Source organism: Trachemys scripta, chromosome 12 (assembly GCF_013100865.1).
Source record: "Trachemys scripta elegans isolate TJP31775 chromosome 12, CAS_Tse_1.0, whole genome shotgun sequence".
Lineage (NCBI taxonomy): Eukaryota > Metazoa > Chordata > Testudines > Emydidae > Trachemys > Trachemys scripta.
Genome location: NC_048309.1, coordinates 1,549,022 through 1,662,865, shown reverse-complemented (window position 1 = coordinate 1,662,865; position 113,844 = coordinate 1,549,022). Strand labels below are relative to the sequence as shown.

The following is a 113,844-nucleotide window of genomic DNA, read 5'->3' as shown; positions in this document are numbered from 1 at the left end:
GGATTCCCTCCCCCCATGGCAGAACCTGTCCTGTTGGCATAGGTACTGTCTACTCCGAAGTGGTGCAGCTGTGCCACTGTAGCATTTCAAGTGTAGACAAGCTTTAGTCTCCTCTTAGGTATGTTATCTGCTTTCCAATTAAGATTGCGCAGTGATTACTGGCACCAAAATCATATTCTATTCACCCCATTCTTCTCCTTTTGAACTAGTCTTATCTCCTCCAGTTTCATCTCTATTCCTTTCTTCCTACAATAATTTAATTTCTTAATCGTTGTGTCTTGCGAGTTACATTTACGAAAGTACCTTAGAACTGGTCTCAATGTGATTCTTTTTAGGAAAATCCCCTTCAATTTGCACAACATATGTAATGCCATTATGGTGCCCTTAAAACAGGCACATGACGTCCATTGACATCTCTATTTGACTACAGCTGACAGGAAGCCAACTTCTGAGCATGAATGAAAGGTCACTAATGAGCAGCGGCTCTTTGTCATGGAAAGGTGTCCCATTATTACACAGTCCGGTCTTCTTGATTAATCCCAGTGACATTTACCGGAGCTGTGCTTATGCTGATTTCATGCTTCTTATTTTCATCCACTCCAAGTTTGATGTGACTCAGATGAGCTGACAGCACAACACTCCTTTATCAACACACACTTGTATCCCATTACATGTCATGTTCTAGCCAGCAATGAAACCCGTTGTTCTTTTGAGGTTAGGGAGTGATTAAGTTGCTGGGACATTGGCAGCATTATAAGTACCTTGGCACCTCTCCTATGCTGACTTTGGCTGCTAGATAAGATCTTCAAAGCTGGAAGTAGTGTGATGGCTTTAAAAGCCATCTCGGCTAATCCTCTGGGGACACGTCTTTCCATCAGAAGTTTAAACAAAGTGCTAAATCCGAGCAGGTGCTTTTCTGGTGGGTCCCGCATTGTGCCTCACAGGTACAGAGAATCCCATTGGGAAGTCTCTCTAATGGTAATGAGTGGTTCATTCACAACTAATCACGTGTCCCACCAATCCCCCTTTGCCTGCGGGGACTGCTCGATCGGTGCATCCCTGGGACCCTCTCTCCCAGGTGGATGGCTCCTGGACCTGGCTGGCCACAGAGCACTGTCCCAAATGGAAAAGGCACCTCCGCTTTATGGCACAGGCTGGCCCTAAGTGCATCGTGTATGGTCACTCAGTGACTCAACAGAGACAAGACCTCATGGGTACTGCTTAATGTGCTAACGAGGGCAGGAAACATGCACACCGTGCAGTGGGTGGGTTATAATTTACTGTGGTGCCAGCACCAGGCCAGAAAAATCAGTGGCTACAGCCTAGGATCCTCCTGACTTCTGGACCTTGAGCCCTATATTAATTCACATGGCTTCTCTTTCCCTTGGCTGGTCAGTGCTGTGTCCATCATACAGATTTTTCTTGAGTGGTAACAGCTAATTTAAACACCATCATTTGTGTAGCTGGAATTAGGTTTTCCCATGTGCATTACTTTGCACTTATCAGTATTGAATTCCATCTGCCATTTTGTTTACAAGCAAAAACTTCTGGCTGAAAACCAAAAATTTTAAATTGGAAATGATGCTGCAATGCCTCATGGGAGTTATAGTTCAAGTGCCTCACACCTTCATTCTTCTGTGTGTGCTGGGCTTCATTTCCAATGATACACCATAGTCTCCCCCTTGCTAAGCCACCACAGTGCATGCTGGGAGCCCCTGGTTGTGGTGCTTCATGGGAGATGTAGTCTAGCTGGAGAACCCAGCCTGTAGAGGTTGATGGGGGCATGAAGTACCCGAACTACAAATCTCAAGCTGAATTTTTTTGGTATTTGGCTGAAAACTGAAAAGGTTTTTGTTTTCAGGTGGTCAGGTTTTCTTATAAGTTGAAATTTTCCGAGGAAAGCAGACACTTTTTTTTTCTCACCCCCACCTCATTTAATGAAAGACCCACATAGCCATCAAAAACTGTTTCTATGGGAAGATTTTCAACCAGCCCTACATACCAATCCCAGTTTTACTACTCAGTTGAGCAGAAAGGCAGAAAACTCACTGCACTAGACTAGCAAAGAGGCAAGGACCTTTTAGGTCAACCTTTATGGATTAGCACCCTGGAATGCCGAACTAAATGCTGGCCAGAAACCAGGATGTGCATTTGATACATGTTGCTCAATAATTTACCTAACTTTTCACATCTATAAGGAAATATTTGCACTGGAAGACATCAGAGATCACACCTTATTGTTAAACCCAAACAATTAGCCTGACTTTTTCTCAGTCATGTCATTTTCCTCATTCCTGTCACAGATTTTTTTGTATATAAGGGCTGCCAGTTGCAGGTCAGCTGCAGAGAAGGAGGACAACTCTTGAGACCTTTCTTAGTGACCAAGAGCTTGCGAAGGTAAGACCAAAACTACTCTCTGAAGAGCATTCTCTTAGATCAAGCCTGGACGAAAGCAAATCCACCATTACAGAGAGAGGGGGGCGGAGAGATTGCTGCTCTTCCTGGATTTCGAAGCACAGATGTATGCTTGCTGCATGTTGTTGAGAATTCTTGGAGTATTATTTCAAGGCTTTCATAAATAATAATTAAAATCATCCCTTGAGTAGCTCCATAAACCAGGTGCACTTAGACCCAAGGTGAAGTTGACCCTTAATTTTTATCTTGATGCTTGTTGCTCTGTGTTGTTATATTTCCATTTAAATGTGTTGATACAAGTGGGAGCAATGAAGAAGTTCATTCTGGTTCTCGAGACAATACTAATTCTAGTTGTGTCCCCCCATTTAAGTAGAGGGACTGTATGGCTGGAGCTGGTAATATCTCTAAAACCAAAAAAAATTTGACGTGTTCCTGTTGCACTTTTCTTTAACATAGTCCTTGAAAAACGACTCTAACACTTTTAGACACTTCATGCTTTTATCAGAGGCTTGTGTTCAATAAGGGTTTGCACTCCGTCCTAGCTGACTCTTCAGTGAAACCTGTGTTTATGCCATCCCAGTAATGTTCATGACATGTCGTGTTGCAAACAAGGTTCTGACTCCTCTACATGTGGGATACAGGTTCTGGTTTGTGGGAGAAAATTCTCAGTCAAACTCCAGTTTAAAAATTCCGGAAATCATTCCCGATGGAATGAGGAAAATGACGCAACTATCCTAAGGGGAGGGAGTAAGGAAAGTGGGATAACTGCTCGCTCCTGTCACATGGCTCCATTATGGAAGTCATCCGCTGAAGGTTCAAGTTTTGGTCTCTTCTAAATCCAGGGTAATTTGACTTCATTAACTTCAATGGGATCAGGAGTTGGCCACAAGTACCTATTGCCACTCATCTGCTTGTTGCCTAAATGGATCCCCTCTGCCATGCCTTCCTCCTTTCTCTCTGCTTCCCCTTCATTCTGTGCAACTGGCTTCTTTCCCTGTCTATTCTAATCCCGTCTGGCACCATGTCCTGTCTCCGGTTCCTGATCATCATCCTCTGATGTTTAATGGACTGGGAATGCTTTTCACAGGTACCACAGCCAAGATGCTAAAGGTTTGGGCCATTCTCCTCTTTGGCAGCCTGCTGACCCCATCTCAAGGACTAGACGGCGCAACTCAGGTTGTTTCCAGCGTGAATGCAAATGGATTAGTAAAAAGTAAGTTTTATTAGAATACTATTCAATTCAGTGTTGTGGAAGGGGTCAGATTTATTACCATTTTTTGAACCATTTTGTCCTTCCTTTTATTTGCTCCTACACAGAAAAGCTGTGGGCAGTACCAGAGTCACCGAGTATCAGTGACCAGGATAATCAGAGTCATTCTTGCGCTTATAAAGTACTTTGTACCCAAAGATTTCAAAGGGCTTTACCCAGGTGGGAAACTATCACCAAACCCACTTCACAAATGGGGAAAGCGCAGCACGGGCAGGGGAGGAGACGTGCCCCAGGCTACACAGTTGGGGGTGGAACCCACCTTACCTCCTCTAACCACTAGGTCATCTCTTCAGTTATAGATACTGTGCTCCACAGAGGCGACATTCTCAACAGTGTGCTAGGAACCGTGTCAGCTGGCAATGGGGGGCTCCTGAACCTGGGAAATCTGCTGGGCACTGACCTCACAAAGTAAGTCAGGGGGCAGCCCAGGTGTCCGGGAACAAACCCTGGGCTGATTTCTGGCCAATGGGGCAGAGGGGAACTGGCATAATCAGCTTCCAACGAGGAGCACAAAGATGTTGCAAAAGGCAGCGCTGATGTCCGGCCCCATTCTGGATATGAGCAGTCCCCTCCCCTCCCTACTCCAATACGTTTCTAATGAGAGAGAGAATAATCTAGTAGGAAGTGCTGTCTGCATTCGTCTCTGTCAGCCCTGATCATCCACTTGCGCACCCCGACCCACTGGCCACCCCCAATAACATCCCTCTGCTGGTCCGAGTCAGAAAGGAGCAGTGGGACAACTTCCCCAGGATCTTTTGGGGATCTAAGCTTGGAGCGAGCATTTGTCCCACGTGGTACTGAGACGATGTTTCTGGGTATGTGCCCATGCACTCGCCTGTCCAGAATATGACCCGTTACTGTCAATATGAGCAACTCCATAAGTGATGAACCTACGTGTGCTTCATAACCACCTGAGGCAGCATCGCTCACTCCTTGCTCTGTCAAGCATGATGCTGGAATAGCAGTTGGTGGGTTTTCCCCTCCGTTTTGGGGTTTTAAAGTATTAACAGCTAGTGTAAGCCCTTGAAGGAAAAAACCCTGTACCCAGTTCTACTTGTGCAGGAGGGAGAGTTCCCAGCACACAGTGGAATTAAAGCACTGTGAAAACGTAGCTTAAACTCCCACGCTGAAAACCCCTCTAGCTCCTGAAGCCACTTCCGGGGGACTGGCTGGCTGAGGGGCCGAACGCTGGGCTATGGAGAGTCCGTGTCCTCAGCACTAGCGTTTTATTGCCTACTTCTTGTTTGCTTTCGTTCTCCAGGCTGGAAATTAAAAAACTTACTCTCCCCAAAGTATCGCTGAAGCTCCTGCCAGGAGTGGGGGTCCAGCTGAACGTCAACACCCAAGTGTTAATTGAAGGCAAAAGGTGAGTAGTCTTAAAGCAGAAGAGTGCAACACAAGAAAACTCAGACCAGGACGCGTTCCTCCTGGGTCTCTGTGGACAGAGTCGTTTCTTTCACAGGCTTGTGTATATCAGCAGGTGTCATTTATTTACCATATTTCCACCTTTAAAAGTTCACGTGGTTCAGAAATAACAGAAAGATGATAGTGTAAAACGGTGGTGAGTTAATCGGAGAGCCCCCAGTTTAGCATGTAGACACGTCCTGTGAAGAGACCATTAGCCGGCCCTCTTTCATAGAGTCAGTCAGCAGGGGCGATTGTTCAGATGGATGCAATTAATTCCTCCGTCTTCTTTCAGCCTTCTAGCTAAGGTGCTCAATCTCCAGGTGGACGTGAACATTGCCGCAAGAGCCAGACTGGCACAGGATGACATGGGCGCCCCCAAGTTAATCGTTGAAGACTGCAAGACGCAGCTTGTTAACCTTCGGCTCCTCAAGTGGGTACCACAGATATCTGCTGTGCCGCAATGACCGTGCGCCACAGATGGGTCGGCACCAGCCATTTTTACTATTATCTTCAAAGAGAAGAAATTCGCTAATTCTTGTGTTTGATACTTACGATACCTCAGTGCCGTATTCGTTTCCGGTGACTAGAACAAATGGTTCTTTCAAAGGTTTGGCTCAAACGGCCAAACGAGAGAGTTTCTGCATTGTGCTGCGCTATACGTGGACGCATATTAATCCTAATATTGGGCCAGATCCTGAATTTCTTTCTTGCTATTAATTCCAGAACAAAATCCCAGCCTTGTGCTGTGCGGAGGGCAGCGTGACGCTACGCGCAAGCAGTTTGATTTCTCTTGTGCTGATTACGTTAGTTTTCCAGTTCCTAGCTGGCATCACCTCTAATTTTCTATTCTTCTGTTATTTAGTGTGTTCCCAGTACGTCCAGCTGTCCTAAACAAGGCCCTTGGGAACCTCTTTCCTGGAGTGGTAAGTCTGCAAAGCAACGGTGGCAAGGATCAAAGTGATTCCTGAGAAGCCCAAATGTGCAAACAAGTAGTCAGCTGAGTGGTCNCAGCGTGACGCTACGCGCAAGCAGTTTGATTTCTCTTGTGCTGATTACGTTCGTTTTCCAGTTACTAGCTGGCATCACCTCTAATTTTCTATTCTTCTGTTGTTTAGTGTGTTCCCAGTACGTCCAGCTGTCCTAAACAAGGCCCTTGGGAACCTCTTTCCTGGACTGGTAAGTCTGCAAAGCAATGGTGGCAAGGATCAGAGTAATTCCTGAGAAGCCCAAATGTGCAAACAAGTAGTCAGCTGAGTGGTCCCTATTGCCCTAAGTCATTGGGGCGCCTCTCATGAGAAAGGACCATTCCGGAGAGTAAAGGCTCACCCCCGAAGGAGGGGCTGGCCCACCATTTTGAAAACTGGGCCCTTGTGATGTGCAATAGCGTGTTGTCATGTGCCCAGCTATCTGCATGCTCACTTACTCCAGTCCGCATTCCCAGTCAATGGGTACATGAATTGGCTGTGCATTTTGTGCACATGAGCTGTGAAAATCTTGTCCCTGGGCTGAAGCTCACCTGGGTTCAGAGGGTCCACAGACTATCCCGTGCAGAAGTTAATAGAGGGATGGGCTTCATGACAAGCACTGGGCAGAGAGGTGAGCTTCTGCACCCCTTGGTGCACCACAATTGTACCCCTTCTGAGAGGTCAGCATTGGTCCTTCATTTGTCAGCAGTGAGGGTGTGGAGGGAGGAGGCTTTCTAAGAGGCTTCCCCATGCAGGCAATGAACTTCCTGGGCTGCATTATGGCAGCTTCTTGCCAAGTTCATGAACCAGCAATATTCCTATGACTGTACCAGTATGATACAGCCTGGGACAGAATCCGGTGACTCGGAGAGTCTCGTGCAATAGGATCTTTTCCCTGTGTGTTACAGCTGTGTCCTTTAATTGATACCGTGCTCAACACCGTGAACCCTCTGCTGAGCACCGTGAACTGTAAGTCTGTGGTCACTTCCTCCTTCCTTCCTGTTCCAAAATATTCCCTCCCTGGTCCGGGTCAGCACTTTGTAGCTGCCCAATAGGAAAAATGATCTGATTTTACGAGAGTATTTCACCTAAAGGATCTACCAGGTTTTCTAAATCTTTAAGCTGTTGTTAAGCTGTCCTGCAGCAAAAAGGGCAGCTGTAGAACGTAGGCAGTAGAAGCCATCAGTGCTCTGGTGCTGGAGGTGAGATTATTTCAGAACCGAGTGATCCAAACAACAGGGGATGGGAAACAAACCTTCCCAATGTTGGGGGGGAAACTCTGTAAAGTTTCTGATAGAGAAGATACTGGGAAAGTTCAGTGGCTGCTTTGGGACTTCCCACAGGGAGCCTGCGACTTCTCCATCCTAAGAGCCACTTAGTCCTGAGAGAGCGACACAGCTCAGTTCTGAGCCAAGTCCTACAGCTTTGCTCAGAGGAACTCAGCGCCACAGCTGGGTGCTTCTCTGCATGTTCTCTTCCCAATGCGGGTCATTTCAAGGACTGCTGCCCTCAGACGTGTTCTGCTGGGAATAGGGTGATTGGGGATATCCAGAAATACTTTGTGTGTAAGCTCTTCCAGACAGGGACTGTCTGTCTGTTCTGTGTCTGCACAGCGCCCACCATAGTGGGGTCCTGGTCCCTGACTGGGCTCCTAGGTGCGATGAGAATATAACAAATAACAGGAACAGAGAGCAGGGGCATTTCCCCTTCATCCCATTTTAAGAGACTTTGTCTCCTTACAGCTGTGGTCCCACTGGGTGTGGTAGGAGATCTCCAGTACACTTTAGCGAGCCTCCCCGTGGTCAGTGATGCGGAGATCAAACTGAATTTAAATGTAAGTGCTGTCACTTTCCTTAGCGTGCGCAGCCCTGAGCCTGCAATGCCGGATGGTTCCTGTGATCCCCTTCGGTGTGGTGACGATTTCTCAAAGGAGCCCCCTGTTTCCCAGTTGTCTGGAGCAGAGGACTCATTCAAAGAGGCTGTGGACTGCAGCCCAGTGACTATCACTTCCTCACTCGCTATAGACTTCATCATTCACTAAAGTTTGATGGTCGGGTATGAGAGATGAACAACAGCTTAGATATTTGCTAGTTTAATACAACAATGTTAAGTTGATCTTCAATCAGAAGCACCTAATGCTAGCATTTCCTAAAGCAACAGTGGTCACGCTTGATAGTAAGGTTCCATTTATAAAGAGTTGATAGATGGCAAATAGACGTTACAAACATATTACGGACATCAGTAGTATGTGGTGTTGATGGTTATAAGGACATCAGGAGAGGATATCAGATGTTTGTAAGCCATGGCTAGAAGCAACCTATTGATCTGTTGGATGTTTTCACAATTGATTAACTATTTATTAAAACATCTATGAATTGTGCAGAGACCATTTATAAACTATTTATGAATGGAATCTTACTATACAGTGTGGCCACAATGATATTGGCTTAATGACTAGTGTATTCCATTGTAGGGAGCTTTATGGATGTCACCCCCCCCCCGCCCCTTCTAAACTTTCTTTCAGGCTGTAGTTGAAGATCTGCTTGGCAATAGAGTGGACGATCCCACGTGCTCAGCAGCAACCGTATCTCTGCGGTCCGTGGTGGCCAGCCCTTCCCAGCTTGGCCTTTCCGTGTGTCTCCTCAGCTCAGTGCTCAAACTGCTGCTGGCGCCCGGGAATCTCAGCACAGACATTGCAGCTCAAACGGTGAGCGTGGCAAACCGGAAGGGATCCATTTCCTTTGAGCCTTCTGCCCAGGCATGCCACCTTTAGGCCCCCTCCTCTATTTTTGCTCTCAAATGCCCTAGGAACAGTCTGACTCGTTAGGGTAAGATTCCTGCCTTGTGCATTTTGATAACACATGGGGCTTGAGCTTGCACAGCACAGGGGTGGGATGCTGCACATGTGAGCACAAGGTAAAAACGTTGATGAGCAGGGGAACCTGATCCTGCCTTATTGAGAGGGCTTCTGCATGGCCACTGACTTCTCTCTATCTAGTAATAGCAGTAAGGTCATAGAGGGGAGAGTCCAGCGGCACCCCTCGCTGGCAATTAAGCCCTTGACTTTTGAGACAAGCCCATTTTCTGCCCATACCCTGCAAGTTTTTTACTCTGAGGTCTTAAGAGTAAGGGCACAAGACGCTTGAGACTTCTGCTCAGTGCAAACGACTGACAAATCAACTTACCTGTGCCCAGGTGTAGCGTAGCTCAGCCTTGTGTGGCGCATAGCAACCATAGGCGTCCTGCAACGCCCTGTGCAAGGACTTGCAGAATCCAGGCTATGACGCGCTGGATGTCAGCTTGCTAGTAATTAACGGCTCGGGGTCAGGTTCAGCCCCGAAGCAGTCAGAGAAGTGGCAGAGGAGATGAATCTGGGCCACACAATTCTCCTTGCATCATCCACTGTATCTGCATAATCTCAGCAAACTGCCACTTGCACGATCTGCTGCCAGTAGAACAACCCTGAGAATTGGTTGAGCAAAGAAACATTACTAGGGATACCGGTTTATGCATGATTCATTTCTTGGAAGCAATTCAGCTTTGTATTTCTCCCTCAGCTTCCCAGTGACACCCCGCTGACCGCCTCTGCCCTTCGCGGGCTCATTCCTGAGGTCAGCCATTTTATTTTTTTCAGATTTTTTTTTTTTTTGGCCATATCCCTCTTACCTTCAAAATCTTCTGCTTCTTTCCGTAACTGAGTCCTGGTGACTTTGCACAGGTCTCTGAACTGCTGCCGGAGTCACAGCAACCGTTGCTGAAGATCAGAGTTCTGGAAACACCTGCAGTGTCGGTGCAAAATGGGAAAGTCATGGTGCGCCTCCCTGCTTCCATTGAGGTTTCCCCCTCCGCTTCGCCCCAGCAGTCTCTCTTTGTTCTGGATGCTGTACGTATGAAGAGAACAAGTTTAGGTGACTTGGGGGTTTGTTTTCAATCTTGGAAATGAGAGAGGAAGGAATCAATTTGCTTTATTTTCTTGCTCTAATTGCAGGATATTGTTCTGAGTGTCCAGCCTACCATTTCAGACAACAAACTCCGCATCTCCGTAGCTCTGGAAAGGTAAATGGGGCTTCGTCCCTTGTGCCTCGTTCATATCGGAAGGAATATTCCTCAGGAGAACCACAGGCAGTGAACCAGACCAGATTAAATGGAAATGCACAATTTAAATTCAATACAAAGAGTTGATAATTCTTTCCATTAGATTCCCTGGGCTCACTTCGGTAACGACAGATATTTGAAATGTGGACTCTGAAAAGAATAAAAAATAATTAGGGAGCTTTGGTTACTGAAAAATGTCCCTCTATTTTCAGCTTGGTTTTCACAAAAATTGTTTCTGTACATGTATAAGACAAATTCAGGGGCCAAATGGGCATCTCATTAACATTCGAAGACTTGATTAGAGTTGGACTTCATTGTATTGTTACAATATGTTGTAGTCTGCGGAGATCAGGCACCGGTAGGTCAAACCCTAGATTTTCCATGTCTGTTAATTTAATGATAAACTGTTTGTGTAACTGTGTTGCCATCCCAGTGAAATATTAGTTTTCTCTGATCTACTAATGTCTCTCCACCGGCTATGCAGATACTGGAGAAGTTGATATCACATAGGATAGTCTCTGACTCTGTCTTGACTTTTTCCATTTTTTGTAGAGTCGGCCTCAGACTGGCTTCTTCGCTAATTAGTGATTTCAATGTAAGTTCATGACACACCCACTGAACAAAGTACAATAATGATGGAGACTGTATCCAGGGAATAAGGAAAAAAAGTTTTAATAAGTGTTGGTCTCCAAGCTTTTCTTGTGGGAGAAAACGCTGGTATTCTCATGCTCCTGGAGAGGGTTATTTTAATAGACTCTATCATTCACACTAAGCCATTCTGATTTCTAAGAATTGCGTTTGAATATATGAATTAATTTCACACGTTGGGAGCATCTTGTGAGTTTGTGAAGGTTGCAGGAGAGGGTGGGAGGGAATGGAGCATAATTACCTGTCAGTCATTTCTGTGATTAACACACCTGCTTTCAGTCCTGAAAAAGTTGGGAAACTCTTGCCTAAGATTTGCATTTTAAGAGCTCCGAGTGTCCTGCACTGATAGAATTTGCTTAATAAATTTGACACCACTCAGTTTTATACCCTTATAGGCATCTTCCTAGAGCAAAGGAAACTTTGATCTCCATAAGCTGACACCTAGCCTGTGGCATCTCTAGTGGGGAGAGAACAGCAGTTCGGGGCATTAGGTGTAAAGCAAGTGGGAGATTCTGAAGCAATCTCCGGACTCTTGCTGCTCACTTAAAATAAAAAAGGGGCATCACAGATTGGACTAACTGGGATCCTGACCGGGAGCTTACTGAAGGCACCTCTCATTCAGCACCTTCTATCTATATGAGAGAGTTAGATGGCCTCTATGATTGTAGTATTTGAGCACCTGATAATCCCCATGATAAACAGCTGGCAGGTGGGGGGACGTTCTGATCCGGAGACGGAATGGATCAAATTCAATGTCTCCACAATGAAAGGGCAGACGTTCTCTTTTTCAGTCATAAAATATGTGGTCACTAAGATGATTTTTTTCTCCATTGCAGGTTGCACTTCTTGAACCATTAATCAGTGACATACTCAATGCTGCATACGTGCCACTCATCAATGGTACGGTCTTTATCTTTGAGTCTTCTGAGAGTTCCGCAAGTGTTTCAGAGCTCTCTTGTCTTTCCTCGTTGGCTACAACCAATGATAGGCTGATAGTTTCTGCTTGTTTATTTCAGGTGCCCTGGAGGTGGGAATTCCTCTGCCTAATCTTCTCAACTTGAAGTGGGAGAATGGTCTTGTCAAAGTCATTAATGTAAGGGTTTGCTCATTTCTTCGGGTTGTTTTCCTGTAGAGTTTCATGATGGTCTCTTTTTCTGGATTCTCACTTCCTCAGACTTCGCAGTAACATCCTGTTAGACCCTGCCAGTCGTGGTCCTGAGTTTTCAAGAAGAGCCTCACTCTGCCTCTGAATTTCTCTCTACATTTTTCTTCTATTTTATAGTATTTTGTTGACTAAGCTCTGCAATCAAGTATTCCGACAATTAAGCGATATACTTTGTGTCCACAAAATTGGACACACAATTAGTGCAGGTGCGAAATACGGTAGAAAATTAGAGGCCACTTCTAAAAGTAAGGACTTCAATTGAAATGTCCCACCTTGTCGGCATGGTAAAACCTTACAAACCCTGCCGCTTTATTTGAGAAACAAATGTCTTCTCACTGAATGGGACATAATGCTAAATCTTCACAGTGCAACCAGGAGCCACATACTGTCGCAATTTCATACATGTATGTCCTGTCAAATCTTCTAACCTTACTCTAGGTGATAGTTTGTAACTCCCCATCCTGTTCTAGTCAAATTGTCTCCTGAGATGAGACGACGAGTTATACTAACCCATGTAGTAGCTTTGTGAGGTGGGTACGTTAAATGTTCGCTATAGATTGGATTTAAACCTCCATCTGATTTCCACTTGTGATCAAAACTAGGGCCATTAACCCCAATGTACTACATACTGGTACTGTAGCACCCATTAATCATTGCTAATTCTTTAAATGGACCCTCTAGCGCGGGTTAGAAAAGTTGGTGAAAATCCCAGTAAGAAAATTGAATTCTCTGAACGAGTGCCTTTTCTTTCCCACAGAACGCTCTATTGGTTAACGCACTGGCCTAACCCTCCCACAAGGGGCGAGTGTTGGGGACAGCCCGGGGATGAAGGAGAGAATTCATGACTGAAGAACCCTGCACTTCCTTCCTTTTGTTCCCCCTGACACTTTGAGTCAAGGCTATGACGATAGAAACAAAATGTTGTTCTGCTTCTGATCATTGAATCAAGCTGTAGAAAAGACTTAGTAGGAATGAAATTGTTGCTTAATTGGTTGAAAATAGTTGGGATTTTCTAAGCAAACTTCTGCAGTCAGCTTAAGCTTCAGGAGAGTTTGGAGCCGAGAACCCTGCTTTGTGCACGGGGCTGCGTTTCACTTCTTGTTACCCTTTCAATAAAAGCTTTCATTGCATCAGCATTCCTGATGTGGTTTTATTCCCCTTTGCTGTAAGACTCGGGTTGTCAGAATGCTCCCCTGCTCCCCTCACCCCCACTGCCACACAACGAATACAGAAATTTGCATCTGACAATAACGAAGAGCTTCTGATGGGAAAGGGGAGCCGTCATTAATAGTTTGCTAGGCGGCTATGTTAAGGGTCACATTTCTGAAGTTCAGCACAATGCCTGAGCCTCCCCAAATGCATGTCTGCGACGGGCCACTCCTCCCTTCCACAAACTCCGACTGCTCTGAGCCTTCTTTCTGGAAACACCACTGGGGAGTTTAGTGACAGTGTTTTAATCCCTCCCCCCAAAACATAGCAGTGTCTCCACACCTGCATCTCAACTTTCTAACCCCTTCTCCAAAAGCGGGGTGGGGAAGGGGGCCTACTCAGGACTGCCTTTGCCAGGCTCTCCTAGCCTTCTGTTTCTCGTCTTCTCTTCCCCCATTAGCAAGCCTTTCTGTGCCCTTTTATACAGCTTCCCTGCTAATGGGCTAATTAGCCCCAATCTGGTAGGGTTGCCAGTTTTGGTTGGTCATATTCCTGGAGGTTTTATCACATGACATAGTTGTTAATTAAAAGATTACTCTTTAATTCCTGGAGGGTTGGTAACCCTCCAATCTGGCCTGGTAATCAGGTACACCTCTGTACAATTAAGCCTTCTCAGGGAGGTTGGGCCTAATTAGTACTAATAATGACCACAGTGCCAGCCCGCAGCACTGTCACAATGCCCTTCCCCACCAATCAGGCAACGCCCCGCATAATTAGTACTAATAATGACCAGAGTGCCAGCCCGCAGCACTGTCACAGTGCCCTTCCCCACCAATCAGGCAACGCCCCGCATGTCCGTGCACCAATGAGTCACATGCGACAGTGTCCGTAGGAAGGTTTCAGTTCCCGCGGATAGCTGGAGGTAATGTTACCTCTGTGTTTGCACTAGCCTCTCTGCCCCCTTTCAGCGGCGATGCTCCCCTAGTGGGAGCAATTCCTGTGCCCTGGAGTACAGCCTTTCTGCTCACATGGCCCTCGTCAGTGTAGTATCTAAGCACCTCACAGTCCTCATACAGTCAGTATTGTCCCCATTTTACAGGTGGGGAGCTTAGGCCAAGCGAGTTGCTCAAAGACACACAGGCAGTCTGGGGGTGAGTCAGGAATCGAACACAGGTCTCTTGAGTTCCAATCTAGTGCCGCTACCCACTAGACCATCCTTCCTAGCCGGGGGCCTCTCTTATGTGCTGCCTTGGAACAGCTGAGCAAGGGAAGGGGAGGTTTCTTGCTTGCCCCTCTGCCTGGCTGAGGAGCACTGAGTCTGCCTGGCATTTCAAAGAGACTGTTTGAAGGAAGCTCCTTATCTGCGAGGCTGGGAGATGTGCTCCCCACACGGCCAGATGAGGTCACTATACCCAACAGCTGAGCAGGACACGCCTGCTGCATGTTCCTCAGTCGCAGATCGAGGCGGATCGTCTGGAAATGTCTTAGGAGGTTAACCACTAATGGCCTGATTGTCAAAGGTCCTATGGACGTCAGTGGGGGCTGCACTCACTCAGCACCTCTGAAAATTAGGCCATAAGCCGTGTATTAATTATTCCTCTAATCGCTCTCTGTAGAAGTAGAGGCTTCGTTCCTTGAGCTTCTGTTGGCTGCGTTTGGTCTGTGTGTGACATGTCTATGGCCGTGTATACAGGGGCCACGTTCAGACCTAGTGGTCACAGTTGGGTTTGTGGAGTTGCTATGACCCTAGATGACTGAATATGGCCCTAGATGATGTCCTTCCCCGGGTACATTGAACCAGGTACTATTGAAAATGCCCTTTCACAAGCTGGACGTCACAGGTCCAGCGGAATACGTGTGTTGTGCAAACTGAACAGAAGCAACTTCTAGTTTGTCTCCCAGCTATTACGGGGAGCGGCTGGGGAGAGAACAGGCCGGTAACGTCAGCACAGAGCTACGGAAATCAATGGAGCGACTCAGATTTGCACCAGGTAAGGCTCCGCTCAACACCTGGGGATCTTTGGAGATGTGCAGAAGTTGTGCCCATGGGCCAGAGCTTCCGCTGGTGTACACTGCATATAGTGCCATTGATGGGTCTCAAGCTTACGCCAATTTACACCAGCAGAGGATCTGGCCCTGAATTGTTAACGTCCGTGTTGCCGCAGAGACCTATAAAGTGGCGGGGTGGCGGAAATGGAAAGGTAGTCACGCTGCCGCTCAGTAGCGCTTTGGAGAAAACCCTGCACAGGAAAGTGGCCCATTTGCTAAATCATCTGGCTGGAAATGCCTCCCTCTGTGGCTGGGAAACTCCTTGGCTTTCACCAGAAATCTGTTTTCAAAAGGAAGATCTCTGTGCTGCGAGCCGGAGAGCTGAGACACCGTCTGTGCTGGGAAGGAACGGAGGCAGCTGCACTGTTCTACTGGCACTTAACTATTCCAGAAATGAACATCTGAATGACACTGCTGTCTATTCCACAGCCCTCTGGGAGCTCAATGACCCAGTATGCCCTCTCCAGCTCCCAGGGGCCTCCACGCTGGTTAGGGCATCATTTATAGAGCAATTGACCCTCCCAGCCCAAACATTTAAAGTGTCTGTGAAAGCAGCAGGACTGCAGCATCCTCCCTGCCTGGTCGGGTCTCTGGCCCACATGTTGGACTAGTGGCCACTGCCACCTTGTATCCCTTGCACAGGGAGTCAGGGCGTCTGCACAAACATGGCCTCCTCCTCTGTCAGCCCCAAATGAAACTTCCCTTCCACATGGAACGGTTTGGGTCTGCTGTGGCATTGCTCTCCAGCAGGCCAACGGGGTGTAGCACCTTCCCTGTATGGCTCGTCCCTTCCCTCCCGCACCCCACCTTGACAGGGCTTCAGTGACACACAGGGTCAAAACCCAGTCACACTAATGTTTATGGGGAAGCAACATCAGCAAAGAAAGGACGATCGACTCGGAATTGCATTATGATTCAGATTTCACAAACATTCTGGCAAGTAATTTTCTCACTGCTTGCCCAGTACTGGTTGGCAATTTGCATGCACAATTACCTACTTCGCACATGCAATGGTGGCAGTTGTTGACAAAAGTTCAGAGCACCGTGTGCACTTAAACTTAGAAAATCTGCCAGTGATTCACAGAGATGGCCTATAAGCAGAGCGGGGAGTATCAGTGAAGAGACGTTCCTTTTTCTGTAGGAAGATGGCCCATTGTTTAAAATGTTTGCTCTTGTAACAACATCCACTGGCATTTCCCAGAGCTGCACTTAATGGGAGTCCAGGAAGGTGGTAATTATATCCCAAGACTCTGATATGGATAAGCTGAGTTGATGACCTGATTAATGGGTTTGAAAACATATTTTCCCTTATTGTGCGATATACTTGACTGCTCTAGCTGGGATCTAACAAAAGATTTTATCTCAAAGGTATTAACCGTTCAGGTGACTAGGACAAAAGCATCGTTATGAGCTGATGGCAATTTAAGCTGGTAGCTGACATTAAATCTCAATTTCCCACTGGGTAAGGACTTGTCGATGTCTGTGGAAGGCGTCAGTTCTATCAGTAACACGATGGAGGCTGTAGAAACTGGGCTGATAATCTTCAGGAAACACTTCTCAGGTTGAAACTTTAAGGACATAAACCTCCCTCTGAGCTTTCCTGGAGACTGTTCCCCAGGCAGGCTCCAGATGCTGTTGTTCTGTGATTCAGAGCTGGCGTTCAGCACCATATGGTGTTGTGCTGGGCTCATCGTGGGCAGGTTATCAGGGAACTTAGTGTCTTGTTTGTGAGGGATTTCATTTGTTTTTCCGACATGAACTGTGCATAACAGACAACAAAGAGACGAAAAGCAGCCAGTGACATTTGCATGAAAGGAAGCTTTGCCCTGGTGGGCTGACCCTGCTTTGGGCACTCAGGGTCTGTCTACACTGCAATTTGCCACCCGTGGCTGGCCCATGCCCGCTGACTCAGGCTGGTGGGGCTTGGGCTAAGGAGTTGTTTAATTGCAGTGTAGAAGTTCTGGGACCCTCCAGCCCAAGCCCAAATGTCTAGAGCACACTTAAACAGCCCCTTAGCCCGAGGCAGCTGGCACAGGCCAGCGGCAGGTTTTAAATTGCAGTGTAGACACGTGCTTAGAGCTCGTTAGTCTAATCCTGGCGCTGACATTATCTCTGAGCCATTGAGATCTGAATGTGCAGACTTGAATGTGCAATCGCATCTCTAATTTGCACGTGCAATTCAGGGGTGGTTATTCGAGTGGGATGGTCAATGGCTGATGGGATTGTACATTGAAAACGATGGAATCGCATCCGGCGAACCGGCTGGGCACGGATTGTCTGAGGTGCTTAGAAATCTAAACAAATAAATAATGGCCACAGTTGTGCCCCAGACTCTGGGATATGTGCGCACACACATGTACATAGAGATGGCTCGCTGGCAATTTTGTGTGGTGCCGTCACAAAAGTGGGTGCTAAAGCTGGGCACCAAAATCTACATTTTGGCACCTAAATCGGTGGCCTGGTTTTCAGCGGGGTCTGATTGTCCCAGGTCAATGGGAGCTGCCAATGCTCAGCATCTGGGAGGCCCAGGCCACATACCTACGTACGCAGACGTGGGTGCAGGTGCCTCACTCTCCGAACCCACAGCTGAAAGCTCTGGACACCAGTGAGATCTCAGCTGGGCTAGGTGAGACCCGGGCTGCACAGATCACGCTGTGTTTGAATTCGGAATGGTGTTTGGTCCAACCCCCTCAGTCGCCCTTTTATGTGCTGGTCACATGAGCAAGAGTTTGCAGGATCGGGCCTGTGGGAGCAGGAACCCTGTCGTATTAGCAAATGACCGGTGTGCGCCTGGGGACGTGGGCATTAGCCCTTGGAATACTGAGTTACAGCACTGGATGATTAACCTGGGCTGTATCTGATACCTGTTGCTTCATAGCTTTCCCAGATTTACAGACAGTTATTTATATTGGAATCCGTCAAAACCACAAACCTCTTTTTTGCACTCAAGCCATTATCCCACCTTTCGCCGTTTCGGCTGCTTTCCTCTTCGCCACTGCAGATTTTTGCTATATAAGACCTGCCTTTTCTATATTTTCAGACGCGGAGCACAGCGAGAACAAGGCTGCGATGGACAGCTACCGAACCTCTGGCTGATCAAGAGCTCAGCAAAGCAAGAATAACACCTTTCACACTCGGGATAAAGTCAGGTAAAGAAAGGAATGAGGCCGGTACAGGTGCTTTTAGTCTTTGGAGAGCACAGTTGTAATGATTTCATTGTGCTCATGGTCCTTACAATACTGCTGCGAAGAACTTTTGCTATTTATTTTTAAATTTCTTTTGCAATCCTGGTATAAGTGTGCCATATTTTGGTAATTATGGTTAATGCAATCTTCCCAGTGACTTTAGTGGGATTTGGATCAGGCCCAATGGGAGCAGAATTCGGCCCCTTACTCCTTTCTCTCTTTTCCATTTCATGTGTATGATCTATTTCTCCATTTTCCTGCCCTGAATTTCCCTGGGACTCCTTGTTCTCTTCATGGTGCAGCTTTGTTTCTTCCCCTTTTACGACGTGGCATATTGCTAACCAGAAATGTTCTCACCAGGGCACAGACGCCAAGATGCTAAAGGGCTGGGGCATTGCCATCTTCTGTGGTCTGCTGACACCAGCTCTAAGCCAGCCTACACCAGCTCTAAGCCAGCCTGCACCAGACGCTGTCCTCAGGGTTGGTAAAGGCGTGATAGGCAATGGTAAGTCAATGGAACGTCGCCTTTGGGGTACAGATGGAAATAGGAATAATAGCAGTCGTCAGAGGTGCTGAAACTATTGTGCAGACAAAAAGCAGTAAGGCCTGTTAGAGCAGGCGAGATGCCTGGCAAGGGAAAAACCACCAGGCTTGTACGGCAGGGAATACGTGGGAAAACCGGACATGTGAGAAGCAGGCAGATATGTCAAAAAGCCAGGTTACATGTATCCTGGCTCTCACGCTCCTATGGGGAGGACAGTACCCAGCTAACCCACCCCAGCCATGGAGGGCAATTTGCAGATCTGACATCAGCGCAGTCAAGGGCTGCCCATGAGAGAGTGAAGTGGTGGCCCGTCTGCCTCAGTCACTTGCCTCTCCCCGAGGGTTATCCAATGACAGCAATTGCTACCTGCTTTGAGCTGGCCCCCGCCAGGTGTAGGCACACACAGATGCTACAGTTACTGACCTGCACAGTGAGGCCACGCAGTTGGGACGTGTGCCAGGTGCATGATTATTGTGATTGTGCAAGAAATGTTATTCTGCTTATCCAGGCACTAGGCAAATTCATCTGCTCTGTCTTTCACAGAGAGGTCTTTCTGCTGCTGCCCATCCCCATAGTGTCAAATAGGTCCAGAATTCCCTTTGCTGACATGACGATGACAGAAATGAGGAATTCTAATGTGTTGTCAAAGCAACAGTTGTAACCATGCTTATGGAGAATATTCAGAAGTCAGAACTAAAATTCATTAGTTCTGATTCATCCAGGGTTTGAGCTCAGGTGGATATAGGTGGCCTGACATCTCCCTTGTTAAAATAAAGTAGGCAGACAGTACAAAAAGAAGCCAGATTCCCATTTGTTGAATACTTACCCAGTGCATTGTTTCCAGCTGTCACAGGCTCGCTGATACAAGGCAATGCCCTCCAAGGCGCAGTCGGAGACGTGCCACTTGACAGTGGAGGTCCAGATGCAGGTGGAGGCCTGCTAGGAGGTCTCCTTGGTGGTGGTGGCGGTGGCGGCCTACTTGGGGGCTTACTTGGTGGAGGTGGCGGTGGAGGAGGGCTGCTTGGCGGGATTACTGGTGGCTTGCTTGGTGGAGGGGGTGGTGGTGGTGGGCTGCTTGGTGGGCTTACAGGTGGCCTGCTTGGTGGAGGTGGTGGCGGAGGTCTCCTTGGCGGTGGTGGCAATGCTTATGGCGGAGGCCTACCTGGGGCTGGTGGTTATGTTCCTGGAGGGAGTCCCCCCAATGGCGTTGCTGGAGGATTGCTAGGAAAAGGAGGTCTGCTGGGTGACGGAGGTCTACTTGGTATCCTCGGGGAAGGAGGTTTGCTCAGCACCGTCCAGGGGCTCACAGGGTAAGGAACGCACTGCAAAGGTCTCTGCACAGAGGTGGCAACGACCCCACTGCACGGTCACGGGCAATAATGTAGTACGGCTCAGGAGCAGCCGGTAAACTCTAGGAGGTTCAGAAACCTCTCTGGCTTAGAAATTGGGCTGGAAATCCCACAAGATTTCCACTGCTTCCTGCTTCTGGAAGGGTCAAAATACAGCAGTAACGTCCCGTATCCAGGATAGTATATTGAAGAGCATTTCAGTACTTCTGTGACCCCTACCAGCTGAAAGCAGGAAGCAAATAGGTGTGCACAAATGCAAGAGCTTCATTGAACTACTGGGTATAATTTTTTTATCCAATCATCACCGGGTTTGCAAGGTTCCCATGGTGACTTGAGAGATGTGTATGTTGGGAGCTAGGTTTTGAGAGAATTTGGTTCCTTAAGGTTCTGTCTCCATTGCCACTTACATTACTTCAGTGGAGGCATTTTTAAATTATGCTGATGACATGATTTTGCTATGCACAGAGGGCATCATTTAAACCCTTGTTTAACCATTTGAGATCCTTGTTTTAGAGAAAGTGCTAATGTAACGCTAGAGCAATGTATCTTTAAACAGTTTTGAAACAGTTATGCATTAGTTCAAAAGCTCTTTAAAGGAGGTCAGAAGACACCATTTGTATGCTACATTCATAAGTCGTTTCTTGAGACTTGCCCTCCCAGTCAGTCACTTGCTCACGATCCATCTTTGCATCCTGCAGGTTGAGAATTGTGGAACTAACGCTCCCCAAAGTATCTGTGAGACTCCTACCAGGGATTGGAGTCCGCCTGGACTTGTATACTAGAGTGGCAATCAATGGTAAGAGGTGAGTAGGGTCTCGTTCACTCCGGACAGCTAGTAAAATCAGCACCTCCACTGGGCATTCTCTAGCCCCTGACCTGGGGGTGGGGGAATCATTCTGGAGGGAAGTGTCAGCTTCGAGGGCAGTCAAACACAAGTCACTGAATGACACAAGGGGCTCAGACTCTAAGAGTGGGAGGAATAGCTCAGTGGTTTGAGCATTGGCCTGCTAAACCCAGGGTTGTGAGTTCAATCCTTGAGGGGGCCATTTAGGGAATGGGGTAAAAATCTTCCTGGGGATTGGTCCTGCTTTGAGCAGGGGGGGGTGGGACTAGAACCCCCTGAGGTCCCTTCCAACCCTGAGATTCTATGATTCTATAACTCCTGTGAAGTGAAGTAGAAGCAGAGGGATGTGGGACGGGCGTTGATGCAGCAGACAGGCCTAGGAGGAGCCCTCAGACTCAGCCAGAGTTTGGCCTCAGATGGCAGCTCCATCACACTGTTAAGGACGTTGGGGATGCACTGCCCTCTACCCTGGCCAGCTATACTGGGGAGGATGTTGGGCCATGGTGCTACCCTCACTCCTCATTTTAGGTAGCAAGCTCCTGTCTTTCCCATCATATCCAAGCACTGACAGGTTTCAGTGCCTGTGCTCTGCCGTGGGACTGCATCCATCCCTGGGCAAGGGTGAAAGGATGGAGGCTTCTGAGTATCAGGAGGCAGCCGCTGGTTGGGGACAGAGTCCATCAGTCTCCACTTGGAGGAGATCCTTTGTCTTGACGTTGCTCTTGTCATCTTGTGCAGCCTCCTAGGTTTGCTTGACATTGCAGTGGAAGTGAACATCACGTCGAAAGTCAGACTGACCATGGATGGCACAGGCTACCCCAAGCTGGTGATTGAGAGCTGCGATACCCTTCTCGATGGTATTAAAATCAGAATCCTTAGAGGGTAGGTGCAAAAGGGATTTAAACTGACCATAGTGCTGATGGTATTATGAACACGCACTGATGACCTTCAGGGCCATATCTTCTGAACTGCAAATGCAGCTGCATGTATTAAAATGTGTTTACATTTTTGTGCCTAATTTGCATGTGTGATAGTGACCATTGTGGTAAGTTAAGGATGTAGCTGGTCACATACATATGCAATTAACAAAACCAATATTATTTGGAGGTTACGCAATATGCATTTACAGGACAGTGGTCGCTACGGAAAAGTTGGCACTTACTAGAGTTACCGCAGAGTGGTGTGTGAGATGCTCCAGTTATTCCATAAGGAAATACGTCTATATTTCCTATTCTTCTCTTGGATTCCTTTACCACTGTGTGTGTTCTGAGATACACAACATTTCACATACACAGCACAGTCCCCTCCTGGGACAAGGTAGTTTCTTTTAAAGACATGAATACTTTAAAAAGGTTAAACCGTAGTAGATACAGCTCAGTGGCAAACCTCTCGTTTGCTTCTATGGGATGAGCATTTGGTTCATCACAGCATTCAAAATCAAAACTTCCACAAAGCACGTAACTGCTTTATACTGCTGTCTTATTGGCAGGGCCGTTACTTCCAGAGGTCCACACCGGTACTCGTCGGGTACTATTAATCCATCGTTCTGTTGTTCAACAAGATACTTTTATTCCTCTCCAACATTTTTCATCCTCTTGTTTTATTTTTCTCAGCCTGCTCCCAATTGTGGATAATTTATTGGCGCGGGTCCTTAACAGATTGCTTCCTGAATTGGTAAGTCCAAAAAGAGAGAGTGTTAGTGCTTCACAGAACTACAGCCATGCTCCAAAATGCCTTTCGAATGTTTTAAACAAGCAAATATTTTAATCTTTCTCAAAAAATTATCCTCTGTTAGACGGTCTTCGAGAAATGTAAAGAGTAGCTCTTTCCCAAACAGTTTGCTCCTTGATTCTCCTTCGGACTCCCTAATATTCACAAAGAAGGGAGAAGAGAATAAATCCGCAGTGGAGAGGGGTTCCGGCTATAGCATTCAGATTTCATACAGCCTAGAGGTTAGATCCAGGGTTTTGGTTCAACCCGTTATAAAAGCAGAAGCCATTAGTAAAGTTTCAATCCTGACCTAGGCTTGTATTCAAAACCCACCATTCCTTCAAAGTTCAGGGTCTTTGGGGCCAGAGTTTTGGTTTGGGTCCAGCTCCAATTCTACCCTAATGATGTATCAGAGAATGTACCAGCTCTGTTGAAATCATCCCTTCTTTGGAAAACTCTGAGTTTAGAGTGAGCATGATACATAAAGGGGCAAATTTACTGAGGGAGCCTGTGAAAATGCGCATCACAGCCCCAGTCCTGCCCCATTCATATCCGTGACAGTGTTTCCATTGAGCAGGATCAAGCCCCCATGCCCGGTGCCTACAGAATCCCGGAAGTCTGTTAAGGTCATGTCTAGCTGCCTGTCTGCGCTTGCAGCGCTGGTTTGGGATGTCTGGCGATGCAGGATGGGCCACGCTCAGATCCAGGGGGTGGAAGAATTGTGCCTTCCTTTGAAATTCTGGGCTAGAGTATCTGAACCAATTTTACTCAAGCTGTTCATAGCTCTTAATAATCTTCCTGGCTAGTTTAATGTCTGGGGCGTGTGAATCCCTGTCCCCTTCCTCTGACGGGCTTGGGATTCAAGGATCCAGCTTTGGCCCATCTGTAATTAACATGAAGGTGGCTTTCCTTGTACGGGGAAGGGCGTGTAGCAAGCTCCAGGGGCCAGATCCTCAGCTGATTCATGCTGATTTACACCAGCTAAGGGTCTGGCCACAGGCACTGCACTAAAGGGTTTTGATTTGTCCGTGACACGTTGCTACACTGTTAGTTGCGTTCACCAGTCTGACTTTGAGCGAGAGCCTGGTTCCTGGGAACGCCTCACCAAAGCGTTGACTCTTACAGCTGTGCCCGGTGGTCGATGTTGTCCTTGGCCTTGTCAACGATGAGCTGGGCCTTGTGAACTGTAAGTCTCTGGTGGTATCGTTGCTTCTCTTTCCCCAAGCGCCAAGTCCGTTCCCCATGTTCCCTCGGGACTATTCGCACAATACACAGACCCGAGGAGACAATGAATCCTCAGGGCAAAAGGTGCTCATTAAATCCATACCCTGCTCTGCCCCTCGACATGAGACCTTCAAGGAGCTCCCTTGCTCTGACCCTGCACACTACATATAGGGGCAGGCACAGAGCAGAACGCCAACTCACACAGGGTAGTGCCTCCTATGCATACACCCCCTCCTGCCCCCCAAATCCCTCCCTTTCCCCAGCCTTTCTCCACTAGCCAGAGAACCTCTGCACTCCCCAAAGTGGGGGCACGATTTACCCTAAGATAATATCTGGAGTTGGATCTGCATATCCCCTTTCCAGAAGGTCCCGGTTTTTGTTCACTTTTGAGATGTGGATTTCTCTGGGTCTGGCTCCAGACTCCCACAGTGCTGGGGGCGGGGGGTGTTCAGGGCTGTTCTGGCTGGAGTCCTCCTCCACTTCCAGCAATGGAAAACACTGGTGGCCTGGAGCCTCCATCCACAGTACTGCCTGGTGCCAAGAGTCATTCTGGGACTCTCTGCAGGGTGTTTGAGTTGGCTGCTCCGAACACCTGAGCTCAGGGATGTTTGTGGGAGATAGTGGTGCTAGGTCGTAGAGTTGCATCCAAACCCAAATGATGATCACTAGCTTTCTTTCTATTTCAATGCAGCCCTGGTGCCCCTGGGTGTACTGGGAAGCATCCAGTATACTGTATCAAGCCTTCCGCTAGTAACTGGCCAGTTTCTGGAAGTTGATTTAAATGTAAGTCCTGTTCTTGTTATTTGTACCCACGGGCTGTGATGTTTCTTGTCATTGCAGTCACTGATCCTCCTGCAGTTTGGGCGGGGGAGTCCTAGGGGACCCCACTGGCCCCTGAGCAGTTGTTCACTGTGTGAAAGGCTCCCGTCGACAATGGCTTTAGGTCGTGCTCTCTGTGCTCTGATCGTCTTCCTATTGAAGCCATTGGAGAAAATTCCCATTGACTTTAATGGCTCAGGATCAGACCCTATATCACACCAGCTGTTACCATTCTCCTGTTTTTAATTAATACAATTCTGGAGAGAGGTCAGAACAGCCGTCTAACAGATTCTGAGCCAGAGTTAGTTAAACGGGAAATTATTTCATGTCAATTCCTAACCAAATGAACCTAAAGTTAGCATCAAACAAAAATATCATGTGCAGCATTTCTGGAAGTTTCTAACTCGTTCTCCTGGGCTTTCAGACTGTAGTTGGGCGGGTAGCAGGAGGCCTCGTTGACTACCCACTGGGCAAACCAGAAGCTGTCCCCATGCCACCAATGCCACAGATGGCAGACACCGCCTCCTCCCAGCTTGGGCTCTCTGTAAACTTCCTTGGCTCGGTAATAGCTCTCCTGCAGAAGCAAGGGGCTCTTGATCTAGACATCTCAGATGGAATGGTGAGTAGCAAACCAGCCACGTGGGGACTTCACTAACCCTTTTTAGCTTTGGAATTAAGAAGAGATGATAGGCTAATGTGGGATGGCAGTGGGTATATAAGGTTTTAGCAGCAAATTATCAATCGCCAGGAATGCTACTTACTCAGGCAGAGAAATGAAAAATGCAGGATTATCTGGTTAACGCTCCAGGTGTGTTGTTAATGCTGCAAAGAAAGGGGTAGACACAGGTCACATGACGGATACGGGTCACTGAATTATTTCTTTATTTGTCACAGTTTCCTGAGCTTCCTCCACTAACAACATCGACCCTTGGAGCCCTGGTTCCCGCGGTTAGTGAGTTCTAGTGTTATACTTTACAACAAATACGCCGGTGATGGGGGCCATAAATGTACTGGGGGGGGGGAGAGGAGGGGGAGAGGATAGAGAAATCCCCTTCCTTTCCCTTGCCGGGGGGCGGGGAGAGGATAGAGAAATCCACTTCCTTTCCCTTGCTTATTAAGGGCCTGATCCAAAGCCCACTGGAGCTAATGGCAGGAATCCCATTGACTTCAGTGGACTTTAAATCAGACTCTAAAGTCCAAAACACAGTGGACTAGAGCTGGGCTTATGAGGTGGCCTCTTTGCACTGTTCTGGTGGCGCAATGGAGCTGCCCCATCTGTCGTAACACGATAGTTACAGGCCCTGATCTGCAGGTGATGCTCTCAATTCAGCCATGGACTTCAATGGTTGATGCATTCACTATGCCTGGTTCTTCTCAGCATTACTCCGGGTTTAATCCATTTAAATCAATGGAGTTGCACCTGGAGTAAAGCAATAACGAATCTGGCCCCCTTATTCACAGTTATCTGTATGTACTGAAATTAATCTAGCTGCATTGCACGGAATTCCTGCTTACCCTGATTTCATAATACAGCCCAGCCTGGGTGTTACAATCCTGCTCCCTGGAACTCCACACCTATGTTCTTGAATTTCCACAGGTTTACCAGAAGTTCCCTGAGCCACAGCCACTGGTGCTGAAAGTTACAGTCCCTGAAACTCCCAGGGTGACCTTGAAAAAAAATCAAGGCTGGATACAACTCACTGCTACCACGGAAGTGTTGGTTTCCCAGCCCAATGATGTCCACCAGTCCCTGTGTGTTCTAAATATTGTACGTATTGAAAACGAGCCACAGCACAAATACTGAAACTCCCTCTGCAGTCACACAAGTTCTGTCAATGGACTGTTGTTTGAGGGTCAAATCTGCTGCTCTCGTTCCTCTTCAATGGGATGCACCAATTGAGGGCAAACACACATCTCTGCTCTACACTCGAGATGAGTGGCTGCTTTCAGCCGTCATGAGTGAGGGCAGGAAAAAGGCAGCTTCCGAGACTGACTGACTGACTTTTGTTTCCTAATTGCAGGATGCTGCTTTGTTGGCCTACTTCTCTGTTGAAAACAACAAACTGAAGATCAGTGTCAGTCTTGACAAGTATGAAGCTTTTCATCACGTCTTGGCCTTAGTTCAGTGTTCAGGGTGGGAGGGGGAGGAAAGAGGACCCTGTGTGTTAATTCACACAGCACCTTCTTAGAGATGTGCCCATTTGGAAGTTGCTGGTGAAATTCAATTAATTGACTCTTTTCCTTTCTCTGCAGGACTCGTCTCTCCTTGGCTTCCTCCTCCATTGGCAAATTTGATGTAAGAGCATAGGTTGCTTCAGCACCGTGTGCAATCCACCGAAGGAGGCCACGTGCTAACCCATATTGGCTCTAGCAAGACAAGGGTTGATTAGAATGTAAAATTGGTGTCACTTTTATACAATATATTCTATTGCCTCTAGATGGATTTATTTCATGGGATGATCCATGGGCAATCTTCATGCAAATACTGTAAATTACCGTTTGTAAGACGTGGGTATGATAAATGTGTTATTAACATTGGGATATATTGGGACAATGGTGAGTGGGGCAGTAATTACCTTTATTTAATTCACTCACTACTATTCCTGAATACTGACAGGTTTCAGAGTAGCAGCCGTGTTAGTCTGTATCCGCAAAAAGAAGAACAGAAGTACTCCTGTTCTTCTTTTTACTATTCCTGAAGACTTTTGATCACTAAAAGTGCTTACGTTAATGCTTACGTTAATTCCACAATCAGGGCCGGCTCCAGCATTTCTGCCGCCCCAAGCAAAAAAAAAAAAAAAGATTGTGATCGGCGGCGGCAATTGGGGGAAAAAAAAAAAAAGACGCGATCCCTCCTAGAGGGAGTGAGGGACCTGCCGCCCCCGAATTGCTGCAGGTGCCGCCCCTCTCCCTTGGCCGCCCCAAGCACCTGCTTGTTAAGCTGGTGCCTGGAGCCGGCCCTGTCCACAATGAAAAGTGTTTGCTTTGTAGCCTTAAATTCTCCACCTAGTTTTCCATCTCTTTCATTCTTTAGAGAAGAGGGGTGTTTTGATCTCCATAAGTTGTGCTAAAAACATCTCATTAGCTTCCCCAGCGATGGGGGAGACACATCGCACTCTGAGAGAGAGGACAGAAGGAAAATTCAGGAGCAATCACAGGATTTTCATTTCTTAGCTTAACTGAAGATAAAGTTTGTTTGACTTCCAGAGAAGGTTAATTGCAGAGAATCACTTAGCGCTAAATGCCAATTGATCTAAGGAATGGCATTAATTTTGGACCAAATAATGACTGCATAATCCATGAAACAGTGCGGCACTCTGATCCTGCAGCACAAAGAGGGACTGAGCTACAGAACTCTGGAGTAGGCGTTGGGCCAGACTCTGTTGTAGTTAAATCCAGAAGAGACGCATTGACCCCATGTAACTGAAATCTGAATCCTGGTCCATCGTTTAGTGAATAAGCATCTCCATTAAATCACTTCTGTCCCTGATGCAGGTCTCGCTTTGGGAGTCGCTGGTTGGCAAGATTTTTGATGTTGCCTTCCTGCCAGCACTGAACAGTAAGGACAGCTTTATTTTTCATTCAGATGCTCATTTGCACCAGACTCGGCTGTACACAATATAATGGTTTATATGTTTTCAATTTGCGTTAGCTGCACACAGTAGAACCTGCTGGAGCTAATTTGTACTAAAGATGGTGAGACCCATGGCAGATGATTGAATTTTGTCCGTGAAGGAATAAACACAATAATAAAACAAAGCCGACATACTGCATTGCAGAATTGACTTTGTGCATCCATTTGGATGACTGCTATTCCGTAGTGTGCTAGAAAAAGTAACATAGTATATTTTGCAAAAGCAATGAAGTCCTGGTGACGTGACTCACAACAGAACTCTGCTTTGCTTGCAGTGATCTGAATGAATGGAGAGTTCGTTTTAAAAAAACACAGTAAGGCTAATTGCCACTGAGTGAGCTGAGAACAGAGCGCGAAATTAAACAAGGACTCCAATTTCCGTCAGCCTGGAAAGCTAAGTCTGATTTCTGTTCTTATCTGCAGGTGTGTTAGGAGGAGGCATTCCTCTCCCCAAACTGATGAACATCGACTTTAGTAATGCTGATATTGATGTCATTGAAGTAAGTGTTTTGACACGGCAGTGTTTTTCCTGTACCATCTCATTAGTCCTGCTTTCCCCTAGATTCTCAGAATAGTTTGCTACAAGAAAGACTGTGTCCATTATTTGAAAAGAAAATGTTTCAATATGGCCCAACATTGGAGCAGGGACAACGCAATTTTTCAAAGGTAACATCTCGCCTTAATGACTGGATTCTCCGCTCAACACGAGCAGGACACCGGGTTCTTACAGGGACCCACATAACTGGCCTTAATGGGATTCACGTTGTCAGGTCTTCCCACAGTCAGTCTTGCTGAAAGTTCACTACAGTGGATTCCACTGACAGGAATATCAGGCAAAGGAATAGATCCGGGTATGAAACAACAAAAACAAATAATGTTGTTTGTTTGTGTAAGGAATTGAGCTAAGCACTTTTGATTACTTGTTTTGTTAGGATCTTCTTGTGTTATCAGCATGAGTCAGTGAAGCCAGATTGGAAGAGTCCCTCGCATTTATACCTCTCCCACCTGAAAAACAGACCGGCTCCGGCTTGACTGCAGAGGCCTGAACAATGTTTCTCTTCGTACCTGGAATATTGAAACAACACCTTGGGCCTTCCCAAAAACCAAGTACCACCAGTTGCTACTTTGATTAAAGCCTAGACTTAGTGGAATCAACATGTACCTGGTTTGCTTCCGATAATTAACATGTGGAATAGTCTTTACTGTGGCTTGATAGTTTTTGGGGAGTTTGGAAAATACTTGTATATTTTGTAATTGTCGTGTGACTGTTTTAATTAAAGATTCAGATTTCTCTGCAGTCAGAGCAGTGCTTTTCGCGTCTCTAGAGCTGTTAGTGTTCTTCTCTTTTATAACCTCTGTACCGCAAAGGGTTTGATCACATATACGCTGAGGGCAATTAGCAAAGTGATCAAAATGCTACACAACAGCGCTTTAGAATGATATGTTCTGAGAAATCCAGGGCTTTGCCAAACACTGGGCATGTCTCTCAAATAACTGGAACAAGGCAAAACGGTGGAATTATCTGCCGAGTGCTGCAGTCCAGTGCACCCGCCCTGTTCAAAGTTTCGGGCCCCAAGGCATTTTAACTCATCCAAAATCTACAGCAGGAGGAATTCCTCCGGCAAAGGACCTGTATTAGTGTGATCATCTTTGGTAACTTACTTTGGAACAAGAGAGAACACAAGATCAATGCCCCCTCCTAGTCACACACGGAACAACAGAAACTCATCAAAATCGTTATTGCCACTTCATGTAAAATCCACTCTTCAAAACTTTGTGAGGTACCCAGAGTTCTGCCAGGTTTCGGGCACGTGGTTGGCACGGAGAGGCAAGGTTGCAGCTGACTTGTTTCTGGAAGAACTTGCCAAGCCAGTGATTTGATGCTTGTTACTGCGTGTATTATTTATGCAATAAATCTCCCTTCACATAGGCTGCCTAATTTCAGCTACTAATCTTTTGCTAATTCCCCATATATTTTAAAATCACTAATTTGGCACTAATAGTGAAGAAGGAGGTTCTGGGAAGTTGTGGTTTATGTGTTTCTGGGGTAGAAAAGAGGCCAGAAAGCAGGGAGAGCCAGAGGGGAGGAGTTCAAAGAAAACCTTGGCAGATTTCAAATGAAATCTTTAAAATCCTCTCGCGATGGCTACAGATGTGCCCACGAATCCCCACAGAGATGCACCTGTTGGCCCTGTCTGCCAGTAAATTGGAGAGGGATCCCTGAATGGAGTTCCTGACCTCGGTGAGGCGCCCCTCCCCCACCGCAGGTTCTCGCATCTTTCTCGTCCTCCAGATGTCGATGAAGCTGGAATGGAGCCAGGCTGGATCCCAATGGCGCCCTGCTCCGTCTCCTGCCAGCTCACCCTCCTGTCTCCCCGCCATCCCACCTGGCCAGCTGTCCGGGAGCCCTGGGCTTCCACAGCTCCCGTGGCGGGGTGCTGCAGCGCAGCACTCCCAGGGTTTCCTGACTCTCTGAAGGGATGATGGGCAGCTGGGAGTGCTGGCTCCCAGCTTCCACGGTGCGTGGAGACACGGCAGCCTGCTGGGCAAACTGCCCCTGAGACAGGAGCCCAGGACTGCCAAGGGCTCCACTTCCTTTCACTCCACGTTGGAACAAAAACCAAATTTTGAAATATCAAAATCTTCCACCAAGTGGAATTCCCTTTTCCCACATGGCTGTAGTTTGATCGGGTCCCACTAACCCAGCTGTACCTGGTAGGAACATTGCCCTCGATAGAATGGTGCTAGGCTGGAACTGTGTCTGAAAACAGTTCCAAGGAAGGTTACAAGCCCCCGGCCCACGGGGTGCAGCAGGAGCGGTTTCTCTGGGAGGAGCAGACAGTGGCCCTGCATGTCAGAGTGCAGGCGTCTGGCAGCTACACTCTAGGCCCGATATGCAAGTGTAGAGCAGCCAACCTCTTTGCATGACCGTGTCTGTTCACAACCACCGAAAAGGGGGATGCGTTTAGTCCATCACCTTTATGTGACAAAAGCAGGTAGCATCCACTATTGCTAGAGGCAAAATAGAGATTCCCCTGCAGGATTTGGCCTTTTTACTTGCTAAATGCTAGTACCAAAAAACAGCTGCTGGTGCGTGTCTGTGGCTGGAGTCTAGAGCACTTCCTCCTAAGCCTCAGGCAAAGGAAGTCCAAGCTAAATGTGCAGCGATTAATGACTCTAAAACTCTTGGGGGAAAGTGTTACGTTTGCGTATACAGCGTAAATCCCAATACAGCCCGGGCGGATCCGTGGGGCTGAGAATGGGATAAGGAGCCTTGGACGCTGACCAAGTCAAAGGATTTGTCCCAGATCCGTTGTTAACTGAAGTTGGTGTTGGGCAGTTTATCGTCTGTGCAAGGGGTAGGTGGGTCTCAGTGCGGTTTCTAGTGGACAGATCTCCATAGCCCATAGCAGCACGGGCCAGCCCAGCATGCTGTGTTTGCACTGCCACTGGAGAGCCTGTGGGGCGAAGGGGTTAGCCCCTAGGACTATCCATGCAGCACCTGGCCCAGCCGGCAGGCCACCTAATTAATACACAAACAATGCTACTAATGACAAGCCTCTTCAGTCCCTCAGGAACATGAGGGCATCTGAGCAGTTCCATGTGTGCGGGTCATGTCCAGCCTGAATCTAGTTAGCTGTCATGGCCTCCCTGAGTGCTGATTTCTGCTAATGGCACATCAGCCATTCGATGCATGTGTAAAACAACAGTGACCCCTGCTCGCCATCTAGCAGCACTGCGAGTGGAGCTAAAAGCTATTTGATTCCCGATAGCTGCTGTGTAGTTGGGTCTGTTTGTGCAAAGAAGCGACTGCGCTGTGCTTCATTTATACAGCTGGGATTCTTCGTAGGTAACAAGAACCCACGCGAGGAATGGGCGTGTTAGAGACCTGCTCAAAGTAAATGGAAAAAGTAGGGAGTGCAGGCTCAGATGTTTTGGTCATGTAACAGGGGTGCTGGAAGTGGGGGTGCAGCCACACCCCCTGGCTTGAAGTGGTTTCCATCACATGCAGGGTTTACAGTTTGGTTCAATGGCTCTCAGCCCCCTCCCCCCCCACACACACACACTGTACAAATGGTTCTAGCAGCCCTGCCTGTCCACAATGTGGGTGAATATCCCAGTGTGCCATACTCTGCCGTTAGCCTCCCTGCAAGCCTTCTCCCACCTCCATCTCCTGTAAGAGGTACAGCCAGCCCCTGCCTGCACGTACACGCTCCTGCTGCTCGACTGCAGTCCAGCACCTTCCACCAGGACTAAATCCACACCGCGTTTTCAAAGCCGAGGTGTTCGGCCAATTAGCCACAAATACACAATGTAGCTAATGAGCTATTTTGCATCAAATTTCACATACGGAGCTGTAGAAAACTTGCCAGCTATGCATTGATACCAGGTTTTGTTGGGTGTAGCTCTGTTAACGCAGTGGCCGTGCTCCTGCTCTACACCAAACTACGGTTGATCAGAGGGGAGTTGGGCCTAATGATCTGCAGAGCAGCTTCAGTCTGCAGTGTTTGAACAAGAGCTTCCGGGCTTGCTAAGGAGCCCTCTGGCTACTACGGAAAGTGGTAGTCTAAGGTTGCCATTGGTCGATAGCTCTGTCTGAGTAGAGGCTGTTCTGCCCAATGTTTCATTAGTTGATTATCCAAATACCACTTGATTGAAACCATGAAAAAAGCAAGAACAGCATTTCACGTCCTCCCCAAATATGTACGTGACACCTGGCTCCCGTATAGAGCTTTTCTTCCACAGATGTCAAAGCACTTTACAGGTGGAGTAGGTTGGAAAACAGAATTTCTGTTATGCAAGAAATTCCCATGTTATGAAATGTCCTTCTGTCCCGAATCAGGACAAAAAGCTGAAATCTTGTGTCTGACGAAGTGGGCATTCACCCACGAAAGCTTATGCTCCAACACTTCTGTTAGTCCTTAAAGGTGCCACAGGACCCTCTGTTGTAATCTCAAAATATCTCACTGAGCAAAATATTCCAAAATATTTTGATTCAGAACCATCAAAATGAGCTTATTGAACCAAAACATTTTGATCGTCAGATTATTATCATATAAATAAAAATAGATCATATTAAATGAAAAATGCAATGAAACGAAAAAGTTGAAATGAAATACTCCATTTCCATGTCAAATCAGTTAGACGTGCTTCCGTTGACAATTTTGTCAAAACTGGAACAATTCTGTAAAACATTTTGCTTTTGACAAACAGCCTTTCTCTGACAGAAAACTGTTCTGGCGAAAGTTTTACCACCCACTCTGTTTACAGTGGAGGAGAGTATCACTAGCCCGACTTTACAGATGGGGAAACTGAGGCACAGATCATGGAAATGATTTGCCCAAGGTCACCCAGCAGGGCTGGAGCAGAGCCAGGTCGCCCAAGTCCCATCTGATGTGCCAGCCACTGGACCACGCTGTCAAACACCCACTGACGTATGCACCCCCCTGTCATGTATTAACACACGTCTGGCTGTGTTTCATGCCACCGTTGGTTATTTCACCCCCTTCTTCAAAGGCAGGACGTTTGATTTGCCGATGATGACTGTATGGAGCAAAACCTATGGGGAACATATTGTACCAGGCTCAGTGTTGGCACAAAGCCACCGTCTGGGGAGCGGTGATTGGGGGGTCTGGAGGCACATACTGGGTCAGCGTGAGCTGCTGATGGCACAGGGCCGCCACGTGTCATTTCGGGTGCCTGCCCTGTCCCACATGCCCCCATCGCCACGGCACAGGACGGCAGCGGGCACTTGCTGCTGTTCCTGCTGGCTCCGTGGGGCTGCGGTGGCATGTGTGGAGCAGGAGCCAGCTCCCTCCTGGGAGGCGCACAGCAGCAGTCGCTGGAAGGGGGTGCTACCAGGTGCCAGGCCCTGTGCTGTCCCCAGGCTCCCTCACCCCCACCCAGCCAGCAGCAGTAGGCTATCGCCTCTCATAAATGCCCAGTACCTCCTGCAACAGCAGCTCCCAGCTCCTGCAGTACGTCCTACCCCCAGGACTGCCAGTTACCCCCGGCTTCCCAGAGCTCACCCACCCCTGAGGAGCCCCCTGCCGCTCAGGCTGGTCCCCCCCCCCCCCAGCACCCACCAACTCCTCAGCCTCCCCCACCCATCTGCCTCAGACACCCCAGAGCCCACCCTTCTCTCTCCTCCTTGGTCACAGCGCCACGGCCTGCCCCCGCCACTGCTTGGGGCCGGATCTGCAGATCATAAGCAGAAGTTTATGGTCTATATGAATATGCAAATTGGAGCATTACATAATTTGTCCTAAGATGTCGCAAACCAATGCTGGGCAGCTATGGTGCTATTGCCCCGCACGCAAGCTGCAGGAATCAAGGTGCCAGCCCTTGAAAGGGCAGAGGGCTCCCTGGCCGGGCACCAGGCAGGACCAGGAACAATGGAGCCATAAGCGTCTCTTATGCTGAGTTTATGGATCACGCTCCGTAGGGAGACAGCAGCAACGCCTCTGGCGTCCATCTGAAATGTAAATTGTTCCAGGCCTTTGGCAGACCCAACAGTGCACCCAGGGTCTAGGGTGCACTGGAGCTCGGAATTGTTTGATACGGTTCTTGGCTCGCTGGGAGCCCCCCTGAGAATGCCAGCACCGGGGGGTGCTCTGTATGGTAGAGCTAGCAGCCACTGGAAGGCTCTGCTCATAAACCCATGAACGGACGGCACTTGGCTAGACACAGGCGTTTATATCTGTAATATAAATATTGGACTTGATTCGCCCCAGGATCAGAGATAGCAATCGGCGACGTTGTGGATCCCCGCGGGAGCTGGACCCTGGCAGGGAATCCAGCCACAGAATGCAGGTGATTATTTTCATCCCTGCAATCTTCCCCCAGGGACAGCAGAATTAATTTGTAGCTGGGGTTCGACAGCCTCTGGCGGCTGGGCTCCCATGAAAATGAAACTGGCTCCCCCCTCAGCGTGTTCGTCAGCCTTCCAGTCCTTAGCATCATGTGCACCAGGTTTGTATAATTTTTGGTGGTGCCCAGAACAGGTCCAAGTAGAGCCTTCCAGTCCATAGGACGGACCGGGGCAACTGCCGCGGCGCCGCACTTTGGAGCAGGGGCGGGAAGAGGCGGCGCCTTGGCGGAAGGGGTGGGGCGGAGCAGGGGCGGGAAGAGGCGGAGCGGAGGGTGGGCTGGGGCCAGGTTGCTTGCTGCTGACAGCACCAGGCCCCCCGCTAATCCGCCAGGCCGCCCTGGACCCCACGTCCCCCTGAAGTGCGAGGCCCGAGTTGGTTGCCTCGGTCCATCCTATGGACTGGACGGCTCTGAAAATATCAGCCCAAACATTGGTGGAGCCGGGCCCACCTTCCTGAATACTGGTGGAACACAGACACCACGGGCCCATATAACTGCCTGTGCTTAGCGTCTATCTGCCATGGAGCTCAGGGGGCCAGGCTGGTGCAGGGGCTTCAGAAAAGGGTTAGTCCTGCTCTCCTCACACCATGTATTTTCCTGCAGCTAGCCTGGGGATAGGAAGGCGGCTGCTTCATTTCAGCATCAGAGAAGAAAGCTCTAGGCAGCCACTCGGGAAGATCAAAGGATGCAGGTAAGAGCCGGAAAGTCACTGTCTCCATAGGACTCTCGCTCCCACGACAACTGCGGCAAAGTGTACCCCAGCGTTAGAAGAGCGAGTGTCAAACAATGTTTTCCTTTCACGGCTGTGCCAGTGTTTAATCAGCTATGACAATTAAATATTAAAGCTGGTAGTGATGGTCTCGCTTGTCAAACTCACATTGACTTTCCTTGTTACATTTCTGCTGACGTCTCGCCGAGGAGAAATAACCGGGATGATTTTTGAGGGGCTTTGTGCCGAGAATACAAAATTCAGAACCACTTTGGAACAATTGGACCCGGTCCTCAGCAGCTGTAAATCCGTGTGGCTCCACTGAAGGGTGTAGCGTTACGCGGCCGAGGGCCGGCCCACTGTGCGACGATACTGGATAGAAAGCAGTGTCGCTCCATTGCAGTCTATGGAACTACATTGATTTACAACTAATAAGGATCTGGCCTCGTTTTTTAAAGTGACTAAAAATTTGCTGAAACTTTCTATAGTTAAGAACTTCATTGTGCATTCGTTCCAAGAACTAGTTTAAAAGATCCGCAAACCATCCCTGCAGCCCATGTCAACGCTGTGCACATCTTCCAGTGAGACGCCCACTCATTTTACTTGACACAATTTTCTGTCAAAACCGCGTGCGCCTCCATCGTTCTCCTCTGGGCAATAATCACCGCATCAGGAGCTGAGCTTCATTACGTGCTGATCAAAGGGGAAATGGAAAAGGTATTCTAGGGAATTAAAATGTAATTTCATTGTGCCAGGGACTGTCATAAAGGGATTTTTGAAAGTCTCTTGAACCGCTGAAGTTGTTCAGTGTGACCTAAATAATGTTGTTTCTCAGCGCTGAAGCTCTGCGATATGCATATTGGACAGTGTCTTTCTTTAACGAGACAATGGTCGGTCCAATCTGGCCTGTGTCTTAGCTTTGTAAACAAATGGTTCCATAAAACTTAAGACACCTCGAAATGTTTCCAGGCTTGCTTTTTTAGTTCCTAGGCAAACAGATTTATTCATATCAATAGACAGTCCATGAGAGTGCGTGCCACCCAAAATTGCACCATGGGGCCATAGCGTGAGGACATGACGGGACTCCTTTTGACTAGGAACAGATTAGCTGAAAAAGACCAACTGGCCTGTTCTCATTGTCTCATTGAGTGAAATGCAAATAATAAACAAGCAGCCTGAAGAGTGAAAAGCCAATTTGAGGTTGTAATGTAGAGATGGGTGTTATTTTAACAGGTGTAATGTTTTATCTGGCTGGGGCCCCTTTAACTACAGTATTCTTATTTCAGGACAGTTCGAGCAGTGTGATGTGATCTGTCTTTCTGGCTCTTTCCCCACCTTCCTGCACTGTTTAAAATGCCACTTTCCTTCTCTGAGTCTCCCAACATTAGGGGTCTGCTGCTCCTCTCACTCGCACCAGGGTGACCCCAAGGATGTCAAAGCAGTTGCTCCTGACTCTGTTCTCTCAGCACAGTTCAGGACTGAAGACGTCGAAGGTCTGGTGCATTGTCCTGGTCTGTGGTTTGCTGAACCTGAACCTCCTTAGACCAAAGTCAGCAAAGTCCGGAGACGGGGTGAAGAGGTTTCCCTGTGTTTATGTGATGATCCAGGAGTATGCCGCCAGGGCGCAAAGCCATCTGCCAGCTAGGCAAGTCCCTCTTTGTTTTGAAGGCTCAGAGTGTCTGTGTTCTGCCGTTCTTCACAGCTTCTGCCTCCATTTGAGAACCCAGCCCGCTGCTGGGCTTTGGAAGGCCTCACCACTTCCCAGCGAGGTCTGGGACTTGTGAGTCTGTCCCTTTTACTGTTCAGCAACAGCCGCCCCTCCAGGATGCCACAGATAAGTGCTCTGCCGAAGGGACATCCACCCAGAACGGATTCTCTCTTTCTCTACTGAACTCTAAATACTCAGGCCCCAGACCTGCTCCAACTGACGTCAGTGGCAAAATTCCCATTGACTTCAATGGCTGCAGAATCACATGGTGGTATATAAATAATATACAATGCACTGCTTGGGTTTTCTTGCTGAGGTTCTCAGCTTGCCCTGGAGATGTTCCAGAGAGGAGAAGTACTCAATTTATAAAGTTATTTAACTGAAAGTTTATGAAATACTGACGTGTAAATTTGACCAGAATGGGCTGAAGGTAAAATGATAGTGAAGAAAATCATCCAGGTGGTCCTACTGACGTGACCGCTGGCTAGAACGGAACACAGATTGTGTGATGATATCCCTTGTAGCTGTTACAGATTTGCTGCATGGGGGTGAGCGTGGGGAAAATGTGCTGCAGCCCATATTCCCAGGAGACAGGAAAGGTGGTGGTCTTGGCTGGGTTCAGGTCTGCTCAGCAATGGAGATGAGCTTAGCACTGCTCCTTTGGGCAATGCACTAGGGCCTGGCCTGGCGGCTGTGCCTCTCAAGGGCTTCCTGACCATCAAGATGTGCCAGGCACAGATGTGCTGCAGAATGAAAGACTACTCAGAAATGACAGTCTCCTTGGTGGAGGAGATCAACTTGCCTGGCCATGAAGGCACTCCTGGCTCCAATCTAGGCCATGAAGGTGCTCCCAGCACAGGTCTTCCTGGCCAGAAAGGTGCAACTGGCACTAGTCTTCCTGGTAATGATAGCATGCCTAACATAGGCCTTCTTGGCAATGAAATTCTTCCCCGGACTGAAAGTCTAGTCAGTAATGAAGGTTTCTTGGTGCAGGAGGTCTGCTTGGCAAAGAATGTCCGCTTGGTAAAGGTATTATCGTCAATGAAGGTCTACTCAGCAGCAAAGAGGGTGTGCTTTGGTACAGGCCTTCTTGGAGAAGGTGGGCTCCTTGGCACAAGTCGTCTTGCTAAAGAAGGTCTCCGTGGCAATGGAAGTCCAACCAGTAATGAAAATCTACTTGGTGAAGGAGGCAAACCTAGTGAAGGTGGCCTGCTTGACCCAGGTTTCCTCAGTGAGAAAGTTCAGGTCTACCCAGTGCTTGGTTCAGGTCTACTCAGTGATAAAGGTCTTCTCAGTGAGGAAGGTCTGCTTGGCACAGAGCTTCTTGGAAATGGAGGTCTCCGCAGTGGAAGTCTACTTGGCCTTGAATGTCTCCTGGGTGAAGGAGGAGTGCTGCGTAGTGGAGCTTCTCAAGAGCCCGTGCAAGGCTCCCCAGGGTGTCAGCTGTGATAGTGACAGCAGCCGTTACAGATGCTGGGCCAGTTCCTCGGCTGATATGAATTGTCACAGCCCTATGATGCCATGCCAGTTCACGGCACCTGCGGATCTGGCCTGCTTTGAAATTAAATGGACTAAATATTAACATATATTTAATGAACACATAGTTAATGACAGGGACGAGTGATAACTCCTTCTCCCAGGAGGGCCAATGGGAGTTTGCCATGAACCTCCCTCGGAGCAGGATCAGACTCTCCCCCGCCTTACACTGGTCAGCGTGGATGTACCATGTTACTGCTCTGCGCTGGTGCCGTCTGCTGTTGTACACCCACTTTGCATAGCTCCAAACGACTCCACAGGCCCATTATAAATCACGCGCTTCCACCTCCTTAAAAAAACACAGTGGGCCTGAGTCACCGGCATCTCACCAGTGTGACCCTTTAGACTTCGGTGGCGTGACACTTGAGTGCAAGGTGATGCAGTGGTGAATGAGGCCCAGTGAGTTCAGTGGGGATGCTCCGTCCTGAAGTTAATTGCATCACAGTATTTCCAGTCTTTTTAATGGTGAAATTTTCAGCTTTTATCAAATTAAAGACACACATTCAAGGTTTATAAGCTTACAATGGGATCTACTGTGCCTGCATTATTTTGGATCACAGGCGTGAGGTCTCCTATTCCCTGATCCGTCTCTTAGTTTTTGTGAGTGACGGGCTATTGAGACATACAAGAATCCTGTTCTCAGAGAAGAAGGGAACCATCATGTACCTGCCTGTGACCATAGACTTACAGCCCAGAGTCCTGTTACTTCGTTACTTTCTGCCTGAAAAGCGTCACTGGACCAGCACTTTGGGAAGCGGATGGATTGGCATCCAGAAATACACACTGAGTTTAGAGTAGACTCTGAGTTGTGTGTAGCTGTTATGACCATGCTTTTTCAGTGCTGCACCTTCCATTTCTAGGGTGAAATCTTGGCTCTGTTGACGTCAATTAGCAAAACTCCCTTTGACTTCAATACAGCCCTTACCTGTCTGCAGGGGCAGCTGCTGTACTTGGAGTCAGCAAGGAGAGTGCTTTCAACAAGGTGCGGAGGAGGCTCGGACAGACAGAGACAGACAGACGGTGCTCTCTTACGGGGTCTTCCTTTGTTCGTTCTTCTTTTGATGTTTCCTTTCCTCCAAAGTCAAAGTAATTCAAGCGGAAAGTCGACGCTTGCTCTTGGCGTCCTGAAAAACACACTCATCACATGGGACCTTGACAGTGACCTTTCCATTGAAAGAGCAGCAATAGAACAAGAAGAACCGGGGGCAGGCTCTGAGGCCATGTAAAACACAATGGCTGGGGCCAGAATTATGGACGGCTTTTCATTAATATGCTGCTTCGATACTCCCTTGGCCTTCTCTGCAAATGCTCAGAGTGCACAATGTTTGCTTGTTTTTCAGTCTGCTTGAGTTCTGAGTGGATCCTCATTAGAAGTGAACATCGCATCACATGTCTGAATAACGCAGGATCCCCCCGGTGACCTCAAATTGGTATTAAGAATTGCAAGGGCCTTTTTGGTGGCTTCAAAATCAACCAGTGTAAGAGGTGGGTACTGGGACTATTTGACCTAGTGGTAAATTATGAATAGCAAAGCATTGTGCTAATATGAATCCTTTCCACTGCTCTATTGGACTTAGCATTTATTAGTGCTTTTCATCCAGAGATCTGATGTGCAAAGGAGGATCAGTAGCACCCAGGAGCCTGCGTCCCGAATTTTGGTGATTTAAGTGGGACTTACAAGGTGAAATGTATGTTGGCCATTTGCATAGTGGGTGAATTTTACTCTGGGTGCAAAATTCTCAGTTCCCTGCTCCCTTGTGGAGAATCCTGGCACACAGACCAGATCGACTCTGTGCTACTTTCCAGAATTCAGCCTATGCAGCAGGAGACCCTGTGCAGAGGAGTTTCAGAGGAGCAGCCGTGTTAGTCTGTAGCCGCAAAAAGAACAGGAGAACTTGTGGCACCTTGGAGACTAACACAGTTATTTGAGTATAAGCTTTTGTGGGCTGCCCATGAAAGCTTATACTCAAATAAATGTGTTAGTCTCTAAGGTGCCACAAGTCCTCCTGTTCTTTGTGCAGAGGAGATGACTTCAGAGTAAATCTCAGTGCCCCGATACAGCATTCATGCAACTTTCGCTCCCCAGAGAGGAGAGAACCCTACCAGAAAAGCAGCTTTCTTGGTAAACTTGCTAGGGATTCACATACCTATATTTGTATATGGAAATATTTAAACTAAAATGCAGAAAGCATCTGTGGGTCTAATTATGAATTTTTCCATATTAAAAATGGAAGAAAACGTCAATCTCAAATCCAAGCACAGCTTTACTCTTTAATAAGCAGATTTTTCAAAGGTGCTGCCTGGATAGCGCGAACGGTGGGAACCGTTAACATCCGAGAGCACCCAGGCTGCAGTATGTGTGAGCTTCTGGGCTTCCGAGCCAGCACAGCATTTCAGGTTCCTTCTGATCATGGGACTCTTGTTCTCAGAAACTCTTCAGTATTATTTTGAATTTCTTCCTTTTCTTCTTCCTAGCTTGATCACCAGTCTGGTGAGTGGCTTGCTGGATCCCACGCTTCATACCCTCTTGTCTACACTGGCAAGTCTGCAAACAGGTTCTTTGGGATGAGCAGCTGTAATTTAATCAAAGTGACTGCAGCTTCCAAAATTATCTAGTAGATCTATATGCACAATATACGATATATCTGCACAACTCAATTATGCTTTATTTTATATGCCATAATTGAATTGCACGTACTTTCTTGAGCTTTTCTGCAGCTAGATTTATTTTTTTAAAGTAATTCAAATTCCATCATGCAATGTTACGAGCTAATTTGTGATCAATTGCTTTCTGAAATACCTTTTTGTACTGAGGAAGTATGGTAAACAGAAGTGACAGGACCACTTAGAAACATGCCACTTGTTAGACAATCTTTTACTCTGTTAAATAGAGTCGATGCTATTTTGAGAAGAAGGCAGAGTAATTTGTATTTCTCTTTGCCATGGAGAAAACTATGTCCAGGGAGCTGATTGCTCCATATTGATTCAAAGTCTGAACTGAGATGACTGATGAGGTTAGCACAATGTTGTCCATATGACTGCAGCCTCCCAGGGCCGGTGCAACCACTAGGCAAATTAGGTGGCTGCCTAGGGCGCCAAGTGGTTGGGGGCAGACTAAAGCGCGCTCCGGGGCGGCGGTGGAGTGGAAGTGAGCTAGGGCAGGGGGGCCTGGGGAGGGCTGCCTGCAGCAAGTAAGGGGCGGGGGGCGGCACACAGGGGAACCGCTCCCCACCCCAGCTCACCTCTGTTTCGCCTAGGGTGCGAAACATCCTTGCACTGGCCCTGCAGCCGCCTCACCTGGGCTGTCCTACTTGCTGTCTTTGCAGTTCTGTCCCTGCAGTAGTGGAGGAGGACGACTGAGGAAGAACTGGTGATAGCAGAAGGCAGGAGTGGACATTTTCCGGCTCAGTCACGAGAACTCACTGACATGATCACTTCTCTCCCAGCTGCAGGTGTCAGCCATGGAAGGCCTGGTCAGTCACATTCTTCCCAGCACATTCCAGCAACCAGCTAGCAGTCAGGGGGGTTGGAGCATTTTGCTAATTCTCTGCTCAGTTTTGAAGCCCAACGTTCAGAGCTCCCTTCTCTCTCTCTCTGGTTAATCTCAGTGGACATGCATGAGTCCTGCAATGGGGGCGTTCGTTCAGCATTAGTGTGCCGCGGATACTGGCATGTGCATCATTGTTAAAACCATTCCCATAGGTGCACAGACTTTTAAGGCCAAAAGGGGGATTTAACCTGCTGCGTAACAAAGGCCACCACGTCTCACCCTCTGATTCCTGCATTAAGCCCACATAGTGCGGTTGAGCTAGAGCATAGTTTTAGAGAGACATCCAATGTTTAAAATACCCCGGGGCATAGTTTATTTGTTGTTGGCTTTCGTATCCTGTGGCTGACAAGCTGTTCATCTGTCAGTGTAATAAAAAAGCTCAGGAGACTTTTGCTGATATTCACAGACGGTCCAGGGGATTAAACAAAGAAGAATTTAATCAGATGTGTAGGCTGTTTCTGCTAGGTCTGTGCAGACACCAGGCACAGAGCCCACAGCTTTGTTGTGTAGGGTTTACACGTGTCATGGGGATTATCCAAATGGTGTTCATACAGCAAAACTTTGCTCTTAAGCAAGGCCAGAGTTCGCCAGCCCTTGACAAAAGCAGGCCAGTACGGGTTGCTATCAGACTGCATATACAATGCACTTATGCAGCCATTCAAATAGCTGAGGAATTCACTGGTTTGCCCAGATCTCCGGTTGGGCCATAAAAATCCCCAAGAAGGTCCATTTTCCTGCCTTCTTCCAGCTCCTCAGCGGAGGGAGGCTAGCTGGAGGCTGCTAGGGGCTGAGGAGGTCTGGATGGCAGGCACCTCGCCCTGCTGAGCAGTTTCTCAGCTCACCAACAGAAGCTGTTCCAGTATTACCTTGCCCCTTTCCCATCCTGGGACCAACCCGGCTCCCTACACAACGCTCCAGTTAGCAGGGAACACAGGGCAAGAACTGCAGGAATATGCATGTTGCAAACACAAGAGTGGGAAATTCCAGTGCAGTGGCCTAGAACTGGCAGAAATATTAATGCCTACATGGAAATGGAACAGGCGGTTCCCACTGCTCTTCGAGGAGGTGTGCGGGGGGAGAGACTATGAAACTAGAAGGGAAAAGGGCCGAATCAGCTAGGAAAAGATGGAAGTAATAACGCTTTTATTTTAAATTTCAGCACTGCAAAAATCAGGCTACCCTGGTAAACCTCGATGTTGCTAATGCTCACAGCGCTCTACAGGAGTGAAGAATCTAAACCCTTGTTCAGGAAGCAAGTGCATACGATATCTCTCTTGTTCCCGTTGCATCCATGTGATGTCCTGGCTATGATGTTCTTTAAACCAGTCATCCTGAAGGGAGGATGTGGATCTGATCCTGAAGCCCGTCCTCATCGCTAACCGCCTTAAGTCTATGAACGGAATGATCTGGCGGTGTTGCCAGCAGCAGCTGGGGGCTGGACTCGATGGCTCAGGGGGTCCTTTCCAGTCCTATGTCCTCTGTTCTTCATGCAAAACTCCCACTGAGTTGGGGCTGCAGGAGCAGGCCTAAGGAACTAGCGTGAGTTGAGCATTTTGAAGTGTTCCATTTGGACAGGACCTTCTCCTGCTGCAGAAAATCCGGCTCTTAGACGAGACCTCTGCCAAATCCCGCCCACACACACCCCCCCCCCCCCATTAAAGAAAGAGAGCGAGAAGCAAGACTGAATAAACCTGAATGTCTTCCCTTTCCTTCAGCATTTAGATTTGTTGACCGTTTGCAAAGCAAATGGTGCTGCTTCTCGTGATTTTAAAAAAAAGCGAGCACACAAACCAATCCAAATACCCAGCTAGTTCGTTCACAAACATCTATGCTTTGAAATGATCAGAGTACATGTTATCCTGGTTTGTTCATTTCAACAGGCTTTGGCAGAGCATTGCATTGTGGGTAGTGCTGTTTCACATTGCCTCTCTTCCTCATTACACTAAGATTCATCTTCATCTGCATTCAGTGTGTGGTGTCGTTTGCTTTTCCAAACGGCCAAAGGATTTTAGCATTTGCAAGAGTTTCATTATTAATCTCTCCTAGACGCTCCCGAAATAATTCTGCTGCACCGAGAATGTTGAATAGATGAGTCTGTGGGAGAGGCGGGAGAACACAGACCGGAGACTAAGTCCCAACTCGCCCTGAAGGAATCAGGGTTTTTCTCAATTTAAAGTAGCTGGAAAAATGTAGCAGATGAGGAGGAATAACTATTTCCCTGATTTGCATTTATGCAGATTTATTCTGTCTCTGTTCTCCATTCTGGGCAAATCTTCCCCCTGTGTTAAGCCTCAGTAGCCAAGTGCGGGGTGGGGGTGAGGGTGGGGGGGTATGTAGCAGGGCTGCTCTGTGACCAGTCTTGTGTCTGATGAAGTGGGCATTCACCCCGAAAGCTTATGCTCCAATACTTCTGCTAGTCTTAAAGGTGCCACAGGACCCTCTGTTGTTTTTTACAGATTCAGACTAACACGGCTACCCCTCTGATACGTGTGACCATAATGACAGTCTGCAGGAGCCTCTGTGTCACTCGAAACCCTCATTTTCTCAGTCAGGGGTCACAGATTCACCAGCCCTGCTCCCATTCCTCCCCAGGGCCATCCCATCCTGGGGGGCTGCCGGGCTTCATGGCATGCAGGGGGTGCTGCTCAAGGTCCCCTGCGCCTCACTCCCCTCAGAACTGCACTAGTCACCCCATGAATGGTACCTGCTCCCTGGCTGGAATGGCTCAGTACTCTCCCAGCCAGGAAATGTTTGTCCCTGCACAGCTCAGGGGCTGCATGGGGAAAAGCAGGCCGGGCCCGAAAGGCCGGGGACGGGGCAGCCCTGCTCCGTGACGTACTTCCTCTGAGCAGGCAAGTCCTGGGGAAAGCCATGGAGAATAGCACCTCTTCCAGAGGCACCGAGCACGGACAAGGGCCATCAGTCAATGGCTGCCAGGCTACTGATCGTGTGGAGGGGAATTCGAACAGCCATCTGGGCAGGATCTATGGGGAATAACCGCCTGGATTCCTGTGGATCCCTTGCCCCCCCTCTACCAGTCCTGGCGTATGGGGGCAGAATGCTCAGAGTCCGTGACTCCATAGGAGCTGTAGAGTTTTTACATTCTCTCCTCCGCGCCCCCCCCCCCAGCACATTTGTCCATATGGTTCAGTGGCTTCTTCCCTCTAGGAATTCCTCCCTTCAATCACTGGGCTGCATTCCTGCTGTTCTTCGGCTCCCTCTTCCATGAGACGACACAGCGGGCCAGGTTAGCTCTGGGGTTTATGATGGGCACAGACAATGAAACAATCGGAAATGTTTTCCTGTTGGGCATTTGGTAGACCAGCACACTGGATGGAACAAATTGTGTGGTCCTTGCTCAGGCAAAAATCCCACTGCACCCAGTGAGCGTTCCTGCAAGATTTGTCCAAAAAATGCCTGTAAAAAATCAGTGGATTGCTGGGCAGACGAAACTTGTCACGTCACTACCATCCTTGGGGTCTCAAACATAACGATACATTTAATTTCCCTCACAGGCACCTGGGGCACACTGATAACCATGAAACGGCCATCACATTTTGATGTTCTTCAGTCAAAAGGAGCTGCTCGCAGGGCTCCATGTCACACCTCCCATATCTTTCCCTGTGTCCCGGCAGACAGATCCGCCAGATACATGCCAGAGCAACACCGGGGACCAGTTTACGCCTTAGCTAGTCACTATTTGGCATTGTACCCAATCCTGTCTCAAACAATAGTATGTAAGTGTGCCCAGGAGAACTTTTAGTGCATGCCAGCAGCGTCCTCACAGCCAGGTAGTGTGACACATACTGGTGTGTGCTAGAATTTACTGCCCAGCTTGGTGTGCACTAACACACTGCGTAGACAAGCCCATACAACATTCTTCTATACTTGGATGATGAATGTCAAGATTTTAATGGCTTCCAACTTACTAGACTAATTACTGTCACAAAAGGAACACACGTCAGTTCCCTGTCAATTAAGTTTCCCCCCCGAGCAGGGATATTTTATTTCTGTCTTGCAAGAGGAGCCAGAAATTACTTCGATTCTGGGGAAATGCTAACTCCACCCCAACCCTCAACTTGCTACTCACCACCGCAACTAATCCAGGGAGGAACTGGGAAACTAGTGACATTTGCACCAGTACTGAGAAAAGTTTCTGGTATCAGCGATTAATCTTATGAAGTCAGTGATGACAAAAGGTTATGCATTAGCTGGGCTACTCAAAGACAGACAGACAGGCGGTGTTATAAACTTTATGGTGCTTAGTAAATCCACTTATCTTTTTATTGACAAAAAGTGAATTGTTTAGCAAAGAAACATTATCCTGCTGCTGTGATGAGAGGCCAAGAAATACCAGGCTAATTACTTTCTTTGAGGAAGTGCTGGTGATGGGACTGACAGGACGGAAGGAGCAGGTAGACTCCAAGGGTTCCGAGAGAGTTTTTGACAATATCCCAAAGGCAATTATATAAGCCTTGTATTAAGGCCAGTTATATAAGTAAGGTGCCGACTGCAAATTTCCCCCGGGTTGCACCTAGGCGTTCAGGTGGGCAAGTTAAGAACAGCCTTTAAGACCCCACTGTATGTACATTGCAAACAGCCTTGCCTGGTTGGAAGCCCTTCGGCCCAAGATCTGACTGAGATTAATATGCCAGCAAAATGGCAAAGTTGCTAAAATAGCCAATGAATTGTCTCATACAAATATTCCATGTAGTTAATTGAACTAATTTATACAGAAAAATAATCCATACAATGTTTTCAATACCTGCTAAGCTGTCTCCTGTCAGCTGCATTTTATCCCTCTTTGCCTTTAGCTGGTAGTGCTGGGAACGGAGGGTGGGCCGGGGTTATCTTTGAGTAACCCCTGTTTTGTGGGCTGTTCACAGCCATGACTCGCTCTTCCTCCACTCTTCACCCCACTAGGGCTGCTTTCATCCGCCCACCGTGGAGCATCAAACCTGAATCAATCCGGAATCTTCTGCTCCTGGCGGGTGCCCCTGCAGCTGAGCTCTGTGACATGGAGATCAAAGCAGCGTGCTGCCCCTCTCAGAGCACCCAGGGTGTGCACCAAGTCCCTAGGATTACACACATGTGCCGTGGCTGCACGGTCTCTCAGAACGAGGCTACGCGGCTAGCCAGTGATTGAAAGTTGCAGAACAGGGCCCCCCTGGAACTAATATTTCAATGACTTTGCTGGCTTATGCAATGTTTTCCTAACCCAGCATTCTGCTAGATGGCAACTGCTCTGCCCATCTGTCTCCCTCTCGGTCTGGCCCGGACGTTTTTTAGGCGTAGGGTGACGAAGGCCCAGGGTCCCAGGAGATGGCTGCAGCCATGATGGTGAAGCTTGCTGCGGTCGTTCCTTCCCCCCCAAATCCCTTTCTGAAGGGACTGATGGGTGGAACAGCAATTGCTCATTCATAGACTCATAGAATCTCAGGGTTGGAAGGGACCTCAGGAGGTATCTAGTCCAACCTCCCTCAAAGCAGGACCAATCCCCAGGCAGATTTTTGCCCCACATCCCTAAATGGCCTCCTCAAGGATTGAGCTCTCAATCCTGGGTTTAGTAGGCCAATGCTCAAACCACTGTGCTATCCCTCTTTCACAATTAGCCCGAATATTTGTCATACCAATGTTGGTTTATTCATTTTTGGTTCGTAATATCTCTTGCTTGCCAGGCATGATTTTAGCACAGTTCTTGAGTTAGATCAGACAGCTTTTTTGTTTGGATGAATTCAGTGGTTTTGTCTCGCTTTCGTACTCCCCCCCCCCCCACATTTGTTGTTCTATGTTATTGTGGCATTTTATGAACCTCTACTCGCTCTTTACACCTGAGCTCACAATTTGGGTAAATGTGTGGGCCCAATTATTACAACAGTCTCAGAGCATCATTCCCAGACCAGAAGAAGAGCTCTGTGTGGCTTGGAAGCTTGTCTCTCTCTCCAATAAGAGCGATTACCTCCCCCACCTTGTCTCACGAACAGACCCAGTGACATTTAACTGCTTCTGATTGTAGGTTCTGTCGGTTTGGATTTGTACGATTCCTAAATGATTATTCCATCAATATCCTGACATTATAAATAAATTAGCCATACTGAGGGTCAGGGATCAGGACGGCTCAGGAGACGGCTGGTGGGGTAGAGAATCTTTCATCTCCCAGGCACTACTTTGCATCCACCTCAGGCTGATAAGAACTAATACCTTTGCCAGCCCCTGGCTCTTCAGTGGTCTCTGTGGAGTTAACATGTGGTGTCTAGTTCCTCATGGACAGATGTCTTCTCACAGCTAGCACTGACTGGCTTCTGCGTTGACAGGCCCAGCAGAGTCTGAGTAGGAAAGGCCCAAAGGAAGCTATTCTGTTCTGCTCGGTAACATTGTTGAGCAAAGTTAAAGAATAGCGGGCCTGGTTCCTGGTGGCACAAAGCTGGCGTGGTCAGCTGCCCAGGGGCTTTTCCAGGTCAGGAGAATCCTGGGTGGTGTACAGCTGGTACAGCCGTTCTCTGTCGACTTCCCTACACACACTGCTTTCGGCATAATGGGCCCGGCCCTGGCATCTCCGCACTCTGGCTATCCTGGCTGTGGGACTGGCCCCTTGGGGCGATGGGCAGCAGGTAGGGTTTCCAGGTGTCTGGTTTGCGACCGGAACACCCAGTCGAGAAGCGACCCTGGTAGCTCCGGTCAGCACAGCTGACTGGGCCGTTAAAAGTCCAGTTGGTGCGGGGTTGGCAGGTTCCTACCTGGCTCTGCATGGCTCCCGGAAGCGGCGACATGTCCCTCTGGCTCCAAGGTGGAGGGGTGGCCGGGGCGGGGGGAGGAGGGGGCTCTGTGCACTGCCCGTGCACTGCCCCCGCCCTGAGTGCTGGCTCCATAGCTCCCATTGGCTGGGAACCGCAGCCAATGGGAGCTGTGGGGATGGCGTCTGTGCACAGAGGCATCGTGCACTGCGCAGAGCGCCTGGCCGCCCTGACGCCTAGGAGCCGAGGGACATGTCGCTGCTTCGGGGGAGTCCCCTGAGATAAACGCTGCCCAGAGCCCGCACCCCACACCCCCTCCTGTGCCCCAAGCCCCTGCCCCAGACTGGAGCCCCCTCCCGCACCCAAATGCCCTCCCAGAGCCTGTACTCTGCACCCCAACCCCCTGACCCAGCCCAGAGCCCCTTCCTGCACCCCAAACCCCTCATCCCTGACCCACCCCAGAACCTGCATGCCAACCCCATGCCCAGAGCCCCCTCCCACACCCTGAACCCCTCATTTCTGCCCACTCCCCCAGCTGGAGCCCAACCCCCTGTCCCAGCCCGGTAAAAATGAGCAAGTGAGTGAGGGTGGGGGGAGAGCGAGCGACGGGGTGGGGGATGGAGTGAGTGTGGGTGGGGCAAGGGTGTTCGGTTTTGTGGGATTAGAAAGTTGGCAGCCCTAGCAGCAGGCAGCGGTTGGAACAACCCTCAGGCTGCTGTAATTTACCTCAGGTGTGAAATTGTCCCCTGGCCAGCCTCAGAATGGGAGACCTCGAGTCCCCTTTCTTCTCTCCTTCCTGGGCTGAGCACAGCTCAGCCGGGCTTGGGAACCGGGGCAGTCGGTGCTGTAACGCTCGGCAGGGTTGAGCTCTGCATTCTGTTTGGTTTGGCTTCCTTCTCTGCGCCCCGTCTCTGCGTTTCCCTCAGAGGCTGTTGGTGTCCAGGGCTGGCTTAACCCTTGCTAGGCCCCTGGCAAACACATGCTTCTGGGCCCCTACTTGCTAGTCTGAATAACAACAAACAGCTGATAAGTGGAAAGCAGGGGAAAAATACGTCCGTAACGTTCCCTCCCGGGAATGCCACTGCAGTAAATTCCCATCCCAGCCTGCTTACGGCTGCTGTGGAGGAAAGTGTTTCTTTACCTGCTGCCCTCCTCTCTCCTGGGCTGAGCTGGGAGTGAGGACAATCTCTGCCCCCTCATCCCCTGGCGCGGATTTGTGCACAAACTGAAAGAACTTCACTCACTTGAGTGAGGGGTGTTGCCACCTGGCCCACCCGGTTTCAGCGCCACTCAAATTCGGCCTGGCTGCCCCTGGTCATGGCAAATCCACATTGGTAAAAACCAACAAAACCCATTTTGCTCCCACCCCCCTGAATTTGGGCCGGTGCATTAAGCCAGCTCCGTTGGTGGTGCCTGTTCTTTTCCAGCCCGTGACATTGCACTGACTGGAAATGTTCTCAGCAGGCATCAGACCTGGACACGGTTACGTTCTGGGGCCTTGCTGTCCCCTGGAAGGAAATGTGAACCCTCAGGCCACCTTGAGCGTAAACCCAGAAATTCTGGTAACAATGTGTGACATGTCTCATTTGGGCTTCTAGCAGAATGGTGTTATACCCTTGATTGCCTGTCTCTGTGCTACGGGGCTTGAGCCTAGCTCCACTGAGCTCCCTTTGTGCGGGCACACAGCATAGGTCACTATGGGCATAATCCAAAGGTTGTCAAAATCAATGGGATTCTTTCCTCCCACTTCAATGGGGTTAGGATCAGGCCATTAAGCATCCACAGTGAGAAATGGCATGATGGCAGAACTACCCTGGTCCGCGTTTATGCCCCTGAAAGTGCAAGGCGTGGGCTGGAAACGTGGCCTTGCAGGGGGGTGCTGTACGTGACCGACAATGGGGCCAGGTGCTTGTATTTTCTCACCTTTCTCACACTAGGGAAATAATCGAGGCACGAAAGAGAAACAAAAAGGGACTGAATGATGAGCTTGTAAGATGCTGAAGTCACTGACGTCAACTGGGGTGAATGGCCCTCAGCACCATTCAGGATTGGAGCACTGCTATCAACACACAATGCTTACTCCCGGGAGCAGGGCCACTGACATTAGTGGCAGCTGCTGGATTCTCAGTGGTTTTGAAAATCAGGTAATTGACTAGGTGCCGAAATAGGCCAGAGGAACTGTATGGAAGTCAATGGTCTCGCTCTGCCTGCAGGGACCTGATCCCAGGGCCAGGACTCAAGTTTGCACTTGAGTTAGAGTAATTCGGAAGTGCAGCACTCTGCATTCGTAAGGTTCTTCTGAGGCTATGAATGCTGAATTTTACGCTGAATCTTTATTTGCCTTAAAATGCTCTGGAAATAAAATTGTTTATTACTAGGATGCTACTTGTATGTCTCACTCGCTCACTCCCTCATGCCCGTCACCCCAATCAGCCAGCAACAGATCTCCAGAGTCCTCTATCCTGGGCCGTTTGCTCGAGCTGGATCCAGGGATAGCCCGTTTTTATGCTATCGTGACGAAGATACATGTCATGTTAGAAACATACAATCTGGTCTCCTGGTAATGTTTTCAGTATATTCAGCGCAGCTTAATGGGAATAATGAAAAAACTCCGACAACAGCCCCTCCAGGGTCTGGTAAGAAGTGACCGCAAACCAACGGAGGTTTGCGTACTGGGCGTCACGCTGCCCGTTGTTGGAGACTTGCTTGAGCGCCTGGTGGAAAACATCCTTGGGTGAGCAAAGCAGGAAGGCGTGTATTGAAAGGGAGCAGCCAGGCAGCCAGGATGGTTTTCGTGAGAGATGGAGAAGGTCGCTGGTTAAAATCTTGACACCCTCCCCCCATCCTCCATGGTCTCACAAGGCCCTAATTGCAGTGAGACTGTTGTGAATCTGCTGCATGGAGTTGGGGAAAATGGGGCGCAAACCAGTGGGACAGTGAGCATTGAAATGGCCACTGGAGGTGGCTGATGCTGGAGAATGCAGAACTCCCAGTCACCCCATGTTGGCTACGGAGAGAGCAGATTTCAGGTTTCATGACGCTGTTGGTTGAAGGCCGGTCCTGATTCATGAGTCTAACTGTATGTCTGTGTCTGCAACCACCCACTTCACAAGTGGAAAACGATGATGTTTTGCGCATGCCGATTTCCACCCCTGCCAGGCTTGTAGACTACTTGGGCTGAATGCGGGGGTGAAATTCGGTCACCTGCGATATGCAGGAAGTCAGACTAGATGAGCTACTGGGCCCTTCTGGCCTTAAATTCTATGGCTCTATGAATATTTTCAGAAAACGTGGCCCATCCTTTGCAGCGCGTACCGAGTGGAGGCTACAGAGGAACCCAGCACAGAGCCCTGGTCTATACTGCAGAATTACTTCGGTAGAACTACGTCCCTCAGCGCTGTGAATACCCTTGAGCGATGCTGTTATCCCAACCTAAGTGCCAGCGTAGACAGTGCTGTGTGGATGGGAGTTCTCCCGCCTTGCGTGATGGATTAACTAAGGCAACGTGAGACGCTCTCTCCCCTCTGCTTGGAGCATCTTCATTAAAGCGCTACAGTAGTGCAACTGCATCCGTGCTGATGCAACGTTTTAAGTGTAGGCCTGTCCCGAGTCTCCGTGCTGCGATGCCTGTCTCATGGGAACATATGAATATGTGCAGATCAGTGGTCATCCTTCTGCCAGATAGCAACTGGTCTGACCAGGAATCCTGCAACTTGCCTGCTGTAGGTTTTCAGCACTTTCATTTACGTAAATCCAAAATTCTTGAGTATCAGCATGGACTTGAACTTTACATTTTAATTCGACACGCTTGGCCCATTTCTGATCCGGTTTGTACTAATGCAAGCAAAAAACGGGGTCCCCGAGTGATGTGACAATTAGCAGTGATTTACTTTGGCACACAATAAATGTCATAATGAGACAATTAAATGCATTAAATCCTTGGCTTTTATGACTCCTCTGATTTTCCTCATTCTTGAGCAGGGTTTTGTTATATAAAGGCTGCCCGCTCCATGTCAGCAGCCGCAGAGGGACAAGAAGTCACTGAGTGCCTACCAAAGACACTCACTGGAGAAGGTAAGCGAAATGCATCAAAGAGGAAGGATTTGACGATGTACCGTCTACTGCAAAGGCAGGCAAAGTAATCTCTTCAAAGAGAAGGGGAGTGGGCTCTGGAGTGGAGAGATCCTAGTCCCACTTAGGATCAGTCTGTTCACGTACATGTGTAGGGTTCACTAAGAGACTAGGGCCTGATCCAGAAGCCACTGAAGGCAGCGCTCTCCTCTGACTTCCAGAGGGTTTCAGTCAGGCCCGTAATGCCGTATCTTTCCAAACAAGAATTCAAATGCTTCACTTAGTTCTCAGAGATCCAGTTAGTCGGCCACCTCCTGGGTTATTACATGAAAAATGAGTCTATTTGTTATTTCATGTTCTAACTCACAGCCCCAAACAAGCACTCCAGTTGAGGAGCGGCTCCTAACTCTCCCCCCGAGACCCAGAGATTAACGTGCGACGGTACTTAAAATATCTCACACTTCTAAAGCTGCTTCAGTGCAGCAACCTTTCTGGCCCTCAAGAATTATAGATCTGGCTCCAATAGCCCATGAATAACAGACCTCTCTTGGTGAAGCATCTCCTCCATAACAAATCCCCGCAAACGGCCCCGCTCCGCGTCTAAACCAAGGAGTGGGGAGCTCGTGACATTTGCCTAAATCGGACATGTAGCGTTGGCATATGACAAGTCCCGTCATTTGGATTTCTCTCCTCCTTTGATAGAATTCTCCCTTACCCTACATGATCCTTTTCACCGTGCCAGCATCCCCCTCAGAGGGAGAGAAATACAAACTGAAATCTGGGCCAGCAGCATGAAGATTTTTTGTCCCAGAGTCCTGGTCGCGTTGTTCCATTTCATGCTTCGTGGCAGGGATTTCCGGGAGTGGGAGGGGGCTGGCGCCATTTCATTGAGAATCGTAAGGAGGGCTGCATTAGAACCGCCATAGGAAAGTTTGGGCTGCACACAAGGCTTTAAAGGAGGAGCAATTGGATCTGATCTGTAGAAATAGCTCAGAGCTGCTCTGTCGCCCCGGTTGCAATAGTGCCGAAGGGGCCATTCTGACAGCTGGCGATTGCTGGAGCGCGGCAGCACTCCGGCGGTGCGTCTGTCACCTAGGCCAGGCCCCTGGGCCAGGGCCAGGAAGTGGGTGGTCTAGAGATGGGAATTCTTCTCTGTCGGGACTCCCCAGCCAGCTGTGTAGTTGAGGGTGGGGGCCTAGGATCGGCCCCATTGTCTCTAGAGTATGCACCTAACGCCTTCCCTTTCTATAATGTATACGGCACCTCTTCTGTCCGCTGGGTTTTCTGTGTTCTGACTGTGGTACCTGTCCTCTTCCCACTCCATCCCAGGCAGGGGCATTGACTAGAAACACTCTGACCGGCATTGGGGCCAAGATGTTAAAGGTCTGCAGTATTCTCCTCTTCTGCGCTCTGCTGACCCTGCCTCAAGACTCACAGGGCTACAGGCCGGAGCTGATAATCAGGCAGAAGGCTAATGAGAAAGGTGAGTAGAAAATGTCCCATTCGTTCCCCACCCCGCCTGACATGAAACCTGCTAGCTCAGCGAGCCTTTCCTTTAGTCCTGTAACATGCCAGCCGTGGGACGGGGTGGAGGTAAGCTGTCTCCCGAGTTCACAGAGATCAGGGGTCTCCTACTTGGTGTCTCTCTTTCCAGCAGCCATTCAAGGTTCTAGGCTTGACACAGGAATTATTGGGTAAAATTCGGCAGCTCATATTATGCAGCAGATCACGATATGATCATGATGGGCTGGGGCCCTTCCTGCTTGGAAATCTGTGTTCCAGTCTTTCTTCCTCCTTTAAGGGCTCAACGAAGTTAAAACGCACCTGTTTAGTCGTCCTAGCACAGTGCATTTATCTACACTGACCCAAAGCCTTCCAGACCTCCCTAAGTGTGCTCACAGAAGCAAGATGGGTGCATATGTGGTGTACGCCCACGGAGACACAAGGTCTGTGTGCGGTGTCACCTGGGGTAACATTGCAAAGATGACGTAGGAGCAGAGCTGCTCAGAAAAATTGCAACCAAAATTTTCTCATCAGAATTTGCTGATTCACCAATATCAAAATGCATCACCGAGATGGTTCAATTTTGACGACGCTCTGATGGAGGGAGGGTTTCAAACTGTCTGGTTTCCTGCCAGCTTGCCTGATGGGGAGCTGGGGGCCTGGCTCCCGAGCTTCCAGATGCCCAGTGCCTTGTGAGCCAGGGCTTCCAGGTGTACCTGGCAGAGTGCATTGGAGTCGGGGACCCTAGCTAGATTCAAAATTTGGGGCTTTTTTCCCCCTGAACTGGCATGAAATCCGATTGCAAAATATTGCAATCCTCCATCGAATGGAATGGCCTTTCTCTGCCCAGCTCTGGTTAGGAGCCTACGGGCTTGGCCACTTAGCGAGTTAATGTGTGCCAAGCCAGGGTGTGAATCTAGGGAGCACCAGCTTGCAATGCAGTAACATTTCCATATTTCAAAAGTGTCGTCAGCTCTCTGGAGCCTGAACCCATTAATATTCCATGGGAATTCAGCTCCTAGGCACTGGCTTTTCAAAGGTATTTAGGCACCGACAGGTCCAGGGAGGCACCTAATCAGATTTTCAAAGGCACCTACGTGGGATGGGTGTCTAACTCCCTTTGGAATCAATGTGCTTAGCTCGTTTAGATGCATTTGTAATTCCCATTAGATGACGCTGTGCCTTTCAGGAGCCAAAACACCTTGGCAAACCTGGCCCTGAGGGCCCAAGTCACCTTTGAAAACAGGACTTAGGCATCTAGGTCACTTCAAATGTCACCTTGGGCCAATGGCTAGCTACATGGAACCATTGGGCTGGATCCTGGAGGTGCTGAACAAGGCGCCTGTCTCCTGCAGACCTTCTGAGCGGCAGAGCAGATCCCCCAGAAAGTCAACGAGGAATCTGGTGGCACCTTAAAGACTAACAGATTTATTTGGGCATCAGCTTTCATGGGTAAAAGCATCTGAAGAAGTGAGGTTTTTTTAATCCACGAAAGCTGATGCCCAAATAAATCTGTTAGTCTTTAAGGTGCCACCAGACTCCTTGTTGTTTTTGTGGATACAGACTAACACAACTACCCCCTGATATTTGCCCCCAGAAAGTGACTCTCATCCTCCCCCAGCCCCCAGGCTGGATGGGGCCACAAGCCCTACCAGGTTGTGCCAAGAGAGGTCATTAACCGTTGCATCCTAGAAGTGAGAGCTGGATGGGCCGCAGAGGCCATCAGCTCCCTCCTGGCACTGACAGGACATTGCCCCCGAGGTGGAAATAGCCAACGTTAAACTGAGATGCTGCCAACACAACTGAGTAGCAGGGGCCTGATTTTCAGGGGTGCTGGGAACCTGCTCAGCAGGAGAGGTGGGTGCTGAGCCCCTCTTAAAGGCGGGCCCCGTGTGAGATGGTGTAGCTGCCGTATAGGCAGTGCTGCAGGAGTGCCTGATGGGGGGTCCAATGGGCCATACTAACATGTACAGCCCTGTTGTTCCCCGCCCAGGGCTCGCCAGGGCCATCAGTGACACGACTGGCAATCTTTTCAGAGTTTCTAGACTTGGTGTCCCACGTGCTCCATGGGCAAAGTCCTGCGGACGAGCAGCTCAACGGTGACCCTGGAGGGCAGCTGCCAGGTGCCGGAGGCACGCCCATCGCAGGAAGCCAGCCATCACTCCTCGGCAGCCTGCTGTCTGCGGTGGGCAGGCTGTTAGGTGGGCAGGGAGCTGAGCGTCAGTCCAATGCGCAAGGGGCTGGAGCGGTGCCTTCCTTTGGTGGGCGGGGGGTCGGAGAGGCCAGACCTTTACTTGGGATGGAAGCTAGGAGAGCAGGACAGCCTGTCTATGGGAGGCTACCTGGCTCAAGAGGACAGGGAGCACGTCTGCCTTTGATCAGATGGCTGCTTGGGGGAGGCAGGGGAGTGAGGTTACTTTTAACTGGGAATAACCTTGGTGGGGTAGGAGGGGGTCTGCTACATGGGGGAGGAGGTGTCCCAATAAGTGGCGGTAGGGGGTTGCTTGGTGGGGGAGCAGGCGTATCTACACATCAAGGTGCCTTAGGAGGGGGAGCAGGTGTCCCTATAGTTGGAGATATACTCAGTGTGGGAGCAGGTGTCCCTATTGTTGGAGATCCTCTCAGTGGGGCAGCAAGTCTACCTATAGGTGGAGAAACACTCAGTGGGGGAGCAGGTGTCCCTATAGGTGGAGATATACTGAATGGGGGATCAGGTCTCCCCCTAGGTGGAGATCCACTCGGTGGGGTAGCAAGTCTCCCTATAGGTGGGGAGACACTCAGTGGGGTAGCAGGTGTCCCTGTAGTTGGAGATCCTCTCAGTGGGGTAGCAAGACTCCCTATAGGTGGGGAGACACTCAATGGGGTAGCAAGTCTCCCTATAGGTGGGGATCCTCTCAGTGGGGTAGCAAGTCTCCCTATAGGTGGTGATACACTGAATGGGGTAGCAGGTGTCCCTGTAGTTGGAGGTCCTCTCAGTGGGGTAGCAAGTCTCCCTATAGGTGGGGAGACACTCAGTGGGGTAGCAGGTGTCCCTGTATGTGGAGAAACACTCCGTGGGGTAGCAAGTCTCCCTATAGGTGGAGAAACACTCAGTGGGGTAGCAGGTGTCCCTATAGGTGAAGGTACGCTGGATGGGGGAGCAGGCATCCCCATAGGCAGAGCTACGCTCAGTGCAGTATCAGGAGCCCCTATAGGTGGAGAAACGCTCAGTGGGGTAGCAAGTCTCCCTATAGGTGAAGTTGTGTTGGGAGGGGGATCAGGGGTGCCTGTAGTTGCAGATCTGCTCGGTGCAGGAACAGATGTCACTCTAGAGGGTGGGACGCTCAGTGGGACAGCCGGCCTCCCTGTTGGTGGAGGTTTGTCTCTGGGAGAAGATCTGCCTGTCTTTGGAGATTCGCTTCTCAGGAGATATCAGAGAGCTGTCCCACCTGCTGGAGATCTACCTGTCACGGGACCAATTCCCGGGGGAGACATCGGCAGTGCAGGCCTGCTGGGCGCAGAGCTAAGCAAAGTGGTAGGGTAAGTTGAACCCAAAACGATGAAAAATAAATAGGATGAAATTCAATAAATGCAAAATACTCCACTTGGGAAGGAAGACTAAACAGCACAAGAATGGGCAAAGACTGCCGAGGCAGGAGTGCTGCAGAGAATAATCTCGGGTGATAGTGGATCACAACCTAAATATGAGTCACTAATGTTACTCTGCTGCAAAAAAAGCAAACATCATTCAAGGCTGTTTTAGCAGGAGTGTTGTAAGCAAGACTGAGAAGTAATTCTTCCGCTCTGCTCCGCGCTGATAAGGCCTCAAGCAGTGCACTGTGCCCCGGTCTGGGTACCACACTCCGGGACAGATGTGGACAAATTGGAGAAAGTTCAGAGGAGGCCGTGTCAAGGTGGAAGGCGGGGTCTGTGTGAGAGCTGTGGTTTAACAGATAATGTGGATTAGAGATTCTGTCCTACTGGAACAATTATGAGGCCCTCTAGAGCCTCAGTAGCCACTACGCTGCTCACTACAGCTGCACAAAACTTCTTGGGAATGGTGAGGCTACAGCCCAGATCCTCCTGCTCCAGAAATACAGGACCCAGTCACAGGAGCTTCATTAACTTGTAGCAGTATAGGGCATAGGACACATGGCAGAGTGGTTCTAATGCTGTCTAACCCAGGTGTGAGTGACAGGGGAACCAGGCTCAGTGGTTTTCACCCACACATGTTGCTGTTTACCAGGGGACCACTTTGTGCTTTATAAACATTGGTTAGGCCTCACCGTGAAAATAAGAGCCATTGTCCCCATTTTGTACAGCCAGGAGGTGAGGCTGAAGTGACTTGTCCAAGGTCCCCCACAAAATATGTGACAGAATCCTGAAATCCCGAGCCACAGTCCCTTGCTCTACCCACTAGCCCACGCTGCCCCAACGCACTAGAAATGACATTTTTCACTTAAAAAAAAAAAAGGCAGAAAAGGGATTTGAGGGTTTGAAATATCTCAGCTGCTCACCCTGCTGGGCCAAGCGTTTCTCCTCACTAGCTCTGGTTTCATTTGCAGGCTTAGAATTGAAGAAGTCACTGCCCCTAACGTAACACTGGACGTCTTATCTAACAGTGTGTTGGAAATTGCCTTCAAATTAAAACTACACGTTGCAGTTAAGAGGTCAGTAAACATTTGGCATTTTCTTTTGTTGTTCGTTAGCAGAAAGACTCCAGAATGGAGCAGGTTGCTCTGTTGATCTAGGCTTGTAAGCAAAGTTGCAGCTACTTTATTTTATAGGTACCAATCGATATTTGAGGGAAAGGGCCAAATTCTTCCCTGTTGTTAATTGGTGCAGCTACACTGAAACCAATCAAGATGTACCAGTTGACACCACCAAGAATTTGGCATAAAATGTCCACTTCTTTAGGAAGAGGTGTTCCAGGCACACAGTCAAAGTTTTTCATGCCAAAGATGGAGTAAAGACACCAATGCAGAGAGACAGCAAATGTTTGTCATACAGACCCTTTTAGTTTCTTGCAAGGAGGGAGCCATGGATTTGCCATTCTTTTTCGAACCATTTCCTTCTGTGTAAAAGGCTCCTGGCAATGCTGCTGCTGCTGCACCAGAAATCTGACCTGTCCAGTGATTTAAGGGAGCAATTTCTTAAACTACCGGCGCAATGGAGACCAGTCGATTTACCCCAGCTGAGGACCTGGCTCTGTATATTCATGGATGGCATTTCTGGGACTCGTATCAAATAGCAGAGAGGGAAAAACTGGGTTATTGATGTCTCAGGGGGTAGCCTGTTAGTCTGTAGCCACAAAAACAACAAGGAGATGCATCTGAAGAAGTAGGGTTTTTAACCCATGAAAGCTTATGCCGAAATAAATCTGTTAGTCTTTAAGGTGCCACCGGACTCCTTGTTGTTATTGTGGGCTACTGATAGTTTCTTCTTAAAGAGCCCCAGGTTGTGATGTTGCCAGGTAGGTGAAGAGAGTTTCCCCCAGTAAAGAAATTTGGCCTGGTGGCACCTGGTTACTAATGAAGTTGCCCAGGGTGATGTATCCTCCCAGTAGGGCGCTGCCTAGCAAATGTCTAGGGATGGCAAGTGCCAGAGCTGTTGACCTCTCCTGCTCTCAGACCATGGCGTTTGGCTCCAGGCAAACAGATCATGGCTGTTGGGCCCTGGATTCCTTTCGATGCTGAATGTCTGGCATGAGACTACAGACCATGAGGCATTTTCACTCCCGGCACTCTTTGTGAGGCATTGCATCTGCTGCTGGAGGGGCAGGTCTTGAGGGCACCTGCCCCTCGGTTACTGATCGCTTTGTGGCACTGCACATTTAGTGCCCATTACATTATCTAGTTGCTTTGTCCATCATTGTTCTCAGAGGAGCTTTGGTGAACTGTACTTTTTATGGGGACCTTTCAGTGGTTACAGTCACTTGGGATACGGCTACACTGCAAAAAAAATAAATAAAAAAGCCCAGGACAGCAAGTCTCAGAGCCAGGGGCAACTGACTCGGGCTCACGCTCTGGGGCTAAGAATAACAGTGTGGGCTTTCAGGCTTGGGCCAGATCTGGGCTCTGAGACCCACCCCCATCACTGGGGGTTCCACAGCCAGGGCTCTGAGTTCCCGAGCGCAAACGTCTGCGAGCTGCTATTTTCAGTCCTTTAGTGCAAGCCCAAGTCAGCTGACCCGAGGGGCTCTCAGGCTTGCTGCTGTAGGTCTATTTTTGCGGTGTCGTCCTGCCCCGGGAGGTACAATTTCCGATGCTGCATAGGGAAGGCAGCTTGTGGGCTATGTGAAAGACAACACGTGGCAGGTATGGAAGCACGTACATTTTCGTTTGGATTCACACTTTGAGTGTTGTGACAAACTTATAAAAACCCTTTGTGGGGTCAGTGACAGCCAGTTTTCGGCACCTGCTTGTGCTGCTTCTAGGCCATGACCCAACAGTCTCTCTTTGGAAGAGTCGGATTGCAAGACTGTCTGAAGGGATTCGTTTAACCCAAGCTTGTTTCTTTAGTCCCCTTGACCTCTTAGGTGAAATAATTGAAGTTGAAGTGCTCAAGAACATCACCATTGCAATCAGAAGGGGAGATCCCAGCCTCGTCCTTGAGGACTGCAAAACCCCTCTTGGTTACATGGACATCACAGTTCTGAAAGCGTAAGTAACAGCTCCTTGTCTGGACTCCAGCAGCATTGCTCAGTAAACAGCAGGTGCATAGCGTGAGCTGCAGGGCACCCATCCCGCTTGCAACATCTGAGCCCTACACATTGCATGAATGAAGGTTCTTACGCTTAAGGAGGGTTTGATTTCTAGTCAATATTCAGCTGCATCGTGAACTACTGAGACAGTCAGCATTTCACCCTTGCGTGCGCATGGAATGAAGGGGAGTCTCAATCGCGGGCTCATGGGAATGCCTTGCCAGACTTGAAATCCTGCTCTAGACGCTGCTCACTGCTTTATGACGAACACATCTCTCCTGTATTGTGACTCATAACTCCACTGCTAAGCAAGCTGCCGCTATTAACCACTGAACGTTTAACCTACGCAGATCTTCCCTGCCCCTGGAGAATGAACTCCTGACCCTCGTAATGCGTGTACTGGACAGAACCCTTCCTCAGATCCTGCAGAAGATTGTAAGTCTAAAAAGAGTTTCTGCTGCGGGTTGAGCTGAATAAGGACCCCTGTTAAAAATGCACTGGTGGATGACTAGCCTTTCAATTGGTTCCAGCTGTCACTGACCGCCCAGAGAGAACTGGCAGGGAATCGAGAGTGTCTTTTCAGGTGTTGAGTGTTTTTCTCTGAATCTCTTTAGAGCAACTGATCTGTGCTGAGGTTTTGACCATTCAAGATGGCAGAACTATTGTAAGAGCTCATGAGATTTCCACTAGTTTGACATGAAGTCTCATGGGAGCAGTTGATCTCATGGGATGTAGCAGTTCTCCAGAATGTAAACGTACCCGTCCCAGCAGAGTGCCCGACTGCACATGCATGATGCCAGGGTCACGTGTGAACTATGTCCAAGTTTCAGAGTAGCAGTCGTCTTAGTCTGTATCCGCAAAAAGAACAGGAGGACTTGTGGCACCTTAGAGACTAACACATTTATTTGAGCATAAGCTTTCGTGGGCTACAGCCCACTTCTTCAGATGCATAGAATGGAACATATATTGAGGATATATATACACATACAGAGAGCATGAAAAGGTGGAAGTTGTCTTGCCAACTCTGAGAGGCCAATTAAGTAAGAGAAAAAACTTTTGAAGTGATAATCAAGATAGCCCAGTACAGACAGTTTGATAAGAAGTGTGAGAATACTTACATGGGGAGATAGATTCAATGTTTGTAATGGCTCAGCCATTCCCAGTCTCTATTCAAGCCTAAATTGATTGTCTCTAGTTTGCATATCAATTCGAGTTCAGCAGTTTCTCGTTGGAGTCTGTTTTTGAAGCTTTTCTGTTGCAAAATTGCCACCCTCAGGTCTGTTTTTGAGTGACCAAAGAGGTTGAAGTGCTCTCCTACTGATTTTTGAATGTTATGATTCCTGATGTCAGATTTGTGTCCATTTATTCTTTTGTGTAGAGACTGTCTGGTTTGGCCAATGTACATGGCAGAGGGGCATTGCTGGCACATGATGGCATATATCACATTGGTAGATGTGCAGGTGAATGAGCCCCTGATGGTATGGCTGATGTGATTAGGTCCTATGATGATGTCACTTGAATAGATATGTGGACAGAGTGTTTGTCACTTGAATAGATATGTCCAAGTGTTTGTGACTAGGCACCATCCTTATCTTAAATCCTGAATAATGGCTGCCTGCATCTTTTGCAGCAGCTGTGTGCAGGGCTTGACCAGCACTTAGCCGCAACTGGACCCTAATAGCACCTCGCTGGCCGAGAACCCTAAGCGAGTCCCCAGGCGGGAGGGGATTCCCAGGAGGAAATGTAGCAGACCAGCAGAGCTGCTGCAGAGATGGGAACGTCAGGTCAATGACTGCAACCTACACGAAGGGGCGCACTGAGAAGAAGCTCATTCTGATTTCATGCTTTTAAGTAGGGCTGTCAAACGGTTAACAAAATTAAGTGGGCGTAATCGCACTGTTAAACAATAATAGAATCCCATTTATTTAACTACTTTTGGATGTTTTCTACATTTTCAAATATATTGATTTCAATTACAACACAGAATGCAAGTGTACACTGCTCACTTTCTATTTATTTTTAATACAAATATTTGCATTGTAAAAAACAAAAGAAATAGTATATTTCAATTCACCTAATACAAGTACTGTAGTGCAATCTCTTTATCATGAAAGTTGAACTTACAAATTTAGAATTATGTACAAGAAATAACTGCATTCAAAAATAAAACAACGTCAAACTTTAGAGCCTACAAGTCCACTCAGTCCTACTTCAGCCAATGGCTCAGACAAACAAGTTTGTTTACATTTACAGGAGATAATGCTGCCCTCTTCTTGTTTACAATGTCACCTGGAAGTGAGAACAGGCGTTTGCATGGCACTTTTGTAGCCGGCGTTGCAAGGTATTTACGGGTCAGATATGCTAAACAGTCGTATGCCACTTCATGCTTCGGCCACCATTCCAGAGGACATGCGTTCATGCTGACGACGGGTTCTGCTTGATAACGATCCAAAGCAGTGCGGACCAACACATGTTCATTTTCATCATCTGATTCAGATGCCACTAGCATAAGGTTGATTTTCTTGTGTGTGTGTGTGTGGGGCGGGGTTTGGGTTCTGTAGTTTCCGCATCTGAGTGTTGCTCTTTTAAGATTTTTGAAAGCATGCTCCACGCCTCATTCCTCTCGGATTTTGGAAGGCACTTCAGATTCTTAAACCTTGGGTTGAGTGCTGTAGCTATTTTTAGAAATCTCACATTGGTACTTTCTTTGCATTTTGTCAAATCCGCAGTGACAGCATTCGTAAATCAAACGTGCTGGGTCATCATCCGAGACTGCTATAACATGAATTATACAGCAGCATGTGGGTAAAACAGAGCAGGGGACATACAGTTCTCAAGCAAGGAGTTCAGTCACACATTTAATTAACACATTATTTTTTTAACGAACACCATCAGCATGGAAGCATGTCCTCCAGAAGGGTGGCCGAAGCATGAAGGGGCATACAAATGTTTAGCATATCTGGCACATAAATATCTTGCAACGCCGGCTACAAAAGTGCCATGAGAATGCCTGTTCTCACTTCCAGGTGACATTGTAAAGAAGAAGCAGGCAGCAGTATCTCCCTTCAATGTAAACAAACTTGTTTCTCTTAGCGACTGGCTGAACGAGAAGTAGGACTGAGTGGACTTTTAGGCTCTAAAGTTTTAGTGTTTTAGTTTTGAGTGCAGTTATGTAACAAAAAATCTACAATTGTAAGTTACACTTTCATGACAAAGATTGCACTACAGCCCTTGTATGAGGTGAATTGAAAAATACAATTTCTTTTGTTTATCATTTTTACAGTGCAAATATTTGTAATAAAAATAATATAAAATGAGCAATGCACACTTTGTATTCTGTGATATAATTGAAATCGATATATTTGAAAATGTAGAAAAACATCCACAAATATTTAATACATTTCAATTGCTATTCTATTGTTTAACAGTGCGATTAATTGCGATTAATTTTTTAAACGGCAGTTACTTTTTTTGAGTTAATCGCGTGAGTTACCTGCGATTAATCGACAGCCCTAGTTTTAAGTCAGAGCTTCATCCCATACTGGGTCATGCAGCCGTACCCGGGCCTGTGCCAGCACCCCACAAACATCATCCAGGTCACTAAATTTATTAAGAAAAAGCCGGTTGTGAAGGAGCTGACTGGCACCTTCCCAGACTTAACTTAATAAAGCTTCGATTATGAGGGGCCAGTGAAAACGGAGTTGGGAAATATAGAAACAAAGGCGCGGCTCCAAACTGTCTGTCTGGGTCATTGCCCTTTAAACCGAGTTAACTGAGGCTTCGGACTCAGTGCATACGCCGACTTCTATTCCTTTTATCAGTCCCTTGATTTAAAATCTCAGCGATAAAATTAATGGCAACATTACTAAACCACCCAGTGTCATGTCCTCACTGCTGTCTCGGCACCATGACTGATTAGCGGTGCCTGTGCTTGTGTTACAGCTGTGCCCACTGATCAGTGCTGTCGTGTCCAGCGTGGATGGAACATCATTAAGCACAGCAAGACGTAAGTTCCTTCTTTGATACTTCCCCCTCTTTCTTTTCAGGGCCCAGATTCTGCCCCCTTCCCCTGTCCCTCACTGCTTGGGCAGTAAAGTATTACCCCAAAACTGGTGCCCCAGACACCCCGATACAGGAACGTTTCTGATTTACCCATCAACAGACTGGTAACATCACGGGGCCCCAAGATCTCCCTGAGCAGAGAGCACCTCACCTCCCATTGCCCCTGGGAGCCAGGGAATGGGAACGAGTCCCAGTGCCAAATAGGCAGGGACATGGCTCCGAGATTAAGAGGAGAGATTGTCAAGTTAGGGCCCTAGCCTGGGAGTGGAGACCCAGGGGTCAGTTCCCTGCTCTGCTACAGTGTTCCTGTGTGGTCTTGGGTAAGTCACTTAGCTGCTCTGTGCCTCAGTTCCCCCTGTGTAGCACGGAGATAATAGCCCTGCCTTCCCTTGCCGGGTGTTGTGAAGACAAATACAGTAACGACAGTGAGGTGCTCAGATACCACGGTGATGGGCCAGAGCAGTTCCTAAGAGAGATCCTTGGCCCCAGCTCTGGCTGCAGCCACAGATCTCCTCTAAAGCAGCTACTCAGGAATCCTCAGTGTGACAGGTCAGGTGACACGAAGGCACCTGCTCCCCTCTGCACGGAGGGGGAGCCGGGTGTGCCAGGGCAGGACACTGCACCGTGCTCTGCCTGATCCCAAGCTGGGACAGTGACTCCTAGAGAGCTGCTGGTGCAATTTAAAGCTGCTCTAAGTTACTCTGGGTGTGTGCTTTGAGCCCCCAAGTGCATGCGGGGGCTGGTTTAAAGGTAACTGAGAACGACCGTTCCTCTCCACAGCTGCGCTGTAGGTAACTGCCCCGGAGAATCTAGCCTGAGATGCGCATTGACAATCTGTACGATTCTGCAGCTCCGTCAGCCCAGCGACCCAGCCCTTCCAGCAGCCAGGGGGGAGTCTGCCCATTGCCAATGGGCGCAGCACAAGTGACGCTCGCGTAAGCAGCGTCCGTGTGGTTTCAAAGCGTGCAACGTATGAAATGACGTTTATAGTCACCTACACCTGGGGGAAACGGTAACAGGGCCTGACGTGCAAAATCCTTCAGTGGAGCAGGTGTGTGGGGACAGGCTCCGAAGTGGGGGCTAGTCTCTCATCTCCCTGTCTCGGTTCCTTGCTGGAGTCCATACCAACCTGCTAACCTGTGCTAGGACTTTCATTTCTCACAGTTCAGCTGCTGCCGGGCCTCTCGGCCACATCCATTTCTCATGTGCTCTTTGTCTCTGCAGTTGCGACGTCCCCTCCAGGAGGAAACAGCCCATCTTCCGTCTTTAAAGTGTCGTTTAATCCCGACGTCATTGTGCTAGAACTGACCGTAAGTGCGTCCACCTTGCCTGTGTAGGAGGCTGTTGTGATTGTTGGGGTCCTGGGCAAGGATGAGGTGGGCACCTCTTGCTGCAGGGCTCCGGCTTTGAGCTCATAGTGTGAGGTCTGTTGAGCTCTCACAAGACTCCTGGCACAGAAGGAATCCGCTCATTCCAGGGGGGCAGACCCAGGGCTATTGTCAATGGGCAGAACCGCACAACAGCTGCTCCCCTCTCACAGCGTTAGTGGTTTTACGATCTGGGGAGAGGATCCCAGTCAGGTGCGTCTCTCACTTGGCAAGGAATTGCTCCAAACTCACCATGTTTGTAGCAAATAAAACACTCCCTTAGGGGGCTTCTTTTCAGCAAAACACTTTCCTTCTTCTTCCTGCCTTTTTCTTTTTAAAATATGAGCTGTCTCCCGCAGGGGAAGGAGACAGTACACTGCACTTCCCAGGAGCTCAGGCCTGGCATCTCGTCTGCCAATGAGGAACAGCTCCACTGCTGCCCGAGAGCGTGTTAATAGAGCCGTGCCTGGCTTGCATGCCGCTGAGCCCCATGACAATCACTCCCACGTACCCGGCGGGGAAGCGCGTGGTCACTGAATGTACCTGTTATTGTTCACTCCTCTCTGGAGACGCCTGTGCATGCAATGATCCCTTCCCTGTGTGTAATTCACTGTAGGAGCCTCACTGGCTCTGTCTGCAACCTCACTGGATTGAGAAGAACTGCCTGATGCCTCCACTTTTAGGGCTGCGTTCCGTTTCCCACGCCAGGCAGGGATACACATGTAAGGCCTGTCCCTTTAACAGGGGCTCAGGATCAGCCCCACCTGTGACACAGCCAACCCTTCTCCCCAGGTGGGGAAACAGACGAAAGTCATGTGACCTAGTCAGGCCGCTGGGCACATGGAAGGGGCCTGGGAAAAGACTCCAGACAGGAAGGCTGGCCGTGGGGACCAGAGGGCTGTAGGCCCGCAGGGTACCCTGAGACACCAGGGGAGCAAAGGCTTCAGTGAGGCAGGGCTGGGAGTGGCTGTCTGAAGAGTGCAGCAGGATGAACTTACTTTTGCTCAGTAAACCAGCCCCAGCAAGGGGTTATTGGCAATGAGAGAGCCTTTGAGAACCCTGAGGAGAGGGAAACTGAGGCATGGGTGCTGCAGGCCATGAAGGGGTGCTATGGAGGCAGTGACTTGGTACAGGGCCAGCTTGGGGTCCAATTCACCTGCACAGAGACCAGGTCAGGGAGGTGTGTCCAACGGTGTGGTGCAAAGCGTCCTGTCCAGACAGCTGTACAGAACGCTAGCGCTTCATCACGCTCTCTCTTTTATTTCACAGGGTCGCAGTCTGATTGAACAAATACCGCCTCTGCTTCCTGAAAATACCACTGAGGTTAGTGAATTTCATTTGTATGCCACGCTCTCTCATCTCTAGCGACAGACTTTCCCCACCGTGTAATTGCCTGAACTTTCCCGTTCCCTACTATGGAAACCCAGAAAACCTTTCCGAGCTGCTCTTGGCAGATGGCACTCCTATAAACCAAAGCAGCTGGAGAACCGTGTCTGATCAGTTGAAGTCTAACCTGTGTTATGTATTGGGATGGGAACACTTGAGCAGGACCTACTGTAGATTTGCTTACAGGATTGCTTCCATCTGTTGCAGGATGAACATCCGCAGGATGAAATAGTAAGTGTCCTGAGCAAAGCACTGCTGCTAAAAGAGAACTGCAAGAATCCACGGCCATTGGCATTGATATAATCTAGTGTAACATAGTATACGTTGGTCTAGCAAAACTATAAACTCAGTGCTCCCTGAGTTTATTATTTATTCGATGGCTAATTCCCCTGCAATGCAGACATGCACAGCCTGGCAACCATACCAGCATGAAATGTGCTTTCACCATCTGTATAACGATATTTGCAGGTTCATTTTGACGCCATTAAGGACACAGCTGAGCACTGAAATAAACACACAGCACTATAAGGATGTAGTGGCTCTGCTGCTGCCAGTCACTTTGTTGTCCTGGGAGCATTGTCATGTCAGTCCCTATGCTGGAAAATCTGCCCAATGGGAACGGACATGTCTGATCGTGTGCAGCCCTGTAATAATGTTTCCCTTCCAATTTCCAGTCAAAGGGGAAAAGATCTGTCAGGCACATGAAACAATATAGCCAGCTTCCTTCAGCTGGGGCAGAAAGAAAACCCTATTTGTTCATTTCAGCTAATGATCAAGGGGTCCCATTGCCAATTGCAGAAGGCAGTAGCCTTGGCCAAGCAACGATTTCCTTTCCCCTGAGAGGAGTTTGAATTTTTATCTGTAACATTTTCACTTGCACCCCATTGTACTTTTCCATAATGAAAACAAACATTGCAAACACCCATTTCTGACTGCCCCACCACACAGGATGTTTGCTATGTATCATAAAGGCACTGTTGTCAAGCAGCTCCAAGTGTCTCTGGCATGTGAAATGATTGTGATTGTCCCTTGTTTTGCAGAATGCAACCCTGCTGCCTGTCCCCCAAGGCTGAGAGCAGTGCACTCCTCAGTACCAGGGCCACCGCGTCTGGAGACTGCTGAGCTGTGTTTGTCCTGTTGCCTTAACGTTGAGATAAGCCTTCATGTTTCCAAAATGTTCGGCTGTTATGAATGCTTCAGGATATTTCTTGAAAACAAACGTGCTGCTTTATCTTTTGAATCTTTGGAAATGTATGCTAAATGCGATCATGAATTCTATTCTGTTGGTTGATCTTATGAATTGTCTATATAAAATTACATCAGTGCTTCTAACCTGAACAGTAAATTGTCATATCATGGCTGACGATACAGTATTTCTCCTCCAATAAAGAGTCTATTCCCTCTCCACTGGTGTACTTATCTTTTCCAATGTGTCCCAAATTCCTAAAGTTGTCTTATTAGGGCCTGAATCAAAACTCCAGATCCTAACTCCCCTGGTCAGAGCTCAGTTCCACCTCTGCCTTTTTCTCTATACGTGAGCGTAACTGAACGTGGGCCCTGGAACGCCTTAAACAGTCAGAAACATTTGCATCTGCATTCATTCAGGCCTTTGCAGCTCTGGTCCCTTTTTCATTGTCTCTTGCTGGTCACAGCAGTGTTTACACGGATGTCTGAAAACTGGCATGTAAATTTCTCATATGGGAGATGCCAGGAATATAAGAAGGGATTCAATGCACTGGATTTGGAGCTCACTCACACCACTATTGCAAAGATATAGCAACTCCATTGACTTCAGTGGCACTCATGACTGAAGTATGATCAGAATCAGATCCAATATGTGGACACTGGGGCAAGAAGCAGCAACCATGGGTTTATTAGACACAGTTTGTGCCCGTCTAATCCAGCACCTTTCAGAGTGACTACTGAAGGCAAGATTCTCCAACCCAACGTCACAGTGAGCAGTGCTGACTCACACAAGTAGTCTTATTGGCTTCATTGAGTCTACTCTGGGGAGTAAAGTTGGCTCACCTACTGCTCGTATATTGATTCTATTACTAAATTACTCCCCTCAGTTAGCATACTGAATGTTGGTAAGTTCCTATGCCAAGCGCATGCCCAGCATTATCAGAATTACTGTCCCGGTCACACTATCGTTGTAATCCTTTTATTGGTACAGTCAGCAAACTCCCAAACACTCCACTCCAGCCAGGCAGGCAGCGCAGCGCATCCCCAGCCTTACCCCAGCCCTTGCCAAACAACCTGCAGTGTCAGTTCTCATCGGCCCCCTCACCAGGGGTTGTCCTCCTGACAGCTCCCCAGGGCAACACCTCCCCGGCTCGAAGTACCGGCTGGGATCCACCTTCCTGCCTGTGTTACGCTGATGCCCTGACGCCTAATGCACAGTCAATGGGGGTTTCAGCCCCATTCCCTTATTTGTAGTGCTGGGGTGTCGTCTCCCATAGGTTAGTCGGCCTGTTACTTCAAGCTTATTAGCATCTACATCAGTTAGCTACCATGGCGTTCTTGTGGGCAGACTTTCCTGATGTCCCAAACTATACCCCAAGTGGCTAGAAACTAGCGCAGAGGTCCCCATACGGTGGGGTGCGCCCCCCAAAGGAGATGCAGCGGAATGTTCGGGGCGGGGGGGAGTGGCGGGGCCCAGGCCAGCCCCCATGGGGGACAGGGAGGGAGCACCACCCAGCCCCATCCCGAGCTCCTGTGCCTGGCCGCGGCTCTGGCCTCAGCATGACTCCGCACTCGCTGGGGGCCCAGCTACCAGCTCCCCGGGAACAGCTCAGCTGTGGCTCTGCTCCCACCTCTGTCCCCAACCTCGGCCCCTGGCTGCAGCCCTGGCTCTGGCCCCAGGCCGAGCCTCAGACCCGTTCCCAGCTGCAGCCCCAGCCTCCGCCCCCTTGCCCCTGGCTGAGTGTCCTCCTCCCCGAACTGCAGCCCCATTCTTGGCCCTGGCTCCGAGGGGCAGGGGCGTGTGGCTAGGGCTGAGGGGGCATGGGGACCCCTGAACTAGCCCCTTGTGATGACCTGCCAGCAGTTTAGTCACTATGGTGGGATAACGATCTACCCCAGTGTAACCCTAGCGCCCAGCCATGCTCAGGGTTTTGGGCCTTCGGCTTGGCTAAGCTAGTGTCGTACAGGATCGGGGACAGTAACTGCTACTCGCTGAAAGGGTCATGCCTCTGGCCCTGCGTTAGTGACGGCGATGTGCTCTGTGTCACCGCTCACACATTTGACACCTGCCCCTCTGCACAACACTCTACCCAAGCACAACAGAGTTGGTCAGGCCCAGCAGAGGCCGGCAGCCCTGAGATGTAACCACTAGCCGAACTAGGTGGGTTGGAATGGGGGCGGGGAAAGGGCGGAGTCGGGGCGGGGCCAAGGCGGCAATTATTTCCCGGCCTAGGGGCAGCAAAATTATTAATCCACCACTGGTTCAGGTGCAGAGTTAGAAGGGGCCTGGTAGGGGCCCTGCTAAGACATGGGGAGGGGCGGGATGATATCGGCAGTGACCCTCCCCTTACTATGGGTCATATCTGGCTCCCTCCAGACAGGGCCTGAGCTGTGAGACAGATTGCACCATCTCAGCATCACCCCACTGACTCATGCAGCTTTGGCACGGCTAGGGGGGAACCAACCTGGCATCGACCAGCCCAGGATTAGGGGCATGCAAAGGAGACCTGAAGTAGTCACTCACCCTGGCCCTCCATGAACTGCATCCCCCCCTTGCTGCAGGTCAGGTTCTGGCCATTATGTGCAAAGCTTTGAGCCGTGGCTTGCAAAGGCGTCTGGCAGATTCAGGAACATCACTAAACCAATTAGCAACCCCGTATCAAAGAACGTCTCCTTGGGGATCCAGCATCGGCTTTCAATAACACAAAATACGAGTTAATCAAACACCTGGGAGAAGGCAGGCGCCACCTCAATCAGACAAATCAATGGGCTGCCCTCAATAACGCTGCTAAGCCACGCGCGGAGCTGGCAGGAGGGCTGGGACACATGCGGTGCATCGGGCTCGGCTGGCACAGTGCTGCACGGGGATCCAGTCGTGTGTCACACGGGGGCCTAAGGGAGCCGGGGAAGCCAATGAGCTGGTCAATACCAGCCGTTGCTGCAGGACAAGGCAGTGCCCTGCTCTTGGCAGGTGCCTCGCGAGGACACGGCCGGTTAGGAAAACCCCGTGGCATGGAAGCCACTTGATGCCCCAACTCAAGGGCAGCTTTTTTACCCTTATTCTGAGTAGCACTTACTCACCAGAGCAGGCGCAGCGTATCCAGTGAGACTGACTCCTGGACACGTAGGGCTGGAAGGGCCCTCGCAAGGTCCCCTAGTCCCGTACCCGCCCCCCCCCCCCCCCCCCACACACCCCCGGCCGGAGGCAGGACCAAGTTAACCTAGGCTGGGGGGGGGGCCCAACTTTCTTTTTCCCCCCCCCCCCCCCCCATATTATTAAAAACTCCAGGGCCCAGCAGTTGGGGGCAGGGGCCTTTGCACAGAGCTGTAGTATGACGTATATTGGGGGGGGGAGGAAACAGCAGAGTGCCCCCCCCGAAACCCCTAGCTACCCCCTCCCTGCACCATTCCTCAATACCAGCTCCCTACACCCTGAGCTACACCCACACAGATAGCTAGCGGCTGTGTGAGGGTCGGGGCGGGGGGAGCTCAGGGTGCAGGCATGGGGTAGCTGGGGTTGTGCGGACAGGGGGTAGCTGGGGCTGTGTGCCCAGACGGCTCCTCTGTGGTCCCTGTGCTCGGGGGGCTCTGCCCGCCCTGGAGCTGCCCCAGTACTATCCTGCTCTTGCACTGCAGTTTGCAGGGGCAACAGCCCCTGTGCCCCTCAACTCTGCCCCTGGGCTCCGGGCTTCTGTCCCATGGTGGGCTCCGGGTTTCACCTGCACATGGGGCCTGGGGATCGCAGCTTCAACTCTGGGGGGACGCTGGGTTTCAGCTGGACCCCCACTTGAGAACTGCTGCTCTAGACCATCCCTGTCAGTGTTTGTCCAACCTGTTCTTAAAAGCCTCCAGTGATGGGGATTCCACACCTGCCCTTGGAAGCCAATTCCAGAGTTTAACCGCCCTCGAAGTTAGAAAATTTCTCCTAACATCTAACCTAAACCTCCCCTGCTGCAGATGACGCTGAGTACGGCTTGTCCTATCTCCACGTCAGATTCGTCAGACCTTACCACTGGCTGAAAATACAGGTATCTTCGCTGTCCCTTGTTGTAAGTACAGGGGGGTTCTTGTTCTCGATCCCTCCTTTTACTTGCTTTGTTCTTACCCCAGCTGTACGGTACACCAGGCCATCTAGTCCCGCTCTGGTTCTGCTCTCTGGGCTGTGCTGTGTGTCTGAGTCAGCCCCACCCCAGTCCCCCCGATGGCAACGCTGAGCCCAGCCAATGCAATCACCACCCAGGTGTTCAAATCTCCCAAGGACGCTGGCAGGCCTGTCCTGATGCCTGTTGCAAGCACCGAGATCATTTTTTGGTTCGTTGCCAGAGGGGGGTGTTTGTTTACAAACAACATGCTGCCCATCGTGGATGCAGGGAGCAGAGAACCCTGAAAACCCCAGAAGAAAACTGCTGCTCCCCCTGAGTTTGGAAACTGTGGCACGGCCGCTCCTTTCTGCAGAGAGAGCCAGGGCCGGACTCAGGGACATTCCCCTCCGTGACTTGCTTCTCAATGATTTGGAGGGAGAAGGAAGATTGTTCCCCCATCCTCCAGCTGGCAGCATCTGTGGGTCAGGCCCTGGGCTCCCCCACAGACCTAGCCCCATGCCCAGTAAAGCTCTGGAGGCTCTGCCCCTCGCTCCCCCTGTCCTGCCCAGTGCAGGCTCCAGCGGGGGACGCAGGGCTCTGAACTCACTGCAGCCCAGCTGGGGGGCGCTCGGGGGGGCCCAGTTACAGGGTCGATTCCTTCCTCCTTTACAGGGAGATGAGCTGTTGAATTTTCCATACAAAGTTCGCTAGAGTGTTTAGCTTGCAGCAGTGTGAAAAGACAACACATTTCATGAGGTGTGAATCTTTTATCGATGTCCTCCCCTTGCTGGACCTTACGCCCTGTGACCCACTGCAGGAATCAGCTGAGCACCACCTGACAGGTACAGGTATCGATTCGATTTCAAAACCCTGCTCTGTCCCACAAACCAGCGAGGAATTCCCAAGTCAGTCAGGGATTCCGCTGGACGTTAACAGATGGCCGGGAACAATCTCCCAGTTAAATGGCTCCGGCTGCCTCCCCACGCCCGAGAAATTGCCCAATCGGATGACACTAGCCCGTCTGGAATCCACGGCACAGAAACGAAAGGGGATGCTGCATCGCGACTCCCAGGGCAGTGCTCAGCCTTCAAAGCCACTTTCCCAGCTACCCCAGGACTCCTCTGCTAAAAGGGATTGTCCAGGTGGCAGAGAGGCGCCCGTTAGCTCCCGTCTCCTCCTGCTCTAGGGGGCCCGGAGAGGAAGTGACCAATGCAGGGCAGGGCCTCCAGGATGGTTCCCACACCCAGCCGGGTGCAGCTCTGCAATCTCCCACCCCACAGCTCACACCTCAGCTGGGCAATACTTCCTCTGCTCTGCTCCCGTCCGTCCAGCACGTTACAAACAGCGCAATAACTAACTCTCCCCGCTCCCCTTTCACGCAGGGCTGTCACTTCCCCGCTGGCAAAACGGAGGTGTTACTTGTCAGTTGTAGGAGTAGCGACTCCCAGCCCCGTGCTTTAACTATCAGGGCATGCCCCATCTTCTGCACACGTCTGCTGCTGCCCTCGCTCGGGCTCTGAGCAACCACTGGAGTTTTTGCGGCTCCTAATGTCAGCGTCTCCCTGCAGGGTTTACGGAGGTGACCTGGGAGAAGGCTGCAAGTCGCTGAGTGAGGAAACCTCCAGCCCTTGGTGCTGAACTCTGGCAGGTGCACAGCTCAGGAGGTACAGGGGGGCAGAGTGTTAACTGCCTCCGAGCCTAGGGAGGTACAGCCAAGACAGCAAATGAAAGAGCAGAAACAAAGCACTTCCTGGCGGTAGTGATTTTCGAATAACTCCAAGCAGTTTTGCCCAGGGCAGGCGTGTGTGTCCGTGTCCGTTGCCTTTTGCTCAGGAGTTTGCAGGGCTCCAGCTGAGAGGGCATCTCTGGGAGTAAACACCACGTCCGTCTCCACCTCCATCCGGCCAGCGCTCCCCGTTTCTCCCCGGGGAAAAGTCGCTTGCCCCTCGTTCGCCGGCAGCCGGGAGGCGTCAGCGGTGCGCTGCCGATTCTCTGAGGGTGGTGCGGCGAAGCAAAACTCCCTTCAGCGTCTGGGAGCTGGCGGAGGTAACCTGAAAGGCAGCGGCATAGAACAGTCATGAGACACGCCGGGAGTGGGGGAGTGACAGCCCCCCCTTGCAGCAGGGAACAGTTCAGGAGAGCTGGCTGTGTGGGGCAGGGCCATGACCCAGCTCTGCTGGTCTGAGATGGATTCCTGACAGGGAATGCTGAAGGAGGACGTCTGCTGGAGTCCCAGCCCCGCCCAGCAGCAGGTGCTGGCAGGAATGGGCAGCGCACTGCTGGTGTTTGAACTCCCAGCCTCACCCCACAAGGCACTGCAGGGAGCGGGGCAGCAGCGCTGGCAGTGGTGGGAGCTCCAGGCCACGCCAGAATCCCTGGGAGAGGAACTCGCAGCTCCCCCCAGCAGGGGATGGTGCTGGAGCACCAGGCAGGCAGCAGCGCAGCTCGTCTATTCAGATTTGTGCTCGCTACTCGTTTGCTGGCACAAAAAAGCACACGCAAAAAGGGAGAGCTGGCCCCGGCCCTTTGAAAACCGCCCCCTGAACGCACGGCTCCCTCCTAGAAACGAGAGCCACGAGAGCCTCACCTTCACCAGCACATAGTCCCCTGGCTGGGCTCTGACCACAGTCCCGGAGCCAGAGCCGTCCTCCATCTCCGTGTCGGGGAAGATCACTCTGATGTTTCCATCGTTTCTACCGCACAGCTCGGCGGCAGAGCGCTTGCTGGGCTGGGAGGGGGACAGGGGGTGTTATCTGCACAGCATCAACCTGGACTCTACAGCCTGGGGGTCGAGCGCTGCGGCCAATATTAAAAGCCACCTTCCATGTCGTTAAGCAAAGAGCTCTTGTGCAGCGGCAGTGCTGGGAGAGAGGCAGCCAAAAAGCCTCCGCTCATTTTGGGTGCCCAACTGGAGACGTGTCTAAACCCCACCCCCATCAGGACTGTCAACTCTTCAGGGCAGGGACCCTGTCTTCACATCTGTCTGCAACGCATCCAACGGACAGACATATTTCACCAACTCCTCCTGTCACCTGACAAACATCCTCTGCAGCCCCACCCTGAAATAATTCTTCTCCAGCCTCCCAAAAGTCCTATTTCAGGACCTCCCCAAAGCCAAGATTTTCCAAACCAGGTGCCTGGAGTTATGTCCCTACAGAAAAGTGACCTGATGTTTAATGGGTGCGTCAAAGCACTTTGCTCTGCACTTCTGAAGAGCAGGGCACTTATTTAGGTACGTATCGCTGGCCTGACTAGAGGGCGTATGTGCCGGGGAGGTGGAACGGTCGAATGGCCTCAGAGCCTCTTGGGCTGGGGGTGGGAAGTAGACCCAGCGTGGTGTTAACGTTCCACTCACCCCCTCCACCAGCACGAGCTGCGAGCGGCCCACCATAGCCCCGTTTGCCCTGGTGGCCTCCTCCCGGAAGACGGAGATGAGTTCCTCCAACCGCCTATGCTTCACCTCTGCCGGCACGTCATCCTGCAGCCGGTGATAGGCCCGGGTTTTCTGAAACAACAAAGAGATTAAAAGCCCTTTCTCGGCCAGGCCACCAGGGGTAGGAGCCCTGTCCTGTCTGAGCCAGCGGGGCTCGGGTGCCACTCAAACAAGGACAAACTTTGCACAGGTGGCCAGTTAAGTCCCACCCCGAGGAGGAGATTTATCTTCCTTTGTCTCCTTCAGCCACTGCCGACCTCCCGCCTTCTTTCCCACCACCTGGCACTCCTGGGACGGCCGCCAAGAGACCTCCTGCCTCTTCTACCAAAAGCTTCTGAAAGCCGACCGGTTCCATCTGCAGTGGGGCGGATACCTGGCTACGCCCTGCATCTGCAAAACTCCCCTCCAGCAAAGCCAAACGTGCTGCGGTCAGCCCCGAGTGCTCAGCTTGGGGACCATAACTCATGCTGGGGGCAAACCGTGCCGTGAAACCAGCTCACCCAGCTGGCAGTCTGGATGCTCACCCCTCGTTTCGCACTTGGAAAGCGCTGACCACGGCAAGCATTGCGGCTGGGAAAGGCTGCCCCGTGGGCTGACTGTATCAGCTGATGCTCCGTGACCATAGGCCCCGTGGGCTGGGAACATCCTCACTTGGGCAGCCCAGCCCCACGGATGCTGACCGTGCGAGTGCACACAAGCCATTCACACGCACTGTGTGTGCAAGAGACTGCGGCTCGGTAACAGTCACTGCCATTCACTTGGGGGGGGAAACAGGTGAGAACAAACCGACCCGGACCGGGGTGACCACGCTAGGGACAATGGAGGCTTCTCCCCCGGGCCCCGCACTCACCTGCCTCATGCTGTAGGCAAAGAGGAAACCCACATTGTAGCGGACTTGCCTGAGCAAGGACACCGTCTGCTGGTGATCGTCCTCGGTCTCGCCGCAGAAGCCAGCGATGAAATCGCTGCTGAGACTCACTCCTGGCACCGAGAGGCACAGGGTTACACAGCCGGGGAGCGGACGCTTCGCCCAACAAAGCACAGACAAGAGGGGAATACCCAGGGCAGCTGTGAGCAGCTTTATTCCCCATCAGCCCTCCCGGCCACGGCTCCTTCCCACATGCACTAGGGCAGAGCGAGGCCAGAGGCTGGCTTTGGGTGCACAGTCACTTCTCTGAGGAGAGGGCGAGGGCCGGGCAGGTCACCCCGCTGACCTCGTTTCATTTGGAGGAACATCCTGGTTCTTCCCATGGGCCCCTTCAAATGCAAAGCACAAACCCTGATCTAGCCGATCCCAGCACCGCTGCCCGTGTGTGTGAGCAGGCGTGAGGAGGAGTGAGGGATTCAGGCAGGGGAAGTGAGACAGCCGTGCCTGGGTCAGAGCCAGGAGAACGGAAACCCCTACCTGGTATGGAATCCCGCACATGTTGTATGAGCTCTAAATACGCTTCTCTCGTGTAGCTGTCAGGAAGAGCACACGGACGGGTTGGTCATCAGGGAGACAGGAAACAAAAGCAGCGTCTGCAGGGTCGCCCCCAAACTCAGGGATTCCTCTGGCTGGACCCGAAGCTCAAGAGGAGTGGAGTGGGTAAGTGCGTCTCCTTCATCTCCCTCCCTGCCAGGTGGGCCACACGCCCCTGACAAAGCTCAAGGCGACAATACACAGCACTGCGATCGCCTGGGGGCACCTGCCCCCCACAAACGCCGACCGCGAGGGGAGGTGCTGAGGCAGAACCAAAAACGCATGGAATGAAACCTGGCCGACAGAAGGGAACACTGCTCGGAGAGGCGTGCTGAGCGTCCCTGCAACGCGTTTGCCACGTCGAGACTGATATGCAGACAGGCCTGGAGAGGCGCTGCCGGAATCCCCCCCCTTCGCCCCCAAAATGTTTGGGGGGGTGTTAAACTGACAGGCAAAATGTTCACCTGGGCCTTGGAACTAGCCTTTGCTGCCATCCCGTGCCTGCCCTGGCCAATGCACAGCCATTACACTCGCAAACAGGCTTCCTGGAGCTCCCTGTCCGGCAGAGACGGCGGCCCCCCGGAAGGCTCCCGCTCCCCCATCGCCGAGCCGAGGGGCAGGCTGCAGCACAGCGAGGGGGGGAACACGTCCCCTCAGTCAGACTCACCCTCGCCTCATGGCCTCCAGGATTCGCGAGCTCCCGCTCTGGGCCGGGAGGTGGAGCTGTTTGCAGATGTTGTGCCTCTCCTGGATGAGCTGCAGGACCTGCCGAGAGGAGAGCGGATGGGTGGTCACAGAGCTGCCCAGCTGCACACAGTTCTGGCCCAAAGAAAGGGAACAACCTCCCGAAGCGAAGGGGAGCAAACAGCGATTGCAAAGACACAGCTCCCGCTCGGCCTCAGCCGCTGGGGATGATCTCAGCCTGGTTCCCTCTGAGGGGAGCTGCAGCTCGTGAAATCCCGCAGCTGTGGGATCCGGGCAGTCCTTCACACACACCTCGTCAGGGAAGTCCTTGGGGTGCGGGGAGGTGAAGCGGATCCGCATTTCCGGGTCGACTCTGGAGGCCTGATCCAGCAGATGTGCGAAGCGCAAGCCCCCCTCTTTAGCCTTGTAGATGGTGCTAAAGCCGCGGCTCAGGCCAGGCGCAGCTGCCGAGCGGAACTGGACCTCGGAGGTGTCTCGGAAGCTATTGACGTTTTGACCCAGGAGGGTCACTTCTTTCACCCCCTGTGGAGACGGACAAGGGGGCACGCGTCACAAAGGGAAATACCAGCCTAGCCAGCAAACCAAGAAAGCCTCCGGACCAACCTCAGCTTTGCAAAGCCATCGCCAAGGGGGCAGGCCCGGTGCGCCGGCGGGAAGGGGTGGGGGCCGATGCCTGCATTTCACGCACAGACCCGCCAGAGCCCCGGGAGCAGCAGGACGAGCTCACCGCCCTGCCGGCGTGATGCCCTCGAGGGCCATGGGGCAGCCACGGCCTTGTCAAGCCTTGGCCTCTCGGCTGAGACTGTCCGGCCTACAGGAGCACAGACCGTACAGGAGGTTTTGTGACGTGGATGCCTCTGCACCGAAACAAGCCTGGGACCATCAAACCTGTTCCCACAGGCCATCGAACAGACGGGAAGGATTCAGGGGTGCCACCAGCCTGGGCTGGATTTGAAGAGGTGACTGACTCCGTACCCCATCACAGCACAACTCCCTAAGCCAGCCAGCCCCCCTCTCTCACTGCCCGGGCCCAAGGGCCCCTCCCTGTAGGGGGAAATGGGGGTGGACAGGGAACAGTCTTTGGTCACTCCCTTCTGGGCTGTCCCATAGGGAGAGCCGTGGTTTTACACTTATCTAAAGAACCAGCCCCAGCGAGCATTCCCCACTGATCCCCAGGAGGGGCTGATCACCACACGCCTGGGCTCAGTGCGGCGCTTGGGGCTGCTGGCGCAAAGATGGCAGCATGGCCAAGCAGCCTGACCCAAGAGCTCCCACTGCCCCGGGGCTGGGCCGGGCGGGGTGCAAAGGACAGCGCACCTGATCAGACAGCATCTTCACTTCCCGCAGGATGGAGGCCATGGGCCGGCTCCTCTCGCGGCCACGGGTGAAGGGGACGATGCAGTAGCTGCACATGTTGTCACAGCCGCGCATGATAGATCTGCAGAGAGGACACGGCGAAGAATGGGCGCCAGTCACACGAGGAGAGCCACTGGCTGAACGTGCTCCCCACCCGGACCCAGTGCCTCTGGGTGAGCCTGCCCCATGTGGGAGGTGCCCATGCCTTCCTCCCTCCCAGGGCAGGGTGGTAACCGCCTGTCTGTACCCCTACGGCACGTCCACACCTAGAACGTAGCTTCACAGCTGGGCGGCTCCGTATGAGAAAGGAACGTGACAACAGGAAGAAACAAGGACGGGGCGGGGGAGGGAGCTGTACAAGGCAGAATAAAATACGCACAACTTGGGTGCCCAGCCACGGGCAGGGAGGGTGAGACAGCCGCCCACCCGGGAGAGATGCTGGGGAAGTGGGACCAAGCATTGGAAGGGAAACCAAGGCCGGCTACTAGGAAAAGCTCCCTGACAGTCAGAACTCTCGGGCCAGGGCGGGTGGGAGTCCGATCACCGGGGATAAAGCAGGAGCGAATGTACAACAGGCGACAGGCTTGCATCCGCGGGGTGATGACCTGGGTCCGCGTCGCCGGGGACGAGCACGGTACAGACACTAGCTCGCAGGTCTCTGCCATCTCTCAGGTCTGGTTCCCCACGATCCTCCGAAATCAGAGCCCTGCAGAGCAGGGCAGGTGGGAGAGAGACGTCTCGGCTCTTACACAAACGCGGAGGTGGCGTCTGGGCTGGTCTGGACAGGCAGGACATCTGCATACGTCTCGTCTAAGGAGAGCAGGACGTTGGCAGCCTGCTGGCCCGTTTCGGCCACGGCCAGCAACCGGGGCAGGTCACGGTAAGCATCGGGGCCAGCCACGATATCCACCAGCTTCTCCTTGTGCAGGATCTCCTCCCTCAGCCTCTCGGCCATGCAGCCTGCGGCCAGAGGAGAACGGTCAGTGTCGAGAGGCCCCTGACCCCACCCAACGGCCCGCTCTTCCCCGTCAGAGGAGGCTCAGTGCCCCTGCTGAAGCTAGTGTTCTGGGATGCAGCTTTTCATCCCCTCGACAGTGGCTGTAACACCCCCGACCCCTTGCCATGGCCACACGGTAACGCTGTACATATTGCCAGGTACCTAGAATCCCGATGCGGAGAGGTGCCTGGGACCGCGGCCGCTTGGATTTCAGAGCCGTGAGGTGCCGCAGGCGGTTCCAGATGGCCTGCTCAGCCTTCTCCCTGGGGAGCCATGAGAAACGGCAGTGAGTGGTGCTGACGGCTCTTCCTCCGCCCCGGCCAGCCAACACCCGGAACGAGAGGCAGGGAAGGTTATCAGCCTCCTTTCACCGACAAGGCACACGGCTGCCGAGCGACACACCCACGGCCAGGGAAAGAGCTCAGCCCCCATCTCCGCAGCCTGGGCCCTGAACCTCGTCCACTGTAATCAACCCCCTGCTGTCTAGATTAGGCAGGAGGGACCCTTATGATTAGCTGGCCTGTCCCATGGGCCAGAGAACCTCACCCATGCCCTTGGCATCCAGCCTGCAGCATACGCTGAGCTAGAACGGATCTACTGGGCAAATAGCCAGTCCTGACTTAGGGCACGCAAGAGACCGAGAGCCCAGCGCACGGCCAGGGACGTTGTTCTGATGGTTAATCCCCCACCCCCAGAAAAAACCTGCACCATATCTCTAGGCTGAATGTGTCTAGCTTCATCTTCCAACCGTTGAAACTCGTTGTTCTGCTAGATTAGAGAGCCATCTGCTCTCAGAAACCTCTTCACCATGCGGGCTACGTGGGCTATACCATGATGAAACCACCCCGTGCCCACTCTTGGGTACAATAAATAGATTGAGCTTCTTAAATCACTCACTAGAAGGCCTGTTTTCCAAACCTCAGACTGTTCTTGTCGTTCTTTCCAGAACCCTTTCCAATTTTTCCCCATCCTGACCCGAGAGCGAGGGAGGATATTTGTCGTTATAGTGTACCATAGCCTGGGCCCATTGCCTAAGGGTGCGCACTGTTTACAGCACACAGATTGCATTATTTCAGCACCGCGTCACCAAGGGCTGTTTTGTTTGCTTGCACAGGTATTGCCTGCAGGCCGCAGCTACACTGCAGAAATGATTCTTAATCAGCGAGACTGAGGCCTTTCAGAGACTTTACTGGTGACACACACTGCATCACAGCTGACAATGAGCATTCTGCAATGCATTCAGAAACCGCAGGCAATTTTACCACAAGCACGGAACTACATCCCACCTTCTGTTATTACGAGAGGAGGCGAAGGAGAAAAGAGGCAGGATGCAGAGAAGCAAAAACAGATGCAGAATAAGTAGTAAAAAAAAAACGTGGCATGATTGTGTATAATGCTGCTGTAAGCGTATCCCACTGACGAGTGTGGGTTATGGGCCCTCCTCTTTGTTGCAGGTTCCGGCTACAGAACCCGCTCTCTTTAGCTCAGGCTGTAGCAACTCGGCTTTAGCTCGGGAGGTCCTTGGTTCAGGCCCCAGCATGTCAGCCAGGATGGCAGTCGTCACGTGAACACACGTTATGTTCACTTCGGGCTGCGCTACAGCAGAGACCAGGGAGACCATGACGTGCCGCAGGGCTAGCACTGTAATAAGGTCGGTCCAGCTCTTTAGATATCTACTGGGCAGTTCCAGGTCTCAAGCTCCCGGCTCTGATCTCCGACACTCGGGGACATTCACTCTCCACGGTTTCCAAATAACCCTTTCTAAGAAAGCGAAGTTCCTTACCTGACAGAGCAGGTGACCAGGAGAATCACGTCCGCCTACAGTGGGGAAGAAATACAGAAGAAATGAGAGGAGGAGGATCAGTTCTCCACACAAGCTGGAACCCAGGCGCTGCCAGCCTCACGGCCATCAGCTAGTTCGGCAAACCAAGGGAATCGCTACGACTCCACTCTGGGGTCCAGGAAACAGAGCGGAGAAAAAGCAGAACGGAAAACAGGCAGCGAGCTCCATGGAATGGATGAAAGTTACAGCCCGGCCACCTGCTTCACGTGGGGCCCAATCCCCTTTGCAGCCAAGTCAGATGCAACAGTTAAAAAATATAAATCAAGTTTTATTATCGTGCCCAGCCCATCGTTCCATTCCAGCTGCCGAGCAGGGCTTCCCACAGAGTTAGCACCTGACCTGGCAGGGTGCTCTCACAGGAGACCACTGAGGGTATCTCAGCATCTCGTGGGATCAGACCCTTCATGTAAAGCTGCTATCAAGACCCAGGCTGGGAGACATGGGCCCAGGGGTTCCCGGTGTGGCACCCTGTATGTCAGGCTAGCTAACACGGCTCCGTACCTCCTCCAGCTGGTGTGTCCGCAGGTAGCCACTCTTCTGTAGGATGGCCCAGGCAATCTCGGTGTCATTAACGTTCATTTGGCAGCCGTAGGTCTCCAGATACACTGCAATTAAACAGAAGGCATGACCAGGACAGAAAGGGGAGGGTTCAGCTCCGGTTTCCTTTTCCAAAGTTCGGCCCCCTGGATAAACTCTCCAAATCCTGACCATGCAGAGCAGGCAAAGCCAGGCTGCACCCGTCACTGCCGATTGCAGGGGGCGTTCGGAGATTCGCCCACTGTGCAAAGCTGCTCAGCGGTCTGCCGAAAGAGTCAGACAAGTTGTACCCCTAACGCCAACCTCAACCTGCAGCAGTGACAGCGGCTTAGTGAGGATGGGAATCCTGCCGGAATGGGGAGGAGGCCAAGGATGTAACAAAGTGGCCACGCGTGCACAGGCCCCAGCTGGGCCTGGACCTGCAGCCCTGAACGCACAAGCCCCTTCCACCTGCCCTACAGGAGTAAAGCGGCTGGCTGCACAGAGGCAGCAGTTTCTGGGGCCAGATGCTCGAAGGAGACGGGATCACATCATTCAGCCCTTGGCTCTGTCTTGTGCCTCGCCCGGCCAACTTGCTGCTCTCCCACCTGGGCTCAGATTCACGCAGGCAGCACGTGAATTGCCGCCACCTCCTAGCTTGCTTCTTCCACACCAATGACAGGCCAGGGCTGCCAGCGATCCCCCCCACTGGCACTGGGCAGCCTAGGCCCTACAGCGTCTCACCCCCATGCCGAGGGCCCAGACTCTGCAGCGCCCTAATGACACGGTGCTGTTGGGATGCTGATAGCAACACTCTTCAGCTGGTGTCTCCTGGTACCCAGCGATTCCCCTCTGTAGAAACAGAGGCACAGTACGCACATGCTATGAAACGTGCTTTCCTAGCGGCCCCTGTGCCAGATGCCTGGTCACCACTGTAATGACCAGCCATCAGGAAGAGACGGGCACTGTGAACAGTCCCCCGCTCCTCAGCCCCCCTTCCAGGCACAGGGGAAAGGGCAGTTACATTTTCCTAATTTCAGAAAAACAAAAGAGCACGAACAGCCCCCGTAAGGCTGGGCCCTTCCCAGGGAGTCTCAGTGCTGGCTAGCCCCGGGACTGGTTCCACTGGCCCATCAGTCCCCGGTGTGCGGGGCGAGACTCGCTAGCCCTCGATGACAGCCTCGTTCTAGGTCACTGACGGCCGGGCCCTGTCATGACGCCCAGGAGGTGGGGACAGGCGCATGAGAGGACCAGAAAGCTGGTGCAAAGAACAGGTGTGAGCCAGTCCTGAGGAAAGGGGTGAGTGGGGCCAAGAAGTAACACTGACCTTTCCGCCTGGCTTCCTCCAGGATGCTGGAGGTGAGATAGGGCTCCGGCTCCTCCTCCAGCTGAGGGTGAGTTTCCTGAGGTGGGGATGTGTTTCTTAAGAAGTGCTGCAGCGTCGGCCCTGCTGCCAGCCGGGCGCTAAAGTCCTCCAGGCCCCTGTTCCGCTCGCCCCGGCCCCGGGTGGGCACGCGAGCTCTGAGCTCGGAACGCGCCGCCCAGGACAACCGCCTCCAGAGGAACGTCCCAGCAGCTCCCAAGACGTGTTTGAAGGGCAGGAGCATCGCGGCAGATGGGCGAGAGACCAGACACCCTGCAAAACCCCAGAGAGCAGGGCGTTCACTAGCCAGCCCCGCTTCACCCGCTTTCTTGGGAAACCGACGAGATGCAAAACGCCCAGGAACCCCCATTTCCACCCGCCGGAATCAGGAAACTATTAAATGAGCGACATCCCCAGCGTGCGGGTTTCAGAACACGAGGGACGCTCCTGCCCCAGCATCGGGGGGGCTGGTGACCCCAGGGGGCTGCAGGCCAGCGCTGGCACCTGCCCAGGTGGAGCAAGCTGCAGAATCGGGGCCGTACGTCATTTTCAGTGATTCAGAGACATGGTTCTCCGGGGCTGTGCACCCCTGGGGTGCAAACGGAGAGGAGGATACAAAGGGGGGTGAGGGGAGTGCTGGGGAGGCCTCACTGTAAGTCAGTCCAGTCTGGCAGCTGGCCCGTCCCCCCGTGCAGGGCAGGAGCCGGTTCTAGGGATGAATTGGGGAGGGGGCCCCATGGGTCAGCGAAAGGAACGAGGTGCAGGGTGAGCTGCTGGGCCCAGCAAAGCCAGGCAGAAACACAGCAGATGCGCCCTGTGTCCGGGCAGCCGGGGGCAATCCCCAAATCAGCCCCGTCCCCTGGGCCCTGCCCCGGGGTCAGAGGGGCTGCGGGGCAGGCCGGACCCGCTGCATCGCCCCGGGGCACTGGGGCTGGCCCCAGGCAGGGCTCGGCCAGGCCCCCGAGCTAACCACCCCAGCAGCTAAGGCAGCGGCTCCCCACCTTTGTACTGTGACCCCTTTCGCACAGCGAGCCCCTGAGTGCCACCCCCCCATACATTAACTACACCCTGCATCTACTGCACCCGGTATAAATGCTGGAGCCAAAGCGGGGAGGGGGGCTGGGGGTCCCGCCCCCAGGCTGAGAGCCCCTGAGTCCCGCCCCCCCCCATACATTAACTACACCCTGTATCTATTGCACCCGGTACAAATGCTGGGGGGGGGGGCTGGGGGGTCCCGCCCCCAGGCTGAGAGCCCCTGAGTGCCGCCCCCCCCCCATACATTAACTACACCCTGGATCTATTGCACCGGGTACAAATGCTGGGGGGGGCGCTGGGGGGGTCCCGCCCCGCCCCGGGGGTCCCGCCCCGCCCCGGGCTCAGGCCGTACCTGGCAGACGCGCTGCAGACCCCGCCCGGCTGCTCACCGCCCACGGGCGTGTCTCCAGCCCCGGCCAGTGACTGCGAAAGCCGCTCCCCGCGCAACCGCCGGCGCGACGGCAGTTCCTGCCTGCGAGGTTCCTACTCACAGCACAGCGGGGAGCCCGGGGGCCCCGAGAGACTCACAGCGTTCGTGGGTAAAACCCAGTGCCCCCGCCCGAGCGGGGTTTTACCCACCAACGTTTATGCCCAAATCGATCTGGGAGTCTCTAAGGTGCCACCGGACTCGGTTGTTTTTGTGGATACACTAAGGCGGCTACACATACTTGACAAGGTTAATCATAATATACGGAGCTGGACCTGTCTCCTAGAGCTGGAAGGGATCTTGAAAGATCATCTAGGGTTACCATACGTCTGGATTTTCCCGGACATGTCCGGCTTTTTGGGCCTTAAATCCCCGTCCGGGAGGGAATCCCCCAAAGCCGGACATGTCTGGGAAAATAGGGAGGGAGGGCCTGGCGGTGCAGGGCCAGGCGCCGGGGCTGGCAGTGCTCGGTCGGGGCCAGGACAGGGACAGGGCCGGGTAGGGTGACCAGATGTCCCAATTTTATAGGGACAGTCCCGATTTTGGGGGTCTTTTTCTTATATTAGCACCTATTACCCCCCACCTCTGTCCCAATTTTTCACACTTACTGTCTGGTCACCCTAGGGCCGGGGCCGGCGGTGCTCGGTCAGGGATGGGGCCGGGGACGGCGGTGCTTGGACGGCGCCGGGGCCGGGGCCAGCGATGCTCGGCCGGGGGGCGGGGACGGGGCTGGGGACAGGGCCGGCAGTACTCAGCCGGGGACGGGACGGGGCCGGCGGTGCTCTAACGGGGACGGGGACAGGAACGGCGGTGCTTGGCCAGGGACGGGGCTGGGGCCGGCACTGCTCGGCCGGGACGGGGCCGGGGCCGGCGGTGCTCGGCCGGGGACGGCAGTGCTCGGCCGGGGCTGGGACGGGGACGGGGACAGCGGTGCTCGGCCGAGGACAGGGACGGCAGTGCTCGGCCGGGGGCTGGGCCAGAGGCCAGCGCCCCAGGGCCTGAACCGAGCCGGGCGGGAGACGCCGGGGCCAGAGCCTCTTGGCCTGGGCTGGCTGGCCGCCAGAGGGAGCCGCTCGGCCGCACCACACCCTGCACCAGCCCCAGCTTACCTGCTGCCTCCCTGTTTCAGGCTTCCCGCAAACATTTGATTCGCGGGAAGCAGGGGACGGGGAGGAGCAGGGGGCGGAGCGTTCAGGGGAGGGGGCAGAGACTTTGGGGAAGGGGCAGAGTTGGGGTGGAGCCGGGGCCCCCGTGGAGTGTCCTCCTTTTTTAAAACTAAAATATGGTAACCCTAAGGTCATCAAGTCCAGTTCACTGCCTTCACAGCAGGACCAATTTTTGCCCGAGATCCCTAAATGGCCCCTTTAAGGATTGAACTCACAACCCTGGGTTTAGCAAGCCAATGCTCAAACCACTGAGCTCTCCCTCCCTACTGTCTCTCCCCACCAGGCTGGCAGTGTGGCCCGGCTCTCACAGTCGATGCTCTTGGGCGCTTCTCTCAGCGCCTCCGTCAAACGCTTGCCTCTGTTTTAAAAGGTCAGCCCGTGTCTAGCTGCCCTGGTTATGGGCCAACGTGAGAGAGTGACCCGCATGCCGCCGGCCAGCTCCGCCGTTCACAGGAACAAAAAACTCTCAGGATTTTGGGTGCCTTTGACACATGATTTTTGAACTCTTGGGGTTGGCAGTGCTGACACTTGCTTACAAGAAATGGCCATCCCGAGATCTCTAGAATGGAGCTTCCCCCTCCAGCATGGCAGAGCGAACATCCACCCCCCAGAAACCAGCCCCGCAGGAGAGCGTGCGGTGCGAACACCGAGCACGCCAGGGCCCCTCAGCAGAGGCAGGATTCCCGCTGTTGAGTTTTAAAATGATACTTAATTCAATTCTACATGGCCAGCATGGCTCAGGTGTTCTGTTGAAAGAGACGGGGCTGTTAGTTACACAGGCCTCACCTGCTGCCCTGGACCCCAGTTTGAACTAAGAACCAGGCACCTCCCTGCTTTGTAGCTCCACCGTCCCTCTTCTACCGGCTCTGCGCCTGGTATCACCGTCTTGGTGCCCAGAGGGTCTCCTCCCCAGCAGGTCTGGCTGGAAATGGGACTATCTGGATCATGGAGTCAAGGCGAAAGCAGCCAGGGGGGCACCATTTGGTTCCTGACCCTGGCAGTTGCCAATTGCTGTGTTTGCCTCTCTACCCCGCAGCTCTCTGCCCAGGCTAGTGGCTGTTTGGCCGAGTGCACAGCTTTGCCTTTGTCTCCCGCTTGTATTTCCGCGTGTTGCTGCTCACAGCAATCCCCATGGACTGGGCTGGGGCAGTACAGAAACCGAGCGGGGACTGGAACCAGCGGCCGGCCTGCCTCCTGCTGTGACTAGTTCCCACGCTCCTCAGCTCCCCTTCGTTGATGTGCCACCCACAAGCGCTTGCCCCGGTGCCCTCGGTGCCTCTTCCCAGAGAGACTGAGCCCCCCACACAGACTCCATTGCTTCCCCAAGTCTGTGGGTGTCCCGGAGCACGCAGCAGCTGGGCCAGAGAATCGGAGTGTGGGGCCAGTGGGGGACGTTGCCGTGTTTCAGATACAGACCTCCACAGGGTTCACACCTCACCCAGCTCCACAGCACCTGTCTCAAGAGCCAATGGTCTAAATTCCACCACCAGCAAACTGGGCCTCAGAAACCTGCCTCTAGTCACTGGCTGCCGTCGGGACAGCAGCTCCGGAAACCATCACGCTGCCTGTCACGTGGGGGCCTGACATTCCAACAGCAAGTCCTGCTCGTCCTGCTGTCGGCTTTTTCGTGCCTCTGACACCCCAGCCGTGCCCACCTTCATCACCACCTGCCAGGCAGGGCTGCCCAGAGGATTCGGGGGCCTGGGGCAAAGCAATTTTGGGGGCCCCTTCCATAAAAAAAAGTTGCATTACTACAGAATACTATATTCTTGTGGGGGCCCATTTGCTCCCCTCCCCCCCGGGCGGCCCTGCTGCCAGGCAAACCTCCCTCAAGCCCTGCAGGACCAGCATGGCTTCTTTGTGGGCAGACAGGGCCCTGGTCTCCAGCATTGCCTACGCCAACAGCTGCCTGAATCTATCCTCTCCGAGAATTACAGAACAGGGCTGGGGAAATCAGTCACTACCCACCTCAAGAGACTCTCAGGAAGAAGTTACTGCCTCAGGACTGCTCTGAGCGACCTACGTAACACCAGAGTCCAGCAGTGGGTGGGAAAGTTAATCTGCGTTCAAACTACTAAAGAAAAAATATCCAGTGAATAAGTGGTTAGTATTTCACACAGATTTGTGTGTCACCTGGCAGGTAGGGGAGGGACCTGAGAGTCAGGACTCCTGGGTTTGATTTTTGGCTCTGCTATAAAACCGAGCATGTGACTTAACCGCTACTTGCCTCAGTTTACTCACATGTACAATGGCTGCCTACCCCCCAGACCTTATTAATCAGTCGTGCTGCTTGGACAATTATTCACCTCTCCCTTGAAAAATTCTGAAGAAAATGATTTTTGTTGTTTTTCTTCTCATAAAAGTCTTAATTTTTTTTAGTTTTTGTTGAAAACCTGATAATCAAAAATTTTCATTTTAAACAATAAATAAATTAAGACATGCACTTGGTTTTTCGTTACTGAAAAGAGAAAATTTCTTGGATTTCATAGTTTTCCTCCCAACATTTCCAGGATATCAAAAACGTATTTTCATTGGAAAAAAATGTTTTTTTACAGAATTTTTTTAGCCATCTCATTACTGTGTGTAATGGAGCTTTCAAATGCTTGGCTAAAGGCCATTCTGGACCTGACGCAAAGTCCACCGAAGGCAATGGAAAATGTCCTAGTTGGCTAGTGTGTTACACGCAAACGCTGGAGAGCTGTTTATGAGAGGCATGTGCGTGCAAAGTAGTATTGTTATGTCAGGTACTTCCTCTGAGTAAACATTCTGCTGACGGGCCACAGAAATAGATGAAAAAACCTTCCACAACGCCTGCCTTTATCAGAGTGTTTTATTTGCCAACAGCATAATACAACATGTGTTCCTCTTTCTAACATACTTTCCACTGGAGCACACTGCAGTGTGAATAGATAGGTTACAGCTGGTCAGAGTGAAAAGTGGATCGGGGGAGATGCGGGACCGGGAGCCCTGTTCTGAGGAACCCACAATTCCAATGTGCCTTTTTTCCAGAGTTTTCTCATCATTATAAAATGTGCAGCGAGTTGGCAGGTCACATGGTGCTGGTTCTCCGTCCCCCGCCCCCCTTCATTGCTAGCTGCTACACTGCATTAAAGAGACTGCAGCAGATACAGGAAATGCTGCCACGTTACTGATCCATGAAAGCAATTGCCATAGCTACCCCAGAGACGACCCAGCACGGCGAGAGTGAGGGGCCGTGGGCCACGACCACGAGACCATGTCTGCTCACTGGGGGAAAGGTGGAGGAACCCCCAGCTTAGATGCTAACGTCCCAGTAGGGTGCGTGGGTATTTTCAGTGGCACACAACACTTAACAAAACTAGGGCCAGGGCCCAGATGAAGACTGACAGCCGGGGCCTGGTGCGTGTGGCTCTCAGCTCCCTGCTAATCAGGCCTCACCCCCTGGCTTTTGTTCATTTCTGGTCTCTTCTGCACCACTGTGAATTGCTCTGCACAATCAATGGCCACGTCCCTTCTGAACGCCCATTCTCAGGTTCTGTTGTGAGCGGCTCCCCAGGCCACACTCCACCTGGCGCAACCAGTCTGCTACGCAGGGCGATGGGCACAGCTGCTCATTAACGCGGATTAGTACTTCACCCCAAGTGTGTTAATAAATCCCCTGACTGGTTCAGGGCAGGGGCCAACTCCCAGGGCAGCCAATGGGCATCTTTCCTGGGCGCTGGAGAGCAGCACATACCAGAACGGTTTCCTAGTATCAAAGGCTGTGGAAGGGAAGCTCGTTTGCTTGGGTTTTCTTTTTGTTCAAATGCACATGCTGCTCCTCCTATCTGTCTATCCAGTGCCCAGTGATCCAGACCGAGACAGGCAGGGGAGGAATTTCTTTGGAGACAAGTCACATGTTTTTTACTCCTGGACAAACAGCTTTGGTAGCAGTGAATTGCAGGGGGAAGGAGAGAATCTGGAGCCCTCTCTGGGCGTGAGGATGGGTGCGGCGCAGGCCAAGAGGAAAGTTGGGTGCCTGCTATCCATTCACAAGGCCAGGTGCTGCTCAGGGGAAAGAGGAACGTTGTCTTTTCATATCGGTCATTTCTTTCAGCGTCGTCCTCGGCCTCTCTACACGTAACGAACGTCTGCTCCAAACAGCAGGAAGTTCTAGGAAAGAGATCAGGATGTAACCCAGTGGCAAAGCCTTGCCTTTGGTCACAGAACAGCAGAGCCCACCTGCATTAGGCGAATGCAGGGCTCACTTTAATCAGGGAATATGTACTCTAATTAGAGCAGCAAGCCAGTGAGCACGTGCGTATGGTGCACGCCACAGGGCATGTAGCATGTGAGTTGGCTCCACATCAGAGGGAAATCCATGTTTCTCCCCAGCTATTGTTCCCAACTTTATATTTATTCAGCGTTGTGTGAACAGCTGTTTCTCTGTTTCTGTCATTGGCGCTAGGCTGGATGTGCTGCAGTAGTCACAGGCACCGACGTTCTCATATTGCTTTGCTTTGGCTTTACAAACGTGCCTGGCCAACACCCAACGGACTCGTCCTTAACACGTTACGTTTCTTTAGTTCCTCTCACGCTGCCTCACAAAGGCTGGGCTCGAGCCAAGCCCCGTTGAAATGAACAGGACTCTGCACTGATTTCAGTGTGCATTGGCCTGAGCCGTCTACGTGCGTACAAAGGCAGCCACTGCTAACGTGAGGGGGGGACAGGGAAGGATACGACCCAGTAGAAAACCCACACATAGCCCATCGCAAGACTGGGTGTCTTAGTGGTGGTGGAGATGGTGGGAATTTAGGGTAAAAAATCACAGCAAATCTCTGCTCTTTATAAAAAGAGCCATGTGAAAGTTAAGACCAGATTTTCAGAAAACACAAAACCACATGTACATTTGCACGCTGACTCTGAACGTGCAGTTCTGGGATTGGTGTGCAACTGTACTTGTGCAGTTGTGAAAATCTGGACCCTGACGCTCAGGGCCCAGACCAGCTCAGTTCCTAAGTTCTTGTCTGAGAGACACGTCCTACCCCCCGTCCGCCCATGCCCAGTGAATCCCCAGGAAATCCAGGGATGTACCTTGGGTAAACAGAGGGCTTTATATGAACCTGGGCTTCCATGGAGTCTGTGTGTGGCTGGACCCCTGACACTGACTAGTGATCTTCTCCTCATTCTCCTCCCTTAGTACAGACCAGCTCCTCCCTGCCAGCTAGCACCGACTCCTGCCTGTGAACGGCACTGCTCCTCCTCACCGCGCTTCCACCAACCTGTGTGTCAGCGCAGAGACCCCTTCCTTCTCTCTCCCACCCTACTCCCCCCCGCAAGAGCTTCACTAGCCATGAAAAGGGTTTAGTAGGCCACCTCGCCTTCCCCTGCCCCTCCCTGGCCCTGTACTAAGGTATCCAGTGGTGCTTGTTCCGGGCCCGGCTCCTCACTGTGATCCGGCCTGCTGCTGGCATTATTTGTTGCCCCTTTGCCCAGCACAGAGGACTGTGTTCACTGACCTGGTGGGGCTGGATGACGAGGCTGGAGAGCTGGACACGAGCCGGCAGTGGGAGAGGGAAGCCCTCCTTGAGTCTCGCTGCAAAATAAACCACTCATGAGAGCAATGGTGGGGCAGAACAATCCGAGTCGCTGTGGGGTTGTGCAGCGAACCGGGCACCATCGACTCGCACCCACCCCGCCCTCCCCTTGTTAGCACCCTGCTCCCTGGGGGAGGAGCCAGGAGCTCCCCCAGCAGCTGCACAAGCGGGGAGACGTCTCGCGTGCCGCTCTGCCCACGCACACAGGAGCCAGTCCCTGCGAGCTGCAGCACGAGACGCAGCGCGTTAGGGAGACGGGATCTGGAAGGCATTAAGACGTGCGCTGTCAGGCACATTCTTTCCAGTGTGTTCTCTTCTCTGCGTGTCACCGCTCCGAGATGGACTCTATCCAGCCACCCACCCTGTGTGTGCAGTGGGCCCCAGGACGCTGGTGGCAGGTCTGGGATCTAGATCTCCTCTGCCCGCAGCAGCTCTACCCACTGCTGATAAGTGGGTGTCAGGGCTCTGGTCTGATACAGATACCCTTGGACCCACCAGCCCCTCACCGTTGATGCGTGGGATCAGGATGCTTGAGCCATAGAAGTTCATGAGCGCCTGCAGCAGCTGCACCTGGGGATGCAATGAAGAGCGTAACCCTCTGCAGCTATGCATCCGAAGAAGTGAGGTTTTTACTCACGAAAGCTTATGCCCAAATAAATCTGTTAGTCTTTAAGGTGCCACCAGACTCCTTGTTGCCTCTGCAGCTGGCAGCAGGGGAGGCAATGGGAGGGGGGTGGCTCTGTGCCAGGGGACCAGGCACTCAGGTAAGAATCTGCTTGAACCAAGGAGACAAAACACAGGGGCCGTCCTGGAAACTAACCAAGTCCCACAGACTGCAACCCCCGGGGCTGGGGGAGCATCGTCCCAGGTCCCACAGGCAGGCACAGGGGGTGTACAGGCTCCGTGTCTCACGCAGCATGTCTGCACCGCACCCTGAGCCTGGCTCTGGGGGACCTGGGCAGGTGGACTCAGTGTTTCCCTGAGCAACCGCACTGCAGTGCAAACCTGGACTTAGAATTGCTCCACCTGGGTCTCCCAGGTGGGCTGGTGCATCCACACTGCACCACGCAGACCGTCTGACTCAGGCTGCAGCTTGACCTCCAGCCACACTGCAAAATGACAGGGCTTTGACCCGAGCCTCTGAGGGGTCCCAGAAGGGGATCCAGTCCCCTAGCAGGGTCTCAGGACCCGGGTCCTGAGTGCTTGCTGCTGGAAGGGGGGCTGACACCTGAATCCCAGCCTGGGCTTAGTGTGCAGTGTAGACACAAGGAGGAGGAAGGGATGGGCCTGTGGAAGTTGAGTCCTGGGAGATGAGAAGACCCCAGTGGTGCAGCTTCTCTTGAGCCCCGGTGGCACCCCCACAGAATGGAGGCAGTGGGGCGCCATCTCCCCTCCCCTGGGAGCCCTCCCTTGGCTGCACACCCAGGGGTGTGAATCAAGGCCAGCAGCTCCTCCAAGCAGAGCCTGGGTGACTTCTGGTGTGAAGTCCCTTTGAGGAGAACTCACGGAGAAAGGGCCGACGTCCGAGTGCTTCAGCGACAGCTGCAGCCTGCAGAAAAACACAGAGACTTGGCACGTCCGTCGCGCCCTCGCGTAGGGAGCTCTGCCCCGGGGGGGCTCGCGTCTGAACCCCACCCGCAGCCAGCCCGGCCTTTCAAGAGAGTGGAATGGCTGCAAGCATAGCATTGCCATCCCTCTGCGATAGCAGCAGACACTGGGCTGCGGGCAGGGGCGGGCCCCGGGCAGTGATGGGCATGGCTGGGTCAGGCCCTGGGTGTGGTACTCGGGCGCTGGGGGGCGGCCGGGGGTGGGCCCTGGGTGTGGTACTCGGGCGCTGTGGGGCGGCCAGGGGCGGGCCCTGGGCAGTGATACTCGGGCGCTGTGGGGCGGCCGGGGGCGGGCCCCGGGCAGTGATACCCGGGCGCTGTGATACTCAGTGTTGTGTGTGCTGTAATGCCGAGGCACGCTGGGAGGAGTGAAGGTCACATACCAGGGGAGCTGGGAGTTTGAATCCCACAGCTTTCATCCCGGCTTCGTCGCCCCCCCGCCCCGTGAGCCCCGGCCTTCGCTGGCAGGTACATTCAGCTCAGATGTAAGCCGATGCAACTCGCCTGATGCCAAAAGGGCTGGATTTACCCCACCAATAGGGCCATGGCCATGGCTAGCCCACTAACCAGCAGGGAGTCTGGGCTTGCAGCTCTGGGATGCTTCTCAGCCTCCCGCCCACTGCCCTCCTCCCCAGAATGGAAACTCTAACACCTCCTGGGCCCTGCGGGAAGTTTAGCCAAATCCTCCGGCAGCGCCATTCCCCAGGATCCACACTGCTCTCAGAAAGACTATGCATCCGAAGAAGTGAGCTGTAGCCCACGAAAGCTTATGCTCAAATAAATGTGTTAGTCTCTAAGGTGCCACAAGTCCTCCTGGTCTTTTTGCGGATATAGACTAACACGGCTGCTCCTCTGAAACTGCTCTCAGAGACGCCCGGCTCGCTATCGAGCCTTTACGAGCATCTTGTGACTTGAGGGCGGCTCAGCGGGGAAGGACAAAGGTTGAACTCCCCCCGATCCTCGCTGGGGCTCCTACCTGCCAAGTTCCAGGGTCCCACCTATCCGGGCAGAGGTCACCATAATCTTGGCTGAAACGCTGCTGGTCTAGGAATAGAAGGAGAAGTGACATCAGTTCCCGTGAGACTGGCACTGTGAATGCAAAGGCCCTTCCCTGGCATTGGAGAGCCAGGAGTGAGGTCTGGCTCCTCTGGGGGAAGGACTGGGCACAGCCTGCACTGTCACCTTGCTGACAGCACTTGGAGCGAAGCTGGCCTCCGGAGGAAGCCAGAGGGGCTGTGCTGGGAAAGGCAGAAAAGCAGGTTATGGGAGGGGTCCCTCTCCTCTCCTGCTGTGGGAATGCCGTAGAATTGCTGCACTTGGCAAAGGGATGGGGCGCAGCTCATGGCAAATCCAGTCCCAGCCGATCCCAGCAGGAGTCAGCTTGCTAGAGGGGATGACACAGGGATGTGAGCTTAGGAGAGCTCACAGCTATTCCAGGTCCATATGCCAGATCCCTCCTCTATCATCGGTAGGACAACTGCACTAAGGTCTCTCCACCCAGGGTCAATATCCATAAGCCATGCCCAGACTGACCACGCTGAGGAGGAAGACAGGGACAAGGGAGGAGTTGGGGAGGATAACGTATGCTTGGATATCCACAACAGGCGTAAGCGACAAGTTCCCAGGCGTGATGGTCAGGAATGGAGCAGAAGAGGTTTTAATTCTGAGCTTCATCAGCTTGTCTGGGTACATCTTTTCCAGCTGGGGACGGAGCAGAGGGGAGCCAGTCAGCACCAGGGAAGGTGACAACAGATTCGCACAAGCTCGGTACAGTGATAAAGCAAAGTCCCTGAGAAATGGAATCTGATGCAGCCTTTAATCTAACAACACATCATGTTCCTCCAGTGACCATCACCCCAGCGAGCAGCGGGCCCACCTCGCCATTTCCAAACACGTCTTTCCTAAACACAAACCCAAGTGTTGTGGGAAGTTCTCATCTTTAATCCAGTCTGGGAATGAGCGACGGCTCACTTGAAAACAACAGATCAAGGCACTGCGGCCACCCCCAGCAAACCCCGATGCCCAATCATTTGTGTGTGGCAGATAGGTAGCTCAGGGGAGCGGGACACTTACCTGGGGAATGAAGGCTGAAAAGGTGGAGGTGTTCAAATGGAATTTAAACTCCTTAGGAATCTGTAGCAGGAGAAACACAAATGGTGCCTGAGGGCCAATTCGCCGCAGCAATGACCTGCCGTACGGAACGGCACAAGGAAGAGCTGGAGGCAAAATCAGCCAAACCCCCTCTGCCTTCCTCACTAGAAGCTAATTTCACCAACAGAGAAAGGTACTCATATGGCCCTCACCACCACAGGGTCTGAACGCCATGCAGTCATCAATGGAGTTACCCCACCCCCACCCCATGCAATAGGGTGATTCAACGATCCCCATTTCACCAATGGGCCGGAGAGACTCAGCGACATGCCCAAGGAAGCTTGGGGTTGAGACGGGAATGGAATCCAGGTCTCCTGAGTCCCACAGCCCCTTACCATGGCGTCAGTGATCTCGAAGAGCAGGGCCCCGGCCGTGTGGTACACAAAGCCGGCTGTGTTGAAGAAGTAACTGGAGGCCCCGCAGTAAACCATGCGGTCATGATCCACCGGGAAGGCCAGTGCAGGAGGAGGAAAGGGGACAGCAGAGCGATGGGCCAGGGAAAAAAATTCACCCTAGTGAGGAAGGAAAGGAAGAGTGACGCCTGGGGGAGGGGAGAACAGGGGCAGCTAGAATTCACTTGGTTTTCACTGACCCAGCTTGGGAGCAAAGCGTTCAGAGGAAGAGAATAAAAACCGGGTCTACCCACTGCTCTCCCCGCCCTGCACTCGCGCCAGAGCATGTTAAAAATAACCCGGGATAGGCTCAATATAAAGAATGCTAATGCCTTTATAGGACTGGCCTGGAGCTCGTCGCGGGAAGGAGCTCAAGTGCCCTGTACCTGACACCAGAGAGGGACGGATTGCATTTTACTCATGTCACCCTTTTTAGCTGCAGCTACGTCACTGGAGGCACAGAGAGGTTAAGTGACTTGCTGATGGCCACAATTCCACACTGAGAGTCAGTGGCAGACCTGGGAACAGAACCAGTGAGTCCTGACTTCCAGCCCCTAGCTCCGGCACCTGGTAGTTGATGCTCCAGGACCTCGCTAGGCAGAAATGCTAATGGAACGTACCAATATTCTTCACTGATCCCCGCAGGGTTGTGTGTGTCCCTCCGTTCCCCTCTCACCTTCAGATTCAGGTCCAGAGACTGGGCTGTTGCCGCGGGAGGTGCAACCAGGGAGTAATCAATCCCAGCCACCTTGTCTATCTTTGCTGTGACTGCAGAACAGGAGAGACACAAATCCGACGGTTGAGATGCCAGAGGAAATGGGGGGGGGGGGGGGGAGCCGTTCCCGCTCCCCAGCTGGGACTCACACAGAGCAGCAAGCCAGGGAGGAGTTACCAGTGGCATGGGGAGTTAGGGAGCCAGGTTTTTTCTCCCTTAGCTCAGTTCGGCACAAAGAGACAGGGTTTTTCTGTAGCTACCAGCTCTGGGAACTAGCCCTCAGCCCGGAGAGTCAACCTAGGTCTTTTCTGCTAAGGACAACCGCAGTCCCAACCCCTGGGAGGCCCTGGGCCTGGTCCTGCCATGCTCCCCAGAGGCTGCAGGGAGGAGGCAGGGCTTTGCACCCTCCTGTCCAGAGAGCAGCTGACTAGGTACGGAGCGGGACAGCCTCCGCCAGGGAGCTCACACAGTCCCTCTGGGGTGACGTGGTGCCCCATGGCCCTCAGTGTGGGCCGGAGGCTAAATGCAGGGTGAAAAACAGTGTCCCGTAGCATGTGCCTGGCCTGGGGGAAATACTTGTAAAACTCCAAAGCCATCCCCATGTTGTACCTGGCACAGTCTGGAGATAGGGCTGCAGCTTGGTGGTGACAGAGCTGGTCACCACTCCACAGACCTGAGGAAAACAGAGAAGTGACACCTTGGTGACCGGCCAGCTGCTCAGTCTGGAAAGGCTGAGTCACACAGAGTGGCAAGTCCTCAAACCGCCTCTTAGTTTCTGCGCTGTTGCACAATTATTTTACTTATGCAAAAGCCTGCGTTTGCACATGCAAGTGACATTTGTGCATGCAAATGAGGCAGCAGTCTGGCTCACTGCCCAACATGCATGCATCACATGTGGGGGGGGGGGGCTGTGTGTGCAAATATTTGCTCATGCAACAACTCCAAGCACAGCCTGGTGGCGGAGTTGAGCTCCTTTGAAAAGGGTCTCACTCGTGACCCAATTCCCAGTTCTATACTGGACACGTGGGGGAATATATCCGTGGAATCCAACCTGCTCTGGATGGTCTCTGTGACCTCTATGGCCAAAGCTCCATCACGTAGACTGGAAGTTTGTCTGTTCACCAAATGCAGGCAGCACATAGAGTGGGGGAGTGCGGGGGTGCCTTTAACTTACTGCTCTTGGGTAAGCCAGGCCGGGTAGCCAAGTTTTTAGCCTACCCAGGCACCCCGAAAGGGCTAATTCAGCCTTGCCTGGGGAGCGGGAGAGAAACAGCATGATGGAGTGTGATGCTAAAAGCCAAACAGTGACAGCATGTTATTGACTCTTCTCCCCCAGCTCCAGGTGCTCTGTATAAACGCCACTTCAGTATTACTGGGGGATTGAACCAGCGTACACAGCATGGTAGGAAATGGCCGGCAGGGAATAACCCTGCCAATGCACTAGAATACCTGCCAGAGATCTTCTCCAGTCCCGTTTCCCAGAAGGACCGAGACCATTGGTCTGTCCAGTCTGGCCGCTGGCCTGCAGCATGGCCAAGAGCAATACCAGCTTCAGAGGAAAGGGGAACGGTAACCAGAAAACAGAGAGCTGAGCACAAGGGGGGAATTCCCTTGAGAGGTACGAGGCAGGAGCTGCCTGGTTAGTCCACGGGTCCCCGTTATCCATCATGCGGTCAGCTCACGCTCTCGCGTGGTAGTTGTCAAACCAGTTCTTTTCCCTGCTCTCTGCTGTACAGAGACAGGACACATCCCCGTATTTGGTCCTGCTAGTGAAGGCAGGGGGCTGGACTCGATGACCTTTCAGGGTCCCTTCCAGTTCTAGGAGATAGGTATAGCTCCAAATATTTTTAATGTAAGGCCCTGGAGTGCCTGAGACTGATGGGGAAACAGGAAAGGTTTGTTGCAGGCTGAGTCATATAACAGCCCTTGTGCATTCACACACCTTCCTAGTGCACAGAGACACGCTGGTGTGTCAAGGGGGAGCCAGCCCAGCAGAGAAGGGGAGGGAAGAGAGGCAAGGCAGGGGCAGGTCAGCTATGCAGGGGGTGGGAAAGTCCCTGAGACTGACAGGGAGCTGGGGGTGCAGGGAGTTAGGGTGAGAGACAGGATGCACCCCCTGTTCTAAGGAGGGAAACAAAGCAGTTCGGTGACTTCCTTGGGACAGGCATGAGCAGATTAACCGGTCGCTATAGGGGGGGTCTAGGCCTCTGCCTACGGGAAGTTTCTTGCATGTGGTGGCAGGGACCTGACCTGCTGCAAGAGGAGCAGAAGGGGAGCTACTGAGAGAGATTCTCACCAGGTTTCCAATGTTCCCCAGTGGTGTCCCCCCCAGAGAGGCAGGAGACAAAAGCCTTAAATGGAAGCACATCATCGATAGGCCCGGGCTTTGCTTCTAATGCCAACCCATCTGCTCCAGCAGCTTCCAGATGGCCCTTAAAAAGCCACTAGATGGCACTAAAAGTAGCTCAATCCAATCAGTCCAGTAGTTTAAATCTATTATATAAATGGACTTTTCACTGTTCTCCAACTGCCTCCTTCCTGAATGAGGTTCACATCCAGAGATGGAGCAAGTCGTGCCAGTTAGCCGTGTAGCAATTATTGCTAACAGCTTGTTTCCATGTCTTGGTGCAGGTTTCCTGAGGGTAGGCTATTGTACCGTGCTGTCGGTATCAGGGTTTAGCTACTGTGCCCCATTAAAACAAGCCGGGAAATGTCTGTAAATCCACCGATGAGAATTTCTACCCCAAAGCTCCTAAAAATCTCTGCGAGTGACAGGCCATTCAAAGCCTCGGTCGAAGTGGGCTCTCTCGTTTGATACGAGCTTGGCTGAGGCATGCGATCTAATTAACCGACCATGTGAAAAGAACAGTCTATGTTAATTGAGACCGATTATATTAGGTACTGGCAAATGTTGCAAGTTTAGAATTCCGTAAGCACTGTGCACTGCCGAGGTGACTGCCGTTAATGTGTTTTTTCACGATACTTTGCAGCACTGATCTCCATACCACACGCCTCTCCCCAAGAAATCGAGCTCCAGGACGCACCCCCGTCCCCCGAGCTCTCGCCTGAGAGCAAGAGCCTGTGGACATGGGTCATCTGGAAACGGTGTCAGTGCCGCAGGAGAGCTGGACAGTGGAGGAGGGGTCACTAAAAAGGGTTGGTATTCTGTGCTCCTAGCATATCGTACCTTGCCTTCCATGGTCTTCCTGAAGCTGGACTCAATCTTCTTGTGAAAGAGATTGTACAGCCAGCTATGGAGAAAAACACAGCGTGCTAAAGTCGTGCTCCTGCCCATGGGAGGAAATCGGAGGAGCGTCTCCTTGGACAGGGGCGACACTAGAGAAGTGTGTGACCACAGGGCACGTTGTCCCAGGATGTTTTGGATTCAAACCTTGGCTGCTTTGCTTTGTTTTGATATGATGGCTGCATTTGCAAATCGATAGGCTTGTAAAATGTGTGCACCCAAATTTAGAGATGGGCTGAAAACGTGTCTCCGAAAGGGACAACACCGTGGGTCAAATTCAGACCTGGTGCAAGATAATTCATTAGCTCATGATTTGGTGCTGCATGTTTATTTATGAAATTCGTCTTTGACCAACCAATCTCCCGGGCAGTAGCGGAGCTGTTCCTTAATTAGCCTCCCTATGCAGCTACTGGGCCTTTGGGCCAATTACTCTAGGATTCAGTTTACCCCGCTAGCATTCTGTGAAGGAAGGAATGGGAAGGGCCGGCAGAGCTGCTGACAGACCAGTGGGCACAGCAGAGACGGGCTGAAGGTAACCTATATCCCTGGAGGCCCTTGTAGAAGATGGGCTAATCAGCATGATCCCCAAGCCATGACAATTAAGGGAAGTTACATACCCAAACCTGCCCGAAATGTGCACCCGAACGTTGGAGATGTGGGTTCCACACTCTGAGGTGGTAACGGTGGGTCTCCCAGAGGCGTCGCTGCCCAGCTTCAGACCAATAGAGATAGAGAGACCCTCGACCTTCAGGTCAAACGACCCACTGTCCCTGCTAATGGAAAAGGAGGAAGGAGAAGAGATTGCATTTGCAGCCAAGGGCTCTCCTAATACCCTGCACATGCCATATGCTGGTGGAAAGGGCTTGTATGTTAATCCCTGGAGCTCTGATTATTCACGAGGAACATCCCTGAGGCTGGAGCAATATTCAGGATACGTAGTCACTCCGCCGCTTCTTTTTTCATTTATCCATCACTATTGCAGGAATTAGGGAATGGGAAATAACCTATAAGGCCATTGGTTCCATGCCCGGGGTGGAGGTTCACTGCAGGATTGCGCCCTCCAGTATATTCCCCAGTGCTTCATACTAACCAGCTCAGAGCATCAGCCTCGGGGCTGCCCCATGTCACCCACCAGCCATTTTAGCCATTTCTACCGAGGCAGAAGGGGAGAACACAGCAAGAAATTCCCTCCACCCTCATCCCCATGGCTCTTCCCCAGGAGCCACGTGACCAAGCCCCTAGACGGATCGCCAAGGGCTGAAGTGCAGAGGCCAGAGTCTACGAGGGCTGTCGGAGTGACTCTGGAAGAGATCCAGAGAAGAACACAGCCCCCTGCCCAGTGCCGCTTGGGTACTGCCCTCCAATCATCCCCGTGAATGCTCACGCCAGGGAGACAGCCCCTATGGGTGACCCCCACCCATGGGTGGGCTTTGGGGCCTGCCTCCCTGTGGATGATGGGCCTGATCCTTCTCTCACTCATGCTGGTGTAAATCGAGTATGAGAGGAGACTCAGCCCCCTACACGTGGGAAACAAGTGAGTGGGGCAGGAAATGACAAGGAAGAACAAGTGTGTGAGTGTGTGTGCGCGTGTGTGAGTGAAGGGGGCGGGGGAGGGGAGATAGAAGAGACAGGGCCGTTTTGGGACACAAAGGGTTACACTCGTGGGGTCAGATGGCGCTTACATAAATCTCTTCTTCACCCTCCACTTCCCCGTCAGCTGGGCAAAGGCATTGGCGATGGAGACTTTCAGGCCCACATTGGGGATCGGGGCAATCTGCGAACTCGGCAACTGGAAACTGCGAAGGTTCAGGCTGCAAGAGAGAGAAATTCTATCAGCAGGAAACCAGAGCTTCCCCGGGAAAACCGGCAGGTGGCTGTCAGCCGCACCTTCAGCATAGGTCTCCATGTCCCCACAGCCACCAGCACTGCTGGTCGCAAGGGGCCCAAGACCGAGCAGGTCAGGGTGAACAAACTCCTTCCCTCCTTTACGAATGATCCCACCAGGACTGGCCTGAGGCACATGGAGGGGCTGTGCCCCCTCCTGTGAACACAACGCTCTGCCAGTCACCCGCGGTCTCTCAACGACCTCACTCCTGGGAGAGAGCCACAAAGTGCTTTCGCTATCACAGGATCCTGCTTGTGTGGGACAGGTTGGGGGTGGGAGTGGGGGGGTTATTTGTGGTCTCCTGAAAGGAGAGGTCATCCCAGCAGCGTCGGGAGCTCTGCTCCCTGGGGAAGGGCTAGCTCTGGAATCAGACAGGGACAAACTGGGCTGGGGGTAGGTTTTCTTTTTGGCAAAACCCATTGGTCCGATTTTGCACAAACACCATCCCAACCTTGAGTGCCTGGGCTCCGGGGCACATTGTACCCGGCTCCGGCTGGGAGGTTTGGATAAACAGGTTTGGCAGAAACACAGCAATTCACTCTCCACCTTATTCGACCCCCTGGCACCCGGCTCTCCGGCAGGAGAGAAACGGTCTGTCAGGGACGTGCCCCACCCTGGGAAGGACTCTGCCCACACCTTGCACTCAGAGCGGGGGACAGCTGCGCGCGGAAGCCCCAAGGTCTCACCTGTAGAATGTGTAGTGCACCTTTCCTAAGTGCTTGATTTTAAAGGTCCCCGAGAAGTCTGGCAGCTTCAGCTTGGCTAATTCCTTCTGCAGGGCAGTGATGCCCTCCTGACGAGCTGCAGGGACATAAAGGGGACGTCACAGACTGGCCCTTTGAGAGCGAGCCGGATACAGCCCTGGCATATTTGCCATGACACGAGGAAAGTGTCAAAAGGAACAACTAGTAAGTAACTTACCTGCTGATTCAATAAGTGAAGGGAGCTGGTTTCCATCCCACGTGCGATTATTAGTGCGAGAAAGAGCCCTAACATTCCAGCCTGAGCTACGGGCCGCACTAAGGGACATCTGATTAACCCTGGCCCATGGGGGAAGGCAGCAGCAAGGTGGACAATTGGCACAGGGCAGGCTGCACTGTGCCAAGGGGAAGGGAACCCAGGAAGCAGGGCTGATTGCCAAAACATGCATTAATTCCAGCTCCTAATGGATGCTAGTGGGCATAAGCCTCATTCTTCACGGCCCTGCGCCCCGGGCAGTCGTTTACACCAGTGCAAAGCACGCGTAACATTGGTGTAATGGGCCACTCTCTTACCACTTCCAAAGTTATTTTTCCTCCCTTGGAATCCTATTATTAATTGATTTATCTCGCTAGCCTGACCTCACACTTGGTAAAGCAACCCCCATCCTTTCATGTATTTATACCTGCTCCTGTATGTTTCACTTCATGCATCTGATGAAGTGGGTTTTAGCCCACGAAAGCTTATGCCCAAATAAATTTGTTAGTCTCCACGGTGCCACAAGGACTCCTCGTTGTTGGTGTCAAAGAGGCCCCAGATCTGAGTGCTCGCACGCTGCACTCACTTTGACAGTGCAGAGCACTGCACAAGACACAGCAGAGCCGGGTAGGATGGGCCCAGGGTTCTCCTGAGATCAGCACGGCCCTTACAGGTGTGTGTCCACTGCAACCGGAAGTGGGTCTGCCGCTTGCTCTAGCTTGAATTTAGCTAGTGCGGCTAAAACCAGCAGCGAAGGTCCGGCAGCGTGGCCCTGGCGTGGGTTAGCAACGTGTGCACGTACCCAGGATTCCCAGCGGGCTTGTACAGCCTGCACCAGGGTCCGTGCCGGCGTGTGCTAGTTCTAGTCACGTGACCGAAATTAAAGCTAGTGCGAGCTGCAATCACACCTCTTACTGCAGTGTAGACAGCCCCTGAGGCGGCTGCTGCTGTTGGCGCTAGCTGGGAGGGAAAGGCACTTCCTGCTCTCCAGATAGCGCTTGGGGGGATGGACCGCTTCTCACGCAGTATAGTTCAATCCATGAGAGGGCTGCATAGGAGCTCGTTCTGCGATTTCACTTCAGTCACGGACTCGCTCATCTCAGCCACTCCCCGCCCCCGCCCCTACCCAGCCTCCCTCCACTCTGGGAGCTCATTGACCTGGGTGAGTCTCTCTGCTCTTCGGGAGCTGGCATCAGGCACTGAAGGAACAAGACATCACGCCAGCCAACTAGCCCCATGTGCTGCCAGGTCAGGAAGTACACGGAGCAAGAGCTGGGGGCCAAAGGGAGACAGGGAGGGGTCCCCAGCCCCAAAGATCCTCCAAGCCGGGTTGCAGGGCACACTCGCTTCCCACCACAGGCAGCGAGAACACGGGGAGGACTTTGCCCATTTAACCCGCACGCACCCCACAGAGAACACGCCCGGAGAGATGCAAGTTCCGAGGGCCCCAATGGGGTTGGTAGGGTTCCTTCCCCGCCTTCACAGGCAGACGTTGCCATGAAAAGGCCCATTCCAGAGACGGGAACAGGCTACTCCACACGGTCCCGGGACCCATCCTCACGGCCGTGACTAGCACCCACATTTCTGGGCTCTCATGTCGTGTCCATCCCACTGGCCGACTGGTTCCTATCATACCCCCCTCACAGTGCATTGTGGGTAGCCGCACACCTGGCCCCTCTCGCCCGGCTCGGAGTGAGGCAGACACAAATTAGACTGGGAACCTACCGTAGTCCAGGCCTTTAACAGTGATTCTGGCCACAAAGCCGGGGTTCGTGGCCCCGGTGAGCACCGTGCAGATAGCCAGCACCGAGGCAGCCAGGGCCAGGCGACGCGTTGTCATCCTGACAGGAGTGCGGCGGTACCGTCCAGCCGCTGAGACGTGCTGCGCTGGCTGCTGGCCGATGCTCCCCTCCGATCCTGCTGTTAGAACCGGCGTGTTTATAGCAGGGTGGAAAAGGGAACTGAGAACAGGTGCCAAGGAAGCAGGAAGTTGCTTTCACATTCCTCTGGGGGCCGTCCCCACTTGCACAATTCTCAGCCATGTCCTGCTCCAGGTTCCTCCTCCAGGGGTTGGGGCTGGGGCAGACCCCCGGGCAGAGGGCAGTGGCACCCCCCAGGGGACAGGACTGCTCGGGGCACTCGTGCTCTCTGCTCCCTGGCCCGTGGCTCGCTGCTCACTTTGGGAGTTTCTGCTGGTCTCTTGCAGTGCGGGTGACGCCCGGCTCCATTAACAGACACCTGCTGACAGCAGCCCTGCAAGCCACAGGAATGCAGCTGGAAGGGTCTCCATGGATACCAGGGTGGGTCCTGGGGAAAGGAGAGGCAAGGACTTTGCATTCAGCACCACGCCAACCTCAAATGTCTCCCCACTGCCTTGGCAACTGGAACAAGCTCCTTGCTGGCTCCTGGAGCGGGCCCCGGGATTCAGCCAGGGATTCTTGCACTGTGTTTTGCCCATTCCATTGGCAGAGGGCAGGGAGCAGGATGGAGTCGTTTATATCTCAGCAGGGAGCTGCTGGGGGGCTGCTCTCACTAGAGGTTTCTCTGGGCGTTTTCTCCCTTGCGAGGAGGATTTTACATCTTGTCAAGTCCCCTGGCTGGGAGCAGCTTTTCCCAGTTATTTCTCTCCTCCTGTAGCTTCCTCCTTTTCACGTTCTCAGCAGGCCCCAGCTCCATTAGCCAATGACCTCACCAACCAAGGTGGCCCAGTCAGCGCGGAGTGAGCACTGGTAGATGGCACGGGCCAGTCCGGGGAATTCAGTCTGTCGCTCTTTTATCCCCTCTGCACCCTGGCAAGGCCAGCAAGCAGCCACGTTCACTGCATGGTTCTGTGCAGGAAGCCAGGTCGGGGCCCGGGACGCCAGGCCTGCAGTGTCATTGTGAAGCCAGACGGTTACGGTCCATCTTCACCACAGACTTGCACTCGCTTCTTACACTGGAGCTCGCTGCCCCAGCTCCGTGAGCCCGCACCTAGCAGTCCCCGCAAGCGTCGCCCTGCCTTGTGCTTTTCTGCCCCAAAGTTTCCTGCATAAATCTTCCAAGCGGAGGTCCCGGGAGAAGCTGAAGGGTTCTGTGGGACTGGGCCAATAGCCTGATCTCATTAAAATAGTCACTTCCTGCTCCCTGCCTCCAAGGGATGGATTCCTCTGTGTGGCTCCAAGTCCTGCCTGCCTTTGACCTGGAGGGGCCTGTAGAATCCAGAGGTGTGTTATCCGCCCAGGGGGATGCCGCTTTATACATACAGAGAGCACTGCACCTGTCCCATTGCTGCTCCCGGGGATGCCCCCCCCCGCCTTCTGAAGTCCCTCCTAATTCAGCGCCGCCCCCATGTGAAAACAGAGCCGCTCTTCATGGGTGTGGCATTACGCCCCCATAGTCTTCACACAGATATTATGATATGATTATGGCGTAACTGTGATGGATTTTACACGAGATAAGGCATGTGAGATATCACTGGAAAGGTTCTGATTTCCTGAAGATGATTATCCTATTTGTATTGTTTGGATATCTGAAGTGAGGAATATTGTCTATGCATCTATTACAGAGATGTTTACACCTGGGGATGCCCACAGGGCAGAATGCAATCAGTCTAGGTGTCTCGCTGGGAAGGGCCATTAGGGAGAACAACAGGGCTTTGAAGATGCTAATCACCCACTGAGAAGTCTTCCTGGGGACACTACAAACAGCCTCTGAGTTATGGCTACAAGGTCATGTGACCAAGTCTCCTGGTCCTGGACTCCATGATAATATTAGTATTTTTCCACTAACTGGGGGCGGGAACCACACCGGGAGACAAAGGATTCCTGCCATATGCAAAAACTGGGGGGGAGGGGCAAAGCAGCGGCCCCTCCCCTGGGGCTACCAGCAGTGATTGGCTCCTGGCCACCTCTGGAGACAGAAAAGCTGGAGGAGCAGACAGCCGGTGTGTGTTCCCCGCCTTCCCAGGCGTGGTGCGATTGGGCTTCAGCCCTGGGATGGTGGTTGCAGGCTCCACCCATGGGGCTTTGGGCTCCATCCCTGGGCCCCATCCCCTGGGCAAAGGGCTTTAGGCTCCATTCCCTGGCTGTGTGGTGATGGGCTCTGGCCCTGAGCTCAACCTCCCCAATCACCCCTGGCTCCTGCTGCCACCCCCAGTGCCCCATCACCCCGCTGCCTCCATACCCACTTCCCCATCCAGGGCTTAATTTGTCCTTGGGCTTGCTGGGATTGGGCTGTGAAATGTAATATTTGTATGTTTGTTAATATCACGTTTCACAGCAGACTTACCGGCTAGCAAGTCTCAAAAAGAGAAAAGCAACCAAAAAAAAAAAAAAAAGGCAAAAGAAACAATAAGAAAAAAACCAAGAACATGAGAATGTGCAAAGCACCTGATTTGTGTGTCTCTGCTGTTCAGATCCCATAAGGAATAGAGACAACTGGACATTATTTTTATTATTGAGTCTGCAAAAAACCCTCCATAAATAAATTACAATGATTTAGACATGGATATTTGCATATTTATTTGATTTTCCTAAAGTTAATTAAGTATTTTAGGAAAAATTGTCAGAGCGGCCACCAGCATTTTGTGTGTGAGAACCCCTGGTCCAGCCTCTGATTGAAATATCGGAAGTTTTAAGCTGCAGGCCAGTGCAGTCGGCCTTCAGGAATCTCTGCAATCTGCCAAGAACATTTAGGGTGAGAATTTGCTACTTGTAACCAGTTTCTTTAACATATTAATCTTAGATTGCGTTTTGTTTTATTTGCTGGGTAATCTGCTTTGCACTGTTTGCTATCCCTTATAATCACTTACAATCTATCTTTTGTAGTGAATAAACTTGGTTTGGTTTTGTCTAAAACCCAGTGTGTGGAATTCATAACTGGGGGAACAAAAAGCTGTTGCATTTTTCTCTCCACGTTGAGGGAGAGGGTGAATTTCATGAGGTTGTGCTGTGCAATTCTCCGTGCAGTGCAAGACGGTACAGTTTGGGGTCTATGCTCTAGAGGGGGGCGTGCACTTGAGTACGGGGCAATTCCTTAGCTGAGTCGTCCCATGCAGAGCTGATCTCAGCCTGTGTGTGTAACGCTGCAGCCGAGCGTGTCCCTACCTGTATGTGTGCTGGTAAAGCGCAGTCTGAAGCCTGGGGAAGGGCTTGGCTGGCTTGCCTCAGCAGGAAAGTGTGAGAGGGAGCCCAGGCTGGTGGGTCAGGCGGGCTCAGTGGTACCCCAGTTCCAAGTGGCACCCCAGGGAGAACCCATCACAGTAGGTTCCGGCCCAGTTTCAGTGACACCACCGTGCCCACCGCACAGCCAGACCTGGCTAGAACATGTGATAACCGCATGCTGCAAACAAGATGCATCTCTCCAGCTTCCAGCCTCCACGGACGAGCTGGCGGGTGGAAACGAGGCTAGTTAGCATGAGAGGGTACGTAGGGCCAGCAGGTAACACAATACCTACTTAGCCATGGATCTCTGAACGGCCCGCCATCTGGAACCACCTTCAGCTCCTCCCATGCCCTTCGTTTTAGTCACTAGTAACACGCTGCAGGCCCTTTAATGGCACCAAGTGCAACGTCAGCCTCGGACCAGCCTCCGGACAGGACCTCAGCATGGTGTAAAAGAAAAAGGGATGCACAGTTCTCATGTCCTGCAGAGCCCAGGCGCTCCACCTGCAGCAAGGGAACAGAGAGGGCTCAGACTCGGTGCGACATGAGTGGGACGTTGTTATTACCCCGTGCGTGGGGAGCTAGACTGCAGGAGAGTTGCTCTGCCCCTTCTCAGCCCTGCCCAAGAGCAGCCGTGCTGGGAAAGGTGGGGCATGCAGCCTTGAAACCAGCAGCAGACCCAAGCTGCAAAGATCCCAGACGCCGAGGTGTGCTCAGAGCTGGGGGTTTGCCTCAGCCCCGTCCCGCCAAATTATGGCCTGGAGGCAGCTCCTCTGCTTCTGCAAACCACAATGCTTTGGTCCTGCCATTGAAGTCCAGCCGCTAGGAAGATTCTACGCCCATTTCCCAAGCGGCCATGGTTTGCTTGGTGCAGAAGCACATTTCCGGGGGCCCGAGCAGCCCTGCCCCTCCACAGAACTGACAGTCACAACCGAAGGAAGGAGAAATCTTTCCAGAAACTTTCAGTTCCCCTTTTGTGATGAGCTCCAGGCAGAGCACAGGAAATCGGAGGACTGCTGCATGTGCATTGCTACATTCTGTGAATCCCATGGAGCAAACAGGCACCGGAGGCAACTCCCCAGAGCTTACGGCTGCTAACAAAGGAAGACATACAGCAAACCAATTGCGCAAAAGCTGATGGCTCTAGATGACATGGGGCCTGTATTTTGTGTGTGCAGGCTGGAGACTAGCTGCCTGCCGATTTACCATTGCCCCTCAAAACACACAGTGCACAAGCAGTGTTATCCAGCTCACTAGCATGTTTTGGTGGTGCTGCCCTGGGGGTGCCCTCCCTGAAGGGGTCTGGCACTCTGAGGGATTGTGCCTGGGAGGCTGGAAACCCACAGCCAGAGTCTATTTTTCCTACCTTTTTGAGAAAAAGGCCCATGCAATTGGGTGCCCAAGGAATGTTTGTGCAAATGTGCACGATTTGCATGCAGAATTATTGCATTTGAGGGTGCAGTTGTGGTAACTGAAGGTGCAAAGAGCCAATTAGGTGCCTACTTGGCCAACTGCACCTCCAGTAAGACGTGCAAATGTGGGTATCACTGCTGCACGCTGGATCCAGTGTGAGAGCTGCTCTGCCATTGGCCTTCAGACTGCTGCAGCTAGAGGGGATTCTCCTTTGGCTGACGTCAGAGACACCTGCACTGAAGAAGTGAGGTTCTTACCCACGAAAGCTTATGCTCCCAGTACTTCTGTTAGTCTCAAAGGTGCCACAGGACCCTCTATTGCTTTTTACAGATTCAGACTAACATGGCTACCCCTCTGATACCTGCACTTTTGGAGCAGAAGGACTTGAGTTTTATCCCGGCTGTCTCTGACTGTGAAGTCCTAGGAGTCAGCTGCGATTGGCAGACACACAGCAGGAAACACAATGAAAGACCCACCAAAAAAGGCAGCTGTTGACTGTTTCCTTTTAGAGCAGCAGGCAGATGATGAGCCAGCACAGAGCTGTGCTTCAAAGGGGGGCAAACCCCACTGGGATGGTTTGGGATCCCCAGCGAGGAGAACCCCAAAGCCTCTCAAACTGTAAAACTTCATTCATCTGCCACATGTGTCACGTGACATGTCTAACAAGCAGCTCTCCGAAGCCCCTGCAAACAAGTCACCATGGGGGGTGGGGGGGGCTCTCTCTTGTAGCTCAGGTGGACAAGGCCTGTTAATTGAGAGCCGAAGGCCATGACTCCTAGAACACACAGCCCCTCCCACGCCCCATCCCAGGAGGTGCAAGAGCGCTGTTGCATGGTGTAATTTCTCGGTCCGACCCACAATTTGCTATAGATTGAGCAATTCACCAAAAAGCCACTGAAGGCCTTGGTTTGTGATACTGCAGACGTTTGAGTTCAGTTTGGTAACAATTTAATAAATGTGCAGAAGTGGAGCACGTAAGAACCAGAGATCCTGTTTCATGCAGAAAGGTGGGGAGAGAAATAGAGGAAGTGTAAACAGACAATTTTCCACTGGCACTCAAGAGCTTTTTAAAGGTGAACTGCGAACCTTTCCACATCCCTGTGTTTGTCACACAACAGCTGGTGACATCACTAGCACCTAAAGCAGAAGACTGTGGTCCTTACACAGCTCTAAGTGCTGACTCGTGCAAGAAAAACATAGTGTTGCTAACAATGCACGGGGTAAAAGGCCCAGGTACGGTTTCACAAGTAGATGGCGATCTCTTCTCTCCCAAGGGCCACACACAAGCCATCCCATGGTCTTGAACTAGAAGTTGGTTTGCTCAGCTGCCCCTCTCTAGCTGCTGAATATAGGGCCTGCTGTGCAGACAGATAGCAGAAGGGCTTCCAGGGGGTGGGAAGGGGAACAGGTTGTTCTCCTATGACAGTCCACAGCTATCTAGATTTGTAGCTGTAGCTCATGACTGGTTCTCTGCAGCCTTCCACCACTCTCCTGTCCCAGGGGCTGTGCACACGTCTTGATTCCCACAGTCTGGGTGTGGCTATGTCATGTTACTGCTCATGTCAGATTGGAGGGAGGTCTCAAATGGGGTTCTACAGGGATCTGTTCTGGGTCCAGCGTTGTTTAACATCTTTATTAATGACCTGGATGTAGGTATAAAGAGCACACTGACCAAGTTTGCAGATGACAGAAAGCTAGGGGGGTTGCCAATACTTTGGAGGATAAAGCTAAAATTCAGAGGGATCTTGATAAATTGGAGAACTGGGATGTAGACAACAAAATGACATTCAGCAAAGAGAAGTGTCAGGTGCTCCACTTAGGGAAGAAAAACCAAGTGCACAAACACAGAATAGGGGATAACTGGCCTTGCAGCAGCACGGCCGAGAAGGATCTGGGAGTTGTGGTGGGTCACAACCTCAACATGAGTCAGCAATGCGAGGCTGTTGCAAAAAAAGCAAATGCAATTTCAGGTTGCATTAACAGAGGGTAGCATGCAACTCACAGGAGGTGATAGTACCACTCTACGCCGCACTGGTTAGGCCTCAGCTGGAGGACTGTGTCCAGTTTTGGACACTGATGTATAGAAAGGATGTAGAGAAACTGGACAGGATCCAGAGGTGAGCGACAAAGTCGATCCAATTTCAGAGGGGTAGCTGTGTTAGTCTGTATCAGCAAAAAGAACGAGGAGTCCTTGTGGCTAATGAGACTAATGATCAGAGGGCTGGAATGCAGCCATGGGAGCAAAGGCTGAAGGAACTGGGTATGTTTAGTTTCAGAGTAACAGCCGTGTTAGTCTGTATCCGCAAAAAGAACAGGAATTGATATGCAAACTAGACACAATCAACTCCGGTTTGAATAAGGACTGGGAATGGCTGAGCCATTACAAACGTTGACTCTATCTCCCCTTGTAAGTACTCTCACACTTCTTATCACACTGTCTGTACTCGGCTAGCTTGATTATCACTTCAAAAGTTTTTTTTCTCTTAATTAATTGGCCTCTCAGAGTTGGTAAGACAACTCCCACCTGTTTATGCTCTCTGTATGTGTGTATATATATCTCCTCA

The 113,844-nt window shown here is 51.6% G+C and overlaps 5 protein-coding genes across 5 annotated transcripts; 3 read left to right on the top strand and 2 right to left on the bottom strand.

Annotated features, from left to right (window-relative positions):
• Positions 1-3,516: 3,516 nt before the first annotated feature.
• On the top strand, positions 3,517-12,752 carry LOC117885612 (BPI fold-containing family B member 3-like). The gene is made up of 15 exons (XM_034786893.1): positions 3,517-3,628; positions 3,979-4,093; positions 4,947-5,051; positions 5,385-5,522; positions 5,955-6,015; positions 6,966-7,026; positions 7,800-7,891; positions 8,582-8,764; positions 9,615-9,668; positions 9,776-9,940; positions 10,046-10,113; positions 10,705-10,747; positions 11,637-11,700; positions 11,817-11,893; positions 12,723-12,752. Exons 1-15 carry the CDS (start codon positions 3,517-3,519, stop codon positions 12,750-12,752), a joined length of 1,368 nt encoding a protein of 455 aa, XP_034642784.1.
• A 5,971-nt stretch (positions 12,753-18,723) lies between these two features.
• On the top strand, positions 18,724-29,428 carry BPIFB4 (BPI fold containing family B member 4). Its single transcript, XM_034787589.1, has 16 exons — positions 18,724-18,853; positions 19,737-20,030; positions 20,109-20,202; positions 20,940-21,044; positions 21,824-21,967; positions 22,699-22,759; positions 23,921-23,981; positions 24,711-24,802; positions 25,263-25,457; positions 25,733-25,786; positions 26,436-26,606; positions 26,860-26,927; positions 27,092-27,134; positions 28,334-28,397; positions 28,896-28,972; positions 29,405-29,428. Exons 1-16 carry the CDS (start codon positions 18,724-18,726, stop codon positions 29,426-29,428), a joined length of 1,677 nt encoding a protein of 558 aa, XP_034643480.1.
• A 25,596-nt stretch (positions 29,429-55,024) lies between these two features.
• LOC117885982 lies at positions 55,025-69,723 on the top strand. Its single transcript, XM_034787587.1, has 9 exons — positions 55,025-55,133; positions 57,190-57,354; positions 61,671-61,794; positions 62,186-62,270; positions 65,778-65,841; positions 67,122-67,207; positions 68,534-68,587; positions 68,858-68,881; positions 69,691-69,723. Exons 1-9 carry the CDS (start codon positions 55,025-55,027, stop codon positions 69,721-69,723), a joined length of 744 nt encoding a protein of 247 aa, XP_034643478.1.
• Positions 69,724-74,664: 4,941 nt separating this feature from the next.
• Positions 74,665-87,095, bottom strand: CDK5RAP1 (CDK5 regulatory subunit associated protein 1). Its single transcript, XM_034787482.1, has 14 exons — positions 86,980-87,095; positions 85,557-85,865; positions 84,215-84,318; positions 83,654-83,688; positions 82,033-82,133; positions 81,623-81,833; positions 80,835-80,955; positions 79,809-80,039; positions 79,480-79,577; positions 78,756-78,811; positions 78,201-78,331; positions 77,273-77,422; positions 76,505-76,645; positions 74,665-75,968 (listed from the first exon to the last, which is right to left on the bottom strand). The coding sequence occupies exons 2-14, from the start codon at positions 85,834-85,836 to the stop codon at positions 75,888-75,890; spliced, it is 1,740 nt and encodes a 579-aa protein (XP_034643373.1). The 5' UTR covers positions 85,837-85,865; positions 86,980-87,095; the 3' UTR covers positions 74,665-75,887.
• Positions 87,096-91,032: 3,937 nt separating this feature from the next.
• Positions 91,033-106,951, bottom strand: BPI (bactericidal permeability increasing protein). Its single transcript, XM_034787845.1, has 15 exons — positions 106,452-106,951; positions 104,456-104,570; positions 103,567-103,695; positions 102,502-102,657; positions 101,828-101,891; positions 99,250-99,313; positions 98,602-98,693; positions 97,869-98,045; positions 97,456-97,515; positions 96,916-97,083; positions 96,359-96,426; positions 95,282-95,324; positions 94,282-94,345; positions 93,698-93,774; positions 91,033-92,351 (listed from the first exon to the last, which is right to left on the bottom strand). The coding sequence occupies exons 1-15, from the start codon at positions 106,564-106,566 to the stop codon at positions 92,313-92,315; spliced, it is 1,431 nt and encodes a 476-aa protein (XP_034643736.1). The 5' UTR covers positions 106,567-106,951; the 3' UTR covers positions 91,033-92,312.
• Between the last annotated feature and the right edge of the window lie 6,893 nt (positions 106,952-113,844).

Bases quoted from the DNA above. Each gene is read 5' to 3' on its own strand.
- LOC117885612 (XM_034786893.1), top strand. From the start codon at position 3,517: ATGCTAAAGGTTTGGGCCATTCTCCTCTTTGGCAGCCTGCTGACCCCA. The intron at 6,016-6,965 runs GTAAGTCTGCAA...TGTGTGTTACAG, and splicing joins GGAACCTCTTTCCTGGAGTG to CTGTGTCCTTTAATTGATAC. The intron at 11,701-11,816 runs GTACGGTCTTTA...TGTTTATTTCAG, and splicing joins ATACGTGCCACTCATCAATG to GTGCCCTGGAGGTGGGAATT.
- BPIFB4 (XM_034787589.1), top strand. From the start codon at position 18,724: ATGCTAAAGGGCTGGGGCATTGCCATCTTCTGTGGTCTGCTGACACCA. The intron at 20,203-20,939 runs GTAAGGAACGCA...TGCATCCTGCAG, and splicing joins ACCGTCCAGGGGCTCACAGG to GTTGAGAATTGTGGAACTAA. The intron at 27,135-28,333 runs GTAAGAGCATAG...TCCCTGATGCAG, and splicing joins CCTCCATTGGCAAATTTGAT to GTCTCGCTTTGGGAGTCGCT.
- LOC117885982 (XM_034787587.1), top strand. From the start codon at position 55,025: ATGTTAAAGGTCTGCAGTATTCTCCTCTTCTGCGCTCTGCTGACCCTG. The intron at 55,134-57,189 runs GTGAGTAGAAAA...CAATCTTTTCAG, and splicing joins GCAGAAGGCTAATGAGAAAG to AGTTTCTAGACTTGGTGTCC. The intron at 68,882-69,690 runs GTAAGTGTCCTG...CTTGTTTTGCAG, and splicing joins AACATCCGCAGGATGAAATA to AATGCAACCCTGCTGCCTGT.
- CDK5RAP1 (XM_034787482.1), bottom strand. From the start codon at position 85,836: ATGCTCCTGCCCTTCAAACACGTCTTGGGAGCTGCTGGGACGTTCCTC. The intron at 80,956-81,622 runs GTAAGAGCCGAG...TCCTCTCTGCAG, and splicing joins GACGCCACCTCCGCGTTTGT to ATCTATCATGCGCGGCTGTG. The intron at 79,578-79,808 runs GTGTGTGTGAAG...TCCTCTCGGCAG, and splicing joins CCAAGGACTTCCCTGACGAG to GTCCTGCAGCTCATCCAGGA.
- BPI (XM_034787845.1), bottom strand. From the start codon at position 106,566: ATGACAACGCGTCGCCTGGCCCTGGCTGCCTCGGTGCTGGCTATCTGC. The intron at 98,046-98,601 runs GTGAGAGGGGAA...CTTCCTCACTAG, and splicing joins CTCTGGACCTGAATCTGAAG to GGTGAATTTTTTTCCCTGGC. The intron at 93,775-94,281 runs GTGAGGGGCTGG...TTTATTTTGCAG, and splicing joins CCTGATCCCACGCATCAACG to CGAGACTCAAGGAGGGCTTC.